Source organism: Sitodiplosis mosellana, unplaced genomic scaffold (assembly GCF_009176505.1).
Source record: "Sitodiplosis mosellana isolate CC-2019 unplaced genomic scaffold, AAFC_SMos_1.0 Smas_scaffold_6226, whole genome shotgun sequence".
Lineage (NCBI taxonomy): Eukaryota > Metazoa > Arthropoda > Insecta > Diptera > Cecidomyiidae > Sitodiplosis > Sitodiplosis mosellana.
In genome coordinates, this window is record NW_022601467.1 from 1,340,892 (window position 1) to 1,485,070 (window position 144,179).

A 144,179-nucleotide genomic window follows, 5' to 3' on the forward strand; every position below is an offset into this window, starting at 1 on the left:
CTTCTTTGCTTTAATCGATTTCGATAGAATGCGGAAAACGAATGATTCATGTGCAAGCACAAAGGTGTAAAGTGTATGCACGGCTGTGTGACAATTGAAACGAACAGAAGAAAAAACAGAATACTAAATCGAATCAAGAATGAGAGTAGAAAATCAAGGATTTTCCAACGATGTTCTCTACGACCGCCGGCGTTTAAAAGCAATAAATTTGTTAACATTTGCAAACAAATTTGCATGGAATCACCTTTTTTTTCGTTTGTTACACTCTATTTCTTTCTCTTACTCGCTCTTTTTGTACATAACCTTTTCAATGCTCCCAACAGCCAGTTATATTTAGTTGCTTTGACTCCGCGCGGCTCATTTCATTCATCTTGTTATTGATTTACTGCTTCTCATTCATGAAACTGATTAAGCGATTCTGGCATTTACTGCGCCAATGGCGCAACTCAAGCAGTTGCATTGAATCAACTGAAACCGCAAACACAGCCGAATAAATTATTTTTAGCATGAGAGGAAATGATTTTTGTACGCAGAGTGTGGGTAGTTGAGTGCTCGATTGTTTATTGGGAGCGCGTGTCGTTCAGTCGTTCACATTAGCGGATTTCATTGCTAATTCATGGGCTCAATCCATATGCTGAAGGACTTGCTTATGCATTCAACAATGACAACAACGAATGAAAGAGACATTTCCATAAATTATTGCTCTACCATTATTCTAATTTCATACAAATAATTCTATTTGACCGCTTGGATCAATAAATTAAAATGTCTAAAAATAAATTTTACGAATGAGTTGAATTGAAAATAATGTGAATTATGTGGAATGCACGAAAGTGTTTTTGGTATGTGGCACTGAAATCAAAACATTTGCTCAATTGTCATAGCAAACATAAATACAACACATTTTTTTTTCTGTTTTGTTCCCAACATTTATCTGATATTATAATCGGAATGGTGAACGCGGCGCCGCGCATAAAATTGATATACCACATCAATAAAATGGCGACACGAAATTGTCGAATTTTCCTTCGAATAAACTTTATTGACAAGTGTCAACGACAAACTTGGCGTGAATCATTTTCACATCATTAGTAAACTGTGCAGAAGTGTTGTTGCCATATTTGCAATCACATCTTGTCTGATATCAGTTGTGGTAGCCGAAGAGCTCAAGCATACATAAACTCGAGGTGGTAGCTTTTTCAATTTGAAATTTTCTTCATAAATAGGAAAACTTTCCCATCAAAAAATATGCGCATCGTCGATATGTGTCCGTTTATCTGATAAAAATCGATCCATTTATGGAAAGAAATGATGTAGTTTATTTTGTCAAATCAATCGTAAACTGGATTTTGATGAACAAAGTTACGAAAAAGTTCCACGAGTTACATTTGCGGATCTGGAGAAAATGTTGCATTTTCGAGCGGCGTTCACTTATTTTAGCGGGGAACATTTTCATGTGTGAGAATAGTGAAATTTTTGGTTGAATATTATATTCAATTGTATAATACACATATCGATGATATTGACACTACACTGGATCGTGCGCAACATTCAAATCAATTTCGAAATTAAAGTGCACACAAACAACAAACCCATCCCAATAAATTATTTACACATTACAAACTGAATATTGATTGGCAAATCGCATTTAACATGCTGATATTATTATTATTGCTATTACTAAAGGGATGAGTGACACCAGTCGCAATTCCATTCAAAATATAACATGTAAATAATGAGTTTATTAAACATTTCTAGTGCTTCGCCTTTTTTCCTGGCTGATTCGCGCTTAATGAATTTGAAACTAACTTTCAAAACTAATTCAAACTAAATTATTCGCACCAAATGTGATGTTTTGAATCTCTGTTTTTTTAATGTTCGAATTGTTGAGATGAAACTGTAAATTTAATGGGCAAAACTTTTTGGGATTCATTGGATTGGCTATTCGACTGTGATGTTGGAGCAAGTTTAATGAATGTGCACATTTTGAGGCGAGCTAAGTGTTTTGTAAGGTGTGTGCAACAAGAGCGTTTACGTGAATTGTTGAATATTCTTCAACAAAAAAAAACCGCCCGAACACACACATATGAAACGCTTAGAATGACAGGAGTGGTGATTTTTGCAGCGGCCGTGCATATAGTTCTCGTCAATTTTTGCCGTAAATTACGTCAAACACATAAATTGAGTGCCATATTTTGCATTTTGTTGCATGTCTAGTCTGCGGGTGCTTAAAAGCAAAGTGTGTGTGATGATGGTAATAAAATTATTACGATGTTAATGCAAGCCAGAATAAATCGCAGCATAACATTTTCCATATATCCTTCTCAATTTGCATCATCGTTTACCGAGCCGGGCACGAGTTCGGTGTCTAGTTTTTTTTTCACTCTCTCTCTCTCTCTTGTTCCCTGTTCCATGCTTGTGTAAGGATGTTTATGCGAAAAGAGCTGATAATGCCAATGAGTTTCAACCGTGATTTCATCTCAAAAAGTGATATGAGTAATGACTACAAGCATACATAGTCGTCTGCCGGCTAGTTAGGCAAAATAGGCATAGAACGTAGCTTCCTCTTTGTGTCCTTCATCTTGTGATATTTTACAATCTTTGTTCGTACAAAAAGATTGAGAGAACATCAATTACTGCTCGGTTTATGATGGAGAAACGCGTTCAAATCCATTATTATTTAGTTTGCCTCATCATGGATGGTATCGTATGCCGAGAGCTGAACTGAACATGAAATTCTCGTATGTTTTTTTTTTCGGGTAGATGAAAACACGTATCGATTTTCTACTCACTGAAAGTGATTTATTTTCTTCTTTTTGCTGCTGTTTCTGTTGTTCTTGTTGGCATTCACCGACGAAGAAATCTCTGCTCTCGTGTTCAAACTAATTAAATAGACTTAACCCTATTCCCATTTACGCATTATGCTCTCAATAGACTTGAATTCGTCAAGTACTTTTATTTCGTTTCAAATTTTCAATTGCACTTGAGATTCTTATTTCAAGAGAGACGAGTAGAATAGAATAGAATGAACACAAGAAATGAGATTGGAAAAAAATTGAAACGGTTCTCATTCCATGTTAAACTGTTGAATTAAATTAATGCTTTACACGATTACCGATCCGATAACATAAAATAGGTAATAAATTTCCTATACAAATAAACATAACCGCTTAGAAAATCGCACACGGCCAAAAGTATTTAAAATAATTCAGATGATAAATCATTAAAAAGCGTTATAAATTATTCTGATTTCATTCATGCATAGCCGCCTTATGCCCATCCACCTGCGCTCCATTTCACAGAGGCCCATTCAACTAACATATAAACAGGGGAAATATTGTAATCGGATGAATTGAGCGTTAAGTAGAACTTTCTCGTCGATTTTATGACACTTATAAAAGACATTTTATGACGTTTCGACATTTGGATTATTATTGCAAACAAAATAATGCAAAGTTTTTCTTTTCCTCCCAGACAAAAGGGAAATTATCTTCCACCACTTTTTTTCCTTTTCATTCTTATGATGAGTTTTTGTGCTACCTGTTTTTTTTTGCCGCGTGTTATTCCATTCATGTATGGCAGCAACCAATTCGAATGAGCTAATCCAATGAAAATGTTAATACACCGGAAATGATTTTTCATTCGAAGACTGAATATGCTTAAATGCTAATGACGTTCCGTCAGTTCGATATGCTTGCACTGCCATTTCCTGCTAACGGAAAAATGAGTGGCGGACTTTTTTTTAACAGCAAAAAAATGGCAGCTCACTCTTTTTCGCCTCGAGCGAGACCGATTTCCTTCATTTTATTAGCTAGCCATTTTTTTTTACACCAGAGCTCTCAATTTAATTTCGCATGTGTATTTCGATTTTCATATTTATTCGTTTTGCAAGACTGTGAGGTGATGAAGTGTATCGTATGCGGATCTACGTCGATGTGAGCACCGCCATGAGTCTTGAGTTTGTTTTTTTCTTTTTCTCAAAAACAACACCCATATATTCACAGTCGTTTTTGTAAAATTGCCAAAAAAAAAATTCAAACAAGTATAATATTCGGTGCACACTGCACATCAAAAGGGTCACCGAACTCAAACAAAGTGTTTACCGCTTTCTATACTGTGTCATGCGACATCGGTGGAATCCATCCAATTTTGGGAATAGGGTTTTCGGACAAAGTTGAAAGCAATCGGGAATGACTTCGCAAGGCATCCTCAGTGTGGGTCGATTCATGCTTTTGTTTGTGTTTCAAAGTTATTGCCACACATAACAATTTATATGGGATTGACATAGAAGGGTAGAAAACCAAAATGAAAGGCGTAGAAAAACACTATGTTGCAGTTGATTTCGATTACATCTTCCTTTTTCTCGGAAACTAAAAATTGTCCAAATGATATTTCATGTTTGTTCAAAACAAAAACAGCAATGAACATGTGAATGAGGAAATTTAAATCGGGAATATATTCCCATATTGGTCCATGTTCACGGTTCATTTCAACTTTTATGTATTTTTGTAACCAATTCTTTCCCCGATGCAATTTCAGAATGTCACCTCGAATTGCATGTAACATTTTGGAAGAAATGCATTGACCAAACGGAAAAGTTATATCACTTCGATGAAAATAGAGAAAATTGAAACGGAAAAAGCGAATTATGCGAAAACATGCAACGCCAATTTGTGCAATAAGTTCGTTGATTCCATGTAGCTATATGGATAATGACAATGTTTACCAACACACACATTTCGCTGCTTTTGTCGTGTGCGGCAGATTTTGACTCAATTCAAACAAAATATAATCGCGTAATATTTCAACTAACGTTAGACCACCATCACACTTTGTCGGATACGTATACATTTTTTTTTTAAATTTGTTTCTGCAGACTTTTTTTTCACAAAAGATAATAATTTGGTGTTCAAATATTACATCAATAATACTCACATTTCGAGTTATCATTATAAAATCTTAGCTTTATCAGCCATAAATCTTAGCTTATCACCAAAAAAATTACAGTGAAGCTGATATACACGCTCTGTAAATGGATAGTCATGATGAAATAACAATAATTCCAGATTTTATTCCAAACAACTCTGCCTGCGCCTCAAAAAGCAGAATAAAACAAAACGAAAATTATTCCAAAAAAGTCTAGAAGAAAAAACAACACTCAAAATATTGATTACCGATGTTCAGCCTAATGTTGACAACGATAATAGTGCACTCCTTAATTTCACCATTTCAAGTGTTCTTGACTTTCAATATTGAACACGAATGTCCGCTGCAATGAAAGAATTACATGAATTCAAAATATTCATGCAATTGGAATGTCTATATATTTTGGATACATACATTACACAGACTGGCTATAGCTTTGGTCATTCATGAGAAATTTTCGTGCAGTTTCCATTCAAAAATGCCGAAATCCATTCATTTTTCCCCGTTTTACTATCATGTTGTGTGTATGCTCTTATACATAATCTTCTCTTTTTTTTCTTCTTGTTATTTCAGATTGTTCGTGTGCTGGCAAAATGCCACCCGGCTACATTTTAGATCACTACAATAGTTCGTTACCATTCAATCCGATAGCAACAAATGGTGAACCATTTCCATGGTTTTTACCAAATTTGCCAAATAATGTGCGACCGCTACGATACACGCTAACCATACATCCAAATCTAACAACATTAGATGTTAAAGGTAAACTTCGAATATTGTCCTCCAATAATGGTTTGTGTGTGAAGTTGTTGCAACCGTATTCAGTGTCAATGTTCTTCGGTTGATATCAACGGTTTAATTTAAGAGAAAAAATAAGCGGAACGAAAAACAAAAGGAATATTTATTTTATTTTTTTATTCGGTTCATTCGATGCTTAGGTCAAGTGACGATAGAATTCCATGTGGAGAAAGAGACCAATTTCATTGTTTTGCACTCACAGGAGCTGAACATTACAGAAAAAGTAAGCAAATTTCAATTCGAATCAATTTGCTCAACTCATAAATTACGAATTATTTATGATTGTCGAGCTACTCAATGGCAAACAAATTTATTTCCAATGAAAACTTCGAATGTATAATATTTGTCAATACAATTGAAATATGTAAATTATTATTCGTATTTTTGTTGTTATTGCATGTGTAAATAAATTGTTATTTCGTCAACGTACAGGCAATTGTCGGTCCCAAAGGATTTGCATTAAAAATTCAAAAGGTCTTGGAGTTTCCGCCGCGTCAGCAATTGTACATTGAGTTGAAAGACCGTTTGCGGAAAAAAACGAATTTCACATTAAATTTGCGGTGGTACTCGCGACTAATTCCCGAACCCGAAGGATTTTATGTCGATCAATACGACGGTGGAAATGGTGTAAAGAGGTAAATTTCATTGTAATTTGGATCATGCAGAAAGGAAGAAAACACACAGCCATCAGATTTGATGGTTTTTGATAACGCTGGCAATTTATTTCAACCCCAATTATATCGTTTTCAGATTCTTGGCAGCGACAGTATTTCGACCGGGTGGAGCGCGACAAGCGTTCCCATGCTTCGATGAGCCGCATCTTCGTGCACCATTCCGAATATCCGTATTTCGTGATCGCTTTCACATCGGTCTCTCCAATTCAATTGTGCATGCAACAGATGATGTTGGATTTTACATGGGAACCGGGCTGGTAAGCACCCACTTCATTTTTACCGTTTTTTTCTTCTTTCTGACGCATTCGCGAAACGTGGCACAACAACCGCTGTAAAAGTGAAAAAATAACATAAAGAATTTGAAACAACATCAAAATTAGTTCACTTTACTGGGAATTTAATTGAAATCATGATAAAATGTGCACGTTGCATTTTTTATCAACCTGTAGTATCTTCACAAAAAATGAAGATAGCAATAGAAGCGAAAGAAACAACAACAAAAATCTTTCTACGAACAAAAAAAAAAAATTATGAGAACAACTAAGAGCCAAATACAAAGCATACACTTGACAATTCCCATTCTTTCGTCTCGTTTCCCTTCTGATTGGTGTGCGGCATTTGTGTATGTTATAGGGCTTCGCACCAAGTACTGTGCATGTTGACACTTTTCACACGTACTTTAAATACGAACCAATGCATTTCTCCCTTGCAGCGTAAATAGTCACCTAGAGATGGGTTGCTCTTTTGTTCGCACCACATTGCACATTTCCAGCATATTTTTCTCACACCATTTTCATTTTTTTTCTCTTCGTTCTTTGTTCTACTTCTTTATTTTACTTTCATTTCCTTATTTAAATCATATGTTTTCCTAATTAATTTTCGCCTGTTCACAACAGCCACACCACCCGAAAATATTAAATACAAAGGATCTATGTTAAAAACCATTTTGCATTTCACATTGTATCCTACAATTGTGGCCATTGTTTTCGATTTGTTCGCATTGTTTTGATTGTTTCGCATTTTTCCACCAGATATGAGTACTGCCCGTGTATACATGAGCACACACATACGGGTTCCGGAATTGTATATCACATGTTTACACATAAGGGTCTTTTCGGTTTGCCATTGAATCGCAATTTTTATTGTTCCTTTTATTTTTGTTGAATGAAACAAGACAATTTATTTATTTGTGTGTAATTTGTCTTTTGTTTTAATTTTTTTTTTAAACAACGTTTAGCTACGAGACGACTTCATTGAAACTCCCGCCCTTCCACCGGATGCCGTCGCATGGATTGTAAGCGATTTCCAACGTGAATCACTCGAACCATCTTCAACATATCAAACAACAGCCACAACACTGGCACCAGATCTCCTTGGCCGAACAACGAAGCCATCATCGGATAATTTCACATTCCGATCGGACAAAAGGCCTATCAAAAACATCATCACCACTTCACTCACCAAACAATTACAAATTGTTAAAAATATCAGCGCCAATGCGCTGGCCGACAAATCGCTCAATCGAACAGCTGCTTCAAATGAAACAGACATCATCGATGATACAGAACTTCGAACAGCTCCATCTTACACATTCTATGCACCTCAGAAGATATTGCAACGCTCCAAATTCGTTTTGGATATGTCACGCGATGTGCTCGAGTATCTGCAAGATTGGCTGAACGTTAAATATCCACTCGCCAAATTAGGTACTACCGATTTACGTTTGGGATAAGGTTACGACACTAATGATTTATATTCGATTTTTCAGATTTCGTTGCATTGCCATCGCTTGACCGGGAGATGATAAGTTCACTGGGTTTGATTACGTTACAGACAGCGTTTTTGCAGAATCAAGATGCAATCACAACGGAGCAATATCATTTGTCGGCGATTAAAATATCGGAGGCAATCATAAAGCAGTTCTTCGGTGGAATAACGTCGCCAAAAATATGGAAGCATTCTTGGTTATGGGAGGGTTTGATCAAGTATTTGGGACGGTTAGTCTTAACACCTCTGAAAACCGAGTGGCCAATGGATGAGATGCAATTGATGCACATTGCAACACGCGCCATGGATATTGATGCCATTCAGGGATGGGATAGTATTTTGGCCGGCACTAGTGAGGATGGCAAAAATGATGATTTCTTTATCGACAAATCGGCTGCAGTTATGGCAATGTTGCACGTTTCGATGGGTGACACCAATTTCCGTTCATGTTTAGGATCATTTTTGATCCAGTTTAAATTCCAAACCGCTGAACCGGTGGATTTGTGGAATATATGCTCGAAGAAAGTAAACAACACGAAAAATATCAAAGAAATGATGAATTTATGGACAACTTTGGAGAGTTTTCCACTGTTGACCGTATCTAAAGTTGGATCGACTGTTACAATATCACAAAAGGATTTCCATCCAATGGAGTTCCAGGCCATTTTGGACGATCCATACTTATTGAATTTCACAGCAACGTCAACGTCAAGCACCACAACAACACCGGCTCCAACCAAAAAAAAATCAACCACCAAATGGATTTTCCCCGTCAATTACATCACAAATGTTGCAAACGTTTCCGACCTCCTCTGGTTCCATAATTCTGACGGTATTTGAAGATCAGCTTTAAAATTTTACCATCACAATATTAACGACACGTTTACTCTTTCTATCATATCTCTGCAGTGACATTCACAATTCCGATTGGCGTAAAATGGATCAAAGTCAATTCGGGTCAGACTGGTTACTATCGAGTTCTATATGATGAGGATAATTGGGGCTATATAGTGGAAGAGTTGAAAGTCAATCACGAAACATTCTCACCCATGGTACGAATATACATACGTCAACTGATGACCAACAGCCAAAATGAATCAAAATTTAATTTGTCCTCTTTTCAATCAAAACGTAGGATCGTATCGGCTTGATATCGGATGCGTTTACATTGTGTCATGCCAATTTAATGCCATGCCAAATAACGATGAATTTAGTTTCATATTTGCCGAAAGAACAAAATTGGGGCCCAATGACGACCGGTTTACGTCACTTGGAAAAATGGCGTCGAATTCTTAAATACTCGGAATGTTTTCTGATGCTGACCGAAGTGGTGAAACAAATCTTATCGAAGCCAGTGGCAACAATGGGGTGGAATAACAGCGGCAAAGACGAAGTCAAGTGAGTGGAATAGAAGAAACAAAAGAGAATAACATTCAATTATGTATATAAATATTGCTGGAAAAAAAAATACTTGTAGATTATTGCGACCTGAAGTGTTGCTAGCCGCAGTTCTATGGGAAGACGCTGAGGCAATAAATCAGGCAAAACAGCTGTTGCATAATTTCCTTACCATCGGTTCGGTCATACCGGCCAATTTGAGAGAGGTATGTTTAACTATTGGAAGAAGAAAGGTATGCCAATCGCTAATGACTTGAAAAATTTATAGGTGGTGTACACTGGCGCTGTGCTATCTGGAGGTAAATCTTGAGAACTTAAAGAAAATCTACATTTTATATACACAAATAGCATTATTATTTCAGAGTACACATTTTGGCAATATTGCTGGGAAAGATACATATCGTTACGAGGCTCTCCAGAAGGAACCACAGAACGTTTGCAACTTCTGCGAGCTTTGGGAAAAACCAAAGACGCTTGGTAAATGTCTATTGCATTGGAAAATAATTCCACGAATTTGCAATCAATAATTACCATTAAAATCAAAATGTTTGTTGATAGGTTCCAGAATCGATTGTTGTCGCATGTTATAACGCTGCCACCAACCGAAGTGGTGCAAGTGCTACAAGCTATTGCCGGTACACCAACCGGAGGTGCAATGGCCTGTCGTTTTCTTCAAGCCAAATGGTATGATCTAGAGTCAAAAATGGGAGCCGGAAGCGTAAATTTTGCCAAAGTGATATCAGCAATCACGCAATACGGTGCCACGAAATTCGATTACGACGAAGTATGTACAAACATTTGTTGCTGTTGCTATTTATTAGATAGCCAGAGCTAATTTGTTTTTTTTTTTGGTTTTACACAGTTGAAATCGTTGGTGCACCGATTCGGTGACGGACCCGGAATGCGAACGTTGAACATGACATTGAAAAGTGTTGCTGCTAATGTGGAATGGGTGTCACGTTCTCAAAACGCAATATTCAATTGGGTAGAGAGTCATGAGAATGTAGGTCGACGAAGATAATCAGTTTGAATCAAGAAAGCAAACATCACACATTTGCCCTAAACGACATATTCAACAATTGTTGCACCGCAAACAGTGGCAACAGATATTTCGTAACAGGATAAAACCAAGAATGAACGGTGTTCTTTTTCTCGTTCAATTCCGTTGGAATCGCATTCATGAATAAGTTTGAAATTTAGAGAAACAAAACAGCAAAAAAATTATTTAGTATTAGAAAGACATGGAAAGAGAGAGAATGAAAAAACAGAAAACCATCTCCATTTTACATATAGATGAAGAAGAAACACATACTCTGCAACAACACAACACACTGTCAACACAAACACACACACATACATACCACTCAATCATATTTTTATGTACACAATTCAATTTATGATATGTAATTGTATCACTTATGTGACAGAAGCAATCTCATGAGCACACTGTCGATAGAATATTGCAGAACAAACAACAGCATTCCCCATACACAAATTATATGTATTTTATATTTATGTAGAAAGTGTGTATTATGGTAAGACCATTTCATTTCAAGAGATCTGGTGCCGTTCGATAGGATAAAACATTTTTACAACAACAACAACAGCAATAGTGGAGTGAGTATCCACGTAATCCATCGGAAAGTTGCACACGACACTGAAAGATCTATTGATTTGTCACGGAAACTACCACCCAATGGGATTTATTTTATGTTATTTATTACGTTTATCAACACATTCAGTCATTGACGTAAATACGATTTGTGTATAAAAAAAAAAGAAAAAGTGTATTCTTACAGAAACTTATAGAAACATATTTACGGATGAACAAAAAAGAAATGAAAAGAAAGAAAAAAAAAACAATTTATATGTAATAAGATGCAGTAACAGAGATGAAAATACCTATTTTTATATGAAACTACCAACAAGCTTAATTGAAAAAAAAAACATGAAATACAGCGATTGAAGGAGAGACAGAGAAAGAGAGAAGAAAACGAGAAATAGGTGGCAAACAAAGCGAGTGAAAACTGAATTTTTGAAATCAGTATTCATCAGCAAACATAATCTATTGTCATGCGTTGCAAATATCAAATGAACGAAAATACCAAAAAAAGGAGAACCGTATTAATGGGCTGGCACTAAACAGAAAAAAATTGTGAACACTTTTCTTGTCAAAAGTAACAACTTCCAACTTGAACACTTTTCACAGAGTCTACTTCCATATAGAGAGAATGAGACCCGGTTTTAGTAGATGTTTGATTTTACTGTAAAAAAAGCTCACACTGGCCGGCAGCCGGCAAAAGTCAATTTTTTTTGTATTGAAAACAAGAACATGAATTCATGCAATTTGTAGAAAATTAGCAAATTATTTTCATCGTCATCCTTCTTCTGACTGACATTTTGATTATTTTGTTTCTCTCCTAGATTAGTTTACCGTCCGAAAAATAAATGAAATGAATGAGAACAGAGAACAAAGAAAAAATACGCGCTCCCCCCCATTACATTGCAGCTGAATTAGAATTTAAACATTCGTGATTGTTACGAAAATGATAGTATTGTGAACCATGGATTCATTATTGAATGAGAATCAGTGAGGATTGAGATCAAAAATCGAGAATGAATAGAAATATTGTATAAGCAAAACTTACTGTAGTCACTACAGACTTAAATCTAAATTAATCAATGTAAAATCTAGTGAAAATAATCCAAAATATGGATCAATAGTACATTCTCTGCATTAAAGAACAACTGAACTCGATGCAATGGTGCAAATAACGCTTTAAAATATCCTTTTTACCGTAATTACACAGGCTTTTTGTTGAGTTTTTTTTTATTTGATTTTACGTAATATTCCGTAGAAACGATTTGACTCCGGAATTTGGTCCTGCTATATAGGTCAATCTCAAGAGTTTTTCTGTTATTATACATGGGAAATTATTCGATAAATCGATGCATTTCCAATCACTCCTTATTATACTATGTTTTCTTTTTATCCAATCCATAAGCTACTTCCAACCAGACTATTTCAGACACCAAAGAAACGATTTAAGACTATTTCGACTAAATGCTTTACTAACTATATAAAACTAAGATTTTCTCCGTGCAACCACTTTACCACTTAGAGAGAAACATAAAAAAAAACAAATGGGTTTTCCTCTTTTACTGTTTTAGCCACTCTTTTCTTTCCATCCTTATTATACGAGTAAAATACACCAATGGTGCAACAACCGAGACTAAATGAAAAGACAAAGAAACAAAAAAATAATGATGAATTGATGTAGAAACATTTCTATTGATATACCATAATACAAACACCGATCCTTCGCAAATTCGCACTTGAAATCAGGCAAAGGTGGTGGAAAAAAAAATCATTGGACTAATTTTTTGATAATGACATTTTTTATAGATAGAAACAAAATGTAAAGTCGACCAAAGAAAAAAAGAATTTTTTTGAATCCATCAATCATTTTGAGGTGAAATTTAACAACTTCTTGCAAAGTTCTCAAATCAAAGCGAGTCGCTCTAGATTAACAAAGAAAAAAAAAACTTAAAATTTTAATTGTCATTTGTAGATAGTAAGTTTCGTTTGGATTTATGCTGCTGATTATTTCATTGTTTTCCCATGATATGCAAATGCTGAAGGGTGATCGACTTCCTATCGTCGAAAAATGGAGGCCAAAAAAATGGTTCCATTTCTAAAAGAATTTTTTCTTTCATCAAGAAGAAGGTAGCAGTTGTATATGCACGCGTTTATTTAAAAAAAAAAAAATTAGCAAAAAAAACATGATAAAAACGTCAACATGAGAATAACGAATTAAATTAATGTGGTTTGAATTAGTAAAATTTTGCAAAAGTTAGATTTTTTTGTAAGAAGAAAAAATTGCGTGTAAAATAAATATCGAAAATCGAATATTGGGTTAAGTAATGAAATGGCATTGTACCTATTTGTCTAAAAAAAAAATATTTGTGAAAATCAGAACAAAAAAAGTACGATTTTTTTTTCTCTTGGAATTAAACCCGTCTCTCAGTCATTTTGATAAATGGCGATGAACCATTTCTGCGTGAAACTTCAACGCAACACTGTCTTTAATCTGGAAAACCATGATAAATGTAGACTTTTCAATATTTTATACAAGTCAAATGTGATTTGATGCAATTCACTAACTGCAACCATTTCATTTCAATATACACCTTCTTTTTTTTCAATGAAACAACCAAACAGCATCAATAACAACAACCAAATCAACTGAACGTATAACAACATTTAAAATCAAGTATGAGAGTAATTGAAACGGCACATGGCCCATAACAGGAGCAATGGAAAGTGAACTGAGATGGAAAACTTGATTGATTTGTATTAAAAAAAATGATATCGTTACATAATTATTTACTGCAATTCTTTTCAAACCATAAACAATGTAAACTATTCCTTTGGTTTTGAATTTAATAAATACCATGAGAAAATTCAAAAGCAAAATGCTTGAACTAACAACAAGTTTTTTTCTTCTCCTTCTTCTACTTTGTATGTGTATAAATTGGTGAGATTGTGAGTATGGGTGATTTGGACCCATGAGAATTGACCAAATGACTATGGAAAAATTGGGATGAGAATTTCATCCGCAATTGAGACATGTTGTCCAAATCTATTTTAATGACATGCGTACACACTAACACATAGAGACACTCAAAGAACACGATAACTGGATGAATGGCCAAGCAATCTATGTAAGTACTGCCAAGAATTTGCGTGTTCTTTTCTTTGATGTTGTGATTGTGCCTCGTGTATTTCATACCAATGTACATCGATCAGTCATACATATGAACACACATACATACGTACGTATACTGTCACACACGCACTGGGATTCACCAATGAAATTAGATAATGATAAAATTGGCTATCACCGATCTTGTATCGTTCATAGATTAACAAATATTCCGTTATCTATGTGTGTTACTTGTATTCATGTGTCGTCGATAGTTTGACACATAAAATGTTGCTTCCGTGATCTGATATTTGCAACGATGAAATAATGTTAGCATTGATAGGTTTATAGGGTTTATAAGGTTTAGTTCAAAAGTGAATGGCAACACATCGACCGATTTCAATCATATGACGGCATCAAACACATGTTACTATTGATACTATTACATGTATATTTCATCTTTATCTTTGTTTCATCCACATTTGACACACAATTGGCGATGCCACATACACACACAAAAGCTTGACAACAAATTTGTTGCCATACTCTTGCACCGTATGATTAAATAAAATGAAGAAAAAATAAAATTCCAGCAAATGATTAAGTGAACAATTTTGCTTTCGTAGTGTGAAATACTGAAATACTGTCACACAAAGTGCCTATAACAAATAGTTCGACTGAATAAATTTCGATTGAAAATCGTTTTTATTTTCGTCGTCATTATCAATATTCAAATATGTTATTTTTTTCCCTTTGCTGTATAATTTTATGACCGTTCATGTGACCACGAGTATATGAAATTTTCGACGATCGAACATTTCTTGATCGATCTAGAGAAGGCACTCTTTTCGAATTGTTTGATTGGCATAGAACGGATTTTTTGTGTTTTTCGCATCAAAGACATGATAAAAACGTGAACATAACAACATTGTCGATCGTTTTATCGGTGTGTCTAGTAAATTGACACACAAAAAGAAGTACTTAGTTTCGATCTCTCGGTCGCAGTCCACTGTACAAAACCATTAACAAAATACATACAGCACATCAACCAAATCAACAACGACACCGACGGCGACGGCCAAAGCAACAACAATAACAACGGCAGCAATCATATGGCTACGTTTACATTCACATCTACAACTACAATAACAACATTTTTTTTAGCAAGCAACAGAAAATATATTATCAACCAAGACCAATATACACATATTCATTCGAGGAGTTAACTTGATATGGTATAACACGAGCGCTTGCTTGATACATTATTTAAAATCTGTAATAAGTGATTGGCTGCGTAAAGCTAAAATATTGGTAAATATACATTTAGAATTGTTGTTGGGCGTGTAGAAGAGAAAAAAACTGCGACCGATCGAACAGCACAAGAAAGACGGAAGCGAAACAACTGGCAGACAAAATAATAAGTAGTTATTCATTCAACGGGTAAATTTGAAAGCAAACGACGCACTCAATTGACTAAAGTTGATAGTCGTACAAAATAGTTCTACAAACAAGCCAACGGACAACAATCAATCAAAAAAAAAGTGAGAAAGAAAGAAAACAGAATCACTGCGCTATTCACATTAGCTTTTTATCAGCGTGTAGCGTGTAATCATCTTAAACAATCGGAAGCGCGTTGCTCAGGAAGTGCATCCAGTGGAATTGCGGTGAGTATCCTATACATCCAATGACATGATTTTCGCATGCATTTGCACAACAAAATAGAAGCAAACAACGAATAAACTACGGGAAAAGTGATGACAATGGGCGTCATTGCATCGATCGTGGCTAATCGAAAATAGCTTGATCGCTGTAAAATTAATCAAGTATTCAAATTAATTGGAAAAATAAGTGAACCATTTCTACGGTGTGACTTCTGTCTTTTCTGGTTCCGGTTAAATCAGTGTGAATGTGTAAATGTGTGTGTGTGTGAGTTTTTTTATTTCGACGACACAGTCACCGAGTGTACAGTGTACACTGTGTTTACATAAAAATTAACCACGGTTCCCAATGCAAAACAACAATTTTTTTTCACTCGAACAAACAAAATACAATGAAAATAAACCGAAGAGACAATGTGGAAATAAAATTCGTTCTTTGACACCGTCGACATCAAATCGAGTCTATTTTGAAAGTGAAATGTGCACATTTATAGTTAAATTGATTTGAAGTACCAGTTCAATGCGTGTATGTGATAAAATTGTGTGACCGTTGCCGACGCAACGATTTTTAAATTCATTTTGCGCTTAAAGTGCCTTTTGTTAATGTTGTGAGTGAAACGGTGAAGACAAAAGTCCACACTTTACATCAGCGCACACAATCTCTTAATGAACAATCATCGACAACCAAATGTGTGTATTTGTGAGACTCGGAATATTTCATGTGTTGCTTGTGTTAACACAATGTATGGATACATTTTTTTCTCCACCGTGTAATGATGCATATTTTATTTACAAACACAACAAACTGAATCGTGATTGTGAGATATTCAGATGAATTCAGAATTTGGTGTCTTATTTGCGCTTTATTAGTATGCGTTCGTTCGATCATCCGTCGTGCAATTATATCAGCACATTCTACTCCAAAGGTCTTTCAATAAATTGTTGTTTCTGAGAATCATCGATGAATTCGAAGTGCAGTTGCGCTTTTAGGATTTATAGCCACTACTACCATTCTGTTCAAATGTGATAAGAAACGGAAATAAGAAATGAAACATTGACAACAACAACAAATTCATGGGCAAAGAAAAACAAACGCTGCTGCTAAAATGAAAATTCGTTCGTTGGCATTATCGAACCATTGATAACCATCTTAATGACATATGCTTGATAACACGGAAAAATGATAAAAAAAGCATTCACACGTACCACTAACTCCGCGACCAGTGATAAGGGACATTTGGTGAGAAGCAACGTGTCAATCTGTTGGATTTGAAAATGTGTTTTGTTCTGATACTTTGATTATCGAAATCATGGACGCAATTGATCCGAGTTTTCTGCGGCTCAGAGTATTGAAATAAACTGGCCATTTAATAGTGCGATTCTTGACATTTCGTTGGAAGTGAATGTGATTCTAGCAGAAATGACTTTTGAAAAAGCATAAACACTCTTTCACTTCTTATCAATTATGATCACTCAATCATTTGGTGCAAATGAACTATTACATATGATATATGGCAGCCGGAAACTTTTCATAGCATTCAATAGTGCCAAGAAAAACTACAACTGAAATATAATGACCATATCATAATCAAAGTAATTGATTGTGATTGATGACGCGTATGAACTATTTTTAAAACATTACCTAACGTAATGTTCCTTGTATTTGCATATACAATGACAGTGTCGCCTATACCTATGTGAATTGTATACTAGGATGGGTCAATTGAACGATCTTACAGACATCAAAGGCAGCTAGTATGGGATCGTTAGCTTATGTCTAAAGAAACAACTTTTATTTTATGAGTTTTCTCTACGGGACTCCTCTGGGCTATAAATATCGTTTTTGTAATGGGATTTCATCAATTTTATGCCCGTCAGTTAACTAATTTCGAACAAATATGACTTATTTTGATTGACATTTCAGTACAAAGTGTAGTGTAAGCCTATCATAGTTAACTGAAATCATTTGAAGTTACAAGTCAATCTAAGTTGCTTAATTTGGGACAAAGTGATTTTCTTAGAACAAAAACATAAATTCAATCAACTAAAGTCAACTGAAGTTATAGTCATCGGGTGGAAGCTAAGTTCGAAAACAACGCGAGCGTCCTAAATTCAAATAGGAAAATCAATGTAATTTCGTAATTTTTTTCTGAACTAAACAGCGCGTCAATTTGAATTTTGTAGATGCTTCCATCCTATGGTTATAGTGAGTCAGTCATTTTTTTTTTCACACGGGTACGCTTTCGAAAATTTAAAATTGACTTCAAGTTCGCAATTCATCACCTTTCTAAGGTCAAGTCCCGGAGTGGAAAATGATGAAACACCCAGAACAACAATTTTACGGAGGATCCTGTACTAGACATTGTTGATATCTATGAAGCCATTCAATCGATCCACCCTACTCTATACACAATGTGTATTACACATACGCTAGAGTCTAGTGACTAGACTATGAAAGCTTGAAATGTGTTGGAACATGTTTCACACTTTGTTCAAATTGAACCAAGATGATGATAACAGCTTCGGCATTCTCACAAATTTAATACGCAAAAAATTCTCTTCGGTTATTTGTTGGAATTGAAATATTTGGCCGCTACCGAGCTCCAGCTTTGTTGCGCCTCAAATCTCTGCCATTATCATTAGTTACCGTTCTCAGCATTTCATTAATGTTTGCTTTCGTATGTTTGTGTCTTGTGTACACACCGTAGCTTGAGATAGCTATCATGAACTCCAGAGCCTACAGTTAATAGTACGCAGTCAGCGTCATGTAGCTATGAATTGTTAACTGGATGGAATGAGTTTATGATAATTATAGCTTCAACTGAGATCATTATTCGCTTGGATGAATTATGAAATGATTGCCAAAACTTTGAAAACAGCAATTACGGTATTTGCATTATCTCCTCTAGTTGTTTCGAAGAAAAAAAACAGTTCAACTGAATTGCTTTAAATGTTATTCGAGCACTAGATGAAACCTTATCAAAAACTTCTTTTTTTTTCAAAATGACTGAAATATCAGATATGAACGCAATAAAGAAAAAAAAACAATAGTCGATTCAACTCACACGCATATAATCTTGTTTTGAATACATACAAAAAACGAAGTGTGAAGTTGTAGAGCACCGTCCATAAATGACGGCAAAATTCAGCACTAATTGGTGTGATTTCGCAACATTTCACAATATGTCGAAATCACTTACGGCTATTTACAGCTGATTTTGCCGTCAATTATGGATGGCGCTCTACAATTGTTCAAATTCTGACAATAAGCGGGTGATTCAACTGTGGTATGAAATGTTTTTTTTAATGTGACAACATAATGTTCTAAGTTTCGTGTCTTTTTACGCCTTGGACAAATTCACTGCCAACTATTGTCTATCCAAACAAATTTCTATGCCTATGAAAGATATTCATTCGTTTTTTTTTTTTTAATTTTCTTCCAAACCAAATATACAATTCATTTTGGTGACTTGCCACTTCTGCATTAAACGCTACACATTAAGTTGTGAATTCAAACAAGTTTTATGATTTTATTAAAAAAGAGAGCCAACGATTAGCGGACTTTGAACCATGCAGCATTCAACCTTGATTTCACATAATCTGGTTCTATTGCTCACACTTGTGAACCACACATGCCGATCGCGTGTCGTAGTTTGAGTCGTAGAAAATCTATCGGCTGTCGTTTACCTTCACCTCCGTCTTGCCGCACATTCCGTTGTTCTACCAATTTCACAGCATTCGTGTGACTCCCATTTTGGTAACTGGCAGCAAAAAATGAAATTATTGAAAGCACTGAACTTTATTTAGATACTGAATTTGTCACTTTTCCCATGCCGTCGACATTTCCCGGTGGATTGAAGTTACGGTATGAAAACTCTCTTCTCAAACGAACTCTTTTTTTGCAGATAATTTTCTATTTGGAAGGAGTAAAACTCAAGCGAAATCAAAATGATGGAAATTGACTTGCCGCGTATGCAATCGTTGTCACCACAATTCGATTCGCCATCAATGGACGCAATGCCTGGTATAACAAATCTAACAGATGTATCGTCATCTACAGAACCAGAACCACAACCGCAGCCACAACCATCCAGTTGTTCGATGAAAATAGCGAACAACTGCGACTGGAAATTCGATTCGGAAATCTGTGGATGCAAATACACGAATAAATCCGGTTGCGGGTGCAAATACATCAACAAAGTAAGTGTTACCGTTTCCCATGACGTGTTTCTCAATTAAAAACTGTACAAAAACACACTCGTGATAAAATGTTCGCGACTAAAATACAAATATCAATTACAATTGTCACCGTTTGTGGATTGAATTTATGTTCACCAAAATGTGACGGGAAAAACATCTGTGATAACTCTTTTCTTCTCTAGAGGCTGAAGGTCATCTCCGGTAATTTTTCTCTTTGTTCCTAATTTATAAATAAACATTTTCATACACCATAAAAACAACTTTGGTTGAAATGCATGTATATCTAGGTAATTTGTTTCCAAGAAGAAAAAGATATGAATTCCTACGAATTTAAAATTTGTTGAGCGGGTGCCATAACGGTGGCCTTCATTTTATCATTTTGAATTTAAAATCTCTTTTTGAAATATCTAACGAAAAATATCAAACGAGACTATCCTCTAAACTAGCCGAATTGCTCTGCAGCCAAAAAGAATTTAACCGGTGCAACACAGCTCCAGAAATAAATTAAATGCGTTTTGATGTCAGGGTGTGTTTATTCCGACAAATCTAAAAACGGGTTTGGCATTCAAGTGAAAGTGCGTAACAACGTTCTGGCTAGTTTCCTAAATTTCATTTTGTTTTCTTTCTTGTTTGCTTCTGTTCAACGACGTGCTTAATCGTATAATTAGAAGCAATTTCTCACACTACTGTTCGTTTGTTGTGGTCATTTTTCGTGATTCAGTCGCCGATGTCGCTAAATTGTCGTACAAACGAAAGCCAGAGAAAAAAAAACCGATCCATTTTGCGAAACATTATAAACAAAAACTCATTAACATAAATCATCTCATTCGAATGATCATTCGTTTATGTGTGCAAAAATGTGCGACGACTGCCATAATTCAATTCTTCTTCTTTTTTTTTCGTGAGTGACCTGGAAAGAGTATTCATTTAAGGAGAATTTGTGTCAAGAATCATTGACTAAATATACACTCGAGCTCACACAATCGCCTCACCGCATTGATAGCCGTGGTAAAAACAATCACAAATGAAAAAAAAAATCTCCTATTACGTACAGTGCACAATTAACTAAATGTTACAGAATTCGCATAAAATTTAGTTCAATTGCTGTCACTTTTTTCCATTTTGAAAATCCGTCACAATAAATACTATCCTTTAATGGAAAAACAGAACAAGAAAAATCCCACAAGAATCACACAGGATGTAAATCGTAACATTTCTGAAAGAAAAAGAACCAAATAAATATAATGATGACTCATAGCTTAAAACACAACGACAGCATGACTTTATTCGAGATATAATTTTTTGCACTGCAAATAATGTTCGCCTATAAAAAAAACAAAGATGTGGAATTCTTCTGAAATTGATAGCATTCGAAATGCTTTAGTGTGATAAGGTTGTAATTGTGGTGTAATAAGAAAAAACACTGCAATCGAGAAAAAAACAGCGGCTGGTATTAGTGTTTTGTGCCAGAGTTGCCTGCCTTCGGGCAATTGAAAAAAGGCAAAAAAGTAAACTGTGGCGCGATTCAAATATAGTTTGCTGGCAATGATCGGGAGCTGTCAACGTTTGGTTTACGTTTTTATATGAATGTTGGTAGGCCTTTCCAACAGCAACAGTCGAAACCGCACCAACATTGCCACATCCGCCATGGGAATCACGTGTATGTGATAACTGCATCATACGATGTGCGCTCGTACACAGATACACACAGATACACACACACATACATACACACACACACACGCACACACTAACACATTGACAACGCGCAAAACCGAAGCGAATGACAGTAGCTTCGAACGGCGAGTCAGCGAGAGCGAAACATTCATCGCACAAGGCACACCAATACACTCGCAATCGCAATACGAATCGGAACAAAAGCGTTTACTGTTGCTTCTGACACATCATATCAAATACCAACTTGAATTCATTCGTTTAGTTTGCCCCGATCGCTTCACATGAACTTGTGCACGAATTGTCAAAATCAAATTTCGCTAAGTACGAAACAAACAAAAGTGTGTGTATTTTCGATTTCAGTTTTTTCCTATAAGAACACCAATTATTGAAGACATTTGACATTTGTTGAATTAAATGTGGACTGTTTCACATTGAAGAGCACCCAGAATTGAATCGGCATTTTTGTGTTGAAATTATCGGTAAAGTGGCCAGGTTTTTCTGTGGGTTTCAATTTTGTTTACGGCAAAACACCACGATAAATCAATTTAGTACACATACACTCTCTGTCTTTCATAAAGTTTGCGTGAAGCGACAAACAAGTGACGGGGACCGAGAAGCAAGACAAGAAATTAGTAACAATCATGCTTACGTAAATGAATACACAATTCTAGTTATTTCTACGGCTTATGTTTGTACTGTTGTCGCTTCGTTCGGTGTGCGGTGATTATGAGTAAAACATTTGTGTTTTTGTGCGATATTATTGTCTCACACCATCGATATTAGTGATTAGAGCGGCAAAATACCAGCAAAACAGAACGATTCATGTCAATGTTGGTTTCAATTTGGATTGTTTTTTCTTTCATTCTTCATTGCGTCCAGTGATGAAATAAAAGCGATTTCAGCGTTAAATTGTGTGCGCCAATTGAAAGCGAAATTTAAATTAGAGACTGATTTGAGTGGAAGTGTCGTGTGCAGAATAACACAGAAATAGAAAAGAACATTCATTGCATTGAAACAAAGTCATCTGGTGAAGTGTATTTTTTTTGTGTTGTGTCACTGTTTATGACAGAAGGGAGATCAACTACAAACAAACATCGGTTCATTCATATGTGATAGCCATATGCACACGGGTCGCAGTTGCAACAACGCAACAGCAACGAATTTCTCGCGACGAATGTGACATGCTGGAACTCGGTGCTTCATTATGTCAAAATTGAAAAATCCAAATCGACGCGCCAACAGTTGAACGACCGAGATTGTGTTTTTACATCGATTTGAAAACATACAGAGAAAACATCGAAAATCATAAATACATTTTCGCGTTTCGGTGTGAACAACATAGCAAAAAAAAGAAAGAAAACGATTCGGACGCGAAAAATCAACCCGTATAAAAATAGACGTGCAAATGTTGAGCAAAATTGTGAAATGACATTCAAAAACAAAAATTGATCAACTAAGTTATCTAAGATAAGTTCTCCGAAAAATCTAAACGTTTTTGTTTACTCAAATCGGACTCTTTGTTTTTGACAATTTCTAAATTTTTCGTCTCTCCTAAATGAAAATATAACAACAAAACGGTTGACAATAGAAAGCGTGCGATTGTTTATCGGTGTGCTGTTTACGGTCGCGCACCGACCGATATCAAATGACTTTTAAAATGGAAATTATGTGCATAATTCAGCTGTGATGAATTTGGGCTGCGCACATGAAAATGCGTCGCCCGAAAAAGTGTAAGACTATTTTCGCTAATTTTTCTACTTCAAAATTTTCCGCGTTTCGTATTCAAAACAACTGACAAAAAAAACACTGTTCCTTTGGTTTGTTTATTTGCGGTGGTGCGATCAATGAATTCAAAAACAGAAACACTCACTGAAAGCGAATCGTTCATATTTTTCGAATTTACATGCAAAACAAAAAGACAATCGCACCGATTTTCCCTCTTCGGTTTTACTATTTAGAACGCAAGCGTACTTAATAGAATTAAAATCCTCATTAAGAATGACAATTTACTCATAGTATTTTGAACGCGTTAAATAGTTTCTTCTTCGGTTTTTTTTTTCGTTAATTATTAAATTATATTTTAAAATTCAAAGTGTTTCCAACGTGATACTAATCGTAACGTAATTTTTTATAAGAGTTTTATACGATTTTTGCTAAAACATTTAAAATTTACAATTAAAATAAAACGTTAATCGCCGCGTAAAATATTGAAATAAAAGTAATTCAACCAGAAAATCAAAACCAACGACATAATCTCAATTGATTGTCCATCGATTAAAGAATTTCAAAAGAATAAAAACAGCACATAAAAATACAAGTTCAACATGATTTCATTGAAAAAATCATATGCGCACCATTTGTTGCAATTGGCGTTGACATTAAGCTTGCTGCGAGTCGATCCGGAGAATTACATCGGCTTTGGCTGGGAATCACAGCTCGCGCTGCAGAACGGCGATGGATGGCAATTGGAATTGCGTGCCGCACCATTAACTGATTTTCCATACTCAAATCGAAAAGCGTTGATCCCATTAATTGAAGATTTGGTACGCTTCGATCGACAAACTCAGCATTATTCATCGCATGATGTACACACATATTTGCTAAATGTGCAAAATGAACAGATCTCGTTGTCAAGTGTTCCACATGCGCCAACTTCAACAATCGACACAAACACCTCACTTCCGATGTCAAATCATCAACAACTACCGACACAGGTAACTACTGCCTCTAATTTACCTCATTTTTCATGTGTGCGCAAAACGCTCAACTACATTCTTCCCCCTTTATTTTTCGCCCAACAACACCAAACATATTCAATTCGTTGAATGGACAAACATCTTAAATGACTCGTTCTTTTTTTTCGTTTTCTCTCTCCATTTTGCGCTGCTTCTGCTTCGCTTTGAAAATGTGAATCAAAATGATAGATTTCGAGTGAACTCCAACAATCAGGGAACGCGACTGAATTTAATGTTCCCGTTGCGTCTGATTTGACAGATTTATTTACCATAAACGCGGAACAGTTTGCGGATGGTGTATCGGTGTTCGATCAAAATTTGGCTGATCTCAATGATTACGGTGATGGCAACGATCGAAACGGTGCTCGAAGCAATGATACATGGAATTTTAGCCAAGTGTATGCCGGCCTACCATTGAAAGATGAGCCACCCGAATTGTATGAAGACAATCGATTCGATCCACTTCGACCGTTCAGCGATATTGATGCCGAAATTGGTGCACTATCATCGGCCAGCACAAGCAATGATATCAACTTCAATCGTCGCAACAGTCATTTGTATGGAATGCTACGACACACCGAATCACCAACACTAAATCTAAGCCAAGTCATCGAATGGTCGGATTATTTTTCGAATGCAACGAAAACTGAACCAAATGACGGCAACGACACTGCCATTGAAACAACGACATCGAACCAACAAAATGCATCGGAGAATTTCAAAAATACTCGCGTCAAACTGGAATCAGAAGGTGATGATGACGACAGAGCCTCATCGGACGACTGCAAAAATTCAACCAGCGGTTTCAGCAGTAACGTTGAATTAACCGAAGAGGTAACGTTTCAATGTGCTTGGCTATAAACTTTTTGTTCATTTTAGTTTTGGTTTCATAATAAATAAGAACTGTCTGAAACATAATCGCTCCAAAGTAAACAGATGCAATATTTTCTCTTTAGAAAAAATTTAATCGTTTACTTATTAAAACCGAAAAGAAAAACCTGAATAAACACAGGCATTAGACGAACACACACACACACACACATTGCGAATTTGATCTGCACGAATCTTGAGAGCGTTTTTGATACATTTGGCATTGTGTTTTGCTATCGCTTCGGTGCAAACATTCACCATATATTCATAGCTTCATACCTGTTTCCTACTGAACAATCTAAATTTAGAATAGACGAATCGTCTGAATTTTCCACATAATCTTTCGACCTCCTTTAACACCATGGCATGCATCAGTCAACTGCCATTCTTAATTTTTTTTAGTCTAACCGGCTTCCACTTTTGCTGAATTTCGTGCATTGACGGAAATTAATAGAAATGATACATGTTTACTGATAAGAACAACCGTTAGCGAGTGAAGTCATAATAAAAAAAACCAGCCGGAGAATGTGTTGCAATATTTCAATTTGACAGGCAAATGCGCATTATCAATCTATTGCTTAAAAAGAATTCAATGGAATTCCAAACTCCAGCTTGAAACTGTTAGAATTTCAATTTGAAGGAAAAAAAATGAAGAAAGAAGGCAGCCAGCAGCCAAACTGTATTTACATGATTGCCTAATCGTAAGATGCTTTGAATTATTTTTCACGAATGGCATTTATTGAATCGAGTGTTTCGGCTGACAGACTTGTCTGTTTGCGTTTCGTGACAGTGATACAAATGCGATGTATTTCATGTTTTTTTTTCACGGACACACCTTAATGGCGATATTGACCGTAACCGAAAAAAAGAACACAGTCACTTGATGTAGAATATTGCTCTAGTTCAACCCAAAAGATAAATCGACCACTTGATGAATCACGCATAAGTCTTTGATGGTGATAAAATTAGAAATCATTTCTCCCCGCGAATCACAAACAACTGACCAAGAGAGGAGGAGAGAGAGAGAAAGCAAAAGAAAAGAAAACAAAGTGAAAAACAAACAATACGCCGCCAAAAAATATGGATTGAAAAATTATGAAATTTTACGCATCATTACGCACACGCATTTTTGCGCATTTCATCGTTCCTCACTCATAAATATTTTGTATTTGTTTCAAATCACGCGCATTCAAACCAAATGTATTGCGATTTTATCGCAAGTTCCGTTATTTTTCTTCTATTTTCGTTTATAGTGCTGCGCATTCGATACGTATTTTGTTGTTTTTTTATTGTTAAATAAATCGCAATAATTTTCACAACATATCAACAACAAAAACAGTCCACACAGAAACGATTGGATTGGATTGGATCGGATTGGATTGCACAATAACAAATATGCGGCCGCACACTTCCTCTTTGTCGGCGCACACATTAATGCATGCGCATTGTCTTATGGCGCTTTCTTTTTATGCAATACCATTTAAAGTACGTTGAATTGTTGCCATCGACCGAAATAGCAAACGACTGATCAATCCTCGAAATTAAAATTGATCCATTATAGCTCGTCTACCAACGACAAAAACAGATATTTCCGGCTAGAAAAACCAAGCAAGCACCAACCAACTCTTCCAGATACAGGAAGTGAATCATTTTATTATCAATGCGGAATATATTAAAGTAAACGAATTTCAAATTGAAATAAGGCTAATTCCCATTTCATAGGAGCAAAATTTTCTCAAAATGCACCATTTTCAACAAAAAAGAGCGAAAAAACAAAACATCAAATCAGACGCAAAACAAATTTCGGCTGAATCGAATGAAATTTACTGAGTTCGCATCGCTTAATGGGTTATGACGAATTTCGTTCAGTTTATAATAGCCATAATGAAATCGTTGCTCGAAGTCAATGCACTGGCGATCGATTTATGTTTTTGCTGAACGTGAACAAAAAAAGCCGAACGCTTGCCAAAATTAATGAAACTGCAGCCTCAGCACGTGTGCATCGAACGACAGTAATATAATACGCATTTATACATACATGTATATCTATAAAGTATAATCTAATCTGAAAAAAATTGAAAGTTCGTTTGAAAGGGATACACGTAGTAGATAATGAAAGCATTTGTATTTTAATTGCACCAGACACATCATCGCACACGAGCCACTCGATGTGCATATGAATCAATCATAACAAACTGCAGACACATACTCTCTCTCGCGCGCTCGATATATTCCTCTCTTTCACACTACGGCCGGTCTGGCCAATTTCGAATGGAAAACCAAAAAAACAATCTATCTGTCGGCCAATTTAAATTTAGAATTGTTTATACACATAATGGACGATCTTATTTAGATCGCCAATGTACTAGATTATGACTTGGGTCATATTCATATACATCGCAAGCCAAATAATTTCTACATTTTGTGTACTAGGTCACCTTTCATGTCAGAGAATGCAGCGTAGCGCTTCAAAGTAACCATTTTCAAATGTGAAAATGTAATGTACCACAAAATATATAAAGATTTTTCTACCAGCTTTCACTGTGCGTGAACAATGAAGCGTTCGCAGTGGCTAACAAAAATACGGCTCCAAAAATTGTTACAATTGTAAAAAAAGAGATGTTTACCTGTACGCGTCTCTTTTATTCGATGTTAAATAAAACTTTTTCTCCAGCCTGGCTGTGGAGCTGCAAAGCAAATGTTCATCCATTGTAAATCACATGGAAAACGAATATTTGTCTTGAAAAAGTCGTCATACCAAGACCAATCAACGGAAATACATGGAAAATTAACAGAAAAAAAAACACATTCTTCATTTTGCTGTGCGCACATTGCAGCCAGTCAACTTTGCGTTTTAGTGTCCAAAATTAGTCAGACGTAGTGTATTAAATGGACTTTTTTGGTGTTCATACGAACCTGCTTTCACCTGAGCCATATTTATACCAAATACAGTTTTCAATTGAATTTCACACACACACATACACACACACACACACACACACACAGAGAGAGAGAGAGAGAGAGAGAGAGAGAGAGAGAGAGAGAACAAAAACCATTGCCAACGAAATGCGCTGTATGTGGTTTTTTTAAATGTAGAATTAATGGCGTCAAAAGTCAGAATTATGAACTATTTCAGATTGGTGCAACTTGTGATCTATCTCGTTGAATCATGTATTGCGCGCGATTGAGAGTGAGAGAGAGAAAAGGAGAGACAAGGCACGTAAACGTGACCATGTTCTCATTGCCTTATTTATAGTCGTGTGTCAATAACATTCTGCGTTCACTCACTTTGCATTCAACAGTGGCGTCGTGCATTTATACTACGCTTATATATACGCATATGATTCATCTGTCGATGCACTTATACCGAATGATCAAAATGAATTACATTTCCTATATGGAAATTCGTTCGTTTTGGTGATCTATTATTGTGCTGAGCCCACGGACAAATTAACACAATAACTCAGCTTCTTTTTAGACAACCCCCTCCCTCAACACAAATTTCATTCTTCAACAGATGCTTTCAACAGATTTATTCACACTTTTAATTCACGATCGATTTTTTTTTAACCTCAAAAATGCTTTTTGTGCGTCTTCAGTGCAATCTGCGAACTTTGATATAACTCGTCGCAATTAGATTTATTCATCTAATTGAGTGGCTATTATCATTTTGTTTCTTCATTGTGTGCTTTACACATTTGAATTGTATTAATTCCAAATAAACGATTTTCTCCTTGATTTCTCACTTGATCGGCAAGCTTTGCTCTCTCTCTCTCTCTCTCTCTCTCTCTCTCTCTCTCTCTCTCTCTGTCTCTCTCTCTCTCTCTCTCTCTCTCTCTCTCTCTCTCTCTCTCTCTTTCTTTCTCTTTCGTCAACTGATTTTCGTGTTGAACTTTTGTGTTCATGATGCGTCTGTAAAAGGGAATTTTGTTAACATGCGAACATTTTTAGTAACATATGTGTACATCTTAAAAATTCGATTCAGTTGCAGTACTGCAGCAGCAATACCATTTTGGGAGATTTTTGTTCGTACTTGAACGCACACAAAAAACTACGCTAAATTTTATTCGTGCACAATCGGAATTCAATTAGAAAAAGAGATATCTGTGAATGCAGTCATTATATCCATGGATATAGCAACAAATTGGAACTTGTTTATCGCGATTGTGCATCTTTAATTGCACCATGCGGATCAATCTTATTTGAATGAAAACTACGTAGAAAAAAGTATCGAAAGCAAGAAAGAATAAGAGAGAAGGAAAAAAAGCAGCGTCAATCCTTTCACTGAATGTGACACACGTTGCTGTGCATTCAACAGAATGTCATACTTTAATTGCGACTCTAGTGAATTATTGACCTTGTCCCGGTTCGTAATAGATTCCATAATAGTTCTACAATGCAAACGACGACCCGGCTCTCTCTCTCTCTTTCTTTCTTTTTCAATTGATGCAAGATGTTGCTAATTAAGAATGGCCCATTACTTGTTTGCCAAACAATAAATTAACGTAATCTCCAAGTGGTGATTTGGCCCCATAAATAAATTTCAATAAACTGAGTGTGTGTATTTTTCTTTCGTTCATCTAAACGAATAGTGGCGGCTCGGAAGTAGTCAATTAGTGCACATGCAATGAAGGAGAAAAAGGGAAAAAAACTGCAGTGTGTATATAGAGCGATTTGGTGGCTTATTTTGGCTTCTTCACGCCAAAATAGCGGGATTTCATGCATGCATGTGCTCGATCAGCAGCCGCTTCCAAGAAATCATATACGCATTAACGCCAACAATTCAGTTTCTGTTGCGCACGTGTTTAGATCGATATGAAGAGGGGAGAAAAGCAGCTTCGCGTCACTCACAAGCAAACTTGGATTCGTTTCAAAATCGAGAAGCGAAAAAAAAAACTCGTTCAAAGAATGAATATTATTCACTCCTGATTCAGTTCATCCTTTTTATTTATTTATTCGTTTAATGTTTTGAGTGTGATGTGTTTTTCTTTGGAAATCACCGAATGCAAAAGAGAGAGAGAGAGAGAGAGAGAGAACAAGAGCTCGGCGCACAACGAGTGACATTTCAATGCATTTGGTAACGTGTAGCCGATTGCCAACCAGAATCGTAACGAACAAAATGAAAATATATCAAAACGATACACAACAAAGAAATGAACAGACGCTAACCAGCATACGTAAGAAAAATGAATATATATATATACATAAATGTAAAAGCCAAACAAGTGCTAGCCAAACACCCACCTAATTCCTTTCTTTCAGCAGATCAAACCTCATTGCTTGATTTATACACGAGCCACTTTCATATTCACGGCACAAAGGAACCCGTGCGCGCACGTTTCTCAGTGCAATGTTCCTTCCGTCTGACATTTTTACATGGAGCCATGAATTTACCGCTCTCGAACCATATTCCCCATAAAAAAAAAACGAACTTAAAACGAAACCTATAGCCAATTTCTCTCTATTTGATACTTTTAATTTAGCCTGCCGCCGTCAACACAGGCAAAGCACTTAATCACTTTTGCTCGACCATGACAATCTCATGGTTCGATGAACTATACAAATGAACTTTGCCAATCTATTCCAATTCCTACTCTTTTCATCGGCTCTTCAGACTATGCCATAGGCATAGCAAATTCGCTGGAACCGATTTGCCCAAATTCGAATCAGAATCTGGCTGCCTGATATTCCATGAGTTGTTTATATGTTTAAAACGCAGCCAATGTTCCATCTAATGGATTGAAATTATGCGTCACACGATACATTGGGATTGCGTGATCCACATTTAATGACTTCTAAGCATAACAAGTGTATCGACGTCAAAGAAAATCATTTCCTGGAAACACCAATCCAATCAGAATATTGGCTCCAATAATTTGATTGCACATATGCGCACCAGTTGCAACGCGTGTTGATAAAAACAAATTATTAGTATTTGGCACAGAAAATTTGGGTCACGGATACTTAAATCAGATTTAATACAAATTTAATTTATAAATACAGATCATTTTCCTTTTTTTTTCTCTCAACAAACTACTAAATACAATCACCTTTTGTTGTTGATTCATACAAGTTTCAACACTGCTGCGATTGTGAATCGATTTTTTTTTTACCTCTTATTTACGTGTTTGTTTAGATTAATTTGTCAAATACAGAATGTCCTTATTCAAATTCACGACTGAATTAAATTTGCTGGGGAAATAAAATGCAGCCATTGAAAAATACGACGACATGGCAATAAGCCTAGAAACATTTATCAGTCTGCAAAAATTGTGATTTAGCGTTATTTCTTTGACCGATTTTCCGTATTTAATTAAATTTTAGCTGCATTCATACATACAAACACAAACCTGAAAAGGAAATGACAAATAAAATACGCTGAAAAATAAGTAACGTTCACACTAGCGATTTTCGGATGAATACGAGAAAAAAACTTACATACACACGTACGGCACATGCATGTGTTCAATGATTCGCAAGCATTCTAATACGGTTGCATTTCCATTTTGGCGGAATCGCTGAGTTTGACAGAATTGTGTGAGCACATTTTGCATTGCAATCGACAGACACGTTGCAATTGACTGTATGTTCACTATTCCCCCCACATTACATAGGATTTGCAATTCGTCGATCGTATTCGTTTAATTTAAATAAATTTCTATTCAAATGAATATAGAAGTGGGGCAGTAAGCATTGGAATATTTGTACGATCTCTGGCAATGATTGTTCGCCATGGCATTACGTTTGACCAGCAAACTTATCAAAATAGAATATGTACTGCACATCAATATATGAATGTAGAAAAAAATGAACATTATCAATTTTGAAACTGAAATAAAAATTATTATGGCAAAAAGTTGATCAATCAGCGTGAGAAGCATTTTCATGCACGTCTCTTCTCTTCTTGTTTCATTCGCCCCGTTCATATCCTACTGATAACAAGTTAATCCCGTTGAATGCATCGACATAACAGGCCATATGGTGAGTGAATGGCAAGAGAGCAGTTTTTATTGACACGTGATGTAATTTGAAAATTCATCGATTCGCCCAAGATTCATATATGCCGGGTATATGTTGTGATTTGTGACGCGGTCCGCTTCGATTGCCATTTGTTTCGCCTCCATTATAAATTTTGGCATCTTATTTGTAATGGAATAATAAAATATTTTTCGGGCTTCGTGCTAGGCAAACGAGCATATATATATATATATTTTGAAAACAACTGCGCAATTTCGGTGATGGGAAAAGAGCGAGACAAAAAAAACAGCTGACTAAAATCTTCCATCGGTGCAATGAACTTCATAGCTGAATTGGCGAGATTGTATGAGAGGCTTTGTGCTTGTGTATGTTTCTTATTGGGTTGTTTGTGTTACTTTTTTTTCGGCTTTGCACAGTTGAGATACCAGCATTTGTGGGATGGCAAAATTCTATCACACAAGCAGCGTTCCATTCTACGCGTGTTGGCCAAACAATTATTGATTCATCTAATAACTTCTTCTCTCTCTCTTCTTTTCTTCTCTACTAAACCATGTCGATTGTCGGATAGCAAACAATGGATGTGAGTGTGTATGTGTGGTTGAAATGAGTTTTTAATGTGTATATACATACTTTCCAAATTACACATATACACAGTGGCACAACTACTTGCCACGAAAATTACCTCAACAGAAGTCGAATAAATAGTAACACACTACCTAATGGCTAAATTTACCATTTGCCGGTTCTTTTCTAACTTTTATAATAATAAAAAGAATTACATTGGTAATCCCGAACTTTTCCGTACCGTTGGCGTGCGTTTTCCGTAGGTACTTTTGGTTATTTTTTGTGAATTTTCTCGAAATAAAGGCAGTGAAAATATAATAATGAAAATAAAGTGAAAAATCGACAATTCTGTATGAGAGGTACCCGTAAACCGTACCTCATTGGCTTTAAACTTTCTGAGGTTTCATTTTTTGGAGAAAAAATAAGATTCTGAAAGTTTCATGTTGATCGCATTTGCAGAAGTTTGGTTTTTGGCCCTCAATTTTTTCCAAGAAAATTTCGACAAAAATTGAGGACATTAAATCAAACTTCTGCAAATGCGATCAACATGAAACTTTGAGAGTGATTTTAGTCAAAATGTCAAAAATTTGTATGGGAGGTACCCGTAAATCGATTCCGATTGGTTCCAAACTTTCAGAATCTTATTTTTCTCCCAAAAAATGAAATCCCAGAAAGTTTGAAGCCAATCGGAGTCGATTTACAGGTACCTCCCATACAGAAGTGTCAATTTTTTGAGGTTTTTCTTAGGGCAAGTACCCCAGGGTCAAATCGAAAATGGCTCATCTTCGAACTTAAACTAAGTTTATTGGATACAAAACTTTTGGCATTTCCAGATTTTGATTATCTCAATTATTTTTTGAGTTATCGTGTTTACAAACAGCTACGACAACGACAACGACAACGACAACGACAACGACAACGACGGTACACGAACGGAAAAGTGTCTCAAAAAGTGGTTTTCTACGCGTTTCATGAGTTTTTATGATGATCTAAGCTAATTTGGCGAAAAAAGTTTTCGGGACCAATTCCTATACTTTCCCTTGACACGTTGTGTACGGAAAAGTAATAACGAAAAAAATATATGTGCGTTGTATTCATTGTCCAACCAAGCTGGTCATATTTTCTCAAGCTTAATTTTCCATTCGTGGCTTTTGTGATTTTTCGGAAATTCGGTCGGTTTTTCTTTTGCTATTTCGTTCTATATTCTCTTCCCAAGTCAAATTATGGCCAAAGAAGAAAAAAATGAAACGAAATTTCTTGATAAAACAAAAACAATCACTGCGTTGTGTGTAATTTGTTTCGCCAGTAGAGCTTGCTCGTTGAGTGAGTTGCGTGTGTAGCCGATTTGCGTATGAATGTGTATAGGTTCATAAACTCTTCTGGCCGGTTACCGGTACGTTCAACTTACTGCTGAATATTCTTTCACTGCTCAGCTCGCGTTCTATGCTGTTTTTTCTTCTCTTTCTTGTTTTCCGCACAGAGCCCACGTACACATAGCTCTGTAGGACCAAGGTCAGAACATTTCGGCAAAGAACTTGTAGATCCACGAATATTCATCATCATCATCAACATCTCGTCATTTATCCTATTCCGCATCTTTCATTCGATCTATGATAATTGGAATCTATGAGATTTTCATTATACAGAATATCAACAAACTCAAAACGTGCACACACACATACACACGCACCGATTCAGTCAATGTGTGTCACCCGCATGTTTGGTTGTATTATGTTTTATTTAACACTAATCAAAGTGTTATGCTTGTGTTTGAGCACATGTATACCATGTGCTTTTGTGTCGGTTGCCTAACTTTTGGCGATTTTATTTTTAGATGCACAGAACAATCGAAAAAAAATTCCACTTCGAACAATTATAAGGCTTCATCATCAGTTTTTGTCATTTTCATTCAGTTTTCTTAACCATGGAAATATTTTCTCTCTTATCCAATCATACTCTCTTTTGTAGACAAACACAAACTCGTCCATAACGATGTTGAATTCAACGTGGTGCATATTCTTGCTACGCATATGGTAACGGGATGGAAATTAATTGATTTCTGCGAAATATGTTGCTATAGGAGTTGACGTTCGAAAATAACAACATGGAAATCGAAACGAATGAATATTTGCTTTTCCGTCTTTTGTTTCGCATGTTGAGTTGTCGTAATGCACGAATAAATTTCCGTATGAATGAATAACATTTCCACGTGCCTTAGCAATTTGATGAATAAATCAAAACATTCGAATTTTGTATTTCAAACGATGATGATGATGATGATGATGATGACACCAAATCATGTTATTTCCAATTTTCTGTCCATTCAAATCAATCCAATTGATCCCACTGAGCTGATTAGACTGTCGTTTATTCTAGAACGTACTGACGTTTATTTTGATGGTTCTGAGTAAATCGAATACAAACAGCTTTTCAACAAAGCACTGACAGAAACTTTAAACACACACTGTTTGCGTTCAGTTCCCGATTAATATCTGAGATGGCGCTCTTTAAGCGCACATTAAAAGCTTCGCTATTCAAGACTTGCATCACAATTGAGCTTTGCCAAAGTTAAATTTCTCAACGTTAGCATCTGAATTTGTTACTAACCGGCAATCGATGTAATTCGAATCATATCGCATGTTAGAAAAAACGAGGAAAAAGCTTCAATTTGTTTGAACCTTAAAAAAAAGGCGATAGAAATCTGGACGTGATACCTGATAAGTGTGAAGCAGGTTTTGATGGAAAAAAATTTGTTATTATTTAAAAAAAAAAACAGAAAAAATGATGCTCACGAGCAAATTATAGAATGTTGTGCTATTTTTGAGTGTCATTCGATTGCCGGTATCAAATTATGATTTAAATGTTGATGAGTGGCATGAACTGTGCCTCCAAAGACTTTCCAAATCGAATTGGTTTGTTGTTCTTGTATATATTCGTTTTCCGTTGCTTATGTTATTATTTGCAAATAAGCTTTGCTCTATTGAAGCATTTGATATTAGACGCATTTGACAATGAAGATAACAACGAGCCCCAAAACTCATGCTACCAATAGGTCGCTACTCAAATGTTCTCTCTATCCCCATTCGTTTTATTTCGATAAGCTCAATGTCATATCGCGCACGTATTGTTATCTAAAAATTCGAATTTAATTTTTGGATATCATATGAAACGAAACGCAACTGGCCTGAAGTATTTAATCATTGGGTGAAAAAAGAATTTGCACGCAGAAGAGTTTGCGGAAAGCTGATCACATCCTTTTGCAAAAGCATCGTAGAAGGAGAAAAGTAGCGAAAAACTCCAGTTCGTGTGTTATTCTGATAATGAATTCGTGATCATCGAAGTCGAATTATTGAGAAATAATCATTTTCGAAAAAATAAAGCAAAAGAAAAAATTGTTTGTCATAGCGACGACTATAGATTTTATTTTGAAAAAAAAAAAACCAAAAAAACAGAAACAAGCTCCATATATTGACACTTGTTCAGCAGAAAAACACGCAGCGGACATTTGTGGAAGAAAATGCGAGACAAAGAAATATCATAAAGTGCAAAAAGTCATTTTTGAAAAAAAAAATACAATTTTCGAAAACACATTTTTTATACTGCTGAGTATATCGCGTCGACTATTTTTTGCGTTTTAATTCATAAATCAAAAATTGATAAGAATAACGGCTCACACTTTCCAATTGAGTGAATGCAAATAACTGGCGAACAGTTGGTGATTTTAGTTTCAAATTGAAAGTTCGTTTTCAGGAGTATTGTCCCAACGACAATTTTTCCAAGAACAAATGTGAAAGCCAAACGTGCGAGATAAAACATTTTTTTCATTCGTTGTATAATTTTGCAAGAAGTGTCGTAATCGATATATATATATATGAGAGAGAGAGAGAGTGGGACAGTGAACGACAGAAAGAAAGATGTTTTGCTTTGATGAAAACGGCATCGTTATTCCGTCGACGGCGACTTCGCCCGTTTACTCAAAAAGTGACGAACAATGTCTCGTGGATTTTTATACGCAATTTAACTTGTGCTCATTAACGGTAAATATTATCATCAGATAGATATTTCATTGTCTTCTACGTTTCCATTTCCATCTGAATCATACAACCGACGAGCGATGAACGATTTAAATGGGGATAAAAGAGAGTGTCGATATTCAAAACTTGCAAAATGTATCCATCAGTCAGTCTACGACATACGAACGGCTGTGTGATTTACAAGTTTTTTTTGTGTGATAAATGAGTCATAAATTCGAATAGAGTATTTCTCGGCATTCTTCATTGATTAAAGTGACAATAGACGACTTCGTTCTGTGGCGACACATTTAATACCGCACTATATATGTGCAGACTTTTGTCTCGTTTAAAATGGTTGAACAAAAATAATGATTCTTATCGTTGTTTGGCCCGTTTTTCCATTTCGATTTCGTTGTTAGACACGAATAACAGCTTCAAAAGCCGATTCTCTTCAAAAGTGTGGTGTCTTGTTTGCATTTATCAGCGAATACACATTAGTTTAAAATCAATTACAAATTTGTCCGTTGTTTTCTTCTTCCACCGAATGTGCTCCGTTAAACCGTTTATCATTTAACGATTACGATACATCATCGTAAATAATAATTTCAGTGTGACACACACACATACATATGATGATTGCTTGACTTGTTGTTTGTTTGCCGAGAATGTAGTAAAGTATTGACGCCACAGTATTATTGGTGTTGGTTTTGTCTTTTTGTTTTCAATGTGATGGTGATTTCTTTCGTTTTTGTGATGTTTTTTTTTTCTTCTTCTGGCTAACACCGCAAAAGGTCAAATAGATAAACGCATCGAAACAGGTTCATACCTGCCATGTATGACCCAACTGAGAAACGAAATTTCTCTGATCGGCGTTGTGTTTTTTTTTTCGTTTGTTGTGGCCAATCGATTAAAATCGAAGAAAGGCACAAACAACAACAACAACGAAAAATTAATTGTTTCGAAAGATCATTAGTTCAATTTGGTTAATTTCTTTTTGCTCTGGATATTGAAGCCACATGATTTATTACATCGATGCCGCATTGAGATCCATTGATTAATGGATGACAAAGACGAACAATGGACAAAACACTTTGTGCTTAAGTATTATTTACAATGCAGCACAAAATACCACACACTCGAAGGATAGAAGAAAGTCTTTCACCACATGCGCATCTCGTCCTTTTCTCTCACTCTCTCTCTCTCGCTCGCTCTCTCTCTCCAGCGTTCTCCAGCGCAAATATTACATCAGAACGGCGGCTTGTTTTTTTTTATAATGCCCAATCATTAATACATGATTAACAACACAAAATGTCAGATAAAATTCAATAAATAATTGATTTTTGGCTGGAACCAAGAAGACGACACAAATCATCCATCACACCAGTAATTCGTGGCATTCAAACGCATTGTGTGTTTGCATTGAAATGCAAAAGATCCTTTAGAATTGTGCTCAATCGAATACGAAATTGAATCCAATTTTCGTTGGAATAGAGCGGGAGAGTCTCGTTGGAATAGAGTGGGAGAGAGAGAGAGAGAGAGAGAGAGAAAGAGAGAAAAAAGAACACAATTATCGAAATGTTATTGAACATGAATGTTTTAAACGTTTCGCTTTGTGCTATGCTCATGAAATTCTCAACGTCGCAAGTGCACAATACACACACTTCACACAAGGAATGCTTGAACATTCTAGATAAATACTGGAACTAAAACTCGTCCATCGCGTGCAGATAATTGTTTTGTTACTATTGCGCGTTGCGTCTGTTTTTCTCTCTTTCGTCGCCGTTGTCGTTCGTATTTATTTGCTTGGCTTTCGTTTAAGTTAGCGAGATTAAAATTCGATTTCCTTGAATGCTAATGGAATGCAGTAAATTATACATGCACAGCGAAAATTATCATAAATTTAGTTAATTGAAGTTTTTTTTTTCCTTCTTATTCTTCAATATTATTTTATTGATGCCATCGAATTTCCAACAATCGATTCCGTATGACATTTGGAACCATGTTGCTGCATTGCTCGATTGCTCGTGATAAAAATGCTATTAATGGCTACTGATTTAGTTTGATTCGAGGGGAAATGCCATCTGTTGGCGACTTTCTTCTCTCTGCCGATTGTTTGATGTGCTTATTTCGTTTTATCGTGTAAATATATTTGAAGGTTGAAACCAAGAAATGAATTCTAAACGTCGAAAAGAACGAGGTAGATGAGCTAAAATGTAGAGACACGTTGATGCGCACATCAACGAAACCAATGTTGCCATACACCATCCCTACCACTTTCATCTCAGCATTTATTTATCCACCTTTTTCTCATGCTTCTCCTATTCAACATCGACCCCAACTGCTTGTATTGCCGACGTTATGTACTCAACAGCATTGGATTGAGGCGTGTCTTATGCTTGTACATAACACAAAATTTTGACCGAACCAAACTCAGTGTTTGTCTGCCTTGAGTCGAGTTGATTTGATTCAAAGCGATGGAACCTCGAAGAAATTCACTTTGAGCCAAAACTAATGCAATCATCGAATTTGACTTTAATTTCATATGGAAATCGGTGGTTTTTTGAAAGTTGATGTTCGACATAAAGTTGCATATGATTTCTACAATTAGTAATATAGAAATTCGGAACGAAATATAACCTAGTAGTGTTTGAGCAAATAGCTAATGCTGAACAAATACAAGTCATACTGGATTGGCCAACCTGCTGAAAGATCGGCCGATGGAAATGCGGCTAGATTGAGAGATAAAGAGAGAATGTGCAAAGAAACGAGAGCTTTTATGCACAAATTGACTGACAAAGAGATAATTCTGATAATGGAGAGATAAGAATCGGATAATCCATGTTTCTGTTGTTTTTTGTTCTTTTCGGCGTTGCACATTTTGCACGTGAATTTTTTGTTTGTCCGGTCTTACTGAATTTCTCACCTCTTCTTCTTCTCCTCCTTCATTTTACTATTTTTTAAAATGTTTTTTTTTGGCAATAGTTATTATTTTATTGCATTTGGTAGTCGGACAGAAAAGGATACGCAGCAGGTTTCTATGTCAACACAATGGCATCGTTTGGTTTTCGTTTGGTTTTTTTTTTACTTGAATCTATCACACTGGCAAATGGGTTTTGTTTGTGGTAGAATATGCAATAGAAGAGATTCGAATTCGTTTGCTCTTCTCTTCTCTTCCCTTGGCTGTTGTCCCGTTCCGGTGAACTCGGCTCCTTGCTGATTCACATACGCACAGTAGCACTTTCGAAACGAGCATTTTTGGTCTAGGACATGGAAAAAGACGCAAAGAAAATAAATAGATAAAAAACGATAATGTGGTGAGATGCTTGAAAATCACTTGTCCAGTTGTTGTTCGGCCACTCGTTCGCTTTTTATTTATTTTCATTGGAATCAATTCTTTGTACGATTACAAGGTGGAAGCAAAGAAATGTGTTTGCCTGTGGAATAATTGAGCTTCCGTTGGGTGCATTACTTCGTTTCGTCTTGCCACATTCACCAGAATCAATATTTTCATTGCAACCTAACAAAATACTAACAAACCCGGTGCTGAGAATTGGAATGAGAGAATGGAAATGCATGATCAAATTTGAGTCTTTTTTCCCATGTGATCGTTGAAACGACATCTCCAATCGAAACCCATTGAGTGAAAAATGATGCAATCCCAATCGCAAATCACAAATCCAACGATCGCATTGTTGTCGAAACATATGGAAATGCTTATCGTCGACAGTTTACGACGATTTGCGATCCCACTCCACCATGATAGAGAACACGAATTGATTCTTTTCACGAGCATATCGCCACCCAAAGTGATGTGATGACGAAAAAAACCGCGTTGAGCTTCATACACAAATAAGTGGATCACACACGCCTTACGCCAATTCCCAAGTCGCGACCAAATCTTATCTGTTTCGCTTCGTTGCCAATGTATTGTGTGTGTGCTTTTTTTCACTTCAATTTGTTTTCGAAGAAGACGTCGTTTGTTTTTTTCCGCACATATTCTAATAGTGTTGAATCAGTAAAACAACGGAAAAAAAATTGAAAAGAAATGATAAGGTGATTTTGATTAGTGTATACACAAAAACACTTTGGAACACTAGCAAACCAACTTACCCATTCGTTGACCGGTCGTATTGATTTATTTGTTCACTCCGAGCACGATCGTGTTTCGTTCGTGTGCGTTTTGCTTATTCTTTCTTCCACATTTGCTATCTCGCGCTTGCAGGCAATGGCATTCATTTTGCTGCACAGAATAAAATCACGATTTGTTGAAGAAACATTTTTCTTGCAATTGTGTGTGTTTGCGTGCGCCCCACGCTGGAGTTGATAGCAGAATCGCGACACAGCAAATATATTTGTTTTAATTATGATTTTAAAACTCAGTGTGATTCAAAACTTGCTGGTGGTGGTAGCCGGCATCATACGGTTCGTTCGATCACCGAAGAACCACACTGGTCGCTTCGCTTTTTATCAATACACAACGTATACATTGATGTGGGGCAAGACAAAAAAAAGTGTAATCCACGTATAAAAATAACGCACGAACAAGACAAATCTTAAAATGGGGAGTTGATAAAAAAAACACACTTTTCGTGTTGATTCGCCTTTAGTTTAACCGTATTTATTTTCGCATCATTCGTTTGATTTCGTATGAGTTCGACAAATCTGATTGATTTGAATTTTTTCTTTTGAATCAATTCATTTGATTTGCACGGCCGTTTTGTTTTTATTCACAGCGATTTGCTTCCTTTTATTTCGCAACGAAACATATCTACAAACGAACAATATTTGATGGTATTTATTCTGACATGAATTTCGCGCACGTATGCAATTCAATTGGTGATAATCGAAGCACGTACAACAACGGCCGCAACAGTACACGAACATCTCGCACTGGTTCGCTCTCTCTCTCTCTCTCTCTCTCTCTCTTTCTTTCGCCGCAAAAAGGACATCGAAATTTTCGGTTCGATCGTAATGAACAGAGAGAAAAAAGAATGAAATGAGAAAAAGAAACATTCGCATCGCGCAAAAGATAAAGAGAAAACGCAAATAGAAAAAGCAGCAAGAAATTTAATGGCAATAATAAATTTTGTTTGATTTTAATTTTGATTCGTATTCGTATTGAAGTAAACGTTGGCTTCAACTTGATCGTCGGAAACAGTGTTGCTCGGTTAGGAAAAGCGGCTGGCGGCACAGTCCGCTTCGGCCAAAGTCAAACGCAACCAAACAAGTTACAAAGTCAAATGTAGTTGAAGTTGATTTCGTTAAATTTAGTTGCAGCCATTTGATCAGTCACTTGCATTTTGTCTCAATCGCAGTTCAAATGGTAAATCGATCGTTGATTTTAAACATTTCGATGAGTTTTTCTGTGTCTGCGTTCACTTCTGATTACAATTGTACAATGATTCAACTCTTATTGAACTACAAAATCGTCCATTATTCTTTTTCTATTGTTATTCTTCCTTCTCCGTCTTGCACGACAAATTAATTTTATTGGACGTAAACCGGTGGATGCACTCCCAGTAATTTCAGTTCCAAACAAAGACAACATAGAGAGATAATAAACACCGATTTAGAAGAGTGTGCAACAAAACGGAAAATATTCCACTCAGCGAATTTGTCTCGACATCTCAAGTATTTATCTTAGAGCTTAGCGCCATAAATAATTAAGCAAATGTGCGATTATCATTCATAACTTAGAAGAAAACAAAACGAAGGCCCACACACTCATATGCGAACAAATAGCAAAGATATTGAAGAATAGTTGATTTTGCCTACGATTTGAAGCGATGTGCCGATTCACGATGAAAGTGTTTTGTGGGTGTTAGCCGAAAAATTAGTGAAAACGAAAATGCTCTTGAAACATTTTTTTATCTATCTTGAATGCAGAACAAATATTCATTCGACTATAAGCGTTATCCATTCGTTAGAATAACTTTTGCCTTAAAAAAAAGTATATCAAATCAAATGAGCTGATGAGAAAATGCAGAAATATGCAGTTTTGTTTTATTTTCCAATTCGAATGGTGCGAATAGGAAAAGCGGCTTCAATCTAATTTTCATCGCTTCATTGATAAGTTCAATCATTTCTGATGCAATGTGAGACTTCCACAAGGCTCATTTGATTTTTATTTAAGTCGATAAAAGATTTTCAATCGCATCCATTCTTCGATGAATCGAATCGTGATTCCTTTTTTTCTCGGCCGATTTTTAACCTTGAGCTCTTTGACAGCAGTCATTAGTTCATGACTTCAGTTTCCCTATGACGGAGACAACAAAACAAAGACTATATTTTAAAAAAGGTTTGAATAAAAAATCAAACAAACAAAATTATCAATGGGTTTCCATTAGGAACTTTATTTCTATATCAACTGCGCGAATATGTACTGTACTGTACAGTAAAGCCGTGACCCATACCGAGATTAATCGTCACTGGCGAGAAAAACAACTTTATGGTGACATCGAATAAGTCTGGTTTGACTGTATACAATTTTGCTGAATAGTCAGAGGAACAGAGAAGAATTTTCAACTGATAACATATCGCGTGATTTCTCCTACCAGCTTTTTTTCATTCGCTTCCAATGTCCAAATTTAGTTAGCACTGCCTAATTTAGTTTGAGATCAACGATCAATCTTTAGTCAATCAAATCATAGTCATTTCGAACATTTGCCCATTCACAAGCAATTTTTTTTTCGCATCATACACGAGTCGTGTGATAACAGTTTTTGTGGTGTCATGCTTAGAAAAAATAAACACGTGATTTACTAAATACATTTTTTTACTTCTATTTTCAAACTATTCATCTTTAAAAAAAAATCCTAGTTCAATTGAAAAAAAAAAAAGATAATCGATCCCAATTTTTCAATTTTGTCATTGCAGGAGAGCGAAATTGTTGAAGTACTATGGAAACAGGACGTTGATTTGGGTTACACTTTAGCGCCAGTTAAGTCAAGTTCACCCAAGGAATCGGCTACCGTTTCTGGACCATCGTTCAGCACCGAAGACAATGAAAAATTAAAAGCACTTCAAGAACTCAAAAATGACAAGGTAAAATTCATTTTTCTATGTACGAAAAAACATTACAACATTCTCTCACTCACGATGAATTGGAGAAAATAAAAATCAAATTACTAATAGAGATCGAATATTTGAACATTAGAATTAGAATTTGAAAAATATTGAAGCTAAATTGGCATAGCTGGTGATTTTAAAGTGAATATTATTTTGAAATTTAACAATTGGTGCAAAGCCAAAACAGGATGAGGCCAAATCGCCTTTGGACGATGAATGGGCTGGCATTAATTTTACCGTCGACAATGAAACTGGTACGTATCATATTCCATTTTGTGCATATATATGTGAATTGTGGGGGGAAATTATCAAAAAGAAGTCGATTTCGTGTGCATTCTTTTGAACATTGTCTCCTCCAATTTTATTATCTTTTGAGCAAATATCATAATTTAAGTAGTTCTTATTAAATTCACACACATTTGTGAATTTACTGTATTTTGTTGCCACGTGATAAAAAGTGTGGATTCGATGGATTTGTGCGCAACACTCGGTTGAACGACTAAATTCGTTGGTCGTTTGCTTGATTATTTCAATGTTATTTCGTTGAAGTGTACGTTCCATGTTGCCGGGCAGATTCCATCTCACATATTGGTTCGACAAAGCCATTAAATATAAATTTCGGATTTAGCTCTGGTTACATTCAAAAGAAAGCGATATCGCCCTTATTATTTACACACGCAATATCCAACCGAAAACCGTCGAGGGATGAAGCGAACCAAAAAAGAGAAGAAGAAAGAAAATCAAAAGGCCCTCGCCACTTACAGCCCAGATAATATGGATAATACATCAAATCTACGCGTATATATACACACACTCTCTCTAGCACTCGCTCGCTCTCGCTCTCTCTCTCTCTCTCTCTCTCCCCCATACTCTCAGTCTCTTGTTCCAACTGAATATCCGACAATTTTCAAAAAATGCGGTACGCATTTCAAATGTTCCATTTTCGACGCTGTTGTGTGTTTTCGTGTTCTATCGTTGTTGTTGATTTTTTTTCACTCTGATATTCCTCTTTTCTTTTCCATTGGTGAAAAATGATCGAAACATTACTTGCGTTTCCTCAATATTAGAATCTGTTATTTACGTTGGGATGTGCGTGGTACGAATTTTCGGTTCGTGTCAAGCATTTGAAATGGTGCGTTTGTATTTATATATCAAATGGTTTTGTGCACGTTATCGATTCAAATGCACGAAAGGCGGCGGCGACGGCAGCAGCAACAACAACAGCATCAGGGCACATAGAATGCCATATCGTACCCAAATGAGGAATAAACAAAAAATACGAATATTTTGGGCTTGAGAGAATGAGAAATGTCGTCATTAGGATTCGTTGTTGAATATTCAAGCGATCGCGTTTCCAAGCCCACGCAACGCATTACCACACTCATGCAAATGGTATATAAGCTCGGAAAATTTTGACAATGTTCGTAAATTGCAAATGTGAAGTTATGATGAAACATTCCTAACTTTCGACATTTTGGTCGATATTTGTAAATTGAGTGGCTTCGGTTCACTCCGAGAATTTGGTGTGGCGATGATGTAAAGTTCTCGGCTATGCCACATTTTAAACTTTTCATTGTTTATTTGATGAGGCTGGATTGTTCTTATCGCTGCTCAACCGATTGACACGAACGAATTAATATCGCTGCGAATGTTGTGATTCGTTCAAACCGTAACAATATTTCGGCATCCCTTTGAATAGCCGGAAAAATTTGTGCAAACAAACTCGAATGGCAAATGCTCAAATCCACCAGATCACGAAACTAAAACGACATTCAAAATCAATAATAATAATTCCGTATTTAGCTTAATCCATGGAAAGCATGACTCGAGTTCTTCTGGTCATACACATTTCGGCGCACGGATAGAAGAAATACAAAGATCAGAAACGGGGAACGAGAATGAGAGAGTTTTGCAATAGTTACGCAAAATGGCCGAGCGAATCAACCTTTGACACACCAATTATACCAATGTGTATCCAACGGAATGATATGTTTGCCGTAATATTTTTTTCCGTCATGGCAGACGTGGAAGGAAATGTGTTATTGTGAGAAGGAAAAAAGTGTATGCGAGTGCGTTTTTGGAAATAAATTCATCAAACGCGGCAGATATGAGATCATGTCAGGGTGCGCACAATCACCAGCATGATTGTGTACAAAAGTCATATATATATATTTATATATAAATGGTTGCACGAATGTTGAACATCCACGACACAAATAATCCGAGTCGACAAAAGAATATCGGACAATAATGTGTGTGTGTGTTTGTGTGTGTGTGTGTGTGTGTGTGTGTGTGATACAGACGCGTTTAAATTATTATACATGGCATGGCGGTGCGCAATACATATTATTTCGTGAAGAGTGTTTTTTCTGCCTTTCTTTTTGGCTTGGTTGTCAGTTCGCTTGCGCTGAGATGATGCGTTTTTTTCTGCTCTTCTCGTTCGACCGAAGCTGTATGATTTTCTTTTGATTTCGATGATATTCTGGGCTTTTTGTTCAGTTCTGTAGCTATGGGTCCAGGCGCTGCGGGTAACAGAGCAGCCAATCAAAATGAATAGACGAGCAATACAGAGCTAAATGTGGAAAAAGATATTCACAGAACTTGAATACAACAAAATGAAAGAATCAAAAGGGAAAAGAAGAAGAGAGAGAAAAAGTTGACGTGTTGCTTCAGATTCTTCTCATGTGTGTGTGTGTGTGTGTGTGTGTGTGTGTGTGTGTGTTTTTGTGAGGCGGAAAAATCTCTGAAGAATCTAATTTTGTATTGTTGACCGAATAATGAAGACATTTTTCCATTGAATAACAAAAATATGATTCCATTGTTTGCATCACACAACAACTCTCTCATTCCTACGCTTCTCACCTGTGTATTTTCTTGCACTCTTTCGCACTCACTCGGGGGAAGTGTGTTCATAAAGTTTATGGTTTGGTTTCATCTTTTTCGTTTTTTTTTATTTTAATTTTAATTCGGATTTCGTTTTTCAACCGTATTTATCAAAGCTGACCCAAGAGAATGTTTTTTTTTTGGCTTCAAAACTTCTTTCTCGCCTTGCTTCATGCCTTTCGGCCGAACTATAAGGCGGTCTCATGTCACGATTTAACAATGCGCATAGCGTATCAAAAGTCAACACATTTGAAAGGCAATACACTTAATTTGGAAACGTCAGCGGGGTTTTGGAAATGATATTGTTTTCGTCTTTACATTCTTTGTGGCTTTGTTACAATCGAGCTGAAATCCAATGAGAAGAGAGTCCAAGTCGCATTCACTCGCTGCGATGGCGCGCACCCAACGGCTTATTTGGAAAGTGAAATATGTAAACGGTCGTAATAATAGCAATTAAAATTATAATTTTAAATTTTCCCATTTAAATGAATCATCGCAACAATATGCGAAGAGAATTGGAATGGGGAGCGAAAGCATGTGGAAATTTCACATAGTGTTTTCCTTCGTTCGATTAATTTAGCCACTGGCCAATTTCAGTTTGTTTTTTTTTTTCCTCTTAACAATGGGCTCGGTTCGGCAATTTTGGGGCAGGGAATAATATTTCGCTGGTGCGAAGAAAAAACAACAAGTCAAAACTTGCACGAATTCAAATTATTAACTTGCTTTGGATTTTCACATCGCAGACGTTGGCCAGCGGAACATAATGTGTTAATTGACATTGTATACATACACACACACACACACGCACAATCCGAGAAAATTGCAACGAAATTAAACGAACAATTCGAGGGAAAAAAAAGCGAGTCGAAAATCACCAGAATTAACCGAAAAAATAAGATAGAAAGAGTGAATTCGATGTTGTTTTGAATGCTTGAGCTAAAACAATGAAAATGCTCACGGAAAATCTGCTTGTAATTGTTTTCGTTTCCAATTTGGAAATTTCTTTTCGTTCCGCAAAACAAACATGGCAACCAACTCTGGAAATCCACGGTGCACGGTGCACATAAGATTACGAACTTTTCTTCACTTTAATTTAATTAAGCCGTTTAGCCAAAAATAAGTAAACGAACTTTAGTTTGCCATTGTTTTTTTTTTTCTGTCTTCTTTCTCATTTCGTTTCTTTTGCCAAGTTAAATTGATCGACATTCTCACTCAATTTCAATACCCAATAAAAAGGTTTGATTATTTGATTTAGTTTTTCAAGCCACTATTGATTGCCACATGCATGGCAGGCAATTAACGAATCCATTCGGTCCCGGAACAGGAAATTGGAATTTATGCGAAATTGAACGGCTGTCAAATGTTCCATCCACACTGATCCACGCATTGCAACTGAACGTACATATGTTTACGATGAATTGCCAGGACGTTCCACAGAAGAAACAAAAACATATTGTTCGACGATAAGATTGGGTCATTTTGTGATTTGTTTTAGTAAACAACTGGAGCACAGCTATGGAAAACTCTAAAAATAATTGAATAATAAATATGATTGGAAGTATGCAGGCCAAGTTCATGTTCTAATGATATATATATATATATATATATATACCGTTTGGCGGCAGTAGCGTATTTGAACATTTGTTTATGACGGGTATTTTTCAATTATTGTTCGTGTTCATTCGTTCGTTCTTTTGTTCATTTTCATCGAATATTCTAATTCGAGTCCCGAACTTTTTCGAATTTCATTCTGAAGGAAACTGATGGAATTAACATCGCGGTGTGAGCTAGGGTCACAATTGTCGAAGATTAACGAATTCGAATCGATCGAATGTGTGATGAATCGCAATATTCGAAAACTAATGGAATTAAGAGCATCGAATTTAAATAATATTAATAGATCAAATGAGATTTTCTCTAAAGTCATTGGAATCATTCACTGAACACGAGATCCAAATCTTGCATTGACATCGATTGAGGCATTTAGACAAGTTTTACTGAACGTTACTAATTAAAACTCAATTTAAATCAATTAAACTAAAACGGTAACAGTGAAATAGTATAACACAATGTGGGCACGGCAATCAAAAATTCATGCGTTGTGTCACTGATCACAAGCTGATTTTACATTCTCGATGTGGCTGTGCGTGTGGTTTGTTTTTCGCATTCGTTTCTCACAAATGATATCGAAACCAATGGATTGCTCGATGGCTACAAACAAACAAGGCAACAACTCATCGAGAACAGAAATTTAATTTAATTTAATTAACAAACACAAAACGGTTCAATTGAGCACAAGACAAAGAGATGAAGAGAGAAAAAGTGGCGAGAGAACGAGAAAGAGAAAAAGAAATTGTACGAATTTACGTATGATTTGGCAAATAAAGTGATACCAAATGGGAAAATGCGTAGCAATTTGCGCCGCTCGAACGGTTGTTTAAAACAACAGCAACAACAACAACCACAAAAAAAACCGAAAATAAAATCGATAATTATTGGTTATACGTTGCAGTCGCAATCAAATTCGAATATATGAACTTTCTAAATTCTCGACCATGATTCATGCGCGGTAATGTGCGTTCCGTTGACCGCAATTCGATTCTTTATCACAAAACGTAATGAAACGTTTAAACCGATTGATTATCGCATTATATTATTATTAGAAAATTCAGAAAACAGCCGAGCTTATAATTCACTTTTTTTCGCTTCAAACTCTTTTTTCATTTCAATAACAATTTATTCATTGCTTCTCACTTTGTGTGTTTTTTTGCTGAGCCACTCCAATAATATGACCACAATTATAGATTACAAGTGTTTATTAAATTATATTTAGCATTTGTTCTTTTTTTCATTCTCTATGGAGCCATTATACGCCATCAGATGATGTGAGTTGAGTGGAATCGAGTCGAGTCAATGCAAGAGAAAGATGGGAAGAACGAGGTTTTTCATTAATACGCCTTTTCGATGGTGTTCTTTTTGCTTTGCTCCGAATAATTAATATTCGATTCATGTAAAATGGAAGCGATGTATATGCGATGAAAAGAAAAAAAATGAACGAAATACCTTTAGTTTTGTGAGCAAAGAAATGAATAGGTCTAGAGTAGCAGGTATCCAACCAACCAACCAGCAGCAAATTATTATCTCTCATATGTAATTTCGTACTACATACGAGGAAAAAAAATGAAGTTGATGCGAAGAAGAAAAAAAATAAAAAGAATTACATTGGTAATCCCGAACATTTCCGTATCGTTGTCCTGCGTTGTTCGTAGCTACTTTTGGTTATTTTTTGTGAATTTTCTTGAAATAAAGGCAGTGAAAATATTATAATAAAAATAAAGTGAAAAATCGGTCACTTTGACTAAAACCTCGACAATTTTGTATGAGAGGTAACCGTAAACCGATTCTTATTGGCTTTCAACTTTCTGAGGTTTCATTTTTTGGAGAAAAAATAAGATTCTGAAAGTTTTATGTTGATCGCATTTGCAGAAGTTTGGTTTTTGGCCCTCAATTTTTTCCAAGAAAATTTCTATAAAAATTGAGGACAAAAAATCAAACTTGTGCAAATGCGATCAACATGAAACTTTCAGAATCTTATTTTTTTCTCCAAAAAATAAAACCTCAGAAAGTTTGAAGCCAATCAAAATTGATTAACGGGCACCTCCCAAACAAAAGTGTCAATTTTTTGAAGTTTTTCTTAGGGCAAGTACCCCAGGATCAAATCGAAAATGCCTTATCTTCGAACTTAAGCTAAGTTTTTTGGATACAAAACTTTTGGCATTTCCAGATTTTCATTATCTCAATTATTTTTTGTGTTATCGTGTTAACAAAAACCAACGACGACAACGACGACGACGGCACACGAACGGACAAGTGTCTCAAAAAGTGGTTTTCTGCGCGTTTCATGAGTTTTTATGATGATCTAAACCAATTTTGCGAAAAAAGTTTTCGGGACCAATTCCTATACTTTCCCTTGACACGCAAGCTGACGACACTTCAGTACAAACATCATTTGAGCGCTCGCAGCGCCACGAACTCTCGTATCATTTTGTATTGACTTTTCGATAGTTCATGAGTTCGCCGTAGACTTCGTCAAAACGTGTCGTCCCTTTGTTGACACGGTGTGTACGGAAAGGTAATAATTAATTTGGTTGTTCCATGAACCGTTCACCAAATTGATAAATTTCCAAGGCGCAATGTTTTTGGTCGGCATGGATTCGTATGAATGTGTTTGTGCGCGCCTGTGGCAACGAAAAATTCATTTCATTTACAAGCAATGAGAAACACACCCGTCGAAATATAATAAGCCAACTGGATGCCATGTTTTTTTGTGCATATTTCAATTTCATTGAAATGGCGAATTGAATCGCAACGTAAGCACATCGATGTAATCAATGTGTGAGTGGAAAAAGGAAGGATGGAATCAATTTATATAGCACAAAATGTCGCTGAGATGAAACGCCCCAGATGAGAGATGAAACGCCACAAAAAATGAGCCCCATCGCAAAAACTTCTTTGTCCCAGCGGTTTTTTGCCACTTCAACGGATTTCATTTTTCTTCGCATGATTTTCTGCTGGCGTTGTCAGGATAATTTTTTATTCGCAGCCAGTCGCTGTTATTTGAACTTTCGCGTCCATAATAAGATAAGTTTTTTGAAGCGGTCACTTTTTTACACACTGATCGATCAAATGCGCATCTCAGAATAAAAGCGACGACAATAGGGAAAAAATGAGCAACAGCAGCAGCATATTCGCATAAAAACCACGCAACGTCAACGGTCATTACACAGTTTCTCTATTAATAACATTTCCGTGCGATAATAAAGAATCGAGAGCTCGACAATATGAACGCGTGAACAACGTCTCAAGGTGAACTGCATTCAAAATACCAAGCAAATTATTTTGATGCGATACTTCGATTTTATAAATCGATTTGTTTGTTTTCATCGTGTGCAGCCTTACATAGTTTTGAAACGGAGAGACCACAACGAACTTGATCCCGAATGGCATGAATCGAGAAAAAAAAATTGTTATTTTATTTTGCCAACAATTTGATCGATTGTTGTTGGAAATCGATTGATGGCGACCATGTTTATTTAATGCGCTGTCTGACTGAATGTGAGTGTGTGTGTGTGTGTATTTTCGGAGCCATTTAGAGTTTCATTTGATTTCGATTACAAGCGAATGAAAATCGGTTTCGATCTGTCTTTTTAGCTGTTCGTTGATCCGCAGTCGCAATGAATATTAATCAAAGCGTCAATAAAATTCCCGATCACCATCAAAATCGACAATTGTCTGATCCGATGGATTAAAATATGCTGCTATCTTCGTATGATCTCTCTCTCCTTCGTACATCGGATTGGTCGGTGTGTTCGTTCTCAAGACAATGGCGTTTCTAATTATTTCTCGGTTGAAACAAATGCGATTGACGATCGGATCTGAGATTGGCCGTTTGATTGTAGTCTCTAACGATGTATTTATATGTTATGGCTGTTGTGTTTTTTTTTTCGCGCCGACCACCCGTATATGTGTCTACAATAGACGTGTGCATATTTTCGGTTCATATCGCATTTTTATCAAATGGATTTGTTTCTCAAACTTTTATGTGCCACGCATCATACACATCACACACACATAGGAATGCTCACAAAAATATAGGTAAATAATGAAAAACATGTTCAGAATTTCATTTTCTCTCAGTGTGCTCACAGCCAGCACAATGACTGGGCTATTTTTTCCACAGTCCTGTTTCATCACGCCGATAAATGCAATCGATTTTTTCTTTCTTTCTCTCATTCAACCAAATATACTATTAATTGTATTGTTATCAAACGAACGTCATGTCGAAAATATAAAGGAAAAACAACATTCTCGAATATCATAAAAAATGACGAAGAATTGATATTCGAAAGGGAAGAGCAGCAGCGGTCCACGTTTCTTTCATGCTCGCTGTCAGTTTGGCATGGTGGAACTCACATTGATTACAGGACAAATTATTCGTATACCAGTCCGTTTATCTATCAATTGATTGATACCGATAAAGGTGCCCGAATCATACGCATAGACAGTTTTGAACATGAATATAAAAAAAACTCAGAAAAAAAAATGCTGAACAATCAAAATAGTCGGTAATGGTCGAATTCTATGATTTTGAACAGATAGATCATGTCGATCGAAATTTTGGATTATACAACATAATGTACACAAACATCCTGGTGGAGGTGCATTTTAACCATTAAACATTCATCGGAAATTCTCTGAAGACCAAACATTGGCTATTGTAATTTACGACGTCCAAGTTGGGTAATTTTTTTTTCGATTTGGAAAAAGTATTGCTCATCTTTCGTGCATTAAAGTTAAATGGAAATTGTTCAACGACCTTTGCTAATGCAAAGATCATGTTATATGAACTCTGGAACGCGGCGTCGTTTATTGGAACTCCGAAATGGTCAATCGGGATTGTTTTTTTTATTTGGATCACAAGCACTTGTAATCAGAGCAAATGACTGAACACAACCAGAAAATGACTCTATATTTCCCGGCAGACGGGTATTGTTCCAGTGTTCCACAGTATTTTCACTTATTTCATGCAATGACGATTGTTTTTAGTGCAGCACAACTGAAAATAGAATAACCGTTCGCATGAACGTTTTGAGCTGTAGGAAAAAAATGCACAACAAAACCGTTTCGATGGACTAGTCAAGCCAATACCGCCGTATAATCATGATGACTAAAAATTGTTTCCTTTCATCATCGTCGTCGTCATCATCATCATGACGTCGATATAATTTATTTTTCAATGGTAACGTTATAATTTACCTATATTTTTTGGCGTATTTTTTTCCGTTCATTTGCTGTGCTCGTCGTAAATTGTGTCTGCGTCTGCCGGCGTGCGATCACTGTATTTTTTGTTTGTGCGTGAGCAATGAGAATGAAGTGCGTTTTTTTCATCATCCGAAAACGTGAGAGAATCAAGTGAATTTTTTTCATTTGTTATTTGTCATTATTTGACGCCGCACAATTATACCAACCAGCAAACACTTTACCGATCATCAGCCTGTGTTTGTGATGTACCAATGAATCAGAGATTCATACTCTTTTTTTACGTTTCACAGTTACAGTTCCAATGACCGTCGATTTTTTCTCACTGTCGACTACAAAAGATCTGTCGGTTGGTTATACTTCCGATTCCAGTTGTGCTTCTTCATCATCATTTTGTGTACATTGCACTGGCTGTGTGCTGCTCTTCCTGTCTTGATATTGCGATGATTCAGAACTTATGCGTAGTTTTGTTGTTTGACTTGTGCCCAAGAATTGTCTTCACTTACTTTTACTTTTTTTGTCGCTCTTGGTTGACGGTTCTTTTCACACTTTGGCTCTCTCTCTCTCTCTCACTCTCTCAGTTTCTCATTGGGTTTCGACGCAAAAATTGAAATGAACCACGTAACGGTGACAACGTAAAATTAACAATGAAATGGGAAAATTAGCGTGAAACGAAACCAAATTTATTAGTCAATTCTATACACTGAATACGCAAGTCAATGTGGCGTACATTCAGTTCGATGGCATGATGATTGAGCAGAGATTTGAATTTTCCGTTTTACACCGTAAAGTGTGATGTGTGTCGGTCATGAGACCAAAAACCAACAATAACAACAAAACAACATAAACAAACAAATAAAAACGAAAGAAAAAAACGCATTTTCAATGCATAAATAAGATAAAAAGAAGACAAAATCCATAGCACTTCAACAGGTTGATCAATAATAGTGTCGCTTGAGATTTGCATAATGACAGCGGCGCCATTTTATTTGTATGCAATATTACGATATTTTTTGTTTCTTGTTTACGATAAAATATTTGAAACAGAACGCGAAATTCGCCATTTGCAATGGGTATTATTGTCCCAAGCATTGGTTATTATACATCGCAGAATGCGAAAGGACACCCATATATACGAAATTGGGTCGTTAATCGATATTGGTAACTGGTTTGTAACTCAAAATGGAAAAAAGTTAATGAAAAAAAAAACAGCCCGTCGAACATGCGATCAGGTCTCGAGCTCATTATAAACTTTTATTTGGTTCGATATGCGGTTTTTGTGTGTGCGCGCACTGCTCTCGTGTGTTAACATCGGGCCATTATGTATGCAGGGTCTGCCTTCTTCGACCATTTTTCATTCTATTCCAATTTAAATATTAATCAAGCATGTAACCATAAAATATATTTCGCTGCTTTTCTTTTATTCGCCCATTCTGTCTGCCTTCCTTTCATCACAAACGCGCATACACACACATATGCGCTCGCGCTCGCCGTGTGTATCCAAAATGGTTGATGAACGAATAATTTATTTTAATTTGGATTTGACATTTTTAACGATCGCCGCACTTGATTAGCTCGATATGTGTTGTGTGCGCCCGTAATGGAAGCACGCCTCGATTTCGAATTTAAATAAATTGGTTTTTGTTTTAGACCGAGAAAACGGAAAGACGGACAATGTATGTGTGTATGTGTGTTTGGACGCTGATTTCGATTGAAAGCAATTTATTTTTCGGTTTATACATACCACAGGCCATACTGCGTGCCTTTTTTCCAATTAAACTTTCCCAGCACCAATCACGTTGAGCAATTTCAGATCATAAATCAAAATAAAGTTGAACGAAAAAAAAAAAAAATTATTGAAACTTTATCGCTCCAGTTTGGATTTTTCTGCTTTTGAAATTATTGCAGATGGGCATCAAGTCGGGCTGAAAAAGTCGAAATCGAAAGATGAATTTAAATTACAGTTCACTAGAACTGAAATTTTAAGGGAAAAAAAGCATAAAAATAATAAATTATGTCACTTTATGGCAAAAATAAAACAAGACTAGAATAAGCGATGCAAAGCCTAGTCAACCACAATCGATATTCCATTGAAACGATCTCTTCGATTTGAAATGAGACGATTCAGAGAGATTCGGTGAGCACTTTTCTGAGCTGAATGGTTTGTATTAAGTAAATAATCTGAATAGTACTAAAGGTCAATCAAAAATGGTTTGAATGAGCCAATAATCAAGCGACATTTATTTTGTTCGAATAGCAAAACATTCAAGTCATCGTTGTGCACAGGCCCAACCAACATGATTTGAAAATGCACCAGGAATTCCAATGAGCAAGTGAAACACTTTCATCATATGGCCATAACGCACATTACGATTACAACAGCCCATTCGACTCCTCCAGCTTAGAGCAGTCTCAAGTATTTGTCTGAACAATTTATTCTAAGAATCAGAATTTTCTTCGAAAATTTCCAAATGTTTTCTTTGGCTGCATTGCAGCGCAATGTATATATTAATACAATAACAATGGTGGAATAAAAATGAAACAACAAAACCAAAAGAGTTTTACTTCACAATGAAAATGATTTGAATTTATTTTTCTCAAGTTATTTTCCTTCGTCTCATTGCGTTTTTTCTGTTCGTGTTTCATTTCGTTCAATGTTTTCTGTTCTTCTCATACTCGTCTTTCTTGGTTGAAGTGATGATAAAGCTATTATTTCACACTTCGTTTCACCATCGAAACGCAAAATTTACATGTTTAAATAGATGTGAACTGGCGAATTGATGTGTTACAAAGTAAAATGCATAGTGTTGCCGTGGCTTTCTTTGCCATTCGATTCGCTTCGATGCGTTCGATTGCTGATTAGAGAATTTTAAGCAGAAAAACTTTGGCTTTTCTATGGGCAAAAAGTACACAAAGGTATAAATTGAACTAAGTGCGAAATTATACATTTCAAGCTCTGCTGTGATTGCCAGGTTGAATCAGCATGGAAGCAGAAACGTTTCACTTATTTAATGGAATAGAAAGGAAGAAAGCACTAAAAGTCATTGGCTTTTCTATATTATTTTAAATGCTTACACATTTTTAGAAGCGCACATCGCACTGCCCGATGATGAAGTATTTAATTATGAACCGTCTAATGAAAACAAAGTAAATGTTTGCAGCGCTTGGTCTAATGCTCTTATACAATGGACAGAAAATTGATAAGCACCTACTGTCTTGACATCCCCGAATGGTGCTTCAATGATGGAAAATTCAAATCGATCACACATTGCGTTACGTTTTCGTTGGGCGCGTAGAACGCGCGTGATTCTGAGTGGAACGCATACACAATTTCATTATTTGGATAACTCTCCAAAGGCGAAAGACAAACGGGCCACAATTCGACTCGGATTTTATGTGAATCATCATGAATTTGACATAAGCCAATCTTCTTTGGCCATCACTTCAATCGTCTCTCTCTCCCTCTCTCTCTCTCACTCTCCGAAGATTCTTATTCTTGTTCTACATCGCGATGCGGTTGTTATTATCACATCGATTTCTCTATTTATTGTGCTGTCTCTTTAGAGGAATTTAAACCGTTTCAAGTGCTTCAGATCGATCGTTGCCCACTTCAATTTGACACTAAATCGCCCAAACCGAATATTCCTGTCCAGTCAAGTGTTTATTTTAACATCGACAAAAAGCAAATTTACTTGTCACTTGTGCATCCACACACACACACACAGCATGCGGAGTGCGACACGTATGGGTACACTTTCGTCAGGTTGATAGATTTTCATATTTGTTTGTCAATCAGTTGTCATGTGACCGGGCATCAGGATTTCGAAGGATATGTGAACCATTTGTCGAAACCAAATGCTGCATGAGAATAATGATGGAAAAATTGACGAATGTCGCGTTTTTTGCACAAAAATTCAGAACGTCCGCCATTTTATATTCCTATTGAATCATTTTATTTATCATTGAAGAGAGGATGCCAATGAACTTGATTAGCACCAAATCAATTGAATCGAATCAATTTCATTGAATTGAATTGAATTCAACAATCGGATTTCAATACGATCAATGAATAAAATGGCCACTTTTCATCGCTAGAATCAAACATTGAAATGCGTCGTAATCATCTTTGTATTCGAATGGCAAAAGGGAAGAATTCGATGAAATCGAAATGAAGCTATCACATTAAGGCAACCTATTGTGATCGAAATTCGAGCAACAAATTAAGCCACAGATCGGTTACTCGGACCAGAACGTCGGAATATAAAGTCGTTTGATTGAAAGCGAGACAAACTAATAATGTGATGCGAGCAACATAATCATTACCATTGCTCAGTTTCTCCGAATTCAATTCTATTCTCGTCAACAATGCAAACGTATTCACGGGATTTGATCTCAGCTCTGCGTATGCTAAAGATAGAGAGAAAGAGAAAATGACGAAAAATGGTGCATGAGTTTAATTTTTTATTTGCCATGCAACATTCATTGTTATGAAAATCACTATGCACAATACCCTTTGTGCATATTGGAAAATCGTTATTAAGCTCCTGCCATCCGGCAAACAAATGTGTGTATCTTTTCCAATTGACTTCTCTATCTGGTGGATGTCGCCTTTGAAATTCCAGGTGTTGACGAGCAAAAAATAGAAACGATAAATAAACACACATTATCATGAATAAAGAATGAAGAAGAGTGTCCCGTATATCTCACATTCAGTCTCATCGCTCTCCTGCTCTCTCTCTCTCTCCTTCTCTCCTGGCCCGAACAACAAACAATCGATCGAACGAACGAACAGAAGCTACGAGAAATGCTCTTGGTTTTTCCACATCGGCCCATTTCGAAGTCGCTTCACATTTAAAATACCCTCGAACAATCGAATGCGACAAAGGGAAATGAAATGTTCATAAATCCAAAAGAAGTCATATTTCAAATGACGTATGCACAATTTTCGGTTGATCGTGCATTAGACGAACGTTCTTTGTTGTAGTCGTTCGTTGATTTTTGCTTTGTGTATTTTATGTCATTTGTCAATTTTTCATTTGCAAGGCATTGTGATTTCTCATTTAGCGTAAGTTTTTTTCTGCTCTCGATCGATGCCATGCCACTCTTCACTTCACTATGTGCGTGTGTGTGTGTGTGTGTGTGTGTGAAAGAATGGCGAATCAAAATGAAGGCGATGCGCTGCGTCGTGATATCTCAATTTGGGCTGACTGACGAAAAATGGCAGCAAGGATCTAGCAACTAAAAACTTTGATTTCATTGTTCCTTTTTGCTTTGCAGCGACTTTGAATTTTTTCGGCTGAGCATAGAATTTGTTCACGCGGAGTCATTTTCATTTCGGGCATGTAGTAGCGTGTGTTTTCAATGAGTTTTGTCCGTTTTGCATTAGAATTGGTTTGCGTTTTGGTAGCTTGGCTGCGAACACATTAATGGACTGAACATACATAGAATAGCAATCGGGCTGCTTGCCACTGCTGATAATAAATGATAAGATCCTTTAAACCGCATATCCTTATCCATTAATCCTGAAACCATTCAACCATATTTATCTGCCGTTGTTCGGTTTCGCAGCGCGAGCGTATTGTCGGCAATAGAGAGCACATTGTGTATCTATACGGCCGATGATGGAATACAAAACCCAAAGAGCTGTCTAACCTCTTACGAATAGGGAAAACCATTCTTGCGACACACTCAGTGGCAGAGAAAAATGGTTTTCGTCAGCAATTTGAATGAGTAATGGCGAACTGCATGAACAGCAGGCGCGTTCAACGTCAATAAATTTTCTCTTTTTGCGCTAATAGATTTCTTCTTCTTTCTTTCCATTATTCTAATGAATGTATATTTTGTATGGTACACGCACGCATACACTCAGACTGGGCGCCCCCAAACACGGTGGCTGGCATTTTTTTTCTGCCATATTTTTGGGTGTTGGCAAGGCACATCATCTCTCTATATACATAAACATGTATTTACAACATCCGTGTGAGCACTGTGATAGCACTCGACACAGAATATACGCGACCAATTGCATGATTTTCTTTTACTGGATGCTATGTATCATCAGTGTTGGCCCGGTTTCATGCCAACCGCACACATTCTAGGGATGATTCAAACGGAAATGTTATTATTCTTCGTGCGATCGAATGTTTCTCATTCGTGCAAAAATGCGATTACATAATGTATGCAGAACAGACCCGAGCTCACCATGTCAAACTGACACACATCCAACCGTTCGGTTGCTAGGCTACGATTACGATGCGAATTGGTTGTTGGTTGTTTCATTTTTCTTCGTCGTGTGTCTGTTCGGCCATCAAAATAATAGAATGCTGCTTCAAGTCACACGCATTTGATTGCTGAATCTTTTGAAAAAATAAAATTCAATTTGGCAATTGAATGAATATCGAATTTTATCGCCCGCTGCGCCACTGACATTTCATACGATCAATGTGATTCTTTTTTGTATAATTCAGTATGTGCTTTTATGTGTTAAATGTCGCTTTGGCATTTGATTTGTTTTCGCTTTGAATGCAAAAACTTTAGTAATCGAAATGTTCAAATCACGCAATCTTGTCGACAGCCAAATTGAATGCGAAGACACTTCGATTGAGCAATTGTCGGACAAAAGGACACCGATTGCACTTGCATATGTAATCAGTTCATTCGATTGTAAATGTTCGTTCTGCTTTTTTTTTCTTCATTTTCTTCGCATGAAATTTAAACATACCAATTCTCGACCTCTTCGTTCGTGTTGCTAAGGGAAAGAAAATTGATGTTAAAGTTGAAAAATGTTCACGTTAACGAACCACCGGTTTTTTTCTTCATTTTTTTTCTTTCTCTCCCGTGAACAAATGCGATTAGTTTGCTATATTTTTGTGTGTCTCGAAAGCCATTTCGATTGCATGAATTTGCTGCTCACACAATGCATGTCAAACGGTGCTGCTATGTACTGGCGCATAGATTTGTAAACCATGCCCATCGCATTTCAAATGGTTCACTGTCTGCGCATACGTGCTGCTCGACATTGTAACCGAGCGTGCAGGCAAGCACACAAACGTATTCACAAACACACGCATTCTTCTCCAGAAACAGCACATAAAGCTGCATCGTTGAAGCTTCCCTCAGTCGTCGATTCCCATGCTACATATCGCTCTGTATGGCCATGCACAGCATTCGCCTCTCACAACTCGCTATGTACACCATACATAAGAATCGATTGAAGCCAAACTCCGCCCACTTTTTTGCTACATTGAATTACGGCGTACAAATGGTGAAGCAAAGAAGTGAACACAAGCGGCATTGGAACACATAACACAATGCCGACGATCGTTTCATGCTTTTGCCCACTTGATTTATCTTCTTGTAGGCTCATTCTGGATTTTTTTCGTTTGTGTATCACACTCGTTCGGATACGTTTCAGCTGGGCTATCGAACATTTCTTGTGCTGGTCAAATTTTTGTGCAATCGCTTCAAACATTCTTATCCGCGACAAATTTCAACGTTCACCATTTTCATTCATTGGACGTAAAGTGGATTTTTTTTTAGTGGTTGTCCGTCTCTAGTGCATATATTCTGAACTGATAATCAAAATTGACAAAACGAAATTTATTCATTGAAGCAATCAATTACTGCTTCAATATTACGATCGAAAGAAAAAGAGATTTCTAGTGCTTGGTTTATTGAATTCTTAAAAGTTATTGGATTGGAGACGTAAGAGACGTTCGGACGAGATATCAATTGAAAGAAACACATTTGGAAAACCGTGAAAAAGATTGACGAGAATCAAACGACGGAAAAATTTGGTGTTGAAAAAGAAGAATTTTAATAAAACCAGTGAACTACTCTCTTGAACATTCGCATGTGTGCAAGTGAACTTGAAACGGAATTTATCAAAATCTATTTGGATTAACATTTACCTGTCGACGTTGTATAACCGTTAAAGGATTAAACCGTCGTTGAAGTAAGTTACAATTTGTTTGAACGAATTTCACTTTGCATGGAAAACCGTAATGAATTTTGAGCTATTGTATGTTATAAAATCACACACATGAATTTGTGCAGTCGATTCATTCATGTCTGCTAATTGACACAGAGAAAATTGGCTAGCAGCTAAAAATAGCATCTATCTATTATAGCCAATCTCATGATTCTAGGGATCGTATCAATTTGTTGGATACATAGCATGAAATTTTCCTAATTTACACGTTGAGAAGCGAGAGAAAAAAAAATGGTCGACGTAATTTGGCGATATCAAATAGCTTTGCAATTATTTGTTATCCACACCCAGTTTGAAATGAACCGTTGATTCAATTCATACAAAATGCTACAAAAAGTCGAGTAGAATGAGTACAATTGGCTCCAAATAGATCCCATTCATCGCCAGCCAACAGTCATTAAATTACGAATTTTAACGAAATAAACTCGGGGAGAGGAGATAGAGAGCGAGCAAGAGAGGAAAAAAAGAGAGTACATAGTACACACAATCTACGCTTCACGAATCGGCACATAACAAGCGCACAATTCACCGAACAATAACCGCTTTTGTAAATTCATTGTGAAAAATTTCAATTAGTTGGAATTTTCGCCCTAATTATATATAATCGGCAGTGGTTGTGGCGTTCGGTTTTTGCACTCTCCGAATTGCCGCCACTACCGACAGACATAATCAAATCAATGTATTTGTTTTAACGTCAACCGAAACTCGGAACCAAACGCACACAAAAACTGGCGTATAATTTTGGAAACAATTACGCTTTTTTCGCTCATCTCAAACAGTCAATTGCAATAGTGATGCGAAAAATGGAATCAGTCAAAAAGAAAATTAACACCCAACAACCAGAGAGACATGAATTTTTTTTCGGCTTGCTTCTTCTACTTTTTTGTTGTTGCTGGTACTTTAATTAAAAGTGTCGAGACGTGAAAAAAACGAACAAAGTTTCGGCCAATTTACTTGATTTTTCGTGTCGTTCAAATATTCGATTGTTTATTTACTTTTATTGGCGTACAGTACATTCGGAGCGCGGGTCAGTCGACTCGCATAATTGAATTTGAATTATTTCAACTACATCGTGCTGTGGCTGCTTGGCCGCTCTCGCTCATTTGCCCGCTCGCTGTAATGGTCAACAGCCTGTCGAGCCAAAACAATCAAATCACACAGAAGATCTCGGGCGCAATTCGTTCGATGCCTCCATTTTTATTCAATTTCGAAGGTTAAACGAACCGAAATCACTTGAATAAATACAAAACCATACATTTTTGAAGTCATTTGCTTCACGAAATATGAGACGAACGAGATATATAAACCCATTACATCACGTGATTTTAGTTATTTTTTTTCCTTTTCATAACTGGTTCACGCGAAGAAATTGAAATTAAGCGGAAACAGAAAACGTACTGAAAATAATACTTGTTTAAATATTATTATCAAAGATCCATCCTATTGCACTTTTCAATTTGAACGAATTGATGTTAGCACGAGCGTTCAGCATTTGCCGTGAAATAAATTCATTTTATTTTGATTTTTATTATTTCAATTCGTTTTTTCATGCTTATTATTGCCATCCGAATTGGTTTCGTTGTAACAGACAAAACGAAGGTATATTGAAGATTTTGGTCAAAAATAAGTTTTAGTTGTGGTCATCGCCAAACATTGTGTACCAAACATAGTCTTGGAAGCAATTTCATATCAATAATCAATTATTCACTGTTATGATTCGGAATATCTATCACCGAATTTTAAATACACAGTTTAGACTGCGTGTGTCGGTTTTTTTTTTCATTCTTCAGTGATGGATTTGTTTTTCATGAATTCCGAATCGGACTGGCAAAATAAATATATGTCTAATCGATCAAAGTATTTATGAAATTTAGTCAAAATATTTGTTGAATCGACTTTCGATGCAGTGAAGTCGTTTCAATCACCAAGTGGTCTTATTTTCGGCCATTTTCTTTTTCGTTCGTTGCATGAACTTCATGTTCATTTTCGGTAGTTCGATTCAAACCCCTCGGGCAAATACAAAAATGAAAAATATTTCGTGAAATGACCTAAACGCAAACATACAATTTGGGAGGAAAAAAACATTTGTTGTATTCATTCGAAACATCTTTATTCCCTATGGACTAACCAGAGACTGAAATCTACAATAAAATGGATTTCAATGGACAAAGTGAATACCTTTTGCCGACGGAATTTCATGGAAATACACAAACCGACACAACGTATAAAGAGACCGAATCTAAGCCCAAACAGCTTTATTTTCCATTGTGCCCATTCTTTTGCGTGTATATAAATTGCAATATGTTTTGATTTTTAATAAATCATAACTAATAATAATTTATCTATTAAATGCGTTGAATAGACCGAAAATTCAATGAAAATGTGAAAACTCATGAAATGCAGAAAAAAAATGTAAACTGAATCATTTATCAAAAACAAAACAACAAAAAACATGAGAAAATATGGATGAAAATTTCAATTGGGTTCGTTCGGTGTCTATGATAGAAGTGAAAGGTGAACACGAATAGTTTTTGAAAATTAGCAGAACCGAAAATGCATCTTGTCATTCTTTTCATCTATGCAAGATCACCATTGGCCACGCAATATAAGAATCATCAATAGGCACAGTGCTGCAGTCTGAGCGGTTTGAAAAGCAACACAGGCAGGAAAGAGTGTATGTGCATGAAAAGTGCAATGTAATTGTGGAATAATTTATAATTTTGCTTTTTGTTTTGTTGAGCCAAAAGCGGAGAGAAAAGAAGCCGAAGGAAAGGAAACATGCAAATACGATGGATTGAATGCATACCGGTGATTTGAGATGGTCACTGTTTCCAATGTAACGGAACGATGAAAGAAATGCTGTGCTCTTTGTGCACAGCCGACATCGTTGTATTTTCTTTTTAGTTATCGTTGATTTTGTTGGCGAGATCGAATTGCCAAGTGAAATGGATTAAAAAGCCATTTTGATTGTTTCTGCGCGCATTGTACACATCAAAGCATCATAATCGCATTGCATCGGAATTTTTTTTCTTCTGTCTTCTCATTTTTGCACAGATACAAGCATTTATTTAATAGGTGAATAAAACACCAAAATAACAAACTCCAAAACCATTTCGGATCCATCTTAGTCTTAATGTTTTTCGATCAATTTGAACAACTATTTCGTCTACATCAGATTACATAAGTGTGGATAAGTTCATTCCATTAGTCATATGTGTGGTTGTGTTGTTTTTCCTCTCCTCTTTCTCATTTGATGCCTTCAACATGTCAAATAGCGTCAACTTTATCCATCGCATACAAGTGTGTCGTTGTACCGTTCGAAGGAAACTCAAATCGAACATCGAATAGCAACGAGAAGAGAAGAAAGTAAAAAGACACAGAGAGAGAGAGAGAGAGAGAGAGAGAGATGAAAAACATTGTAATTCTCGAAGCCATCGAAGAGATATTCGATTTTCAAATCAGCAATCTTGATCGCGCGATCACAATCGAAGTCAGTCAGTCTTGTCTCAACATCATGGATATCAAGTTGACGAGCACAACACAATGCATTTCTTTTGAATCGAACAACAACAACAACCAACATCGATCACAACTACAGAAGAAGAAATATCACACACCGACATGCCGCCAGCAAACCTCAAAGTGTATTTCAATTCATCTGACGCCTTTTGTTCTGCACTTGTTATTTTTCTGCTTCTCGCCTTGATTCCTTTTGACTGTCGTCATATACTCCTATCATAACAGATTTGAGTACACTCACTCTTTTGATTTGCACCTTTTCCATTCTTTTCTTCTTTTTTTCTACTTCTTCATTTGTATGTCTTTCCGTCTTTCCGATCGTTTCGAATGGTGGGTAATTTTCCCCGTAAATGCTCAATGAATTTGGCCACAATGTGCAAAAGACAAGATGAAAGACTGCATACCGAACTGAGCTGAACGCAAATGCAAATTAATGATAAAACGACGTGTGTTTCATACTCATTTTTTTTCTCGTGCACAATGCATGTGATTGACCGACCGCTGGCTTTTGTGGTTGCAAATATACACATGCGTGCAAAAAAAAAAGACTTACACACAATGCATTCCTTTTGTACTTCTCTTTGTATGTGAGTGTGTTGCCTGTGCAAAAGGGTTGAATGCAGTAAACGATCGACTGAGTCAACGTTTTTGACTTCAAAGCACCGAAGTCGGGTTTTCTTGAATTTTTCTCCAGTTTTTGATAGCAACTGACACACACACACACAAAAAGAAACACCTCGTCGAATCCTCTCGTAATGGAATGCTTTTATCACCGAATGCATTATTGATATTTCGATTGAAAGCACCGTTTGGAATTGAATTTTTAGTGGATCTCTCTCTCTCTCTCTTGCTCCATGAAATGAACACATCGAATCGATGCACAAGCACATGTATGATGAACTTTCCACCTTTTCTTCTTTCGTGCACGTCTCGCCGTTGTCTGTTTTTCAGTTCAGTTTCGGCTGTGTGTTTTGTTCAGCGTACGCCCGAACGCCACAATAAAACATCGACCATTAAATCATTTCGTGTATTCCATTTCAATATTCACATTTTTCTTCGTTCGTTATTTTACTTCAATTATTTCCATTTCACGTTTTCAATTTTTAATTTTGTTTCTTTTTTGTGTGTTTGTAAAATCCATGAATGCAAACACGTACGAAACGATATATGTGGCGCAGGCAATGGCGTCGCCGTCGCCGACGTCAGAATGCACTCACACGAATACCAAAATCACAATAAATATCACAGCTGAACAAGGAACCGACGCAATAAATGTAAATTTCGAAGAAATCTCACAATGTACTAGTGGATCTTGGTCGAAAACTATCGATTTGGCCAAGCATTTCCTGATCGATTCTTCGGCATTTGCCACTATGTTTGTGAAAAGGGACATATTTCAATCTACTTACATCAAAAGTGCATTCGTTCATTCGAAGAAATACGACCTTGCTACGATTCCATAACTTAATCTTCTTCAACGACTTGCAGAAGTAGATCCGAAAGCTGTAAATCATATGGAAAGTTTATTGCATTGTCACCTCATTGGCGTGACTCGGTCTGCGCAAATTAATATGGCCAATAAAATTAAGAACAATTGAATCAACGAGTGAAATGGACAACGAGACTGTGGAAAGTGTCAAAGTCTGGTAGCTGATTTTATTCTATGAGCAATACTCTATACCTCCGCTGTGAGTGTAGAATATGTGTCATGTCATCATTATTGTTCTATTCCCGATGAAACTATAATCATACTATCAAAACAATGATTGCAACTCTCGACAGATTCGCTCTCTAGAGCGATCTGGTGCCGTTATGACATTCACATTTTGAGGCACCTAACTGAATTGCATGAAATCAATTTTGAAAACGATTTTATTTCAATGTTGTGGTCATCGCAAAGTTCATTGTTTTCTCAAAATAAATAAAAATAGATCAGGCAAATGTTTTTTTTTTTATAGAAGCGTCTCGTACCGATTGAGAATTTCACTATATCACGGTGTTGGTAAGTTTGAAACATTTCAAAATGACGTGGCTAAAATGCAGACAGCTCAACTCATATATGCGTTGCGTACAATCATGAGTATCATTACCCGCTGGAATTATGAGCAGTTGAATGACAATTACGGCAATATAAATACCGTTTTGGGTACAATTAATCGGCAAATACTCATAATTGCCCAGTTTCATTGAAGGAATGATTTCTTTTTCGCTTATTAGTTCAAATATTATTTGCAAAAGCGATTGCGAATCCTCAAATTGGCCATTCGTAGCATCAGCATAGTTTGTGTTCAGTTTTAAAAGTTCAATTAGAAAAACTTGGACTAAATAAAATGGCCGAAAGCAAGGCGTTGTTTCGTCTAGATATAAATTAATATCGCATTGAACAAGCCTTATTTCCGTGAATATTTTCGTTCGATATTATGTTCGAAATTCCGTGTTGTTCGTGGGTTGGGTTCGAAAAGTTCGTGTTATGTAAATGTATCAATAATTGTTTATTTTTTTCTGTGTCTGTGGATTTTTTTTTTTTGATTAATCGTAATTTTTACCGTGAGCAAGCAAACAGACACGTTTCCCTACTACACACAACACTGAAATGAACGCAATGCGGCGGTCGCGAGCGCGAACGCGCCTCCGGTATTTGTATTCTGAAAAGGAAATAATATTGAACGTAAATTGCCTAGAAAATGTTTTCGGTCATAATTGGAAAAACGATGTCTGGCCGGAAAGTGGGTTCAGTAAGCAATCAATGACTATCGAAATCGAACCAACGTCCAATAGAATAAACACGTTGCTGGGTGTATGATTTGGATCGAAGGTGTGCAGTTTTATTTACTGTTCATTTGAACTTTTTCATGCGATAGTTAGTAATAACGCGTCACCCTTCACTTCGTGGTAGTTGGGCACAGCAAACAAATTGTGTATTTATCACTTTGAACTTTGGCTCAACCAATTGCAATAAAGCCAAAACATATTCCGTTTACATAAACAGATCGGACATATTATTTCCGCTTTGAAGTCGATTTTCAGCTTAAGCCTTGGATTTTAACAAAAAAAAAAATTCCTCAAAGGAAGTAACACTTAGTCGCATTGTTCTTTCAAGTCAAACGAAACAAGGTATGAAAGAGACAAAAAGTACGTGCTTTACGTACGAAGTCCTGCGTTACGCTTTGTGGTTTTTCCACCTTTCAATTCAGAATTTTTTTTTAAGTATAAATTGTTTACATTTGCATCATCTGGCTTAAACTAATATTTAAGTTAGTAGCCACTAAGAAGAAACTCGGAATCTTAAGCACTTCAGGCATTTTTAACGCCTGAACTTACGCCTTGATGATTTGTCATCGCCTTTGTACACATTATTATTCTTTCGTTATCTGTTTTTCCTGTTTATCTTTGAGTTTAGGCCGAAAATGTGGTTCAACATCGATGTCAACTAAATAAATACAAAAAAAGAACAAAATACTTATTCATTTCCCATTGATTGGAAACATCATTTCGATTAGAAGCAATTTGGGACTTCTTTCGGTTGATTGATCACATGAGTTGATTCTTGCCCAATTAATTCAGTGTCAAAAAAATTCTTGTGATTGGATTTTTGATCTCAAGCAGGTAGAACTGTTGTAAATTGGAATACATACATCAAAATTTATTCAATTCGAATGCATAAGCATTGTGATATTTGCTCAATTTAATTAATTAAACAAATTCTCAGCCAAAGATTTTTCCAAGTACATCAATTCTAACGAAATATTCCGTTTGCTCCCTTTCCATTTCTTAGGTGAATACATCCAATTACCATTACAATTGGAAGAAATTTTGCAGGATGTTTTACAATTGGCCGATCTTGCGAATGAAAACGATCAAGTTGTAAGTAAAGATGACACCAATGAAATAAAGCGAATTTCAGGATTTAGGCGAACAGCAACGAAGCAAAAATGACTTTTTTCTTTCATGCTTATAGGATGAAATTTTAGCCGAAGAACTGAAAAAGAGTGAATATTCGGACGTAAACGGTGAATCGAGTAGTGCGGCCACTGCCAGTACATCGAATCAATTTGATACGAATTTTGCGTTTCCAACGGACAAAGTGCCAACACAAGACCAACAAAAAGACAATAAAGCAACGAATCAAAGTGAAATTCACAGCAGTGAATTGCCACTTTTGCTAGATCCTCCGTTGACCGAGGAAGAAATTTCCGCTGATTTAAGCGCAATAATTAATGAGGCAAGCGATTTAGACGAATTGGATATGATGATTCAATCAGCTGGTCCGTTTCAACATCCACGTTCGGTGGCTCAAAACTATGGCCATGCCAACGCCAATATGTACCATCGACAGCCGTCTTATCATTCGCATCACCATCATCAGGTAGGTTTCAACATTCCGAACAATTTCCATCGAATTATTCTTTATTGTTGCGCAAATAGATTGGTTTTTCTTGGGATCATTTTTCTCTTCTTCTTCTTCTCCGTATGAATTCCGCGTAAAAGGGAGCATATAAAAACATGTTGAAGAGTAGGATTTTCAGATTGTGTAGTGGCACTTGAATGTGTCCAGCTGGTCGAACGAATAACCGACCGAGATGATTATGTCAACAAATCTCAAGCGACAAGTGAGTGAGAGAGAGACAACAAAAAGGTGGCAAGTGGTATTTCTGACAAAATCCACTTGATGTGAATACTTTTCCATCAATACCCTTGTATTCCCATAAAATCTATCGTAAATAAACATGACAAGAAACCGGGGCTCTGTTGAAAATACACGTACTGGTGTGATTGAATGGACATTGTGAATCGGAGAACAGAAATTTGACTAATTTCTCCATCACAATTGATGGGATGATTTGTTATGCGCATTGACATATTTCTGTCGCTTATTCGAGGGTTGCGTTATCTTGATCACACACGAATAAGTACAAATTTTTGTCAAATTGATGAAACAAAATGTTTTCGATCGTTTTGAACTGGCCGCCATTAAGACCAATATCAAAACGCAGACAACGAACCAAGAACAAAAAGGCAATCGCATAATCTAATCAGCAAGTTTTCATGTTTTTTTTTCTCTTGTAAATGTCTTTACTGTTTAATTTGGGATTCCGGCATATATTTTTTCTCCTTTTCTCCATCGAAATGTTCATTCCATTAATTTTCGATCGATGTTTGCTACCTGTGTACACCCAATATCAGTTCGTTTCCATTGAATCCTCCGTACGATGCATCTTGCAGCTAGAGTTAACTAATTTCACCTTTTTCGTTGTTCGACCATCCTTTGAATTGCATTCTTCTCGAAACACTTGGTGTCATCCCATCGAACGAAAGAAAAAAAATGAAACATATTTAAAAAAAAAAAAAAAAAAAAAAATAAGAAACAACAAGCAGCAGCAGCAGTAAAAACAAACGGCCACAATAACAATGCAATCGATGTATGTAATAGATGTGCATGGCCTATGTTTTTTTCTACACTCTCTTTCTCGACAAACCAAAAACAGGTACAAACAGCTTTAGTTACCGAAAACCACAGGTAACCATAATTTGTGCGGCTGTAGAACAAACACTTTTGGTTCTCTCTTTTTTTTTCTCTTTCTCTTCCTTACGACGAAAATGCCACAGAATTGCTTCTTTCTTTCTACACTCATTAGTTTTCCTCCTCTTCACTTTGCCATGCCTTCACCAATTACGGGATTATCGATTTCTTTTGCTTTCATTTCGGCTATTTATATAAAAATGTGTCTGAAAGTCCGTATTTTCATCGGCCGGTAACATGTACAATCGAATGCATCGATTGAACAATTTCAAAAGAACGCCATCGCATTGCACAATCAATTTGATTCACTGTATTCCTTTTTTTCTAATTATCCTGATACGAAATGGGCGCGCGTGAAATTCCGCTTTTCGCCTTCTCTTTTTTTTTCAAAAAATAATTAACTAAGCCGTATCCCGTTGTCAACACGTCCTTTTTTTCCACAGAAGAAATGACTGCTGAGCTCCCAAGTATAAGAAAGAAATACGACCACTGTGCGTTAAGCAAGTGGTGGCAACTCCGAATTTTTTTCGAGAAATTGGATTAGAAGGCTTAAGTCAACTGAAGTGAATTCATTCGCTTTAATTGCACTTAAGGCAGTTTTAACAATTTTCATGCGTACAACAGCAGGATTTCGTTGGTTCGTTTTTTTCTTCTCTAGTTTCTTTGCAAGGAAATGCAGTCATTTTGGACTGAGTTACCGCAAAGCGATGACGCCATTTTCCTTTCGAAAAGACCAGGGTTTTTTTTGTCGAAGTTTAAACGTTTGTTTCCATTTTGTGTGTGAGAGCCAAGAATTGCTTTGTTCCAAAAATAATTACTTGAAAACACACCATTTGCCAAAGAAACGCAGATGGTCCTATTGTTCGCGAGCAGCTCGCTGTTTTGATCGACTGAAATCGATTTTTTTTTTCTCCACTGAAAATGCAAGACGCATCGTCCTAGCAACAAAAACCTTTTTTTCCATTCGCTCAAACGCAATTGAAAATATTTTTTAGTCGACAGTAGCTATTTTTTTCGTGTCGGCCACAAGCCTCTTCATCTATTTTTTTTTTTTTCGTTGAACAACTGTCACAACAACAATGCCGATTAAGTAAATAGCAATTGTTTTTCTATTGTTTTGTACATTTTTCCCATTGCAATCGCCACACAGAGTTCGCTACGTCTGACTGATTTCTATGCATAACATATTCATGTTACTATGAAATTCGAGCGAAGAGACCACAACAATAAAAAAAACACAAAAACTGAACAAATTCGTTGGAATAAATTTTATGTTTTAACATTTAATGATTACATTTTCTTCTCTCTCTCTCACTCACTCACTCTTTTTTGAATTGTGTATTGGATGAAACGGTCGAATATGAATAGTTCACAATTTTTTTTTCTTTTGGTTTGCCACGGAAATATGGTAAATTTTGCGTTGGCTGCTCTATTGTAAGTGTCATTCTATTATTCGAAAATGGGTTTGTGAACATATGGAATAAGATCGTTTGCTTCGATTATGTATTTTCAATTTTGTATACTCATCCAAATGAAATAGATAGGTGATGTGTGAACTGCGTAGATAATTTTGATCAATGGACGTTACAATTTGTTGAAGTAGAAAAAAAAGCCGGCACATCGATCGGGTGTTCTTACGTAATAGCAATCAGATGATCGAAAAGACAAAATATTTGTTTCGTAGCCTTTTGGATTTTCTTTATTGCTAGAGAATGTAACGGTTCTCGGCGCGGCAGACGAATAAAATAAAAATTCTTCAGTAGTCGTCAAAATCGGTTGAATTTTTTTCGCCTCAAGGGTTTGGCAGCGAGTGCAATTAAAATTCGTCTTTGACGTATGCTCCTCCATTCAAATTTTAGCCAATAATAATGAAAGAAAACTTATTATTGCACTTAATAAGGGTAATTTGTTCAACGAAATAGGTGTACTATGCGCCTCGAGAAATTCATTGGATTGACTGTACGGTACGAAAAATATGAAGAAAAATAAATCGAAATATATAGAGACATTACATTGCGATGATCGAATGTTTTTTTTTTCGTGCTTGTGTCAAATGTACAATACAATGGATGTACAAAGACAGTTGCCATAAGATTAACGATCGATCAGCGATTCAGTGTGGTGTACGTAATAGCCGAAGTAAATTACACATGGTAATGAAGCAATACATTGGCCCGACCAAAACGATTAGTATTATTATATTTTTTCGGTGTTATTTGGCAACGTATATAGGTACACGACGTTTGTTGATTAAGAGATTTTAATACTCTGTTGCTCTCAATTGCACTTTTGCATTATGTTGATCGCGTGTCATAGCCTCTGTACCATATCTCAATTGATCGATGCCCAGTCTCAAAATCAAGACTCTCAATAAATAGATTCGATCGTCTGTGCTTGGTTGCTTTTCTTTCGTTCGGGAATTTCCGAGACAGAGACCAAAATAGAAAGAGAGTAAGCGAGATAGAGCAATAAAAAGTGATTCCGACGATACTTTTTTTTTATTGTTTAGTTCACTTTGACGACTTTTCCTCGTGATTGTTTGCCCATTGTTCCGCTGTCTGCTCGATCAGTGTACATTGTACACGATTTGTACTTTGCGGATAATGTGGAACTACGCGTGTTTGTACATAATACAATGCTTAACGGTTCGATTCACATATTATTCCGGAAAACACATCAAACATATCTAGCCGAAATAAAACAAAACTAATGTCCAGCAATTATTCACGTTCCAACCATTACGCCGTCGAAACGCACAAGTACATTTTCTAATTCGGCTACTTCGTTCGGTGTACTCTTCGAGCGTCTGTTTCTGATGTGTATTCTTTTCAATGTGCTCATCTTGCGATCGAGCATTTGGTTTTTGTATCTTCTTCTTCTTCTTCTTCTTTTCCACAATTGAGAGCCGCCGCATTCAATTGTAATCGCTCAGTTTAATTAAATTAAGCACTGAATTACTGACGACTGGCCCAAGTCGAAACATAATCATTTGTGTGCATGCATAAATTAATCGAATAGCTCAACAAAAGTGTGATTTTGTACACAGCGTTGAAGAACGAGTCGACGACCAATGACAGAAAATGGTTTCGGGCTAAACGATTCTGTTGATTGACTACGCTTCAATTCGATGGGCATGCATTTTGACGATTTGTCGTTGCCATTGATCCGACGTCAGCCACCAGAATACTTAATTTTCATTGAGACATTTAGCATTTAACTCTCACTCATCGACACGCAGCATGGATCACCTAGTTTTCTTTGAGCGACGTGAATCGCCCTCGAATTTTTTTTCGCCTCTCCTCGGCTTGCCAATAGAAAATTGCATTTACTAATAGCGTTTGCTAATTTCATGCGGTTTTTCATTATTTTTAACGTGAAATTTCCAAACATGTGTTTTAAGATCGCTGAGCATCTCAGCATTTCGTAAGGCACGGATATATCCGAGCATATCGACGACGCATACTGTATAATACAGTGGCGTGTGTTGCTACGTGCAGCCGCAACGACTCGACCGAAGTGTGTTCAGTTGATGTGGCTGCACGCAGCAACAACATACACATTCCGGTCGAGTCGTTGCGGCTGCGCGTAGCAACGCACGCCACTGTATGCGTCGTCGATATGCTCGGATATATCCGTGCCTTACGAAATGCTGAGATGCTCAGCAATCTTAAAACACATGTTTGGAAATTTCACGACATCTGCTCATTCCAAATGGTTTGTAACCTTTGAAAAAAAGTTGTTCGAAAAAAAAATAAACGGTGTTTTTAATCGCACGGTGTCTCACGCATTCGGTGCGAACCAGCAAAAAGTGTTTTCAAAATATTTGGGCGCCTCACCTTTCAATCACTCTATGATAAATTACTGCAACGCTTTGGAGCTTTGAATTTTTCATTCACTTTATCGTTTGTTGCGACCGTACCTCGACCCACTGAACATGAATTACGCACTCGAACAATAAGAGAAAGTATTCAACAACAAAATGAAAATCTCGAAACATTCAAATTACCATTAGTACCGATTCTATTCTAAACATTTCAACGAACGAGAAACAGCATGAGAGAGAATATGAGCTGATGAGCGCGCGACCGCGTACAATAACGTCGCATCATTCGTACACACGCTTCTTCCGTCAAACGAATATTATCAACATTAACATTAAAATGGGCAACAGCATATTTTAATAACGTCGATAATAATGAATACTTTGCCGAGTGCGATTCCAACAAGACGAAGTACTCTCGTCAGCTAGCGGTTAATGGGAAGTTTCAATAAAGTACAGAACAAGAAAAAATTTAACAACAACAGAAAAGAATCAATGGCAAAATGTCTAATTCAGAAAAGAGAAAAAAAGCTTGCCCGTGTGTGTTGCGTATGTATGTTGTGCGTCGTCGCAGAAATCATTGACTATTATTGTCGCTTTTATCAAACGAAATATGTTATTTTCAATTACTTCCCAACCGTCATTCGCCTCGGCACGAAATTCAAGATTGATGTATTCAATCGGCTTCAATTCCTCTTCGAATTCAAGTTATCTAATGTGTACTTTTTTATCCACCGGATTCAAAATAGTGGTTATTATGTGCGGACATGAACAGAAAAAAAAAATCGACAGTGACCTTGATGTCACTTAGGAAAAAATACGAAATTTAATGCTAAATTGTAATTAAGAAAATAAAAAAAAAGAACGTATACTCGACACACATACAGACTCATATAAAGGAAGAGATCTGAAAGACAACGCGGCAGCGAAAAAAAAACACACGGCGAAAAAGCACAGCACAAAGAGAAAAAAAATTACTCAAGAACAAATTTGTAACGCATTAAACGAATCTAAATGACCACAATTGTGTGTACCTTAGATGCCTCAAATACATACCTTTCTCATTTGGTTGTGTCTATCTGTATATGTGTTTATGCGATCACTTGCTTGGTTGTTCGGCGCGCACGCGCTCTCAGAATGCGAATTTTCCTTGAACATTCTGTTCTGACTCAGGATTTCTTCAATCTCAAAGCGATATGCAAAACAAAGCAAAAGAGGAAAAACTACTTTGCAAACAAACAAATTCATAATAAAAACTTTTTAATATTTTTTTTTTTCATTAGTTTGTTGTGATAAATATATCCGGATGTCTTGTCGTCGCGCACACTAATAAACCTGTAGAATTGAGTGTGTGCCGGTCGGCATTCTCTTTCTCTCTACGGCCAGAACAAATGATTAAGTGCGCACAAATTAATCAAAACGTTGGCGAAAAAAAAAAAAACAGAGAGAAAACGAAGAAAAAACCGAACATGTGGCGTGTATTGTTAAACCATTGTTAACAACGGAAGGCACATCAGAATATGTTATTCGGTTTGTGTAATTAGGTTTCGGTTGTGTTGATGTGTGCCGCGCATCAAGCAATCCATTGTGGGGATAATTTGACATATTTTGATCTTCACGGAGCATTTTTCAACGTGATTCTTGCAGAAGAACCAAATAGATTTGCATATAAAAATTTGAATCGGACTGAAATGAAAAGAAAAACAAATCATAGATTTTTTCTAATGGTATCTGTACCGGTATTCTGGAACACAATCCGCAAAAATCATGCAGAATTATTTTGAACGTTCAATTGGATTTTTAGAAGTTGAGAGTAAACGTCCAATTATCTTGCCAACTGCATTTTTGAATTGAACGTTTACTCTCAACTTCTAAAAATCCAATTGAACGTTCGAAATAATTCCGAATGATTTTTGCGGATTGTGTTCCAGAATACCGGCACTGGACATTCCAGCGAATGATTCAAATAGAAAACTAATAAGGGCCTCAAACGATTTCCTAGAACCGAATGATTCGATTTGCAGAGATTATGGTACAGCTTCTGATACTTGTGTTAGAAACACTTACTGCGCTGTTACACTGTTACAATGATCAAGCAGTCGTCTCTTGTGCTGTTGCGGCGGCTGCTGCTGCTATACACTCACACACATACGTCTACATCACGATCGAAAATAAAAGCATTTACAAAGCACACGTTTTTTTTCCTCTGTGCTCTCTGTTCGCAATGGCAGCCGCAGTTGCTCTTTCCATGTAGATACATTTGAGAAGAACGACAAGTGAGAAGGCAACAACAACGTTTATTATAACATGTGTACACATATTTTGCTGTACGTTTGAATTTTGAATTTAGTTGATGTTTGACCAACGTTCGGTTAGCATGAAAACGTTTCGTTTTTGCGCAAGTGCTATTAAATAATCACCCGTTCGGACATTCGTGTGATTTTTCTTGTTGTTATTGTTAATATTATTAGTTGTTGCCGTTCAATTTGTTCCTTTTTTTTATATACCGTGGCCATTTGTAATCAATGGCAAATCGTGTTTCTTCGACTCTTGTTGCTATCAATCGATTTACAATTTTGCTTCGGCAATAACGTTTCGATATTATTATTATTATTTTTTTTTTCGTTCCCTCTTCGCCATCTTCACCTCCAACAAAATAAGTAATTAATTAAGTGTGTATGTGTGTACAGAGTCAAATAGTATCCATTTTGTTTCGCATTGATGATTATCACATTGATACATTGTGTACGGATTTATCTTAACAAGTGCTTAAAGATGTTTTAATTGTTGCTGTTGATATTATTACCAGTATGAATTGTTGTTTATTAATGTTGTTGTTGCCATTATATTGTTTGGATGTCATCTTCGTTTGATCGTTTTTATTTTGGCAATTCAACGATCAATCAATCAACTGTCGATATCTTCATTGTGCCGTGTTTCCATGTGGCTTAAGTTTGTCATCAATTTTGAACTGTAAGTGCTCATCAAGAACCTCAATCTACCGCACCGTACAAAGCGTGAGTGAAGATCGTAAGGTGAAATAGGAAAGTTAAAATTGAGAGAAAAAAAGAAGAACAAAATTCTTAAATTCAGCTTGAGTTGTGCAAAATGACACACAGAACTTGAATATATTTCCAACGAATGTCACAAAGAATTGAATATAAAATTGTGAATCAAAATATAAAAGAAAAAAAAACTAAACTAAACTAAAGTAAACATAAACGGATTTTTGGCTACAATCCCAGCGCATGTTAAGAGGTGTTTGAAAACGAAAGGATCCAGCGAACTTAAATGTAATTATAACCGTTAAGTTATATTTGATGTTGGTTGAATTCTCATTATGGGTTCAAGGGGTTTCTTGCTTTCGATCAAATCTATTTGTTCAACGGCGCCTCGCTGCCAATTTTGATTTCTATCGTTTGGGTTCATGGATAGCTCAAGCCGAAATTATAAATTAGGAAACATTTACTAGTCTTTGTAATCGATGAATGCGCGAATCACATTGGGTCATTGGAAAACCATGAACTTCCACAGTTCAGTTAACCATTGAGAGTCATTGGCGCACACAGAAATACAAAGTGAAGCAAATTCAAGTTCAGACATTTTGGTCGGTCAAAGAATTGTACAAGCGCGAGTGCGAGTACGAGAGAACGCTTTTGAGTGATTTGTCATTGAGTTTAATAGTCGTGATCGACCTAATACAAAAGCCTAGCGCAAGTTTTCCATTCAAACAGCAAAGGGGTGTCCAGAGAGGTAATAAACACTGGTTGCCATTTTCAGTCATAAACAATGAAACACAAAAGAATCAATTGTGTGTATGCATTTATACCCACACAATGAAAGTGGGCAAATCCAATTGACGAATTTTTTTGTTCAGTTTCTTGATAAAAGCGAAAAAGTTACAAATCTCAAATCACATGCCTTGTCATCCGATTCGGCGCTGTGTGATCTTTTATTGTAAAAAAGAAATTGAAAAAGAAAACAAAATTACCCACCGAACGCTGAAATGCTGGAACGCCCTCTGTCACGCAATCACTATGTCGTCCTCCACGGAGCAAATGCAGCATATATTTGAAAAAGAAAAGGAAAAAACAGAGAGGCATAGAACGCAATATTGCACAAGCACGTGCTTGGTCCGATGCAACCGGAGCCGCAATCATTGAGCGTAATCCACAGATAAAACATCAAAAAAGTCCCAACGTACCTGTTACTTACCCGATTTGATAGCACCATATAATTATCGAGTGTGACCATTCCGATTCTATATTTGCGTTCGAATGTCGAATACACGAAACGCCACACAAATAACACAGAACTGGAAATGAAGTCATTGCAAAATCGTAAAGGTTGTTTTCTATCCAGTTTTCAGGTCGATTATGATTATTTTATCATTCACCTGAATTTCATATTGATAATAATTTTCTCCACGAAATATATGCCAATGAAGTGTGTCCAATCAATCGATTAGACAGTGAGTATGTGTGCCCGTGTTCTATTCTGAACTTATTGATTTGTTGCGAATCATCGTTTGCCTTCGTATTGCTGTTATATATTGTTATTATCGAATCGAATGCGGCCATATTGGAGAGTACGCTGCTAAAATTTTGGACGGCCATATTTTTTGTCGAGCTTGACGAAGCCGAAAAAGAGAACAAAAACGAGATTTTAATATTAGAGTTAGGCTCAATTTCAAGGAGACACCGGAAACACACGTACAAAGATTGTATTTCAGTGATTTTGAATATATTCATTTTATATGTCTCATCTTCATTTCTTGATTGAAATGATGATCAATACAATTTTTCATCGCTTAGAATATGCGTTGTGGTCTTGAATGTGTCTTAGGCACATTAAATGTGCTATGCAGCAAAAATAAGCTGCCGACAAATGTAGAAGACAAATAAATGTTGAATAAAATAAATAGAATAAAATGAAACATGACCTTGAAATAGATTTGTTTTTTGTTCGTTTCAATACATTTTCACATCCGAGCGACTACAGAATGCATTACAGCATACGCGAGTGATTGCGCGCCGATCGTTGCTGTATTAGCTCAACCAAATTGGCAGTTTGATTACATAGTTTTATCTCTTTACATTTCAATTATGTCCCAAGCACTGCCTATCCATCGGCTGCTTCGTTCAGCAATTCGTTGACTGATTGCACGGTTTTCGCACTAGTGCGCCATTAGCACGGTGTATGTATGAGGAGTTCGATCAAACACATCGCTTCCTCTCTAGCGAATTTGTGGCTATTTCATCTATTCCAATCGTTTTTGCGATACATCATACCGGCTGCTTGAGCTGCTGTCACCGCCACCACCGCATCGATTACACAAAAGACACAACTGTATGTTCTGCATTAGACGACAGAATTTTTTTAAACAAATAAAATGAAACACAGAAATTAACAACAACACTCTCATACAGACATATACACGATGCGCAAATGATAATATAGAAGAGAGAGAGAGAGAGAGAGAGAGAGAGAGAGAGAGAGAGAGAGGGAGAGAGAGAAATATGCGCGTGCGCCCGTCTATACCAATCACTAACTGCGAAAGTCTGATTATTGCTATTAAATGATTCAATTCATAACGTAGTGATTTATGATGAACAAAACTTCGAATACAATAACAACCAAAATGAAAAAAACAACAACGACACACACACACGACACAAACTAAAATTATTGTTTAGAGAACGAAAAAATAGGTAAATGATAGGTTTGGTTGAAATATCATGGATATTTAGCCTTTTCAGTTGGACAAATTGAAAAGAGCATTTTATTTCATGATAAAACATTGGCAGACAGACCATACGACACACATGACATCGGATAGGTCATATTATAGGCAATTGTGCGTATGAATTTTCGTCTCACATTTTTGTGTGTGATTTTTTTTATTTAAAAAAAAAAATGAAATGGCATTCAAGTTGTGTGTAGCTCATTTTTTCGGTTGTAGTGCATTTCGATCGGGTCCAAGTCACATTGGCATATCCTTGATCTGATTCCCCTTTGAAACGATTTTTTTTTAATATCGTTATCATTCTAAAGTGGGAGTGGTTTGCAGCTATTATATTGCCATTGTCGTTGTTGTGCTTCCCTTTGCCTTGCTATCAATCCCTTAGTATTCCGATGGCTGATGATATGTAATCACTTTTAATTGAATAAAAATTACCTGGACGTGACATGCGTTAACTAAATACCAAATAATATGGATCCACTTGATTAATCTGCGACGACACAGTTCGCATTTAAATGTCTTGGTTACTACCGCGCGCGTGCGACTCAAAAATGGATCCGGTCACAAACTCTGACCAGTTTTTGCTGTTGTTGCTGTTGTTTTTGACAGATCAACCCTTGCGTGATTACATGAGACCTATTTAAATTTTGTGTATTTAATAAACTTGAAACATATCCTGTCCACGAATTTGCATAAGATTTAAATGTCTGTAGTTATGGAAGTGATACGAAACAGTCTTTTAACTACACAACATTCGGGTTAAGTAAGGCAAACATGTAATGCCAAAAAAATAGACAAAAAGACACATAGAAACATTTTATGATGTGGTATCTTTGACTTTTGATCCAGGTGTCGCATATGCGCGCTAGTTACAAATTAATTACTCAACGGAATAGAACAATTGTAATTAAGTTTCCATTAGAATCTACGTGCCGAGCGTGTCCATAACGATTTCATGAATTGATAAAAATCACCGAAAAGATAAAGCCCGGCCGAGTGAAGAGAAATTCAAGAAGAAGAAACAGATAAAACAGCACAGTACTCAACAGCAGCAACAACAACAACCAAAATTACAGCAACGGCCATGTAATCAAAGTTACGTGAAGAAAAACACACGCATACACCGACGATCTAGAGACGCCGAAGAAGAAAAAAAAAACATCAGAACTATGTACGTGCACGGTAGCAAAGGCATGGCGTGCGTAATGTGGCTGTGCTTTTTCCTCTCTGTCGTTATTCGCATTTTGCATTTGTTTTCTGTCCGAGCTAGTACATAACTATTTTATGTGTCAATAAATTAAAGCAACAGATTTGCATACACGAATTTTAAATTTATTGAGACGGAAAGGAAAAAAAATTGAGTAGAGAGACTTAGAGTTAATATTTACGTTTTGTCTTTGCAAAACAAGCGACGAACGATCGTTAACGATACAAGAAAAATTCAAGCCATTTTTCAATTCATTTGCAACAATCTGATTAAGCGTGATTCAATTGCCAGTGTATGAGTGTGTTTGCTTCGCATCGGCTGGACTTCACAGTATAATTATGTACTTGTTCTTGACTGGAACGAAAATGTCGATCGACATCGGTCATCACAATTCATCCCAAAGATTTTCGATATAAAATGACTGTACAAGAAGAACTTGTTGTTGTTCCGCTATTATAATCAAATCTACGAGGAACAAAACACACATACACACCTGGAAGAGGTGTTTTTTTTTGTGTGTGTGATTTGAAGCTTCAAGAGTTTTTGTCTTCGTTTTCGTTTATGGTTTCACTTTTTAATAACCATTAAGTAGTTCGTCTGCCGCATACACATCTGAAGCGATGTAGCGTCTTCAAACAACCGGATTATATGTCTAATTTATCTTAATCTCGGGCACAAGACAAGTGCAAAATGAATTGACACGCGTCAATATACTATTCATTGATGTTGATGTGTTTTTTTCTCTTTATTTTGGCAAATGCGGATCTTCTTGCCAAACGAAGGTTGCTTGCTGTAATGAAAAAATGATTGAATGCGGAAATTAAAGTTGGATCCGTTCTGAAATCAAAATGGCAATTTTTCAGCCACTTTCGCTTTCACAGTCGCACAAAACCACGCAGGAAAATGCTGGCAGCCAACCAGAATGATAACATTCTTTTTAGCAGTACTTGAACCGGAGACGTAGAATATTTGATTCGCTTTTTATGAACATTGCAAACAAATCTACAGCCGAAAGAAAAAAAGACTATAAATGAAAATGAAAAAAAAAACTTGGGAACGAAACAAAAAAAAGAAACATAACATGTACTTGTCCAAAACAAGTTTCAAGGTCATAAGTTTTTGTTTCTTCAAATTTCAACGTTGAAGATTTAGCGCGTGCACAAACATTTTCAAACTATTTCTTCTTCTTCCTAATTCGTTTCTGTTGCCATTTTTCTATTCAAACTCCGGTTTCAAAAGCCGTCAATTACTCTACATTTATGTACATATAATTTGTATATCACCATCATGTGTTCTGTGAGTTTTTTTTTTGGTAATTGGTCGCCAACGATAAATCTATGTGTTCACTTGAGAAAAAAGACGTCATGAAATGAAGCGCGCGGGAAATGTAAATATCAACAAAATCCGCCCGAAATCCAAACGATATCAATTGAAACGAATATATATTATCTAAGTGACGATTGGGAAATGTGCATGTCGAATTACTTTCAGAGGGAGGAGAGCTCATCAATCTGCATTCTTTGACTAAACAAACAAATGATCTCAATAAATTAAAGTGTGTGCTACAACGGAGAGTTGACAGACTCCCTTTAGTCGATCGTTAGTGAAAGACATACAATGAAGAGAAAAAAAAGACAGACGAATGCAGTATGGGAAGCACACGTAGGAAGATGAATCATAAGAGTAAATGATAAATCTTTGCTCAGTTGTAGAACGAGCGAATGAATGAACAAACAAAGGATGGATGCAACACGGTTCGCAAAAGAAGGCTTCCAAGCCGCATTTGCTGAAAGAAGAAAATTTGCAACAAAAACTGCACAAATGTTTATAAATCATATGATTCCGGCACACTCTCTTTTAGCTGCCTATCTCTCCTTATCTACACCATACACACGGGTGGAAAAAATGTGTTTTACTTTATGGTTTTATTATTAAAATGTCATTTTGACACTTCTTGTATTTATAAGAAATGTAAAAACCGTCAATGGCGCGGTATAATTTAAAAAGAAACAACACTTAATCATATGCATTAAGAATGAAAAGAGCAGGTAACAATCGCTCTCACACTACGAGCAATTTTTCTCATTTGGCAGCCATGGATAAAAAAGAGTCTTCTCTTGCTACATCCATAATGGTAGTAATTTAAAATGCGTTAAAAGAATGTGCGCAAATTTCAGTTCATATGCATGGAAAAAGAGCAACAAATGAACAAGAGCAAGGAAAAAAACTGGACGCAAATTCATACGAATATGAACAAATCAAGTGGTTTTTTCACCTCAGCGAAGAAAAAAAAAATAAATGTGTTCAACTTTGCAGCATTTACTAAGTCCTTGAAAGCATTTGAGAATTTTTTTTTCTTCGTCGCTGTTTTGTGTGGACGCGTGCGCGCGTGCGCTTACAAAACTTGGTGTCTTCATTTAGTTTAAAAAAAAAATTGTATGTCGGCGTGTTGCCAGTTTGCTTATTCCGCCCTAGAAATGTGAAATTTGTTCGATTCAAAAATCCAACCAAAAACAAGTAGTCGAATAAAATCAAAAAAGAATATTAAAATGCTGAATGTGAAATAGGAAATTTTGCCTACGATATTCTTACGTTTTGAAATTTGCTTAATGTATACAATTATTTGATCTTTGGACGTTTTGTTCCATGTTTCGTTGGCTGAAGCACCACTTCAAACAATGTTTCACCATTATTTATTCATTAAATAGGCAATGTGTGCACATTGTTGGCTCATTCTAAATTGAACATTATTCGCACCGACCACACGATTGAAGCTTGCATTCGATAGAGTGTATGGTTGGTCGATACATTGAAAAGTTTTGTCAAACAAAATGCCTCTTAAGGTTTGACATTGACCATGATCGACACAGCATTGACTTAATTTGATTGCTTTGTTCGAGCGCTATCATTTTTTTTTCTTGCCATCACTCAAGCCAATGGTGCAATTGCCTCTTGGTTTTACTTCATTTTTTTCCTCATGAAAAGCCACCAAAAATCATTGGTCAATGAACCACGGTGCAAACATCACGGTGAATTCCTGAAAAATTGTATGTGCGCCCTTTTTTGTTCATTTTGAAAGCAACGAAAAAAAAAATAATTCAAACTTCATTCGTTAATGTGTCATTTAAATGTGGTGCGGGTTTCATGACGGCCATTGGTTCAATTCTTGTGTCAAATATGATTGTGTGCTAAAGAATGTGCGTTCATTATTTTCTTTCTCTCGTTTCAACGATAAACCGACTGAACATTTTTATGCGAGAATTCACTCAGCGAATCTCGTTAAATGAGCTAAGTCTGTAAATAATAAGCATAATCATTATTATTATAAAATGTTCATTCTCGGACATAAAGTGAAACAGGGTCCAGTATTTATCAGTAAACTTCTTATTACATTCGATTAGTTAAATGACGTGTTACAACTAATAATTTAGTTAATGGCCGCATGAAAGAAAAATAAGAAGAGAGAAAAAAACTGACTATTTTCACACGCAATCCCAGAACCCCGACGACAAATATTGGCTATATACACATATACACATATGCACACACACACACACACACACACACACACACACACACACACGTGCAAACGATTCAAATCGAAATAAAAGGAACTTTAAACCGAACCAAATCAAAGTAACCAGATCATTTGATCGATAAAACATAGCAATCGGCATAAATATTTGTAATTTATTTTTTTCTTCATTTTCGAGACTATCATTTCATTTTTATTACAACTGAGGCTCGATCCGCGTAAAAAAGTGCCGTACGTTCGAAACAAGGACAAGAAAAAAGTGGAATCAAAAATGGAAAACTTTGAACAAGTTGCGAATGCTTCCGATTCGAAAAGTTTCCAAGCGCTACAGGATCGTTTGCAGGCGTTAAAAATGCTGCAACGTGAATATGTACGTGTTGAAATGGATTTTCATCGTCATTTCTATGCCCTCGACATGGAATACCAGCAAAAGCGGCAGGAAATCTATGGACGTCGTAAAGATGTTATTAGCGGAAGTGGCGATTGTTACGAACAGGTTCCACCAGATGTTGTCAATGGCGTAATGAAAGCGATGCAAAAATTGCACTTGAACAAGTATTTCACGGACGAAACAAAAGATATCAAGGGTATTCCAAATTTTTGGTTACAAGCTATCAAAAACTGTACACACAATGATGATCTCGTTCATGAGTGTGACGAAGAAGCATTGAGCTACTTGCTGGACATCAAAGTGAGCCTGGTCAACGAGCCCGATATGTCGTTTACACTGGAATTCGAGTTCGCACCGAATCCATTCTTTGAGAATTCAGTTCTAGCGAAGCAATACTTTTTGAGCTGCGATACCAATGATGAGTTCTACGGGTTCTCAATTATCAGAGCGATCGGATGCAGTATTGAGTGGAAGGACGGTGCAAACATTACGGAAAAGGAACTTGAATCATTTTTCATGTTTTTCAATCCACCAGAACTATCAGAGAGTCCAGACACTAACTCCCTTGAATTCGATTCGAACATTTTCTTTGAGCTTCAACAAGACTTCGAAATTGGACTGTTCATCAAAGAGAAATTAATTCCCAATGCCGTTCTGTATTATCTCAACGAGGTTGATGAGGTCATCGATTTTGGAGCATCTAGTGACAACGATGAAACCATTGTTTCGAATTGTAATTTCTAATTGTGGTGTTCACACCGTACAATGACCAAATAAAGTCAATACAAACACACAGAGAACCATTAGAAATCATATAAATATTGAACCGAGTACAATTGTTGTAATTGCTTTGTTTATAATAATCTGACCATGTTTATTTACATCACGGAATTTAGAAAAATTGCACACAAGCTCCAATATACGGAGTCCGGATGTAATGTTCAATTTCAATAGCTCGAGTAATTAATTCACCATAAATTCTATGAATACAAAGTGCGCCGTCTTTTTTCGGGTAATAAATTGATTTTACGTATTCATCACCATCCAGATGAGTGCTCCAAATCGGGGAACAACGTACCTATGTACTGTTTTTCGAAAATGAAAATAAAACAAAAAGTATTTCAACACCGAGCGGCCAATTGTGTGCGGTATTTTTGCGGTAATTTTATAAAAATACTTTTGCTTTTATTCCGGCATACGTTTGTTTCCACACGAATGTCTGTAACACATAGAGACATATTTCGTGCGATCGCGAGAGAACGAACGCGCGCGCGCGCCACTCTCGATGGAATAATGAGTGTATAGTTTTTCGTTAAGTAAAACATTTTGTTTATGAATTATGAATGCTGGCATATGACAAAGATGGATTACTTTTTTCACCGTGATTTATTCACACGCTAGAACGCGGCTCGCGGTTACTCACTAATTCCGATTTAAACACAGCCAAGCACACAATGTGCTCTCAGTCATTGGCTTGAATTGAGTCGGACGATAGAGAAAAAATCACATACAGCGTCGTCCATCGTCGTCATCATCATCATCAGCGTCGTGTGTATTTGACGCATAGAAACGCACCTTTGCCATTGTTGGTCATTTTTCCGTTGAACGTTTTCGTCGTGATTTTCTTTTCGCTTTCGCATAGGCGCGTTGAATTAATACACAATTGGCAGCCATGACCCAGGTTTGCTACGAATGAATCAAATTAAATAGTGTGTCTGTGTAGTTTTTTTTCTTCCTTTGCGTTACTTATGCGGTGTGTCTTAAGCGCAAACATCACATAATTACGCGCAGCTTTTGGTGTTAGTTTTTTTCTTCTTCTGTTTTCACAGAGAGTTTCTATTGTCTACGCACTTGAACGGAAGAAATTAAGATGAATGCAAATGTACCGTATCATTCATCGATCTTTAATTAGTGCAGTTCAATTTATCGAAATAACTACTGATTTTCACCCGAACATTGAAATGATGCTAGTAAAATTCTCATATTTATATGCTCTCTGCTAGCGGTAAATTTGTCGAAACCTTTTCACAAAATCAATTGCGCAACATAGAATAAAATGACATTTTAACTTGAAAATACTTCAATTTCCCGTAATAATGTTCCACAATGTTTCTTACTTTCTGTCACAACAGTCGCGATTGTCCCTTAGCCGAGCTTCAATGGAGCAACGTGGTTTAGATATTGCCAGTTTGTTCAGCCCATTGCCCGGAATGGGCGTCGGTATGAATGTCACTGATATGGGCTCCTATACACACTATCCACCACACTATTCTTATCAGGTGAGCTATTTGATTGAAATCAATGAACAAAACAAAAGACAAAAAAAATATCTGATAAATTTGACATTTTACCACTTTAATTGGATTAATGAACAAAATAAAACTTTCATCAAATTTAGGGTGCCAGTTCGATGCCTCAGCATGATCAGTATGGTGCTCATCAACATATGGCATTGCACAATGTATCGACTGGTGATATGGGAGCAAATCAATCGATTCCCACAATTGCACCATTGCCATCGCAACGGTCACACTATGCCACACCAAATTTGGGATCGGCCGTGTCATCGAGCATGCATCTTACCAATTCCAGTCATGATAGCGATGTTCTCGGTGCTACAAGCAACTATAAAACCGAACACGAAATGATGTACTATTCGGTAATAATAACACAATCTTATCTAAATTTGTCTAATCTTAGACTCGTGTCTTACAATTTATCGCTGATCGTGTATTTTAATCTCTTCTCATGGATTTGCGCAGAATGCATCATCTGAATTGAATCACACCACAGACAATTTTATCGCTTCCATAATGAATTATGATGACGACTTGCTTATGGATATCAGCACTAACGTCAACGATGGTATGTACAAATGTTCTGTATTTTATTTAATCAAGATTAAAATTTGAACTAAATTCGGAATTCGTATTTTTCACATTCGGACGTAAACATTTGAATGGTATTCGAAAGAAAGAGAACAATAAAGTCGAACAAAATAGATTTTGTATTTAGTTTTAGTCTGTTCATATATGATACATGCGATGCCATCTATGGCAAACTCATTGAAATGAAGCCTGAAGCTTTGACAACCACCCAACTTCAATTCGTACCATCGCTTGCGCCATCTATCAAAATGAACACAAAACACTGAAACTTTTCATACCGTCGTCAAAGTCGGTTACGAAATAAAATAGAGCGAAGTAACGCACTTGAAGAAGGAATATCAATTTGAAACGAGAAAAAAAACGTTATCACGTGCTTGGATCTGGCACGACACGTTGTATTTAGCAATATTAAATGCGTCATTGTCGACCGCCTGACGAAGTTCATAAGTAAATTCAAAAAAATATCTCACGTTATCTGCGCCTGATTGAGATGGTTTTTATGTGCAATTTCAACGTTGATAATAAAGTAATTCATGCTTTACTTCGATGGAAGGAAAAAAAATTGGAAAATTGTCACACTCATGGATTTCATATTTCCATAAAATGTGATCGGCGGTAATGCCATGCCACATATCATGCGCATATCTAATGTTAATCGCATAATTGACCACAAATAAGAGTCATCCCGGTTCAAATGTTTCCTTCTACCACGCAAACTCAGCCAAACGATTGATTTTTATACAGTGTCATCATTTCGATTTCTAACAAATCATCTTACGGCAGAATGTTAAGCCAACTTAAACACACCGATACCTAGGGACGATCGAAAAACGTGTAAGCGTGAATGTGTGGATTTGCGTTTGAGATAGATAGCGCGACATTCTATATTTGTTGGTGATGATCTGAAATAGTGGTTATCGTTTCAAAGTCGTGTGCTCTCTCACACATACAATGAGGCGAAATCGTTAGCGACGCGCTGTGAAATGTTGAAAAGAAAAAAAAAACTACACCGTCTACACCGACCGACCGACAACAGTGAAACAATGAACAACAGACATTCGTGTGACCAACACACAATCGACAAACACTGCGAGCATACACAATCAAAGCGAAAAAACCTAAACAACAGCCAAAACGATGGCTGCGATTACACCCAGTGCGACTAATTCGTGTTTCTCTCTTTCTCCCACTCTTGGTCGTTCGCATTAATGCCATCTCGATTGTAATTGACTTGTTAAATTTGGAATAACATGTTTCAATGAAAAAAAAAAGAACTCAGTTGAATTTAACGAGTCTAACGAATAAGTACAATGTCGGAACGTTGTTGTTTTTTTTCTGCGTTCCTCTCTTGTTCGTGATTCGAGCGAATACAAGCGCGTAGAGATTTTGAGAAAGAGAGGTAGCGAAACGAAGACGAAATGTGAAAAAGACAATAAAATAATTTAAAAAAAAGCACCGACGTTGACAAATGCCGTTGAAAGATATTAGCTGTAACAATAGTCACTATCGTGCGCGCAGATAATATTGTTTTCGATCATTCGGTCTCTTCTGTCACTCCATTTCCATCGACGTAATCGAAGTGACTGACTAAGTTTACACTCTCTGTCTCTGGTGAATGGTGAACGGGCGGTTTCGCCACATGACAATGAATACGGTATTTATTTTCTACTCTTCTCTTCTCTTCTATTTGTGCGACGACGACGAGGTTTCGCAGCAATATGATTTGCACAAACTTTCAATATTGATGACCGAATCGCGCTAAAATCGTCAATCACTTGGCGCACAAACAGAAACACAAACAGGAACAAGAGAGACTGCGATAGTTTTCGAAGCCGTATCACATTGTATATTCATCATTCATAAGACGTGATTGTGTATTTTTTTTCTCTCTCCATCGAAACAGATTCATTTCAATATCGTATCGTTGCGATCGCACAACCAGATAGACGAATTAAAATGGATAAACGACAAAAGACTCACCGAGAGTCAGTCACACAAATTCAAGCAAACAATATAAAACTGATACTGAATATTATATGGTTCGAACCAGCATACACATCGTCCAGCACAACTGTAGTTAAAATATCATTTGAAATGTAGCATTTTTTGTGTGTGGTTCGTTTTGTTTGTTTTTCTCGTTTAGTTTTTTCTTTCTGATCGGTTAATCTCGATTTCTGCGTGCTATGTTCTGCTGTGAGTGTTGAAAAGTTTTTGAAATATTTAAACGTAAAATTTTGAAGTGTCTGATGTATGCACAAGTGCTTTCGCAATAAATGTCCAAACGAGTAAAACAACGACGACGAGCAGCAAAAAAATGAGACTATGAAATACACACAGTGGAAAAAAAAATAGAGAAAAAAAACACAACAAGAACTTGATATTAAAACCTTGGCTGATGACTCAGCAGAAAGTGCGAAACAGTAAAAGGGAATTTTGCACAAACAAAACCGATGACGACGGTTGAAATACGAAAGAAAAACCAACCAAATTGCACAGAAAAACGAAACGAAATCAGCAAACTCATGTCAGTTAACTGATTTCAATGAATAACATCACTATAATTTTGCGTTTGTGTATGCGCTATTCTCTCGGCGCAATGTTAATTTGACTTAATTCGTCCTCTGTATGTGCGCGATGCTTTTGTTTCAAATACACAATAAACAATAGCGTTGTTTCGGCGCATCGGCAGTTCCCCGGTATTTAGATGGTGAACATGTGTGTGCGATCAAATACCAATCGAGTTCCGATGAAGTCACACTCGCATTATTTAAACATTCGTTCATGGTTTTTGTTGTGGTTAGTGTTATTTCTTTCCGTTTGTCTTCGTGTTTTGTTCATTTGTGATCATTGTCAATCATACGTGTGTTGTGTGCGAATGAATGCACAATTTGATTGTGGAAGAATTCCAATATCCATCGATGATATTTCGGCCAAACGTAAACAACGCATTAATTATATAAAAGCGGGTGAATATTTGATTGTGTGATGACAGAGAGATAAGAAAATAGACATTATGGATAAAAATACAATAAAAAGTCGATGAAAAGAAAAGCGCAACCGTGTGTGTTTGAGACACAAACAGTGTTTTACTATGTTGTTGAAATAAAAAGATGATTAATCTTCTGAATGTGCGACAAAATCTTCGGTTATTTACTCAGCTTTTCTATTTGCTGCCTTTTCAATGATCAAACTACCGAAATTGTTCCACATATCACTATCGTTATTTTTTTCTCTCTACTTCAAAACAATTACGATTGGTGTACACAATTAAACGCCATCGTTTCGAATATATATAGTTCAAGCAACACCTTGAATATAAAGTATTTTGTATCCGTTTCTTTGGCTGAACTTACAAACCATTTCATTGAGGTGCCACGTCTTGTGTGTGTTCAGCAATTGCCGTTTTACGTCTGCTGTGTGCTTCTTTCCGTTTTGGTCGTGCATGTGTGTCTGCGTGCGTTTGAATATTTTGATTTGCTAATTCAAAATAGAAAAAAAAGGAACAACGTTAAAAATGATTCCGACAACCAACGTCATCCATCGAACGAATGGCCATTTCGTTTATTAAAATTCATTAAAAACCAACAAAATGACCCTATAAACGTGTCTATGCAAATATTTCAAATTGGTGAGCGTTTGAGATTCCGGCTTTGTTGCCTTCTTTTTTTCTTTATTACACCGCTGCTGCTGCTGCCGCCGCCTTACACATTCCCTGAAATTGATGTGGTGTTGTTTTGATTCCAAAAATACACCAATTCTATTACTAATGCTTCATCGCCAGGCCGACAATTTTCCTAGTAGTTGCTGTTAAAATGTTTCGTCGTTTACAAATTTGGTTGCAAAAGCGTTCGGGATAAGTATTTCATTGCTCACATGTAATTGAGCACTCAATGAATGACACAAATATTCGCACACACACACACACACACACTCACTCAGTCACAAACCATCGTGCAATACTCGCCTCACTATTTATACTCGTCAGTGTATAAAACGGAATTGTAGTGAAATTTTCAACGAATGAATTTGACTATTAAAATGAAACCAAACATTAAACGGTTCGCGCATTGTTGCCGACAGTTATTTACTATTTTTAAATGCTTAGTCATGCCGTGCGCATTGAGCGATGTCTAGCGCTCGGTGTGTATACGTATAGATTTCAATTCACATTGTATGCAGCACAATCAATTTTCATTCAATGCGGTCGATGTGTGACTTTCGTAAAAATATTTCATTCGTCGCATATTGTTACATGTTTTGCATGCGATGCACTAATTAACTGCAAAAGCGATTTTTGACCGAATGCATTCATTGGGGGGAAAAAAATGAATGGCGAATGGAAGTGCGAAAGAGAGATAGAAGAAAAAAACGATCATTCGTCGTTTGTCACTTATTGATACTGATATACCGTCACACGATCGCTGAAAATTTCGGACATTTAACATTTTTCGCAAATTATTTCTTCTTTTCTCACTCTCGTTTGCAAACCAATAAAATGCCGCAACGAAAAAAAAATTTTTCAATATGAAGTATGAAGAAAAAGAAAGGCAAGCAGCGAAAGGTAATAGCCTAATAGCATACTAATGATGACAATTGAATAAATTGTTGAAACTTCATGTTTTGTGCTGTTTGCATTTCCAATTTTCGTCATGTTCACGTATACAATAGCCAGCGTTTTTGGACTGGATCAACTTGTTGATCATCAAACAACTTAAGATATCAGTTGTAGAAAAAAAAGCGAGAAGACAAACGTATTCCGATAACCTTGACATTCGAATAACGATCATATCACCATCAATAGCGCTGTAGACGCTTAAAATTACCGACGAAATCACCATTCTACAACAATAGCAACAACAATGTGAAAATTATGAAGACCATCCGCATCGACTTCTACTTCAATTATAATGGGTTTTTTTTCCCATCGAATTTCGCATTGAATAAATTACAACAATGGCAAAAGCAATTCCGAACCAAATTATCATTTATGGAGGACGGCACTTGACCAAATTGAATTGTCTGAAGGAACGGGCAACCATATTGGTATTGAAAGCTATTGGTTTCAATGATTATTCCGCGTTCACCCGAACCCATTCAACGAACCGATGAGATTTTGCTGGTGACAAATAGCCACGTGTTATACCAAATACCATTACAAATGGCTGAAATCGAAAAAAAAAATCAATTTCTTCACGCTAAATCCATTTTGACAATTATTCATGACGAAGCATAACTTCGATTCATTTGTGATTGTATGTGTGTTTTTTTTTGAATAAATTTAACATTTCTAAGATGATCCCCAGCATTTTTCTAGTCACAATTTGTACATTTAAAATGTAATGATAATCAGCAATTATTTTGCCCTGATCATAATGTCACAGTAATACTGATTTTCCGTTGAAAATGTGCTGACTAATTCCAGATTTGATAAAGCTGTAATATTTTAATATTATTTTTCGAGGCTTTGCCTTTGGTTCATGATCAATTTTGTGTATGTACTGTGAAGAAAAAAAATGTTCGGTCCAAAGAAAAGTGCCACACACATGTTATTCGTTGTGGCAAAGTGTTCAATCACTTGACTGCCAAAAATGAAGCGTATTCATTAAAATAGCTTATCAATATCTTATCTGATAATGTATTTTGACAACGCACCAATTTTCCCGTGAACATTTCAAATTGTATGCCATTTAATTTATATTCTCGTTTATATGGAATTTACTGGCAATTACATGCACAATAGCTTTGAATGAGTGTGGGTTCACACAGGAAATAATGGGAGCGGTAAGTGGTATTCAATTGAGATAATCTACATTGAGCAGCTTTTTTTTTCACAAACTTTTACATGTTTCAAGTCAGTTGTAATTGCACTTTTCAAACTTAATGGAAACAATCGCTCCTATTTTGATCATTGCCAATATTGGTTTTGATCGATTGCAATTCAGAGTTTGTATAATTGTCAAAACAAAGGCATTTGCGTGTGTGTGACATCAAATTTGTAAATGGAACTGAACACCGGCCAGTGTTACGAGAAGTGCGCATTGAGGTGAAATATCGCCTGATGGCCCATTATTGGTATGATAGCCAACTAACACACTGAGTGACTCTTTAATCGGTAGAGATATGCTTTGCACGCGAATTTTTTTCCCTCTACTTCTTCTGTTCGCTATTTTGAGCGAATTAATGTTGCCTTGAACGAGCCCACACGTTAATCATTTCGCACTTGCGCCAAAAATAAACACAAACACAATTACAATGCTATTCAGTTATCATTCTTATTGAAATATTGGTCGATCGGTTGCCTTTTTTTATATAGAACTAGAAAACGTGCAGCACAAAAGTTGTGCGTAAAATCGCATTTTCGCGTATTTATATTTGTTCTTCATTTTTATTTTGCAAAAAAGGCGCGATGGCATCATTTATCACGATGCGCGTGCGGCTATCCTTGATTTAAAAGGATCCAACCAAAATGAACACATAATCGTACATTGTAATTTGTCTTTTGTCTCAACACAAACCCTGACCTATATATTTGCACATTTCAAAAGAGAACGAGAGAAAATACGTCAAAAGAAGAATGCTACGTTTATTTTTATTCACTTTTTACGACTTTCTTCGCACACTTCCCGGAGTTCTGGTGATAATGGCAATTTTCAGTTGAACAGAATATCTACTGTCCACCACTTAATAAATCAGAACCGGGGGAACTCGGAAAATGTCATTATTTTTTTCTGTGTTTTGAATTGGGTCAGATATTTCGACTTATCGGCTGGACTTGTTCGAAAAATCACATGCTACACTTTTGATGCTACAGCCGCTTTGTCCGACATCTATTTCGTGTTTGTGTGTGCAAAATAACAAATAATAAAACCCACACATTATCATGATTTTCGCATGTTTTCGCCACACTTCTAAATAGAATATGGAAGGCATTCTTTCAAGGTATTCTTCCTGGTTTTCATTTATTTTTCCGTGACCGTTAAAAACGGTTTATTTTTAACCGCGGTGCTCTATATTTTCGCAGGTGCCGTTTGTTTACTTTTTTTTTCCCATTTTGACTTTTCGATGAATAATTCCCATCCGATTTGATTACTCAAATGAAAAAGCCAAGACATCAAAGCTGAAATGCGTGTGGCCAAATCATAATGATTTTGTGTTTTAGGCAAGCGAACGAGTTAAATCATTTCTTTATTTTAAAGAAATAATTTTGAAAAGATTTGATACCATATTTCATTGATTTTGACGAAACAAACTGGTTCTTCGGCCATAGCCACATAATAATAACACACAAAAACTAGAACTTACGCGTGCTGATCTATCCAATCCGATCCAAGAACAGGTCGTCAATTATGTTGTTGTATCATACGCAATCGAAAAACCAAAATGTGTAGCATTAAATAGTAGAGAAAAAAAAGATTAAGTTTCGGTTTCGTTGTAGATTTGCCAAAATTTAGCTTTTGACTGGCGCTCGCTTTTAACTGGTGCTTTGTTTCAAACGCGAACGTGATCGAGATTATTAACATAATTTTACAATTTTTTTCGGTTGTGTTTTTCTACGGATTTACATTGGACTTTCATCCTACTACAGTATTCGTGCACTTCTTCAAAAGTACATTGCGAATAACATGATCAAAAAATATCGACGGAAAGTTTGGCGAACACAGAAGTGCAATGGCACATGTTTTAATTGTGTGCTTCAAACATTCCGTATTGAGAGGAACAGTTATTATGAGAGAAGTAATTGAAAACAATGTCGCACATTAATTGTTTTCAATGTGAAAATAATCGCAATTGCCATTTTTACACACAACATTCACTCACTGATCTGATCGCGATTATTTCGTTTCGAACTTTTATCGCGGAGTTTTATGAATTTGCACGCAATTAATTCAAAATGAATCCTTTTTTTTCTGAATACGAAATTCAATGACAATGCTCATGCAAGATTATCATTTGTCAACTGTATTTGGCCTAATCATGAAGGCCACCACGACCGATAGAATTTTGATAATGGTATTTTTTGTCACCCAGAACATCACATCCACTGTACGGTCTCTAATCGCAACACAAACGCACGTTTCCACATTATTTTAGTGCCATGGAATATTTTGGAAATATTTCGTGCGCATTTTCTCTCGCAATCCACTGATTGCAGCCCATTCGTTCGTTTTGAAACCGCATTAAATCGACATATATTGGAGCGGCCGCAATTTGCATGCATTTAATTTGACTAGTGTTTTTCTCTTCTGATTTTGTCGTGGGCCAAACTTTAATGGATTTAAAACATTGTGCTTGTTTGGCAGAAAACCGAATTTCCTTCATTTTAAGTTTCGTGCTTGAACTTCAATCATACGCTAAAAAAAACAACACTGACAAATTGCTTGCACTCAAAAAGCTACGACAGGTATCATTGTTCGCTGGATAGTTCGATTCGTAATAAAAGAGAATGTATTTGTCCTCATAAGATATTCAAGCAAGAAAATTGGAAATGTGATTAAAATTCAGCTAGCATGAGTCGGCAGAATTATTACCTTCTCTCTCTCTCTCTCTCTCTCTCTCTCTCTCTCTCTCTCTCTCCCTCTCTCTCTCTTCGCACAAACATAGCCATAAAATCAATGCTAAAGCTTGTGATACCTCATCGAAATTGCCCACTTCAACAACAGAGAGATACCATACGAATTAGTATAGAAGAAAAAAACATCCACACAGCCGCAGAAATAAGAAACAACACACCAAAAGAAATTCATTTGAAGTTTAACAAGCAAAGAGCGACGAACAATATTTTATATTTTTGTTTGCGCAAAGTGCACATATGTGACTGTGATACAAATTGTTGGTTTCATTAATGAATTTGGTTGTTGAATTGTTGCCACAACATTTTGTTCTCTTGATCGCAAATCAATTGTGAATGAAGAGAATCGATTTTTCGAAAATTTCCGCGATCTGTGTACGGCATTGTCGGAACAGAAAAAATGAACAAATATAAAAAATAACTAGAAGGCAACAAGCACAAACATACGGCGCAGATTTTTCTTTTGCGTTCAGAAAAATGTACGGTGCACATACGCATGAAGTGCGTTGGAATGCCGATAGGCTGAGTCGTAGTGTGTACTCAGTCGAGCCCCAATCGAGCAGCGGCCATATGAAAATTAGCCACAACAGGCAAAGAACATTCATTTGTGTCAGACTTTCTGCATTTCAAATTATCGAGAGATAGAATATGTGCGAGCAGGCGGGTGCGCACGCCAGTGTACGAGCTCACTCACACGTCAACCAAGCGGCGACGGTGGCACGCCACTCATTTTAAAAACGATCGAACACATGTGCCGTACACACTTTGTGTGTGGCTTTTCAGCGTATGATTGTATGATTTGCGACAAACGAACAATTATATGTGTATATACATTTTTATTTCGACTTGAAATTCTGCGCTAAATATCACATTGTTCATATTTCAATTGGGACACAGCCTCAGAGTACCGTATATATTTTTAATATTCGCGGTTGGTGCGTGTACTGTCGGTTTTTTTCTCTCGCGCGAAAAAAAATATTCATCGTATTTGTTCCGTTTGTGTGCCCGTTTTTTTTTTTGTATTTCTATTTGTTACTTCTTATTTGTTTAATTTTGGGTGCTTTAATATTGATCAATTGCATTGGATCAAACGCACACTTTAGTGTGCACAAGGTGTGCCATGCCGTGTCGTTGATTCCTTAGAACAATTACACATATATCAAACGACTCCATGCCATAGACATTTAAAATAAAGAAACGGTTTTATATTTTATGATTGAAATTGCGAGAAAAAAAGCGTATTGTGTACATTCAGCATACAGGACAATTCACAAGTCAACGATCAACCGAAAACGTTTATTTTAAAGCAAAGAAATGACGAAAAAAAAGTGTGATTTTGTTACAGAAATTGGTGTAGAGTTTGAATGATGTTTTACAAATAGAAACTGGAGACAATTAGTTTGAAGAGAAGAAAAAATGGTGGGAAAATCATTTTGTGTACTGGAACTGAAGTCAAGAACAGCAAACCGTTAAGGCAAAAAGTGAATGAAAATATATAAAAATAAGGCAGAAAACGAATTTAATAAAAGACACTAGCAAGTGACATTTTGAAATGCGAAATAATTGCTGAAAAGCATTTAACCAACAATTAGACCACCGACGACAACAAACTAAATGTATTATTTGAATTGTGACTGTTACTGCCTAATCGTCGAAAATGCTGTTCAACTGCTTGGCTCTAGGTAAATAATATAGAAAACTGCGAACATTCTTTTTTTGGTGAACATTGTGATCAACAAATTGAAGTAGTGTAGAACTTGGAAATTCTACAAAGTTTTATTCTTTCGGATTTAAAAATGAATGAAAAAAAAAGATGGAAAAACTTATAAGTGAACGATTCATTGGACAATTCAGCGCGATTCCAATATCACTTTATTACATATATATATTTTTTATAGGTTCCCTAGCGGATATGACAAAGATTTTGATGACATGTGTCATCGTATCTTCGATGGAAACGCTACCCGGTTTTTGGTTAGTCATAGCAAGACGAGCGAACGAGTGAACAGTTTACTTTATTTACACTCTCTCACACACGCACACAACTTGCGTCACACGTTAAATAAATTAGTTAGCCGAAATCGGTGCTCAGGCCAAAAGCACTACGCAGTAAATAAAATCGCTTTTGTTTTCAATGCATACAATGTCATACACATGATAATGACGTAAGCTAGCGAGCAACAGTTTTTCTTATCTCTGATTTATGTTTGTACTGCAATAAAAATTCGCTATGAAAAGTCTAGTTTCCTGCACAGTTCGTGTACAATCGAATTCACAAACGAAGATCAGAAAAAAAACCCATTGGAAATACTTGTTCTGCCATTGCTCCGATCTCTCATTGAATTTATTCGTTGACTGTGTGCTCTTTATATTTTTGTTTCTGTTGCTGTTTCTGATTCGGCTGAACGATTATCTATGCTGAACAGTGCTAATTCGTTATTAAACACGCTCACATCAACTGAGATCAAACAACCACAATTCAGATGAATATACGCGCTTGAAAATGTCATAATGTTGTTATGGCTATTTTACCATATCTCACAATGACTAAACACTTTTTTTCTCTCAAATGACCAAATTGTTTACACCGCCGTAATAAAATGTGAAAAACGCGACATTCATGCGCTTACCTTATCACATTGTGAGGAGAAAAATATTTTTGAACATGATTACGTTAAGTGATTTGCTGAAAATGAATGATTTTTTAAAAAAAAGATCTCCATTTGATTCTCTCCTAGGTTTTTACACAATGCGTATGCTGGAACCAAATGCCACCAACAACAATTCAGCCGTGCTAAGTGCACAGGCCGCACAAGCAGCAGGTAGCCTAAATAGTAATGGCGCTGGATTGTTGCCAAATGCGGCTGGAGCCCCACAAATGCAGACCACATTGAACGGCAACACTGCAACCACTGATCGTTTGGATGCATCCAGCGACAGTGCCGTCAGTTCGATGGGCTCGGAACGAGTACCATCATTGTCAGATGGCGAATGGGGTGACACTGGTAGCGATTCCGCTCAAGAATACCATAGGTAAGGCCTCCACTATCTTAATAAAATCTTGTTTACTACTTGGTTTCAGCTATCTGGAATGTGTCTGCGTAACAGAGTTTATTGTGAAAATATGCAATTTCATTGCCTTGGGAAAATATTATCATTTGTTTATTTACACTTTCAGTAAATATGGCCCATACGATTATAGCAGCTACAACGGCCGCTTGGGTGATGCCGTTCGTCATCCGGTTGCTCAAAAGAAACACCAAATGTTTGGCAAACGATATTTACATGACCAAAGTGGACCGAATCTGTAAGTTGAAACAACGTCATTATTCAATTTGCAATGTCAACCAAACAAAAAACACACAATTTCTTTTCCATTCCGATTCCGATTCGACTTATCTTATAATGGGGGATTTTTTTTTCTTCACTCTTTGCAGTAATATTTCACAATCGGCATCGAATGCTGGCGTTGTACAGCCACAACAGCCTGATATGCCAATCAAATATGAATTTGAACCATACCCAATGCATCATCCACTGGCTACAAATCTTGATGGTGCCGCTGGCGGTATGCCGATCATGAACAAGCATCAGTCACAACAACAATGTTCAATTGACTTTGGCCGACACAATCCACGTGGCATTCATGATATCGTTGGGCACAATCACACATACACTTTGCCTCAAGCAAGCGGTGCAACACCACGGTCGCAACCGCGTGATAAGAAAAATTCCAAAAAAGCTGAAGAGGAACATCTTACTCGGGACGAGAAACGTGCTCGTGCATTGAATGTATGTAAACACGATATGAATCTGCATTCGGCCTATTTTCGAATAATTGTTTTCGATTTTAAATTAAATTCAATGTTTTTTTTTTTCGTTTGTGTGGGTAACAGGTTCCAATTGCAGTCATTGATATTATCAATTTGCCAATGGATGAATTCAATGAGCGGCTATCTAAATACGATCTCAGCGAAAATCAGCTATCACTGATTCGAGACATTAGACGTCGTGGCAAGAACAAGGTGGCCGCACAAAACTGCCGAAAACGTAAATTGGACCAAATTCTATCGTTGGCCGACGAAGTTGAAGAGGTGCGCAAGCGCAAAGAGCGTTTAATAAAAGAGCAGGAGGCCGCTTTAGCTGAACGAAAACGCATCATGAAGAAATTCCAAGATTTGTACAAGCATATTTTCGAGGTAATTACAGACACAGCCTTTTGGCTTTTGGACAAAATGATCTAATGATTCGTTTGACTTTTACAGAATCTACGTGATCCACAAGGTAATCCATATTCGCCCAATGAATACAATCTACAACAGTCAGCCGATGGCGGTGTTCATCTTTTGCGCCGTGAAAATCGCAATACAAATCAGGTGAATGTGCAAATGCAACAGACCCAACAACCACAGCCGAATCAACAGCAGCAACAGCAACAGACCAATTCGACTCACCATATCAGTCATCACCACAATCCACACCACTGAAACCGCGGACTCGTCATTCGTACACGAGAATGTACTCTTGCTCTTTAATCAATATCTGATGCGAATTGGGAGTCTTCTTTCTACCCGTATACACATTTAAACGAAGCAGGCTCTCGTTCAACATCACACAGATATTGACTAAGCAGAAAGATTCATCAAAAACTTTATTTTGTTAACTAAATAATAGAAACAAAATTTATTGTATAAAAAAAGCAAAAAAAACAACAACAAAACAAAAACTATATGTAAAGAAGAAAAAAAGCGGTGGGATGAAAAAGGGTGTACGTATGAGAGTGTGTGTGAGTTGTGTTGAGTGCACATCAGATTGCTCCAACCGAAAACCAAATCAAGCGAAAATAGCTGTAGCAGCCATTTGGCTAAGATATTCTATCAATGTATTTACTTATTAACTTAAGCTCTGGCGTGGCTTCATTTTCAAGATGTGTTGAATTCAATTTGTTCAAAATGAAGAAATACCTATATGCGTGTATCGGATAATAAAGCACACACTTGATTATTGCCGGTGAAAAAGGGAACCGTGGCCAAATGCCAGGTAATTTTATCGAATCCAAAACAAATGCGCCTCAATGCTTTAGAGTTACGCAAAACAAATTGGAAGCCGGGTCATCAAATTTAAACGTAGATTTATAATTGAGTAACATGCAAACGGAAAAGTCATTTTAGGTGGGCAATTTCTTTTTTATTTGTCACCGCTACCGCTGGTTTCTTAATTATATTTTCCTTTAAAATCACTTAATCAAAGCATTTAAAAATGTTACCATTTAACGATATAATTTACTGTTTGAGTGAGCCATTCAGTGAACGTAGCAGCTCGTTCGTCATTGGAAGTGACAATCAGCGGCTATAATAACAACATTTTCTAAACAGAGAAAAAAAAAACAACCCCACTCTTGTTGAACCGAGTGAGCTATTGACTCAAATTTTATTATCTTCAAACGAAGACGTATTTACAAAAAAAAAATCAAGAGTATCCATTCATCAACACACATTTTTTTTCCAAAAGGCATTCAGTTCAAATAAAATAGAAAATGCCACCATAAGGAATAAATCAAAAAATTAAAGAAAAAAAAGTTCAATTTTGTTTCAAAAGCTAAAAGCTGAAAAAATTGAGTTCTAAAAAAAATTATTTGAAAAAAAAAAACTGTATCCATAGAAGTTACATTTAAGTTTATATTATGGTATCGATTATAGCCAGATAATGATAGTTTTTAAGTTTTTTCTGCATAAAAATGGAGAAATAGTTCTCGCACTTTTTGAACCAATGGGCTAATGTCAACCATATTCCATTGCCAATGTTCAAGATTTTTCGAGTTGATGAGATAAACGAAACAACCAAACATTTTGAGTCGGAAAACAAACAGTAATTTAATGTAAATACAAATATATATATATTTACCATATGATCTTTTCTTTGATCCTACTAGCATAAAACAAACAAATTTTTCTTCTGCATATGAAGCAATAACCGATTCGATGAAGAAAAAAACTTATTCCAAATTTTCATTTCAAATTACGGGAAAATCAAAAAAGAAAATAACTCTGGCACAAAAAACTAACCGACGCCTTCGATTCAATTGTTTCGATTCGATTTAAAGTGAAATTAAGTTTGGTTTGGGAATCGTTGTGTGGAAGAACAAAATGGTGATAGTTTATTTAGTTCATTTAGTTTTTTTTTTGTATATTTTTTTGTTTTATTAAAACCATGAAACGAGTAAAAAAAACATACAAATAACAAAAAAAAAGAAACAAAGCAAAATTTAAAAAAAACACACACACATTTTTAATTGTAAGTAGGTGTTTTTTATCGAAATGTTTTCTTTTTCAGCTGCATTGTATATATTTATTAATTTAATGTAACGATTCTACTATAATGAAAAAAAAAATTACGATAAGTGAGCATACATAGATACACATATAAAATGCAGAAAAACTAACTTACGACGAAATACAAATACAAATAAAACAAAATCTGAATAAAAATGTGACTTTAAAAATCATAAACCAAAGGTATTTCATTTCTCTATGCGTTTTCATGTGTGTTGTATTCATTTTCATTATCATGGATTAATGCATTCAAAGTGGAAAATTCAAAGGTTAAAGCATTTGGAAGCAGAGCCAAAAAGAAGTGCATCCAAATTCCAATATTATTACGCAACATATGACAATTCTGTCAAAGATTCCCATAATATCTGCAGATATGATCAAACGGAAGTCGGACTTTTAAACAAAAATAAGACCACAAACAACAATAACAAATACAACGTGTTGACATTCATGTGGTTACACACATTGTTATCAACGACACCGCTATTTCATTTATCCTCACTACGTTTATTTCAGTTGATGGATGACAATTCGATTATCATTCGAATCGATATCAATGGACGATAAATTCAATGTGATTGTAGACCACAAAATAATATTCAATACCAAAAATATAGTCCGTTTTATGTTATGGCTTTGAACAATGAGAATTTGGACAAGAATTTGCTACGCAAATAAAAAAAAACTTCGCAAACACGTTCTTTTCGCCACATAGTGCCAGAGCCATCTGTTGTATAGTCAAGAATTCTGAGCATAAGACTTTGACACATAAGCGATTGTGTTATGTTCCTGAAAGAAACTTTTTTTTTGTTTTTTGAAAAACATCCGGTTGGCCATAAATGGTTAGCAAGTACATTGAGAGCATTTGACAGATAGCAAATGCACACTTACAGTTCACATATTTATCGATCCAGATAAGTTGCGTTCAAACGGCCATCCACATCAATGAACTATTGTCGATAATGTGCAATGATTTGGGCCAGCAGACTTTCAATGAAAAATGACAAATGAATTATCAATAGTGATTTGTTGGACCAGATGAAAGACAACAATACGAAGAAAATCAATGTACGTGTGTTCGTCGAAACCGTCAATGTGCAGTGTTGCCAACCGTTGACAGCCGAACAAAAACAAACTACCAAGTCACCGGAGATAGTGCTTCGAAGCAATGAAACACTATGGCAAACATAACAGACAAAATAAATTCAATCAGTCACATTTTTTCTTTTGAAATATTCCTTTGAACATCATAACCACGTTGTTGTTGACGACTTTTGAAATATGCGTCAAGAAATTTTGCGAATAAAAATGTATATAGCATAAATTTTGAAAAACATTTTGATAAACAAAGTGCATACATTGGTGAAATTGTTAAATTGGTGAAAAATCACAGTGGATTACTGTCGACAGGAGGCACAGCACTGTAAATAGAAACGAAAAATTTCGTCGAAGTGTGAAGGAAAAATAGTTGCTCTGATCTTCTATATTTTTCCCTTTAGCAGCAGTAGCAGTAGCAGCTCACTACTACTTTTTCTTTCACAGTTTGGTTCTATTATTTTTTTTTTGTTGGTTATAACAAGAATCGTGTATGTGTTTTTTCCCCATTGGATTGCTCAGTTAAAATCGAGTAATTCGACGAACTATTTGGCAAAGACAATAAATATCAAGAAAAATTTGCAAATATAAAAGAAGTTGAATTTTTTTTTTCTGACGGGGATAAGAAAAAAACCAAAACCAAAACACAGAAACAGTAACAACAGAACATTTCAAAGACGGTGAAACACATTTTTTCGGTGAAATTTTGTGAACAAAGTGTTGTTGTGTGTGCGCATTAGTTGTGCGTAAAAGAATTGCGATTCGAAAGGAGATAAAAATATTTTGACAATTTGCACGAACAATAAAAATCTACTATTTTTGTTGTTGTTTTGAAATGTTACGAAGTCGTATTTCGGATGTATGAATTTGAGTTAAACTCATGGACAGCGTGTGTTAGTGCCAGTGAATGAATCGAATTTGACAATACACCAGGCCATTAGCTGCTACTATATTCTTCGTTTATTTATTGTTGTCTTTTTTTGTGTTCGCTTGTCGTCGTTGTCGTCCCTACTGTGAGAATCAAGGCAGTACTGAACAGGAGACAGACCACAACACAACCAATTGACACGAACTGAACGGGGACGGAAAAATCAATTGTGCCGTGGATTTGGTTCTGGACTGAGTGTGTTCACATTTCCAACAAATCCGAAACCCAACAAACCATCCTCGTCCACAAAGCACGCCGTCGTCATCGTCATCATCATCATCCTAATCACCAACATCGTCATTGTCGTCGTGTGTGCAAAACCTTCGAAAATATTACGATTATTCGATTATTGCGATATTATTCTGCACGGTCATCCACATAACATTCAGTCGTGCTAAATGAGACGGCAGTAACATTAAATTCGCTTTGTGCTCGGTAAATATAGGTGAATTTTCCTAAGGATTTATCAATAATACAATACATTTTCACTAATTTATTTTTAAGTTTTTGTTCATTTTCATTTGGACGGTGTCGCACACATCTATTTTTCTCTCTCCCTCTCTCTCTCTCTCTCTCTCTCTCTCTCTCTCTCGCTCTGCGCCTTTCGCCCTCTCACTCTCGGTGTGTGTTTCATGCATGTGTTCGTGCCTTCGATCCGTGCGTTCGTATTGGTGATTTTGGTGTGTGTGTGTGTGTGTGTATGTGGTTGTAATTTTGCACGGCGTGTAGAATTGTGTTGTTTTTGTGTTTGATGGTTCGGTGTTCGATATTCGATGTTCGGTTTTGATGAAAATGTGGCCAATCGCGCAAAGAACACGGGCGATTCCTATGTGTGTTTACAAGGCAACAACAATCACACATGGTACACACAAATCGTATGCCAAAGCAACCAAAAAAGAAAGAAAGAAGGAAAGAAGAAAAAAAGAACTCGGTGCTCTCTCGGTGTGCCGTCCACATAGAGTCGAGTACACACAGTTCGTAAATCGGTGCGACAGCATGCTGTCGTTGCCGCATCATAAGCGCTACCACTGTTGCGACGCCAAGAGGCCCAATACGTTGTATGGCATCTCGTTGCCATTCGAAGCAACACACAATCCATAGGATAACCTGCTTATGATTGTGTGACCATTTTTTTCTCTTCGTTTTTTCTTCTTTAAATTCGTCTTTTCGATGTGTTTAACAATCACAGTAATTATACACATTTAAGCATTGACACAGACTGACGACGGTTTCGATGTTTTGCTTTTTATGACTTTTCGTTTCACACTTTTTCAGTTCCAAATACGTTCATTTCATTCTTTTTGCTGGCGAACCTTACGTGTGTTTTTTTTTCCTCTTCTACTCCCTTTTACTTCATTACATTACACATGTTCGTTCCTAGTGATTCGCCTTTGCATTTCATTTTGATATGCTTCGTATAGTTTTCGATTCGAATACGTCGCTATCGCTCGTCAGATTAAGTTTATCACCGAATCGAATATTTGTCAATTCCGCACTTCGTAAAGAGTAAGAATTGTTTGTGTGACGAGTGAGAGAGAACAACGTGCTCAATTTCCGTTTCATGTTTGTGTTGCGGCCAGCTCGTTCAACATTTTTGACTGGCAATTTCAGTGTTGTGGAACGAAACGAAGCGTTGAAGAAGCAAAAAAAAAATCGGCTCACGAACGCAAAAGTGGATTAAAAACTGTTCTTTCAAACTAACATTAGTCAATAAATATTACACGTTACACGTGCAAAATAATGTAGAACTACGTCACTATCAACGGTTCTAATCAGCCCTGAATCTGAATTGTGCGTATTGTATGTAAAATAAAATTATGTACTTTTAGCTATAAATAAAATTACAATCTACTTGTGGCAGTGTGGAGATTGTTTAATCAAACATCAACTGAATAATCAAAAAAATGCCTTTGCTTATCACTTGACATTTATGTCGTTATTTTATGTTCGATTTGACTCATTGTGTGGAAGTGTGATTACCGGTGATAGTAACGGTCAATTCCAAATCGAATGCCACCGCTTTTATTGACTCCTTGTCCAATCCAATCCAATGACATTCCGTCCGACAGGAGTGTTGAAGAAAAAAATTGGCCAATGTGAAAAATTGGTACATTGGCATTGATACAAATTGCGTGTTCAGTGAGATCCATCAAGTGCGAGTGCGACAATGGGAGAGACGTAATGCACAATGATACACTGACAGAATATAGATCTAATAATATGTGTCAAACTTTGTGTCTACCGTTCGTTGTAAAATGCATAAATCTTTTCGTTAATATTCTTGTGAGTGCAATTTTTTTCTTTCTGAATTGCAATCGGATTTCAGGGCGTTCGATCTTTCATCGCTAGTTACGGTCTAGTCGTCCAATTACCACATGGTTTGCGACAGTCGAACACGTACACAGAAACGTTGTTGCAATGGTGTTGGTGTTGTTGGCAGTTGCTGGTGTATGTATGTGCATGTGTATGTATATATTGTCGCTGTTTCTGCTACTGCCGTGTGCGCTGTGCATGTATTCGTTTGATTACATATGATTGTAAATGACATGGATCTGTCTAAGATTACTGAAATATAAATTGAAACTCGTTGGAATCAGTTATATTGCATACAGCCACTGCAATCTCATATTTCCTTTGAAACCGATCATGAATTCCATAATTTGAATTCAAAATCGAAGAGAAAAAAACAGCCGAAACATCATCGATTGTTTTACACTGCGTCGAATATTCTCGATTTTTGTTAATTCTTCTATAGTTCGCAATCATAAGTTTTTCGGTTTCATTACATTTATTTCATTTGAAAAATTGGGCAAAATGCCGCAAGTGGCGAAATGACATTCGTAAGTGCATAGTCTTGAATTAATCGGATTTTTTTTCTTTATCTATCTCTCTCAAACCGAGATAAAATACATTGTATTATAATTTTGACATTTTCGAAGTCAACCGAAAAATAAACTTGAAAAGCCCAAATGAAATCGCACAATCGGCATGGGTCTATGCATAAACACAAATACGAATTTATGCAAATGAAGCACATTATTTTAAACATTCGATCTCGGCTCGTGCATCGACCATTCTGCTACGATAAAATGTGTTTAGTGTTGCCACTCTCTGTTAGTCATAATATTATGCAACTCAAAATCAATTCACTGCCTAGTTTCATAATGCTTTTTGGTTGATCGATGCCGAATTGATTGCCGAATGCGGTGAACCTCATTTTTGTGTGTGCCATTATCATAACCTCTCTCGTTAATTGGTTTTTTGTTATTTTTTGTGTTTGGTTTTGTTTTTTTTTCATCGCAAAAATTTCCCGTCAATGGTTACTGTTTGTGACAAATGACTTGTAAACAAACTAGTTTGATTTGTTTGATATTGAGTGAAAATGAGCAAAAACTTTTAGTACAATTATCTCAAAGATCTTGTTTCCCCAATCGTTGCTAATGGTGTTTCTCTTTCTTTTTTCTTGTTACCTGGCTTGCATAGTGTTTTGTGCAGGAGTCTTATTTCCTAAGCACTGATTAGACGATAAGACGGAACAAAGGACCAAATTCAGTCTAAATCGACGATCGAAGAACACAGTCAAACGACTCAAAATGTCAGCTACTTCAGCTGCAACGAGTGACGAAACGACAACTAAAAATGTGTCGTCTACGACAACATCAACGGCAACATCATCATATGCGAACATCGTTCAGAAGGACAATGCCAACGATAAAGAGAAATCAAATGTGAAAACGACCTTGGCCGGCGAAACGGCCAAGAAATCGGCTCCAACGAATTCAGCTGCTGCTACAAATGTGCCATCATCCAACACCAATAACAAAACGGACAAAACCAAGGTAGGGTCCATTGCATTGGAAATGCGGGTATTGATAAAATGTCTAGAGAAACAAATATATCGCTACAACCGAACCGGTTTTTCTTTTCTAATTTTGCATTCTAATTTTGCAGGAAACAATCGCACAAGAATCAAATGCCGATAACAATGCTCCGGGAAATGCAGATGATTCGAATAAGGATGTCAGTTTGATTGATGCGGAAGATGATTCATCGTTTACTCCTGTTGTTTCACACAGTCGAAAAGATCGGAACAGTCGTCGGAACAAGGAACGTGGATCAAATGCGGCTGCAGCTGGCGCTAACAATGCTGGCCGTCAGAATCAGTCAAGCAACAAATCACAACGACAGCCACGATCTGAAAATGGTCGCAGCAAAGACGCCACACACAAACGCTCAAAGGGAAATAACCATCGTGATGACAAAGAGAAGTCAGCGGTTCACTCGGATTCGACAGCAACAACAGGTACGCGAATCGTTTTATGTGGAACATGAAGAATTTTTAATCGATTCAAATCGGCTAATTGTGTTTGCGTTTTCTTCTCTTGTTCTTGTTTTTCCCACATTTGCGCCTTATATTTGTCTCACTTTTGCGATGCGATGACATCAGCAGGTGATAACAGCACTTCCAGCAAGGCAAACTCGTCCAGTACCGACAATGCAAACACTTCGACTGAGGATTCGAATGCATTGGCGAGTGCTGGCAACACAACCACCACTCCATCGGAAGGAGCTGTGAAATTTGTTGAAGCACCATTGCCAAAGGTGAATGCATGGAAGGTGAGTATCATATTTCGATTTCTATTTTCGTATGAACCAACCACCCGCTCCCGCGCATTAAGACACATTGCATTTTGTCCAATTATTATCGCAGCATTTTGTTCAATTTTTCATATAACCTTTTCCGTGTCTACATTACCAACGTTCGATTGGGAAGGACATGCTCCGTGCATTCCACATTATTTCCTATCGAAATGTTTTCTCTTCTTTTGCCAAGTGGACAGCGTGTGCGGCCTTTTTATTGTATCTAAAGCGGTTTGTCCATTGAATATTTAATAAAAATGATTATAGTTTGAACTAGTTTGAATCATTGATGTATTGATTTTCCATATATGTGTTTTGAACAGTGCAAGTCGCAAATAATGCAATGTGCATACGGTTTTCACTTAATTTAAATGAATTTAAATATGTGTAACAAAATGTACTTCGTTTCGTAGTTCATTAGCTCCGTTCAGGCAGTGCGATACAGAAATAACAATTAGTACTTCAAACGTACCAAATCGATAGCAACGGCATACATATGATTTAATTGCAATCCTTCTCATTAGTTCATTTCAATTCATTGAAATCGATTGAAATTTTTTTTTTGTGCTAAGGTCGATTCTCGAGACGCATAGGTCACGTTACAGTGAGAATCGCCTGTTGAGAAAAAATGTCACGAAATCAATTTAAAATTTCAGAGTCAAAATCAAAATGGGAAATGTTGCAAATCAAAAGCCAAAAACGACGAGTGCGTAAGAAAGATGTGCCCGATAAAATCGAACCCGAAAAAACTGTATTCGTGCTTGAAAATTGCATGTGAAATTCAGAATCGAGTGTGAAGACATTTAAATTGATTGTGGGTCAAAATTAGTTGATTGCATCGCAAACGCAAAGGTTTGATGCGTGATAAGCGATCCGCTTAGTCTCTAGACGAGTTCTCGCTCTAGCGAAAGAGAGCGACGAACAATTCTAAAATAGAAAATCATACACACATCGCTCGAATCGAATTATTGCGCGCGCACAGACAAATAAGATCATCTTCGTTGTCGTCGTCGTCGTCGTCGGCAGCATCGCTCATATCATTTGAATCGAATATTATGATATGTTGGTTGAATATAAGAAGAGGCAGCGACTGACTGAGAATTGTGTGTAAATGATGCAGCATTGGCCGCTTACCTGCATCCCGCGATTCTCTCATGCCAAAAATAAAATCTCACCAAAACTAAAATTTATCCCACCAACACGACCGCAGCCATTCATTCTCGGTGTATGCTCGAGAAATTTTCTCGCCATACTTTTCAACGATTGCAGTGTATTGCGAATCAACATTTTTCGTCGTCCGCATTTATATAAATATATTGCGATGACATAAGACACATAGCAAATTTAAATTTGTGCAGCCAATCGTCAGGGACCAACGAAAAAAATAGTATACTCGAATATTGTGGGCCCATCTGGATCACCTTTTTCTGTCTCTGCCTTTACACTTTTCTGGCGTATTTTAAGTCAGATTCAAGAGGAACCCACCCGGGTCTCTCCATTTTAATTAGCAAATCGTTTGTCGCCTCTTCAACATCTACAACAAGAATATGAGAATATGTGATGAAATATTCGCGGCCGATAAAATTCATCGAGTATGAGTCGAAAATTAAAGAAAAGCGATACGAACAACAATATGAAATCCGAAGCCAGAGCCAAAGCATACGCAATTATGAATAAGAAGAGACACACATACATAACCAAGAATTCCATTTCAAAACGCAAAAGAGGCAGAGAAACAACAACTATGACAAAAATGGCATAGCAAACAAAGCACTTTGTACTTGATACCAAATTGAAAAGCCAATATTGTTGTGGAATTAGCTACAAATATGACCAACCTAAAATGTTTGGAGTCACATTTATATTCATAGCTCTTTCAATTTCAAGCGAAGTCATTAAATGCTCCTGGTTTGAAAACTAAACAAAAACCATTTGACAGTATGACGTTCTTAATAATCCATGTGTCATGATTGGCACGCTACATTTTTATGGCAAATTTGCGAACATACATTTTTTTATCATCTCTCGCATACATGAGATAACACGTGAAATAAATAGTATGGACATCAACATCTGTCATGGGCTGCACGCCAACCAAATTATATGCGCAGATTCTTTTAATTTACGCTGTCCTTCTCTCTCTCTCTCACTCGTCATAGATACATATTTTCAAACAAATGCCAAGGTTATTATGAAATAACGAAGACGGAATAAACGTGCTGGTGTTTGTTGCTTCTTCGCTAGTTTTTTTTGCTGTTGCTGCTGGTTCAGTTTTCAAATGTATGATTGAATTTGATATTTGTAGAACCAAATGACTTGACTATTTCATTCGAACAATAATAATAAAAACACCTGAATTTATTTGAAGTATTTGTGTTTTCGATTATCAATCGATCAATAGTTAAAATGTGTTTGCGTCGACATTATGCAACTGGATCGAATCCAGAGTTACCATATGTATCGGGTGATCGAGACTATATTTATGGCAATGCGTTAAATGTTGTTAATTTTTCCGAATTTCAGATAAACAAACCAGCGTCGCCAAAAATTGTACCAGTGTCTCCAGCTGCTTCAGAAAAGCGTTCTTCTCAACCTAAACCGAACAAAGCACAAGGTAACCTAGATTTAACCGATGAAAACCAAAATGCATTGATTATTCACTTCAATCGCTGAATATGTTCTCTCTTTTTTAAATATTATTCAAGATGGAAAAGATGGAAAAGATGGGAAAGATGCAAAGGATGTAAAGGATGTTGGTAAAGCTGTTAAAACTGGAAATTCGGAACGTCAAAATGGGCCGGTTGTGGTGAAGGCGTCAAAAGATAAAAAGAAAATTAATCAAAAGGTAGGTGAAGTGTTTTACGTGATTTTCTCATAAATATCAGCAAATCAAATGTGGCTAAAATGTCTATTTAAAGCCTTAATAGCCGAAGCAATTTGCTTTCGAAATTGAATTCACACGGTAACTGATCCAGGTTATGATAACATTACACACATGGTCATTCTTGGTATTGCCGGTAAAACGATAACGCAACGACGTGGTTATGTTTGCGTGAACCATGCGTTCATGTGTGCGTGTGTGTGAAAGTGTATGTATGCATGTGCACGTGTATAGCTATTTATGGTAGCGAATAAGCGAAAAAGTTCGGCTCCAGCATTGAAGTAGGGCTGCTGATTATGCGATCTAGACGAAAGAACGAAAGAACGAACGAACGAACTCAGTGGATAGAAGTAATATGCGAAAACGTTCGAGAAACCACATGTCAATTGAGCGAATTAAGTTGTGAATGTAGTTGCGGGCTGACAGCAACCGAACACGTATTGATGGGTACACGTTGCTCAAGCTTGCTTTCGATTGTGTTTCTATTCACACGATGACATCAAGAGCAAACACGTGGTTTTCTGTGATATTAGCAAGAGCCTTAGTATTCTACTTGAAATTTTGCTTTCAACCAACAAATTCTGTTGGTTTGGGGTGAGATTTAAATTATGACAGACAATGACGATGTTTGAACAAATGCAAATGATTTCGAATGAATTTAAGCTATATGAAATACCCAGAAGAATGATATGCAATGATGACACAAACATTTTCTCTTTGCGCATGTATAGGCTAGTGATTTTACAAATGTTGGCGATTGGCCGTCCCTAGGCAAAGGAAGTCCATCAGTTTCAATTGCCGCTGCAACAGCAACAACTACAGGAACAGCAACAACCCCAGCAACTGCAACTGAAGCAACAGCAGCATCAACAACCACTCCAGCAGAACAATCGTCGAATGATGTAGTTAGTAGTACGAAAATAAATGCAGAATCAAATGAGACCCGAACACTTCCTGATAAACCGGTAATTCACACGTTTTCACTCACAATAGATTAATCGGCCACTATCACTGCTACTAACTGGTTACTTGTGGTGCGGTGTGATATTTTACTAACAAATTTGATGGGGTTTTTTTCACATTTGCCATTCAAACGTTCATCATCATTAAATGTAAGAATTAGGAGACATTTTTTTGTCGTCAAAATCGTAGGCATCTTTTGAATTTTTTGTGTTTCTCTCTTTCTCTCTCCTTTCAACTAATTTCCATATGATGCATTAAAACTAAGTCTTCCTTTTAACAGAAATTTTCGAATCGATCGGCATCAAATAATCATGTAAATAAGGTGAACGTCACGCTGCCATCGTCCCATTCAAAAGTAGGCAACAATCGATCAGCTCATCAAAACGAGACGCAATCCAATGAAAATACGGCATCGCAGCCAGCGTTGACGACGAACACACCGGTCAGTGCCGTACAAGAAACGACTACGGCACCGAACGGTGTTATTCCAAATGGCCATGTTTCGAATCAAGTGAACCAGACAAATGCCAACAACAATTTGAACAATCGCAAAGTTGTGGGAAAATCGAAATGGGTTCCATTACCAATAGAATTACCGAAATCTCGAAAACCACGAGAAACGCGAGAATCTCGGGAGCCACGCGAACCACGCGAGTCACGGGAACCAAGAGAACGAAACAATAATGTTAGCAGCAATAAAAATCGACGTGATACAGACAATGATACCGAATATTCAAATAGCAATGAAGCAAACGAAGCCAAAACGCATCCGGAAAAACCGGTAATTTCATACGACATTTTAATCAGAATTCATTTTGTAGGTCATCTATATAAATTCGTCTATGATCTGTCACCACACTGTTGTACGCATTTTACGAACGTTTTTGTTAATTGGAAGACTTTTTATTCTAATTTCGATAGTGGCACTTTTTCTTTATTTTACACATTGCATACGTATATATAAGCTATTTTTGTATATTTTGTCTTTTGGTGAAATTGGTCAAAACAGGTTCACTTACTACTTACTGGTTTTATCACTTTTATTACTTTACTTTACTTCGTTTTCCATAGAAATATCCGAGTCGACGCTATCGCCAACCAAGTACACGTGGTCCATCAACAACTGCCCATCCAACTAGCAAACCATTGGCCAATTCGTCCCATCGACCGAGCACTGTTAGCAATACGGCATCAACGCGTTCGAGCAATGCCACCATCAGTTCCAAGCGCACCGGTGGGCCGGTCCGCAGTAGTGGTGGTATACCAAAATCTCGAGTGAATCGCATATCCGGCCATCATCACAGCCAAAATGGCGAATATGCCGTCGAATTCCCCGTCGATTACTCGCTAGTCAAAAAACTGGTTGCCGATAATACTGCTGCTGCTGCTGCTGCTGCTGCAGCTGCTCCAGCACTGTTTATGCCTTACATGGGAACATACTATTACAATGGTGTGCCTTCATATGCAAATATGGATCCATCGAGCTTAAAAGAAGCTATCAGAAAGCAAATGTAAGAACTTTTTGCATAGAATCTCATGCTTTATCGGGGAAGGAATCCAACAATTGAATCTCATTATTTTCTTCATTCTCACCTCACGCCTTATGCAGTGAATATTATTTCAGTGATGAAAACCTGCAACGTGATTTCTTCATTCGCCGAAAAATGGACGCTGAGGGTTATTTGCCAATAACATTGATCGCGTCATTCCATCGCATTCAAGCACTTAGCTCGGAAATTCAAGTTGTATTGGGTGCTGTTCAGGAGTCCGATCAACTTGAAGTGTTCAAAAATTTCAAGGTTCGCACTAAAAACGATCCAACCAAGTGGCCCATAAAGCATACACCGGGAGAAGAAAATCAAAGTCATAATCATCACCAATTGGGTAACATATCTTATTTGTCATTTCACTTTATTTTCATTGTTTAATCATTTCTTGTTTGCGTGTCATTTTGTCCCATTCAGATTCCACTGCAGCTGCGAAACCAGTCAACGCCGTCGCCATTACATCAAATAACTTGCAACCAGTGTATGGGATTCCAGTTGTACCGATCATTGCATCCGCTACGCTTACATGTGTACCACCCCCGCCGACACCAAGAAATTTTCGTATACCTTTGAATGCTTCGATACAGTCTGAAACACTGCCAAATAATGCGAATAGCACAAATGCTGAACATGCGATTGACGATGGAAATTTGAATCCAGATGTTCCTGAATTCGTTCCTGATTTTTTAGGTTAGTTGGTTCGAACCAAATTTACGCATTCAATCCAGGTTCAAATTGATATTTATTGTCGCAAATATTTATTCACGTGCAGGAAAATCAAATGAAACCAATTTGCCGAATCCAAAAAACTCCGAAGCTACTAGACTGCAGAAAAAAGAGGGCAACCGTCAGCAGTCTAGTACGGTTGCTAACTCAAAAAACCCAGCAAATTCGAATCCGAACTCGAATAAAAATAAAAATTCAAACCCGAACACCAATGCAAATGCATATTATAAAGCGGCTTCAAACGATAATGAATCCGCTGAGAACGAAGAATCGGATCTTTGGCGTCAAGTGAAACGTCGTTCGAGAACCAGTTCAAAAGAGCCATCGGGTGGATCAACGGCAAATGTGGCTTCAAAGTTACCGGTTGCGTCACAGGCCCAGCAAATGCCGAATCAACCAGCGGCCACCGTACTAGCTACATCGCCACCAGCACAACAACCGCCATCGGTTGAAAAAGAAGATTTGGAATTTCAGTTCGACGAAGAGTTGGACATCCCAATTGGACGTGCCAATAATTTCACCGAAAATTGGTCGGACGACGAATCCGATTATGAGCTATCAGATCGGGATATTAACAAAATATTGATTGTGACGCAAGTTAGACATCGTGCACCAAAGCACGATGGCTACAATCGCACCGGCGATTTTGTATCACGAACCAAAATTACCCAAGATTTGGAACAAGTTATCAATGATGGTCTGCACAACTACGAAGAAGATTTATGGACACATGACGCAGCTCCGAGCAGCAGCTATAAAACGCTCAACATCATCACGCAAGAAGATTTCGAAAAAATAGCTCCGAAAGTGACAAAGAAAAATCCTGATGTACCTCCACCACCTCCGCCAACTTATGACAATGACTCAAGCGCGCGACTGAATACAAGCACTGGCTCTGGTCTCGGTTCGAAGAAGGCACGCTTCTTTGCCGTTAACAAGGAGGAATTCGTTGATCCACGTACACCTCGGAAGCGCAAAACACGCCATTTGTACAATCCACCCGTTGAATGCCACGTTGGTTGGGTATGTATTTCAATTTCTCACTGTGACATTTTGCACCAAAAATAATGTGCTCGATTTTTTTTTTAATTTAAAAATTTTCAATTCACAACAGGTCATGGACACCGTCGAGCACAGACCAAGAACATCGAGCTTTGGCAGTTCGGCTGGCACTTCACCAGCATCTAGCTATGGTTCGTCTGTTCCACAGAGCTTGCCAATGTTCCAACATCCATCACATGCACTGCTTAAGGAGAATAATTTCACGCAACAAGCTTATCACAAGTATCACAGCCGTTGCTTGAAGGAACGCAAACGCTTGGGCCCCGGACAATCACAGGAAATGAATACTCTCTTTCGATTTTGGTCGTTTTTTTTACGTGAAAACTTCAACAAAAATATGTACAACGAATTTCGTCAGCTCGCATTGGAAGATGCTGCATCTGGTTTCCGTTATGGCTTAGAATGTTTGTTCCGCTTCTACTCGTATGGTTTGGAAAAGAAATTCCGACCACATTTGTATGAAGATTTTCAAAAAGAAACCTTGGCCGATTATGAAAAAAGTGGGTGACATTATTCCTACTTTTTCCCAGAATAAACAATAATTTTTGGTTTCAATGTTTTACTCCCTCTCCCCATTCAGATCAATTGTATGGTATTGAAAAGTTCTGGGCATTCATGAAATATTATAAAAATGCAGAGAAGCTAACCGTTGAGCCACGCTTGGCCGAACATTTAACGAAATTCAAAACGATTGAAGATTTCCGCGTGTTGGAGCCACAAATCAATGAACTGCTTGAGGGTGTACGTAATTTGCAATCGCCGGACAAACGACGCCATCGCAGCATATCAGAAAGTGAAGGCGTTGCAAATCCAATTTCGCAAACAAGTCGTGGTGATTTTACAGTGGGACGCAATGAAGCTAATTTTAACCGAAAAAGGTTTGATGTTATGATGTTATACATGCAAACAATTTAGCCATTTTATCTTACTCGTGAACATTTTGTTGAAAAAAAAAGATTGAGTAATAATTCTTCTTGGTTTTTGTAAAGATGTGATTCGTTCGGAAATCGTCCAGTTACGGCAACGTCTAGTCAACAAAATCGCAAAACGGGCCCTGGTGGTCGTGTTCGCAGCGGTTCAACTGGAAATCGTCCTCAAACAGCCAATCGTCAAAACCATATCCAGCAACAATCCCAGCCGCAACAGAATTCACAATCGAATCCGCAACAACAGGTAAGACGATAAACCAACATCTCAAATCTGATGTCATTGTCGACATTGAACACACTCTTTTCTCTATCCGACAATAGCAAAAACGACAAACGTTCACGATCCGAGAGCCACCGCATCAACAACAATCGCAGCAACATAATTTTGCAGCACCCCGCAAAGGTTTGCTTAACATGAATAGTCACATAACGTCATCGAATGCCAACACTGATAAGGATGCAAAATTAGTACAAAATAGGAAAGATAACAAAGAGAATTTGGCCGAAATTCCAAAAGCGAGCAGTGACAAAGAGAGTTGTGCTGGAAATACGGGCACAAACACTACTGCAGGCAGTAATTCGGCAACGACATCTTCCAACAATTTTGGAAAGGTTACTGCTGGTAATGGTGCTGTCGCAAATACGAAATAAACATGGCCCCTTCTCCTCTGCCACATCAATACACAGTGTGCGTGTTTGCTTATCCGCTCAGAATGGATCATTAACAAAAGAGACACAAAAAAAAAACAGATGAAAATGGAGAATAATGTGTTAACAATCCAAATTACCATCAGCGATTGTTAGCTTGGATTGTTGAATAATGCAGCGCGCATTCTTGTGCCAAAACAAATATCGTTTTCTTAGTTGAAAAACACACATACAATAACAAAATAGCATTTCCTATCCTCGATTTAAGTTGGATTCTTTTTTTTTTTTTAATTGTATGGCTCGAACGAAATTGAATCGGTTTTCTTCTTTTCTAGCTGCATTTGCAATTTTAGCCTTCAAATCAAAGCAGTGAATTGAAACTACCAAAATCATATTCATGTGGACAATGAAACAATGTCATGTATCAGTGCCATTGCTTTGATATGTCAAAAGAAGCAATGCATTACATTTACCTAACCAATGAACTCAATTAGAATGAAATGCTACAAACATGAACACATCCATTGATCTTTTTTTTTAAGTTGTTATGCAAGAAAAAAGCGATTTGCTATTGAAAAAAAAAATTATAAAAATAGAAATATAGACGTGGCGCTGATTAAATGCGACACGCTCAAAAAATGAAGCGAAAATTAAAATATATATCAGCCAATCAAACAATACTAAATATATTTTACAATTTAATTGTGAGGTTATGCAGAAAACAGAGAAAAAAAATTGAACATTTTAGAAATTATACACACAATATTCTAAAACGAAAGAAAACACAAAAATCACAAAAAAAGGATTGTGAGTAATAATATAGAATGTATATGGATTAGGAAAAAAAAATTATGGTAACGCTCTTATTTTTGTAAGTTTGAAAAAGACCTCGATAATCTAATTTCTATGACTTGCAGTAGTTCACACGCCGAATGGCAACCAAACTGTCGAAATTTATTCGAAAGGCCCAAACTTTATTTCACAAAGAAAGAAAAAACAATAACAAGCGCATTGAGTGAAGGATAACACATTAATTCAACAAATGAAACAAGAAATTTAATTCAATAAACATGAAATAGTAAATACGAACCCATTACATAATTGGTATTAATTTCAACATGTTCAAATCCTTGGTGATTTTTTTTCCACCCAATATATGAGAAATTCACCGGAATATTAACAAAAACAACAACTACAAAAATTATACAAATGTTACACACAGAAAAAATAATATCTTTACTGTAGATTTAGTTGATGGTAAAATTTCTCTTTTCCGTATGTCGCTCAATGAAAACTGCAAAAAAAAACAAACAAACACAAATTGTATCTAAATGATGCTTACGGAAACAATACACATTGAAAACGCATTTAACATGAACATTGTTTTGAATAATTTGATAGAAATGCCAACAAAAATTTTATTTATTCTTTTATAGCAATGCGTATTAATTGAAAGAAGAAAAAAAAAACGTTCGATAAACCGAGAAGGTGTTCACGTAACGAAAAGCAAAAAAAAAGAAGTATATTGAATAATAATCAAACAATCAAATAGACTTATTAAATAAGAATATGAGAGAAGAAGAAGAAAAAACACGAGCGAGTGCAGAGAATTTAAATAATACAAGAGTATCTAATATATTTTAATACCGTAAATTAAATGTTTTTTTTTTCATTCGTTTTTGTTTTTTTTAGTAATTGGCAATTAGTGAATTGTAAAGAAAAAAAAATCAAGACAACAAAAAAAAAAACACGAGAAAAAGTTTATATGAAAAATGCAAAAAGATTGATAGATTAAAAGTGAATATGTTATTCGAATATAGTTTAACGAGAAAATAAAATGAAGAAGAAGAAAAAAAAACACATGTCGCGATGGGTATGATATAAGCCGGAAATGCAGCCCAACCGGAAGATTCACAACGATAATCTTCCAAATCCGAAAATGCTGGACGGTTTCACTGCTCTAGCATAAACAACGATTTTTTGATGTTTCTGAGCGCCGAATCACATTTAGCAGTTGTTTCTTTTTAAATTATTATTATTCCTTTAAAAATGGTTGTTGCATTACAAGCACTGAACACATACGATTATTTGAATTTTTTTTCTGTGATTCGGTTTGATGAAAATGAAGTGGACACGAAAGAAAAAAACCAAATCATCATAATTTAGCTTCAGTGCGTGCAAATAACTGTTAAACGAATTTTTTTCTGATGTTTCAGTCTGCTTTCTACGCCACAGAGATATTGTATCGTTTTCGGTTAATATAGACGCAACAACAAAAAAAAAACAACAAAAATACATACACCAAAAGCAAATACATATAAAATTAGAGTTACATGTTCATAACTACCGAAATGGAGTTCTATAACCGCACGAATCCACATAGATTTATATGTTCAGGTTTTTTTTTAATTTTATTAAAACTAATTTTTACGAAACAAACCAGTTTTTCAATTACTCATCATTATCTCATTTCTAGCCGACACAGCGGTTGATACTTTAGCAGGGGCATAAAATCAGCTCCCAGCAGAAAAACTTAATGTTACATGAATTATTTATTATTAAAATCGAAAAATGAAAATTAAAACTAAAATGCTGCTGCGTCCTACTGCGGCTCAATCACGTTTGTATTGAACAAATCGAAGTGTATTTGGAGCCCAAGATCCAGTAGGAATATGTCGGGAGTGTATCCATTGAACAGCTCAAAAAGACCTGAAATCACGAAGAACACTGTATAATAACAACATTTTCTGTTCCGTTTTTACATGCCAATCAAAATTTATATTACCTTTGTATAAGATGCATTTTGCAGCCACTGTATCACGATGCCAAACTGTTTTCAGTCCTGTTGGACGCTGATTTGACGCGTTGCTTTGCTATAAATAGGCATCCCTCTCTTCGAAATTAAGATGCGTTTGATCTTCGACGTATGTGGCTTTATCTTCTTCTTGTGCAGCAGCATTCCCCATTTCAACGTTTCAGTTTTTCCGGTATACGACACAATCCCCTTGTTTGCGAAAAGACTTCACCAATCTGCGAGTTCACGGGCAGCGAACATGTTTCTTTATGCCAAAAGGCACGCACAGTACATAAGAGCCAATGCAAAAGTCAATTGATGCGCATAAGTAGCGCCACCTCTAATGATTACGGAGAGTTACCATAAGTCGTATGCAATTGATGTTGAGAAAAAGAAGAAGAAGAAGTAGACATTCTATTCATTTACATGGCAATAATGGCAATCAGTAGAGATGGTGCTCATGTGCCGATCATATCACTGTTACAACCCTTCGCTTTATGCCAACCGGCGAATTTGGTGAAATCTCTACGGCACCCATGAAAAAAATAGTTGGCTTACAATTCGTCAATCGAACGACCATGTTATCGTTAGCTCGAGTTGAATGCATACCAATAAAAAAACTATGCTACAAATATACCGCGTGTATTCCTTGCGCACGATGCGTTTATACCATATTCACGCGTACGCTTATTTTATACATACACTGCAACATTTTTGGATGTAAACTAATATTGAGTTGTGTTTAAGTTTCAATCCAGTGTTCAGATTCATTTTGAATTTATGGATGAAAACATGCTTGAAATCCGTTTGAGGAAGGCATCAAAAAATCAATAGAAAATAGCTTAAGTTGGAGAATCATTTTCGAAATAAAACAAAACAAAAATGATAACCTACACCCAAAACCATATTTTATAACTAGCAAATAAACAGCCCGGCTGAATGTGACACATTTGTTAAAAAAAATGTTGACAAAAAATTTGAATGCTGAAAAAATGATGAAACTAAAAAATAAATTGAGTTTGTTAATTAATTATTATGATGAGTAAATTTAACATTCAAAATAAATAGTTATAAGAATCAAACGGTTTCGTTTTTTCTCTCTTCTTCTTCTACTTTTTCTGCTTCATTTTTTGGTGAAAGCGGTTGCAAGTGCTGTTAATGTCAAGCTGACGACACTTCAGTGCAAACATCATTTGAGCGCTCGCAGCGCCACGAACTCTCGTATCATTTTGTATTGACTTTTCGATAGTTCATGAGTTCGCCGTAGACTTCGTCAAAACGTGTCGTCCCTTTGGTTAATGTAAGCGATGTAAAAGCGCATTTGCTCTGAATTTCACAGCGAACACCACGATTATCGATGGTTTGTGATAAAGATTTTCGTGGCAGCACATGATTAAATATCAGCTCACAGTCAAGGCACATACCGGCAATTGTACAGTACATGAGTTTCTCTCCCCCTATCTCTCTTTCTCTCTTCTTCATGCGAGCGCTCGGCGCGATGTCATAGTGAGTAAGTGAGTATAGTATAGCGAGTGCAATGTTATAAAATGCTGCATGATTAATGATAATATTTTATATTTAACAAATGATACCGAACGCTGCATACACCTATTTCGAGTATAAATGAATCACAGTGTCCCGTTCCGGTCGTGCTGTATGACTTTCTTTTGTCACGAATCATGTATATTTCTAATTACCATAAAATTAATCACAGCAAACATACATACAAGGCATAACAGCTTGGGTATTTGATATGAGCGTCAAGCGAACGTTCACCCTCTCTCTCTGTCTCTCTCTCTCTCTGTACACACGTTGCATGATCACAACGAGCAAACTATGTTAAGCTATTCTAGCGTGTGGAGCATGTTCCGTCATTTTTTTATGGGGTTTGCATTAAAAGCTCTTTCATTACATTTATGTTCCGATGTTCATGCATTCTTTACTTAATTGTGAGCCACCGATTTATCAGCCGGAGCTCGTCGCTTCGTGCATTTTGTCTGGCGTGTATTTATATAGGTATGTGTGTGTATGAGAGAGTAAATTAAGATAGATAGATAAATAGCTAGAGAGAGAGAGAGAGATGATTATATGTATAATAATGCGGGAGGTTCAATATATATGTATATATGTGTCTTTGTCTGTGTGTTTGTCCAATCTTGGATTCGCGCTCATCGTATTTTTCCCAATGAACTGTGGCGCGCGCTTACATCATTTGCGCCCGCGACTCAAATATTGGGTCATTCATAAATTTTATTACCTGCAACATTTCGGAAATTAATTAGTAGCCTTATCTGGTTGGCGTTTTGCTGCTACAAATTCCTACTATTATTCATTGCAGACGGTGGAAATATATGCGTCTCACATTCGGTTATACGCAATGCCGCTGTAAAAGTGAATCCTTAAAATGTCATAACGTGTTCGTTCGGCACCGGCAGCAACGGCATTGGCCAGACACACATACACACATATTGCGGGACAAAGAGAGCCAACGCGCCGCGGTGAGGCAAGACGAGGCGAGCACGAGATGAAAAACAGCATCGGAACCGATTCGGTAGATAACACCAATTTGTGAAAGCTATAAATGAACTGACCATAATGCCGAAAATATTTTAATGAACGGAAATTCATTAAAATCACGTCGTACGTGAATGCCAAACGTGCTGTTGATCAAATGCGTTTAAAGTTGAAAAAGTGTGTACGTTTTATCCATCGTGTGCATCGTAATGTATTACATTGGTGTTACCATCGCGCTTGTTATTAATTTCAGATCAAACAAATATTTGCTTTATTTGCTACCACAAACTGGATTCAATTACACTTTTCAGCGTTCGCCGTTCATCATACCTCCATTGATTCGCCACCGTTCTCTCGCTCTATTCGCCAAACATCAAATAGCATGACTTTCACACAATATACAATATGTGTAGGGGAGAAGTTGCTGTCACTACAAGAAATAATGGATGAAGAAAAAATATGTGTGTGTGGCCACTAGCTAGAACAAAACTTTCAATGAATTCTTTCTTTAAGTCGAAACTTTTCGACCCACTTCTCACCGTTGCGCCATTTTTTTGGACATCACCTTTATACCTTTTTTTTTTGATGTGCAATTTGTCTTTATCACTTTTATTTGAAATGCACTTCATTTTCCGTTTCCGTCAACTCGCATCTCGCTCTCTCACTCTATTTTCTTTCTTCTTTTTGGCTTTGTGTGTATGTGTGTGTGTGTATTTGTATGTGCAACGTTTGATGGGTGGCTTGAAAATTCTATCGGTACGGCTTTCAGTTGAACGGTTGAAACGCATCCCAGAGCTGGTGCAACAATTGTTCGGAACGAAAAATTGAATTTTCAAAGTCGATGAGAAATAAAATGTAATAAAGTGCAGCACTGACAATCTTTCAATAAATTCATAAAACCTCTTCGGATTTCCTAACTGTATTTCTACATTTCCCACTGGAGACAATTAGTTTGATGTTTGCTTCACTTCCTGATCATCCTTTAAGTCCATAAAATTTCGATGAGTTTCTTTTCTTTTACTTTTTTTTCTTCGCTCGTTCGTTGCCGTTGCCGTTCGTTGCCGTTGCCGTTATTGTTGCTGTTGCTGTTGCTGTTGCTGTTGTTGTTTTGTTCTTTTCGGGTGCATCATATTTCGTTGGTTTTTCTTCTTATTTATCCATCGATTCGATTGCATATTTTATTCATTTTCAACAATTTATGTGCTGTGGAGTATTCAGCATATTTCTTCCTTCATTTTCGCCACTTGTGCCGTTTGCTTGTTATTGTTTGCTCAAGTTGTCATCAGACGTTTGTGTGGGTGCAGGCGGGCTAGCGACCAGGGAACGGAGACGGATGAATGCGTGTGTATGTGTGTCTGTGTGTGCTTTTGTTGCTTACAATCAGTCATTTTTGAACATATCGAGCGTTTGTGAGTTTGGCTGTGTCAGGAAATGCGAAAGCGTATTGGTACAATGTACAAATGTACATCACAACACAAAATTGGCTACAAAAAATCATTTTTTACCAGGACGTATCGAAAATTGAAAATATGAATTCAATTTTGCTATTGAACACAAGCAATTCCAATGGCACCAACAATATAGCTTATGTATTTTCGGTCTCTCGTCGAAAGTAACAAAAATACTTTGCAAAAGAAGACGAAAACAAATTGAAAACTCTTCTCTTTTGCATAGCATTTTATTCTGATTCGTTTGAAAGTTTAGCGTTTTCTTCGTCTTACTCTTCGTTCAGCCACGAGTTTGTCAAAGACAGCGGTGACGGCGATGACATCGCATCTTTTCTTCTCTCCATTTCGTTTCATTTTTACAGCATCGCTTCTTCGCCAGCACAGAGTTGTTGTAAGCGTGTTTTCCATGCGATCAGAAATTGTGTGTGTGTGAGATGTGATGTCGATGCATTTATCTGCATGAAAATTTTCTTTAAAGCGATTGCACATTTCAATGACGAAAATCATTCGGGCTAAAATGTTCGAATGGCATCGCCTTGGCAGGCGCTTCCATTGCATCGGACAACTCGCCAATTATGCCATCGCTTATCCAACTGGGGATACTTCCAAGTTTATGAAGCCTTGTAAAGGATTTCCATTGGATTATGAATAATGTTAAAGCGTTTGCGAGTTTTGTGTTGGCAAAACCCAGACCATATGCAGATGTCTGAAAAGTTTACATTTATTGGTTACATCCACTGTGTAATTGTCCACCGATGACCTTCTGCGTTCTCTCTCTCTCTCTCTCTCTCTTTCTCTATTTTCTTATTATTAAGGGTTATCAAATGCGCTCTCACTCGCCTCACATCGTACGAGAAATCGTCGGTTGGTTACATGCAGAGAAGAAAATATGAAAACGTTTCTGCTTCTTGAAGATTTAATTAGTTTTGCGTTTTAATTTTGTAACGGAAAAGCAAGTATGTAATTGTGTTAAAATTAGCCAAAATGTTCCGCACGATCCCTCTCTCTCTGTGTCGGTTGAACGGTCGGGTTTGTTAGTGGTTTGGTTTAGTATAGTTCGGTGAGAAGTCACAAAGTTTTGGTCAAATAAAGAATGAGGTGTATGTGAATTGCAGTCAGCGTTAGCTGCTGGCCAAACAACTCGAGAAAAAAAATAATTACTTTAACCACAAAACTAAATCGCACATTACCTGTGCGCTGAATGTGTTCCCCTGTCTCTGTTTCCCTTTCTCGCTCTCTTCCATCGTTCGTTCGTGCTCTCAACAAGATTAAGTTTTGCTCATATTTTATTTAAATATTTCGAAACTCGAAACAATTTCGAATAAGTCGATTCGACGGTGTGCAATGTTATTATCCACAAACTTTAGTTAATATTGTGGTTGAACTTTTATGTATCGTGTACCTAGTGCTTTTTGTCATTTATCGATTGTAGATGAACTGTGTGCAGTATGCATTGCAGAGTCTGTTTGTCAAGGGAATTTTTTTTTCCCTGTCAAAGATCCATTTTATCAAGCTTTTGATTGTTCTCGCGCTGCAGATTTCGATGAGTGTGTGTGAGTGTATGTGTGTAGTAAACCATTGTACAACACCATACCGTCATCAATTGAATGTGACTTTATTTACAGAACGATCGAATGCCCTTGAATGCGAAACAGAAACCGTTTACTACGAAACACTCACTGGTTTCGGTTATAAAACGCTAAACATGCGCTTGTGATTTCAAAATTTACGAGCTTCTAAGTCTTATGGCGTGTGTGATATGCACGCCGAAGAATAGAAAGTCAATTTTTATATTCCACTTAAGGTTATTTCATCAATAAAACGAGAGCAGTGAGGTTTATGACTAATGTCGTTATCAAATCTAATTTTAAACTTATTTCCGTTTGAGCTGTGATACAATAATTTTTGTGGAACTGTGAAATTTACAGTTTAAATTCTGAAGTGTGCACCAATGAAATGCAAGCTATAAATGAACTTTGAATGATTGAAAAAGAGAAGCCAAGAGTGAGAGAGGGAGGAACGTGAGCAAGAGAATGTTGGAGACGGAAGACGAAGCTTTTGATACGATACAAGCGCCCAAAATGTCGCATACACAGTCAAGCATTCAATCGAAATTTATGGGAACAATTATGCACAATTGCACATGGCCGTATGTATCGACAACACCAAACATATGAATGGTTTGGAGCGAAAATGTAATACAGAAAAGTTGAGCGGAAAAATGTCAAATGAAAAGGGATAGCTTAGAGTTACAGTTTACACACATCCTTACTTATTTTACCAAGAATATTCGACTGGATAAATGTGCAAACATTCTTCAATGAATAGAATAATAATATGAAGTTCGGGGTGTGTGTGTGTGTGTGTGCATATGAGTTCACCGCGAAAATATGAAATCTAAATGTCATCGAAAATGCAAATAAACAATACAATTCGAGAAATAAATAAATTTTAAATTTGTTCGCATTCGTGTATGCCAAAAAACCATTAAAAATATTTTCGTTGATATTTAGGGGCAATTTTTTGTGTTTTCATCTTTCAAACTCATCATCTCGTTCGATCGAATGCTTGGTGTGTTCTATCTTATTGCCGTTAGCAAGACATGTGCGTTATTATTCTCTGCATGAGTAGAAACCCAAAGAAGAATACAACAGGCAATCTATACGTACTTAGATATTTACACCACTTTCGAGTATAGCAGGCAGTAGCGTTCACATTGAATGCTTTGCATATGCTTTCGATATTATAGTGTGCTTATTCGTTGAGCAACACTAAATTGGATGAGGTAAAGTCTTTTGCCTGGGCATACTCCCGCCCTTGTCGTCGTCGTCGTCGTCGTCGTTATCGTCGTCACTGTTTTGCAACTGCATCTTCACAAACGGTAAGACATTTAAATAAAAGGATCTCACTGCTCTCTCGCATGCTGTTCGCACAGCATACAGCGTCTTGAGCTCAGTGCAGTACTTAAGTAACTATTTTATTTATATTAAAATTTCATAAATGTTCAATGTTCTGGGTTATCTCTTGCATAACTTTCGTACGTTCACGATCCATTGCCATTAGCTTGGGCTGTCTCACACTCTGTGTGTCCGTTTTTCATTCTCTCTCTCTCTCTCTCACCCTCTCTGTTTGCCTCTGCTTCTCTTTTAGATTGTTCAGAAACACTCACCGCACAATTCATCCTTCGTTCAACTTTTAATAGTGATAATCAACGGCAGAGAGATAGTTTTCGGTTGGACGTCGTTTTCTTATGTGTGACCAGTTTGAGGTGTTGTTCATCACAATAGACCGATATCTGTGCATCGCACTTCGTCACAATATTGGACCTGGCAAATTTTACTACCATGCACAAACCGCATATTCCAGAGAGTTTAGTGATTATAAGACGCTTTTAGTATTAAATCATGGCAAGAACGAGGCAAAATTTTGCGAACATTTCTAACCACAATTCGAAATCATACTTTATTATCGACGATAGAAGGCATTGAAACATAACACACGCCGAAATGACGATGAACATCTGACACCTTTTCTCGGCTGGGTCTCAAACGAGCTATAACATACGTTTACGTCACAAAACTTCATCCAGACACTAGTGCTCGAAAAGTTTTCAATTTACATATAAAAATTTATATCCAGACGACCAAACCCAACGATTCAACGAAAAAAATAATGTGACAAACTGTGCTTGTGGAAAGGAAATTCCGGGAAAACTTATACTGTAATTGAGTGTCAAAAGCTGAGTGCTCAACATCTCAATCAATTAATTAATTCATTCGTTCGTTCGTTTGTCGTTGTTCACGAGAAATTCTCTTTCCACAGAATGCTGAAACAGTTTGCTAATTTCATTCATTTGTTTACACATACACACAAACCGAATGTTCTTCAAAAGGCTAAATAATTTAATTAGGTGTAATCGGTAATGTATCCTTTTACTGATGCATGTTCGATATTTACATCCAACATTTCTACCGCTTGTGTTATCAGTATCCCTTCAGCAAAAATCGTACATTCGTCTTGGTTTAATCAATTTTAAATGTGCGGCAGATTGAAGACAAACACAAGAGAATACAAGTGATTTCTTGAATATACATGTTTGCTTTCAGTGTAACAAACGCATACAAAAATGAAGACATTTTTCATATCGTCATTTTCTAGCAACCGAAGGTTGGAGTACTAGATGAATCAACACTTGGAAGATGAGTCAAAGTCAATGGAAAATTAGTCGTACATGCCATCAGTCATTTAAAAAATGTAGTTTTCTTGAAATTAAATAGAATGAGATGAAAAATGAAATTATTTTGCCTAAAATTAGACATTATAACAATAGATGAACTATTTATGGATTGCTTTTTGTAGGTAAACAATAGTACTTACAATATGCGTTGGCCGGGATATTTAACACTATTGTGCGGTCAGAAGTGTAGTGTGAAAAAAGTCATCGATTCAAAAAAAAAAAAAAAAAAAAAAAATCGGTACTGTGGCTTAACACGCTAATAAAATGGAAACAATATGAAAAATATGCTACAAAAGCCTCATAAGCAACAAAGAATTAAGTTACGCAACGTTATGCACAATCGCAGCCCAGGCAACCACCAACCGAACGCTTACATTTCAATTGTATGTACTTCTGATCGAAAATGGTTCAATACAGTTTGCACATTAATAAAATGTTTTGTCCAACATTTGGCCAATTTGAAACGATGGATGTGAGAAAAATGACTTCGTTACATTTTTTCAGTTCGATTTTATTTTTTCAATATTTATTTCGTGCTCATCGAGATCAATTTTGCACTTGATGTTTCTCGTAAGCATCCTTAAAATGCTTATAAATTTGACTTTTCCCAAATCCCCGATCAAATTCCATTTTGTGGCGGTAGCCATTGAAGAATGAATCACAAATTGCCATATTGAAAATGAACACTCAACCGCTCAGAGGTATCTTTGGAGCGTATATCGTTTGATTATGTCAATTGTTTCACCATTGGCTTGGCTGCTTGGGTGGTATTCATTTAATGTTGAGGAGCATGGTCACATGTATCGCAAATGTGTGTAATTAAATTTTAAGCAATTAATACTCGTTTATTGGTAATATTCGGGTATTTCGAATTCAGTTAAAATAAAATGCGTTCAGGCGTACCCACATATTTTATGTTAAATGTCAATGTTTTTTCTAGGCTGGAAAATATAAAAAGGATTTAAAAACAAATGCAAAAAATGCAACGCCAACCACCAAATGATAGAGAATGCGACTCGTGCGCGGCCAGCGTATACAAAAAAAAACTACATCAATTTGTGACAATATTTGATGAATTCAATTTTCGTAATACTGAACGAGGTATAGATTTTTCAATTAATGCATAATTTATTTATGCATATTATTTTATTACATTAAAAATGCACACACTCACACACACAAACACATACACACACCGAACACGTACAACAAAAAATATTAATCTCTATTCCCTTACTCTTGTGTTCTTATCCATAGCCACGCATTAAAATATGCACCACATTAGCGCATCTGCATATTTGTACAGTTTATATCGACAAAAAAAATACAGACCAAAGACCGATAGCACAACACAAAAAGGGCAATTGTTTTTTTTGGAGCCGTAGTAGAACAAAATGAAAAAAACAGCACCATAATTCATAACGGTACCCAAGAAAAACCAATCAATTTACTCTACGCTAAAACAATGCCAAGTTTAAGTAGTTCCAATTTATTTTACACTGTTTAGACGCCCGCGAAGTTAAAAATGCACTGAAGATTCGGCGTAACTTCGGTATGAAATAACTTAAGTTCAATACTATGTGCAATACAAATATATGTATTTAACTTGAGTTAAATGACTCCGAAATTACACCTTTTGTCCAGTACATTTTTAACTTGAATTTGAATTATCATTATGCAACGCCATCTATATGCTAAGTTAAAAATATACAAGACAAAGAGTGTAGCTTCGTAGTAATTTAACTTAAGTTAAATACAAGCTGCCTTACATTCGTAAGGTTAACTTTCCTACACTCCCACACATATAATTCTAAATTTAAATTAGATTCGTATTTCAATCAGACCTTATTGACAGGGTAATTTCAATATTCCATTTTCTATACATTGTAACATAGCAAAATTTTTACCGTGTTTTTTGCGTACGGCGTACAGTGTACGACACACATACCCTACGACCCTAAAATTATGCTAGATTTCGCGATTTTCAGAGCTCGAAAATCGAAAAAAAACTGATTTTCAGTGGGTCAGAAAATCGAGGCGATCCCAATACTTTTCTTACATGACATGGTCGGGTGGAAAAGTAATATATATTTGTATTACACATAGTATTGAACTTGAGTTATTTCACACCGAAGTCACGCCGAATCTTCAGTGCATTTTTAACTTAGCGGGCGTCTAAACAGTGTAAAATAAATTGGAACTACTTAAACTTGGCATTCTATTAGCGTAGAGTAAATTGATTGGTTTCTCTTGGGCAATGGTAGGAATGAGAACTACCTAAAAAGATACTAAATAAAACACATAATCAGTTGTAAGATTAGCAACCATTTCTAGCACAAAATCAACGTAGTTTATCAATTGCAAACTATTATTTATTGGCAAACTTTTCACAATGATGTTCTATCAATAATTCTTGAACCGAATGTCTGTATATTCGAGGGCATTTAAATTCTAAATTTTCGTACACTCATAATTCATCTGAAAACATATAAATAATGCATAAATGTGAAATGTTCGAAATAGGTCGCATTGGATCACTACGTTTCGTTGAGACAGTAGCTAAGCGATGAACAGAACAGTCAAAGTCAGAATGCATTTGAAGGAGGAGATAAATATCCATAATAAGAGATCATTTCCTCTGCACGCATCCGTTTCGGCAAAAACGTTGGTTGCGGTTGTTTGCACTTTAATTTCAATCATAAACGCTGTGAAACGGCGAACTTGATGTGATTGACAACAAAGGCGAGAAAGTGTGAGGGAGTAAGCTTTATCGTGAATATCAAAATGAATATGCTTGCTAAACATGGGTTTTGATTTGCGATAGATAACATTAAACCTAGCTGTGCACTACTGCTATTGAGATCCATTCGTGAGTCATTTGAAAATGAGCAAACTACAAACATTAATTATTATTCGTTGGATGGCGTAGTCTGTGTGTTTGGTTTGGGTTTGGTGTGTTTTTGAGAGGGGGTTTGAGCATGAATTGCAATTGGTTACACTCTATTTAACTCCAGCAACTCATACATGTGTATGATATCTAAAATATTTCTATTGACGTACTAAATACGGCTGCCAACACGAAAATGATATATCCTTAAGCACAAGCCATGTTCAGTGAACGGCCAAGGCAACATGAGCAACAGTGATGGTAACGGTGCTGATGATGGTGAGCATCGGACAAAAACTGCAACCCGTTTCAACAAAAAATAAAAACAATTTTTCTATTAGATGAATGATAATGTCAGACGCATTGATGAAGACAGCGATATTCGATCGAATTGAATGCATGTTTTCGCATGCATTTGCATAAAAAATGTAAAATTTAAGCATCTCGATTTGCATTGCATCATTATGTTTGCAACGCGAGTATTGTTCCGAATTTCACAGAAAAAAAATCCATGTTGAGCTTGTTTACCACTCTAAAAGGAGAATCAATAAATAAAAGGCCATCGAACAGTTGAGAGCTCAAGTGAACGAAAAAAAACTGCCGTGTACAATATATAATCAATATGGCAGACAGAATTGACAATATATTAAAGTGAACACCCAGAGTTTATGGGCGCGTTATTGTTATGTACGTGTGCATGTATTATGCATGCGTTATTTTTCTCTTTCCACATTTATTCATTCGTGATTTTCTTTTTCCTTTTTTCTGATTTTTGGATTGGATTGTGCAGAGGATGGTCGAAAGTGCATGACTCTTTCAATCTGTGTGTTCAATGTCCCCGTGCCCGTTCATTCGACAACTTTTTTGTATTTGTTTTCTCCCTCTCTCTCTCTCTCTCTCTCTCTCTCTCTCTCTCTCTCTCTCTCTCTCTCTTTCTGGTTTTTTGCTTTGCAGTTATACATAAATGAATGAAAAATTTAAATATTTTTCTGATGCGTTTTTTGCAATCTCATTTTCATTCGACTTTTTTTTTCATAGTTGTTGTTGTTATTGTTGTTGCGACAGAGGTTTTTTAAAATGCATTTGCGTGCACCCAATGTAAATTGCGATCGGTTATGCAAGGCATTTAATTCAAGGTATGTGTGAATGGAACCTCAGTTCGTTTAATTCTGGTTTTGGTTTTGTTATATCAGTCACAGAGTCACACTACAAAACGTTAGAGGTTTTGATTGTTCATGTTGTTCATGCACACGATAGTGTGCACAAGAGAGATTTTCATACACGTTTTTTTAGCGCCACCCAAACCGATGAAAAATATGATGATATCTTTTGTAAATCAGTTAGCTTAAATGTGCGCCGATCGCAAATTTATATTTGACTCAATTTAAAAACGCTGCATGCCGATGCATAATATAGTATTATTTTCCATGATGATTTTTCCATATTTTATTGTTGCTGCTTTTATTGAACTCGTGGCCACGCTCTTAAAATACGAGCGCATTTTTTTGTTATTGCTTCTTTGATGCAGTTAAATGTGTCCAATAATACTATCAATTTTTTTCCATGATATTTCACGAGAATATCAATTCGTCTATGCAAATGGATTTAAATTAAACGATCAGACTTTTTTTTTCATTTATTTACCTATAATATTTCAATGGCTTGGTTCAACTACTACACGATGATTTATTAACTAATTAGTTATGAGCTCGAATTTATTCATAAGAATGCCTACTATGACATCAATCATATACCTCGTGAAATGCACCCGCAATTCTTGAGCCGAACCGAGCCAAGCCAAGCCAAGCCAAGCCAAGCCCAGCCAAGCAATGCCATTTCTTGGAGTAACTTTTTTCAATTAGGTAGTGTCTATACAAAGTGTTAAGTGAAATAAAATGGGTTAGAATTTTCACCATCAAAGCAAATTTTAGGTGTTTATCAGTCATCATCGCTATCGCTACATATGGTGGCCGTTGAGACATCAAAAAATTAATCGACAAGTATAGAAGTAAAGTAATAAGCAAACAATGAAATATAGATATGTAATATCCACTGGATAGTTGGAATATCAGTTATTTCGTTGCGTCGGCAACAGCGGCAGCCGCACTCGTTCGAACGAAGTGTGTGCGCATACACATCGTCGTTAAATTACTAACACAAATGAATGGTTCAGCGATGGACTGTACGTGTACGCGCGCTTTATCGCCTTTTCTCTTTGCTTCGTCGGAATATGTGTACAAGTGTATATACGGGCAACGAAACATCGTCTCTGTTGTAGTACACGGCGCTGAACGCAAAATTCTGGATGTCGCCCCCATGCCTTTTATTGTGCATTTTCTCAAGATATTTCTGTGAAAACATTCCATTTTTCATTCTTAAAATCAGTAATTATATGTCAGTTTGTTTTTCCATTACATAATTCCATAGTTTTGATTTTTTGTTATTCATTTTTAGAAGTTTAAATAAAAAATTTACATTCACTCAGAAAGAAATTACAACTATCGCCGAATACGGGTGCTGTAGAGGTGTGTGGAATCAGAAATCGTAGTGCAGTATGAATTTCACTATCAGTTATTGTTAAAAAATAAGATTCTTGATGAAAAATGAATCGGTATATTGTCACTTCTTTGCTAATACTCAAAATAAAAATACCAACCGTTGTTCAAAGGACCTGACTGTGGTTAATGCAGCGATACGATTTTTTCTTGTACCAATATGCAAGCATAATGAAAGTTTCTGTAATCTTTTTCTTTAGCTGATTGTATCAGTTGACGAAAAAAAAAAATCGATGGAATTAATTATTCGTGGTAGTTTGTTTGGGAAATGGAGCGTATGAAATCAGTGCATTTTTCCGTTTGTTTGCAAATTTCGAGAGACATAACACATAAGACAGTGTATATTGTTGCAAACCGTACAATAGTGGTGGTTTTCACATTATGGGTACTTTAATGGTTGTGCATTTGAAAATTGCATATGTGGCGAGGAGGAAAAGGAATGGAGCGATAGAAGAGCGAAGGAGAACAAAATGAAATTAGCGGCATAGATAAACAAAGCTGAAATAAGCAATAAAATTTAAATATAATGCGATCATGCAGCGAAATGGTGATGGCATCGGGAAAAATGCACGGATGGACAGAGAAAACGATACGCATGAAACGCCGGTAGTTTTGATCGGTGTGAATGCTAAAGAGATAGGTGAACACCGTCACAAAACCGAATTACGTTCGCCGAATAACAAAAGGATGGAGTAAGAGCGGGAACGCTGAACACAATTCGAAGGGCCAAATGTACCTAGTAGATGCAAAACGATGTAGTTCGGAGTGCAAAGCACATTCACACACACACACACACACACTCACACACACACACACATGTATATGTACAACGCCACACAATAATGCGATCTATATAATTTGAACAAACTGGAAAATTATAGACACACATTATGGTCCATGTAATTTTTCGTGTATTCTTCTGTTTCTATGAAAATTAAAGTGACAACAACAATAATGGTGCTATTTACCGCGGGTTTCAATGCAAACTGATGCGGCTCGCACATCAGTAAAATGGCGTGCTATCGTCATGGGCATCATTGAAATCTGCTCTGTACGGCATAGACTTAATTTGGTTTGCTCAACGTAGTGTGTGTGTGTGTGTTTTTTTTTTCGAGGATCACCATCGGAGCATTTCAAAAATTAATTACTTTCGAGAAATGAATATCTGTTTTGCTGTTGGCTGTGTTCCGATGCCAATATGTCATCGTTGTGAAACGGATTAGGTTTTTTTCGGTTTTAGCTTTTGTTGTTGTTGCACATCGCCCCGTGCGATGTGGAAACAACGGTTATAGGTATGGAGTGCACAGCGGTAGGATGCTATGGCTAGCTCAGCGTCTATCGAATTATTTGCGACCAGCGATGAATGGTGGGAAATTCATTCAACTGTGACTCGAGCCCGGTCCTGAATCCTGACTCCGGCTAAAGCTGCATATCCTGCTCTCACTCACTCACTCTTCGCCTTTATTTCTCTACCTCTCTCTCACATTATTTGACCGGAGTTGTCGTGTGTCGCGCACTTTTCGCTTATCATCAATATAGAAAATTATCCATGCATCGTTTGTTTTCTCATATAATTCGAGTCTACGCAATTTCGAGAGCGTATCACCAAACATATCTAAACGTGGCTACACGTTGAACGTTTGTTCCAAGCAATGGCCATTGTTCGTTGTGCTAAAGCTAAAACTATAATTTATGAAATTTATAATATTTACAATCCTGCATATGTACAAAAGCAACAACCCGGAGTGCAAAAAGCATCCGATGAAAGTTTCACTGCAAACTCATATACTCTAATTAGAATACACGTATTGTGTTACTACTGTACGTGTCACCAGTGGCCTCTTTCTCTTTTGGATACCTTTTATGTTTTAGGTGAACATTATGTTCTGCGATGCACTGCGCTAAATGCAACAATAGCCAACATCCAGCCATTCTGCGATACTATGAGCCGTACACACACATACACATCGTCACTGTCCTCATCAACACACATACCATGTACATAATAATGGCACTTACTTTTGTTCGTATGTAATTTTGTCAGCAGATACTATAGCAATAATACTTGTGCAAATGGCACGAAAGCATCTTCTCTGCCTCGAAATGAAGAAAAATAAATTGGATCGCTGCACTAGTAAGAAAAATGTATGCCAACATCTTTATATCGTATAAAATCTCCGGCCTTTGGTATAAAAATATTCATTACAATGCAGAACCACATTTAATTACAAAATATATTATTTGTTTAACCATCATTATTATTTCTGATGGGAAAAGAATACTTTTTGAAACCATAAGGATTCTTTTTAAGTTTCCATTGAGTTATTTCGTAGGTGCTTAAATGATTCATTAAACACCATTTCTTTCATTTTTGCAATAGAGATATTTTGCGATAGTTCCAATTTTGCAACGGAATCTATTTCAAAGTGCATTGTGCCAATATATTTAGATAGAACAGTCTGTTTTCAAATAGCAATGAAAATGAGCACAAAACGATCGTTTGACCAAATTTTAAAAAAATCATTATACAAAATAAGTTCTCTGATTATGAAATTTTAATATCATGAGCAAAACGTTGTTTCAGAAAACCCGAAATGGAATCTTTGTGATGCGCATACTGATGACATAATTTTCCCTCGGCTTAGCTACTAACTCCATCTATACTCTTATAGAATAAAACTCAGTGCTCGATGGTTTTAACAATGCTTCGGTTGTGTACCAAGGACAAGTATCAGTCATGTTACTCTTAACTGGTGATGAGTATCGCTCTTCCAACTGAATCTAGATGGAGTTACCTCCGAAATGCAAAGAAAAAGCCGCATTGAAAACGTGACTGCAAATATCATGGTGATAACAAAAAATAATGATGATGATGATGGTGATAATGACGGTGGTTATTATTTTTTTTTTATATTCCGTATTGGCATATACCACCTAATGGATCTGTATGATTACTTTGTGTCGCAAGTCGAAAGGCAATCCTGAAATCATGGTAAAATCTTTTCGTATTTGCGAAGGAGAGAGCTTGTGTGATGAAAATTTAGACGATGGAAGCAACTCATGAGCTAAAACGGCATAAGTCGTTAAAATTCCCCGAAAATCCAATGAAATAGACAATGACAGTGTGAATGCACGTGTTTATGGATCCAAAATGAAAATCTAATGTAAATAATGCTTCGTATTAAGCTCACATTTTTGATTTTACCAACACCAACACCCAAAACGCATACATCGTAGAGTTGTGCAAACATTTGCACAAATATGGTTGTCACAGTGAGATTTAGAATAATAAAGGCGCAAGCTTTTTAGAAAAGAATGAAAGAATAGGGAGAGGGATAAAGTGATAGCGTTGATGTTCCATGCTTGAGAAAATGAAAAAAAATGTAATGGAAGGTTTAGCTTTTATTTAAATTATGATATCGTGAGTATGTTTGGGCTTACACTTAACAGAATACAAATATTTTCAAATTGGAACACTTTAAACAGCCAATTTTTTTTAGCGTATGGGATTTGAAAATATTACTACATCGAGAGAAAAAAAATCAAGAATATCACATACATACACAATATTGTGTATGAGTTTGTTTTGTTTGACTGATTTTTTAAAATAATAATTAAATATACCTACTATATAATATTCCAAAGTATTTGGAAGATGGAATTGTAAATACATTGATAACAACAAAAAAAGGGCATTTTCTCCTGAAATACAAGAACATTAAGCGATGACAAAGAGCATCCAAAACGAGGCACCAATAAACAGCTGAAAAAAACATCAAATGATAGTCGAAGTGCAGAAGTGCAGAAGTGCATATGGCAAATGTGCTGCATTCATTTGTGAATAGATTAATTACGTAGTATGAACACATCAAATTACCATAAGCAATTTCTTCTGCTCATCTTATAGCAATGCTTTTATCGTTTGCAAAAGCAGCTGACAAATTTTGGAGCAAGAGAATTGCAAGTAAAAAGAAAACGATGGTAGATCAAATACATATCCCTTTGGGTTTGAAATAGAGAGAGAGAGAGAGGGGGGGGAGAGGGTGAAAGCAAGGAATAAAACTAATTGTAGAGGGCACGTTTGTAAATTTATCATTCGCTGATGTATTTAATTGTGCTTTCATTGTTAAATGCCGTGGTCTAGCTGTTTATCCTGTTGCTGTGTAGAACGACCGTGTCTATTAAATGATACTGCACATTCAGCAAAAATTCTGCTATAATGGAGGACACCATACACTTAGACAAATTTATTCACATGTACAATGGCGCCCGAACAAAATGTTTTCACGAAAATTAATCTCTCCACTAGTGAAGAGTCGGAGAGAGAGAGAGAAGGATAGAGCGAAAGATAAAATTAGTAGCCAGTGAGACCAGGATACTACACATCCACTTGCATCACTAGCAGCCCAGGATATAAAAGACGAAGCCGAAGTCGAAGCCTAAAGCAGAAGGAACGAGTAGAACGAGTGAAGAGGACCGAAAAATTTAAAGAAAAAGCTAATTATTTCGTATTATTATGTGCTTGTTAAACAAATTTAAGAAAAACATGAAGGCAATTCATTATTCCATTTTAAATTCAGTATTCTGTATTCCTAATTCCTTCTACACTTTCATTGCTTTTCGGGCCACTCTTCGCCTCTCATTCCGATCGGAAGGCAGAAGTGTGCGTGATGATGGCAAAAGTGTGTATGTACTGACTGTGCGTACATAAGTATCGTTTCTTATCTGCATTTTAGCTCATTTTCGTTAGTGTGTTTTGCGTTATAAATTATTTTCTTATTCTTTAGAGAGATCCATCACTGATAGAGCGAATGCAATGTATACGTTTATTACCCTCTTATAATACGATGGATACATATGCAGAAAAGACGTAGCGCTCTCGCTGCTCATCAGCTTTGGTGTATGCTGTCTCTGTCTCTATCTTAAGTCTCGGTGCGCTCTCTTGTATTGTCAAGGATCTCCATACTGTTTTGTTCAATGCTACTAAACCAGAGCGGTGTTGAAAGTGAGCGCAAAGAGAGAAGATCTTGGTTATTTTCAACACGAATTCAGATCCCCAAGCACAATGGTCTCGCAACAATACATGCATTTTCTCAAGTTTGAATTGAAATTAATTGTCATACATGCTCGAATGTTTGGAATTTGGATGGAAGCACATAATGCACATCTTTTTTAACATTCAACAACATTATTTTTTCACTCCTTTGAATATTTTCACTAATTGAACGTAGGTTCACGGGCTTCGAGGTCATTTTTATCTCTCACTTAATTACTTCATTTACCTTTGCATCAGCTTGTTTGTCGTTTGCACAGTGTTCTTTCCTCGTTTTCGCCACGCAGCGATATCAGAAAGAGGAAAGCAAAGGAAAAAGACAAAGGATTGGGAAAAAAACCGTCCCAGAAATGGATTGTCATCGATACATTTTTTTAAAGCATTAAGCCTCCCTTTTAGCTCCAGCAAAAACCAACATTGAAATTAACATTGTGCTGAAATTTCGAGCAGATAATAACCATCGGCACGTAAATTTGACGCACACGTCAAACATTTTTTTAACGTGCACAAGACGCAAACTCCCAAAACGCAGAAAATTAAAAGCCGACAGCACCAAAAATAAAACTAGATGAAAAATGTAAAGAGAAAAAAATTAACACAATAAAATGTACCGCAGATGAACACGAACGAGTGCTTTCACTTTACACCGATGTATGTTTATTTCGTTTCTGGGTAAGCCAACATATTTTCTCATACCAACGATAAAACAACGACGCGCATTTGTTTGCATCACAAGGTATAATAACAATTTTGAGCACATTAATGAAAACATACTCAAAGTAATGATGTGGCGTTTGAGACGAGCGTAAAAAAGGGGTACGAGAATTTGAGAAAAAAAAAATTGAAAACCTCCCAGAACAGCGAGACACGGTGACAGAGGGAGCAAGCGAAGGAGGGAGAGACAACAGAGAAAGAAGAAAAAAGCACATACACAACAAGAAGAGACTGAGTGAGAGTGACGCGGGCGTGAACGCGTGACGTGTATAGTAATTATACGAAAAGTTTAACAAATATATGAATTTAGCACAATGAGTGAGACTATGTAAATATGCAAAGAAGAAAAAAAATGTAACAATAATTAATCAGCTCATTACAGAAATAAACTTTTAATGACACGTTTTTATTTTTGCCAATTCTTGTCAGTGTTTGCAACAAATGCTGGTGGTACGATTCACAACGGTTCTCATACCTTATGAGCGAGAGGGAAAGACAGACACAGAGACACACACATATACAAAGCAAAAGAGAGTATTTATTTAGAACACAAACTACATTTGAAACTAATGCACTTGGCTAAAATGCTGCGCAACAGCAGCAGCAGCAGCAAAACCAAATTTTGTGTAGTGCAATTGCACTTAACATGAAAAATTCACATTCGGCATTCGAAATGCATTAAAGTGAGCATCGGTTAAAAGGGACATTCAGCACGAGCTTCTGAATGCTCCAGAGAAATGAAACTGGACCAAGAGTGTGAGAACAAAAGTAAAACAAAACGAAACGAAACAAAATGAATGGATTTACCACACACTGATGGCACAGACAGGCGAATTACTTGCTAATTTTGCGCAGAACACTTTACCGGATACATCGTTAGCGATGATTAGTACTCTTCTCAATGTCTGCATCTCCTTGCTTAAATTCCATCGTATTACGAAATGGTATCAATGATAATTTTTCGTATTTCGTTTCTTCCACAATTTTGGTTGATGCTGTTGTTATTGCCACATGAATACTGCTAGTATTTCGGATGATGTACTTTCGCCCGCTTAATACCAACACAACCAACGCTTATAATACGCACATCTTTTGTTATTTTCATTTTCATTTGAATCATGATCTCGGTATCGCATCTTCAATGTTTCCTCTTCATATAACACGCGCGATACTACAAAGTACACTGAAAACGGCGAAATGTTATGTTTATTTATGTTTGTATTTTTAAATAGCTATTTAACGGAATAAACAATGTACGGAAAATAAAGACACAGAAAAGAAAAAAATAAACAGAAATGAAACACGAAAAGAAAAATAAGAAAAGTAAAAACGAAGACGACGTCGTCGACGACGACGACGATGATGATGAAACGAAATGAAATGATGAACATAAAGCTAGCAAAATTGAAGGTAAAAAGCGAAATATTACATACACGCGACTGTGCACCGGTGGAGAAATAAAACCAACTAAACGAACATTGAAGAAAATTGTGAGAAAAATTGTATGCTTAAGGGTTGTGAGAGCTACAACGATGAACATGGACCATCATCAGTCCAACGAGAGAACAAGGGAGAGTGCGAAAGGGAGAGAGAGAGAGACAGAGAGCTAGAATGAAAGAAAGATAGAAATAACACAGAAGGTGTGTACATTCTCGTTGGAGTATGAAAAACAAAAATGATATGTAAATGAAATATAAGATGAGAAAAGAAAGCGCACCGTGTTCTTTGGAATGGTGAGAATAAGGGCAAGAAAACAAAAGAGAAGCAACAGAAGAGAAAAAAAAACTGTGATGAAGAACACAAAACGGAACCCATTCACAATTATAACAGTAACCATTCGAATACAAAGAAAGGATAAGTTGAAAATGGGACGAGATAAGAATATAAATATAATAAGAAATTTATTAATACAATGGGAAGCCGGAAAGAAAAGAGTGGTAGAGCTAGAGCAGCATAAAGACAGGCGGAGAGAGCGAGCGAATGAGCGAGAGAAGAATGGGAAAGGCTGAAGAGAGCTATGAGACGGGGTCAGAGCAAGGCAGTAGAACAAAGGAGGCAAACGACACAAGTTAAGTTACTTACAGTACGCACATGACCTCGCGATATAAGTCGAATAGATGGCATTCACGATTCACGGCCCACAGCGGACGATGAGTACGCGCGCGAACAACACATTCATACATAGCGGCTCGAGAAATTGCAGGCAATGCGAAATTTAAGTGAAAAGTGGAAAAGCTAAATGTCACAAATGCTATTTGAATGGAATAACTATGAATTTACCCATACAATACTCACGGCAAATAATAATTAAATTTTTTCCCCACCAACTTGTCCAACTCCTTCTATGCGGAATATACTCGGAAGCAACGATATCCATTTGGTTTTCTTGAAATGTCGGCAGCATATATTAAAAATATCACAAAATACACACAGCCGCTTTTGAACGTGCCCCGAGACGGAATACACGCATTTGGATTTCGTTCAGCACAGCAACTCAATTGTAATGTGGAGCTACTTTCGTTCGTTTCTAGCTCACAGCAAATGCAAAGCTTTTTGATGGCATTTTCGTAGCTTTGTTTCATTTATGAACCTGCTTCTTTTCATGTTCGTCTCTCTCTCTCTCTCGTCTCTCAATGTCGATTAAAATAATATCTTCCAAATCAGAAAGTTTTGTTAATAACCCAACATCTTTACGAGCAGCGTGAGAAATCATGCATATAGATGTGTACGCGTGTGAGTGTGTGTTAATGTTTGTCTCTCCCTCCCCTCAATCTTTCTCTCCATCACTCTCGTTCACAAAGAATTTCCCAATTCGATGGAAATAAAACCACGGCCATATTCATGCTGCAAGAGACAGTTGGCACCCATTGTGTGTGTGTCGAGTGAAATCAAAAGTAAATAAAACTACTTAACCAAAACGATGCCGGTTAATATTCGTCATAGCCCTCACGATGCTATCTTTTGAAAAATAAAATTCATTTCAATTAAAAGTTGGCTCAAAACTCAAAACTCGAGCTGTACTCTGGCTGATATAGAATCGTTCTCTGCCAAATTAAGTGGTATCATGTATTTGCACAATGTATACACGAAATATATTTCAAATATTTTTATGGCGGTGGAAAAGTCCGGAAAACGTGGCCATAAAATGTAGAGAACTCACTTTGTTCTCCATCCATTTCATCGGTCGGTCACAATTCTTGCTGCTCGGTTCCAGTTATGGGTAGTCTTTCTCTCTCTCTCTCTCTCTCTCTCAATCTCTCTCTCTCTCTCTCTCTCTCTCTCTCTCTCTCTCTCTCTCTCAATCTCTC

General features: G+C 36.5%; 4 protein-coding genes across 62 annotated transcripts in view; all 4 read left to right on the forward strand.

Moving 5' to 3' along the window:
• Positions 1-11,348, forward strand: part of LOC129579073 (glutamyl aminopeptidase) — a 56,485-nt gene extending 45,137 nt beyond the window's left edge. For all 8 annotated transcript variants that reach the window (XM_055468659.1, XM_055468660.1, XM_055468661.1 and 5 more), the window contains 13 exons: positions 5,500-5,688; positions 5,865-5,947; positions 6,157-6,359; positions 6,475-6,655; positions 7,636-8,104; positions 8,167-8,997; positions 9,075-9,217; positions 9,301-9,563; positions 9,643-9,769; positions 9,832-9,862; positions 9,926-10,040; positions 10,122-10,347; positions 10,426-11,348. In XM_055468659.1, coding sequence (XP_055324634.1) covers positions 5,500-5,688; positions 5,865-5,947; positions 6,157-6,359; positions 6,475-6,655; positions 7,636-8,104; positions 8,167-8,997; positions 9,075-9,217; positions 9,301-9,563; positions 9,643-9,769; positions 9,832-9,862; positions 9,926-10,040; positions 10,122-10,347; positions 10,426-10,584 — 3,020 coding nt within the window. In that variant the 3' untranslated portion in view covers positions 10,585-11,348. The remainder of the gene's footprint in view (positions 1-5,499; positions 5,689-5,864; positions 5,948-6,156; positions 6,360-6,474; positions 6,656-7,635; positions 8,105-8,166; positions 8,998-9,074; positions 9,218-9,300; positions 9,564-9,642; positions 9,770-9,831; positions 9,863-9,925; positions 10,041-10,121; positions 10,348-10,425) is intronic.
• Positions 11,349-14,872: 3,524 nt separating this feature from the next.
• Positions 14,873-101,643, forward strand: LOC129579069 (segmentation protein cap'n'collar). 3 transcript variants are annotated; one of them, XM_055468647.1, is made up of 15 exons: positions 15,473-15,933; positions 19,833-24,518; positions 24,729-25,373; positions 43,841-44,008; positions 44,211-44,286; positions 69,019-69,107; positions 69,202-69,609; positions 87,593-87,739; positions 87,859-88,119; positions 88,223-88,325; positions 99,656-99,950; positions 100,096-100,224; positions 100,355-100,709; positions 100,814-101,116; positions 101,183-101,643. In XM_055468647.1, exons 2-15 carry the CDS (start codon positions 24,129-24,131, stop codon positions 101,402-101,404), a joined length of 3,591 nt encoding a protein of 1,196 aa, XP_055324622.1. In that variant the 5' UTR covers positions 15,473-15,933; positions 19,833-24,128; the 3' UTR covers positions 101,405-101,643. The 3 variants fall into 3 exon arrangements, with proteins under 3 accessions (XP_055324623.1, XP_055324622.1, XP_055324624.1); XM_055468648.1 differs by lacking the exon at positions 24,729-25,373 and having other exon boundaries at positions 14,873-15,933; positions 19,833-20,127; XM_055468649.1 differs by lacking the exons at positions 15,473-15,933; positions 19,833-24,518; positions 24,729-25,373 and adding an exon at positions 42,100-42,287.
• Positions 85,201-86,285, forward strand: LOC129579106 (nucleosome assembly protein 1-like 1-A). The gene has a single exon (XM_055468767.1). The coding sequence runs from the start codon at positions 85,341-85,343 to the stop codon at positions 86,202-86,204; it is 864 nt and encodes a 287-aa protein (XP_055324742.1). The 5' UTR covers positions 85,201-85,340; the 3' UTR covers positions 86,205-86,285.
• A 2,427-nt stretch (positions 101,644-104,070) lies between the features above and the next one.
• LOC129579059 (la-related protein 1) lies at positions 104,071-119,765 on the forward strand. 50 transcript variants are annotated; one of them, XM_055468584.1, is made up of 17 exons: positions 104,107-104,672; positions 104,792-105,717; positions 108,756-109,111; positions 109,224-109,575; positions 109,720-109,889; positions 112,437-112,527; positions 112,619-112,758; positions 113,526-113,759; positions 114,038-114,538; positions 114,829-115,268; positions 115,367-115,641; positions 115,722-115,994; positions 116,077-117,053; positions 117,145-117,592; positions 117,673-117,970; positions 118,082-118,265; positions 118,343-119,765. In XM_055468584.1, exons 3-17 carry the CDS (start codon positions 108,866-108,868, stop codon positions 118,670-118,672), a joined length of 4,959 nt encoding a protein of 1,652 aa, XP_055324559.1. In that variant the 5' UTR covers positions 104,107-104,672; positions 104,792-105,717; positions 108,756-108,865; the 3' UTR covers positions 118,673-119,765. The 50 variants fall into 50 exon arrangements, with proteins under 50 accessions (XP_055324581.1, XP_055324558.1, XP_055324566.1 ...); XM_055468592.1 differs by having other exon boundaries at positions 109,723-109,889; XM_055468594.1 differs by having other exon boundaries at positions 104,125-104,672; positions 104,792-105,707; positions 109,723-109,889.
• Positions 119,766-144,179: the final 24,414 nt, after the last annotated feature.

Coding starts and splice junctions, on each gene's coding strand:
- LOC129579069 (XM_055468647.1), top strand. CDS start 24,129: ATGATTTCATTGAAAAAATCATATGCGCACCATTTGTTGCAATTGGCG. Junction 25,374..43,840: donor ACGTTGAATTAACCGAAGAG/GTAACGTTTCAA, acceptor TTGTCATTGCAG/GAGAGCGAAATTGTTGAAGT. Junction 99,951..100,095: donor TCCGCTCAAGAATACCATAG/GTAAGGCCTCCA, acceptor TTACACTTTCAG/TAAATATGGCCCATACGATT.
- LOC129579106 (XM_055468767.1), top strand. CDS start 85,341: ATGGAAAACTTTGAACAAGTTGCGAATGCTTCCGATTCGAAAAGTTTC.
- LOC129579059 (XM_055468583.1), top strand. CDS start 108,866: ATGTCAGCTACTTCAGCTGCAACGAGTGACGAAACGACAACTAAAAAT. Junction 112,759..113,525: donor AAAAGAAAATTAATCAAAAG/GTAGGTGAAGTG, acceptor GCGCATGTATAG/GCTAGTGATTTTACAAATGT. Junction 118,266..118,342: donor AATCGAATCCGCAACAACAG/GTAAGACGATAA, acceptor ATCCGACAATAG/CAAAAACGACAAACGTTCAC.